At 47.8% G+C, this 144,179-nt stretch overlaps 1 long non-coding RNA gene across 1 annotated transcript; it reads left to right on the forward strand.

Annotated features, from left to right (window-relative positions):
• Positions 1 to 3,982: 3,982 nt before the first annotated feature.
• On the forward strand, positions 3,983 to 114,138 carry LOC144798756 (uncharacterized). Its single transcript, XR_013603638.1, has 4 exons — positions 3,983 to 4,007; positions 79,127 to 79,312; positions 96,146 to 96,214; positions 114,057 to 114,138. It is a non-coding gene; the product is annotated as an uncharacterized LOC144798756 (long non-coding RNA).
• The last annotated feature ends 30,041 nt before the right edge of the window (positions 114,139 to 144,179 follow it).

The following is a 144,179-nucleotide window of genomic DNA, read 5'->3' on the forward strand; positions in this document are numbered from 1 at the left end:
CCACCGGATTGTTCTCTGAGCCTGCCGTTTCCTCCTCATCCCCGGGCTAACACTCCTGCCAGGAATGGCTCTACGGACCAAACTGCGCATGTGCGGCGCGTGCACATGCTCGCCTAATGGTCTCCCTCTCCTTTCTCCGCATACGTCTGGCGTACGAACTGCGCAATACCAGTGTCATCCCACGACACACCCACCATTTGCACAGTCGTGACACAGAGTTTGGAATGCTCTGCTGTACATCATGAAGGGGACATTACCATCTAATCAAATTCCAAAGCAAAAACTAATCTTAATGGAAGATCGCCTCTCCCAGGGACTGCACTCAGAATGCTGAGCACTTTCCAAAGTTCCATAATCAATGTACTATAAACTACGTCGCACCGACCACTCCAAAGATTGTAGGTATCTACACACAAGACCCCTTCTATAGTCTCACACTTTTCTCACTCTAAATTATTTATTGTTTGATTAATAAAAATCATTACAATGGTGGACATACAACAATAAACCATATATCAAAAAATAAATACAGCCCCATGTCTATTAATAGCATCTCATTCATCTAGGCTTAGCACCAACTGCACGGTTATGCAACATCGTATAAGCAGTTTCTGTCATACACATAACTCCAAAAAACACTTTTAATGTTGGCCACCCTGCTCTCGCCCATGTTCTGTCTGTCAATACAATAGCATTTTGCACTACAAGGTCCTTGCCAAGAATAACACAAATATGAACGGCAATGTTTTTGCCAGTTGTGAAAGCAAACTCTGTCACCAAGGTAGCCATTTCACAAACAACAAGATCTTTCTGGAGAACTGGTAGAAGCAGCTAGAAGAAAAAAGTAGCATCCATTGAAGCCTGATAAAAATCTGAAAGGCCATCTCCACGGCTGGAAGGCTTACTGTGTTAACCCTGCTTGTGCTGGTGCCAGCATACTTTATTTAATGAAACATGTGTGTGACGTATATCATAAAAGTTTCTTCACATTGTGAAAAGAAGTTGTAGGAAAGTAGCTTCAGACTTCCTCAAGTCTCACTCTGTGGATGTGAGTGATGTCTCTCTGATGTCAGGACAGAGCTGTCAATGGTGCAACATGTGCAGTGGCACCAGGGCCAATGATTTTAAATGTCCCACAATCAATAAGGTTTAAACTACATTGCAAAACCACTCCAAAGATGGTGGGTATGTGCATGTGCGACGCCACCCATAGTTTTACTTTTCCCATTCATCTATGGGGAGCTGCAGCTATACGCTTGGGGCATATTTATCATTGAGTTGCCTCACCCTAGCTCCACGCACATGGGCGCAAGTGCGATGGAACTACTAAGTCAGATGTACCAAGCCACGCAAGGCCACGTTGTGTGGCCCTGCATAGCTTGATAAATCTAGAGTAATGAAATGCTGTACAAATCGCTACATTGCGTTACTCTGCCCCAGGGAGGGGTTCTATGGGTGGAGCGCGGGTGCTCCCACACATTCACCTATGGATGTTGGTGCATTCCCAGATTAACCATTTCTGGTAGACCTGGGAATGCAACAAAAGGCTAGGTCTCCCCAGGTGAGGCGTAAAGAGGAGAAATATCTTTATTTCTTTTTTTCCCTCTCTATGGGGCATATTTACTAGCCCCGTGCACCACCGTTTATCACTTTTTGTGATGCATCAGTGGCACAAACCACCAAATCATATTTATGTGGCCACGCAAAGCTATTTTGTGGGGATTTTGAATGGCCTCATAGATAGGGCAGGCGCAACAAGTAGAAATATCTTTATGTCTCCTCTTTTTTTCGTATTTCTAAGTGTGCTACCATAGAAATAGGAAAACACCTCTATGGAATGTTTCTTTGCAGAAAATAAATCCTGAAAAATCGCAACGCCGGCACGTTTGTACCATGGCGCAAGTGTGCCTGCGTTGGTGCTAGGCAGCCAAAATGGCGCCAATGCAGGGCAAAGGGCATTACTGCCCTTTCACTTTGATGCAGGGCAGCACTGCAAGGTGCCTTGCTGTGCTGCCCTGTACTAAGCCCCCATAAATATGCCCTTAATCAGGCTGAATCCTGCAGCACACATTGAAAGAGTAAAATGCCTCCGAAGATTGTTTTTGTGCAGAGAGATGTCCCTTCCTTCACAAACAAAATCCTTCTTACTATGCAGGCATCCTTGAACCACAGCGCAAGGGAGCCTGCATTGGCGCTAGGCAGCACATTGTGCACTGGCGCAAGGAAAGGACAGGAGCAGAACGTATAATGTTAAATACAGCGCAATCCTGCCCTTTCACACAGAGCACCAAGTGGCTTGCTGCGTTGCGCTGCGCGTAAACTTGATAAACGTGTCCCTAAATGCAACACGACATGATCAGTCTTTGCCATACACAAACAACACGAAAGACTTCCCACGTTAGCCGTACTGCACTAAAGCATTTTTATTCCACCCATACTCTAGCTTCTCAAACTTAATATCATCTCACTCTGTTTCGATTCAAACTCAGGCACAGGCGCGTCAGCAAAACACGGCAAGAGCGCAGTTCTGGTCCTTACATACAACCCTTGTAGAACACTCTTCTATACGTTGCGCTCTGATTGAATAGCGTGCAACTACTCGTCCACAAATGCGCCTCTGCACCTCATCGGAGGTATAAAGCACTATATAAATAAGGTTGCAGTCAGGGCACAAGTCTGGGGTACATGGGGGTCTCTTGACTGGGAGTACTCAGATGCCTCACACCTAGATGCAAATGCAGCAGATGAGAAACAAAGGCTCACACCTTGTTAGCACTTCACACATACTTAAGAGAGGCAGCTTTTCACTTTGTTCAGTCCTTGTTTACAAGCTATGCATGCACTGTAAGAATGTCAAATGTGTTGGTCTTTCCCAGTATTGACACAAATAAATAGCATTTAAATAGTGCTTCAGCCCCTGAGGAGGCGTTTTAATAATTTAAATATTACTATTTTTTCTTGTCAAGCACTACGGGTAAAGGAAGTTTACGCTGACAAAAGGCTACATTTTTTAATGTGTAGCTTACAAAAGTGTGAATCTTCTGCCTACTCAAAATGTGCTTTAATGTACTCATGATAGACATGTTAAACATATATGTGAGGGCTTAAGATCTGATGTCACTTCTTATGATGCCACTTCCTGTGATGTCAATCGCTGTGATGTCGCACGTCGTGATGTCACGCGCCATGATGTCACTCGCATACTGATTAACTAGGTTAGTCCCCCGCCTTCTCTTTTTTTTTTTTAAAGACTTGTGCCCTGGTTACAGTACTATACAAATGCACTAGGGAAGCTGTCCCACAATGATGCAACAAAACAAAAAAAGCTGAGATTTGTGTTTTACACCCAAGAGCTTTCAAGTTCCTGCATTTAACTACCTTGCCTCTTCTTTTCCGTGAAGCCCGCAACTCTGTCTGTTTCATCTTCGGGACAGGTTAACGTGACGTTACAGAGGCTAAAAAAAGATACAGTTCAAAACCTAAAAGTAAGCGAGACTTGGGTATATGTGGAGACCCTAATCCTGCGCGCGAGCTCGAGAGGCACCGGTTGTGGGGTGTGCGCGGCCCCTTGCGTGGCTCTCGGCCGAATGCCAGGATAACATCACACACTCGTGAATCACGCACAATGTCTGCCTTTCACATGGCTCCCTCTTTCATCATTGCGGGGCCCGTTGCCAAGAACAGCACAAACATGCCCAACAATGTAATGCCGGACGATTTGTTTTCGCCAGTCGCGAAAGCAAACTCTGTCACCAAGGAAGCCGATCCACAAACGGCCAGATCTCCTGACATACTGCAGAGCTCGAACGAGCAGCTACATGAAGAAGTATTACCCATTGAGGCCTGACATCTGAGCGACCCTCCCACGGCTGAGAGGTTGGCTGTGGTAACCAAGTGGGTGCAGCTGCACAAAATGAGCTCGCTGTAGGCATCGGTTCAGTGGCGTAACACGAAATGATGATGGCCCCACCCCGATCGGGCCTCACAAGAAATGCAAGGGCCTTTGGGTGAATGGGACCCCTAAAGCATTGGGGTGTCCCAGAGGGTTGCCAGGGTTTTTAGTGTGCCGAGTCTTGGCGGCACTTCTAAAAGCAGGGGCTGAGACGGGTCCCTATGGCTCTCCACTTTTGCCCTCACCCTCAAGGTGAAAAAAATAATATTGACTCTGCAGCAGCACCCCCTTCACTGCCTCTGATGTAACTTCAGAGACTCGTTAAAGTTCTTTCACCGTATCATCATGTCAGAACAGAAGCATTTTCAATGTAATACACACAAAAACATAGCTGTTGCTTATTTAACTAACAAGCAGTGACAAAGCCAATAGGCTTGGCTTGCAGTAGGTGGAATTGTACTTGTTGTGGCTTGTATATATAAGTTGTATTACATATCTGGAAGCAAGGACAGAAGCAGCAAAGTACCAATCGCAGCACATTATCCTAAGCACAGGTTTTTAGCGTAGGTGTTTTCAAGCTACGCCCTTAATTACATTGGCCACGCCCCTTTGAAAGACCCCCCATTTTGTTCATCCCCCTTAAAGCCCTGTGGGCTGCCTCCACCGGCCCCTCCGTCTGCTTCGGGGAGCTGCAAGGGCATGCCTTACGTCCATGCATTGATTTGCTCAACTTGCAGTTTCTATACCAGGATTGGCTCCTAATGTAGCCTTTGTGGTGCTTACTAACCGAGTGAGGCACTAAGGGCCAGATGTATGATGCCCAAAATAGCACCTCGCAAATTGCGAGTCGCAAAAGACTAGCAATTTTCGAGACACTATTTTGGATGTACAACAGTGTGTAACACACTGTTAACGACTCCCAATGGGGTCGCAAATTGAGAGCCTCATGAATATTAATGAGCCTCTCCCAATTTGCAAGCCCATTGGGAATGACAGGCCCTCCCAGGGATGGTGGCCTGCTGGGCTCAGCAGACCACCATGTCTGGGACTACTTTCGAATAAAGCAGTTTTTTTTCAAAAAATGCAGCCTGTTTTCCTTAAAGAAAAAAACGGGATGCATTTAAAAAAATGAAAATTAAACGTTTTTGTTTCATTTTTTAAGGGCAGGCAGTGGTTCCTGGGACAATACACCTGAGAAGGGTTTTTAGTTCAGGGATTAATTGGGCGCTCAGCGGTTAAACGCTATTGAGTATAATGTCAAAAACAACTAGATGTGATATGGTGCTAGCTAGGCAAGGGGATAAGCCCTATAACCCCTTAATTGAGTGCGGAAAATCCACACCAAGTAAACAATAACAAATGCCTGAGCACACATAAAAGAAAATCAAGTTCATGTGAATAGCCAATTGAAAGATGCAAAAAGTCTCATTCAGATGGAAGGAAAAAAGGCCTTGAGGTGATTCCAATTCAAAGTTCAATCAAGTAGATTCTTTTTATTTCTTTTCAACAGTAAGGGCACATTGAACAAACCAGCGGACACGTGTTTCGTCGCACATGGAGTGATGCTCTATGACTTTTTCAGGGCATTTGGCCGGTGATAATTCCAACCCGGCCGGGCTTATGTGCGGCAGAAGAAAATAATCAGGATACCAGTGTATAGAAGGTTGAACACAAACGTAGCTGATACTTAAAATTGTGTTCTATAATGGTTTTGTACAAGTTGCGTTGGAAACGATAAGAGTCGTGGGCCAACCGGGTAGCAGTCCGCTACCCGGTACCGAGTGGGGAGTCGTGAGGCTGCTTTTCCTACCATAAACCTTGACGAGATTGCACACTCTGAACCCAGATGTGGTTGCACCAGATACACAGCGCAGAAGACTCGCCCACGACTCATATCGTTTCCAACGCAACTTGCACAAATGCCCTGAAAAAGTCGCGGAGCATCACTCCATGTGCGACAAAACACGTGTCGGCTGGTTTGTTCCACGTGCCCTTACTGTTGAAAAGAAATAAAAAGAATCTACTTGATTGAACTTTGAATTGGAATCACCTCAAGGCCTTTTTTCCTTCCATCTGAATGAGACTTTTTGCATCTTTCAATTGGCTATTCACATGAACTTGACTTTCTTTTATGTGTGCTCAGGCATTTGTTAGTGGTTCCTGGGACCACTAACTGCGCTTAAGAAATATTTTCCCCTGCGTTTGCAAAGGGGAAGGGTTTCCCTTTTGCGACCTCATTACCCCCCTCTTGTAGAGGGTGGTAATTTGCAAGTATTTTGCAACAGCAATTGCCATGGCAAAACATTTGTACATGGGGTTGCGCTCGCTACTAGGAAGGGAATGCCCCTTCCTAATAGCGACTCGCAATTCCAAAATAGCGAGTCGCAAATAAATTGCGACTCGGTATTTTGGTATGGTACATACCCCTATTGGTTTTTGCATGCGCAAACGGGTTCGCAAACCTGTTTGCGCATGCAAAAACCGTTGTTCATCTGGCCCCAAATCGCTAATCTACAAGCACAGCAGGCCACCGTATGTGTGGTTGGAAGTGTGTTATCTCTGCTTTGAATCTGTATGCCTAGCCTTCCATGTTGAGCATGATGACCACCCAGGTGTGATTATCCTGCTATGGGACAAGTGATTGGCTGTGGATGGAGGAGGAAGAGAGAGAGTTAGATGCCCCTTACCAATAGTTTCTGGTATGCTGGCAGCTGTGATTAGCTCTGCAGGTCCCAGTTTTGGGTTGGTACCCGATGTAGATGTGCCTGTAAATATTGATCGTGAAAGCACAACTAGGCCTATCTATTCTATTGATGGCAGGTTTAGAAAGACACTCTGTTTGGTAGCTGTATCTCGGCTGCTGGAGCCTCAAAGTTGCTCTGTTGTTGAAGGCTTTGGTACCTCTTCTGTGACACTGTCTTTTCTACTTTTATTTGTGCAAAGGGTGGTGGAGAGGTGTTCATGGCCGATTTCGATGTGAGCTTGAGGAGTGCGGTCTCGACACCCTGATGAACTAACTGAAAATGTGAACACCTGGGGGCAACAGCAAGATGCCCCAGAGGACTCTGCACCCAGTAATACCAAACAAGTGCGGGGTAACTAAGGTGCCTAGAAAGAACCCTACATGTGCTCCCCGTCTCCAGGTCTGTGGAGATGGCAGGCCGACACTGCTGCCAAGCAGGCAGTCACACGGAGAGCAGCTGGGCTGTTGTTTACCCATGCCCTGCTTTTTGCCGGGCCCACCACCCACTGCTGAGTTTATTCATGTATCACAAAAGCAAGCCTGGCCTGTGGAAATTACATGTAACTGTGGAAGTATATTCATGGCGAGGCAATAACAGCAATCACCACTAGATGTCGCCATATACGGGCGCTGCTTTGAAGTATGCTCAGAGGCCCTGAGTGATGTTAGGAGCCGGCCCCTCGTGCGCTTCTGGCAGGCCTGAGGCGCAGAGCCGGAAAAGATGAACAACCTTTCAAGAACTATAACTTATGCTGGAGAAGAATTGCTGGATCGGTTGCTCAGGCGTAGATAGAGTGTGCCTCCACGGGCAGAAGAAGTTGAAACGGGAAGTTGTAAGAACGGAAGCGGAAGGCGCTACACGGCAGAACCAAACCAAACCCACCTGCGGCAGCTGAGGTCCCTTCAGAACGGGGAGCAAAAAGGCTCTTGTCTATTTGATGGCGCTCAGAACACTTTGGTAAAGAGCATTCCCGTTATTCACATTTCTATAAATCTATATGTTGTGCTCTGTGGGCCACAGTGGGGAGGGCACGTGTCTGCTCTGGCTCCGATATGGTTAACTGTGTGAACCCGTAGAGGAGCACTGAGGGTGATGGAGCATTTGAGGCTCGGAAGAGTCTACAGTAGAGGTACAAAGTCTATTGAGAGCAGAATTAGTGCCGACTGGAGAACGCCTGACCCTGACGGAGGACATTGAGTTGACCCCTGGCACCACTTCAGATGCTGCGGGGCGCCCACACCGGGAGGGCGCTCTGGGGCATATTACCAAGGGTGGCGATAGGCAATTATCGCCGGTTTAGCGGCCGTTTTCTATCGCTCTATTAGGAACGTTCTATTAGGAACGCTCTATAAGGAAGCTGTCGCTAACTGATGTTAGCGACAGCTTTTAGGCGATAGCGAGCGGTTTGGGGCCCGCTTTGCATGTCAGCGATATTTATCGCTAATGACATGCAAAGTGGTCGTACCCAACCTGTTAGCGACTGAAAGCAGTCGCTAACGTCGCTATCGCCTATTAGCAAGGCAGGCGTAGCGATGGAAATATTCCCGCTATCGCCAAAAACCAACGCCTGCTCAGACCAGTTCTTAGCGCCATGTTATCCAATGGGAGGTGGATAACATGGCTAAGAGCATTTTGTCGCTAATGCGTGAATATCGCGATATTCTCAGCGATATTTACACATTTCGCCTGATTTTTATCGCTTTTGAGATAAACCTTGCTACTAGCAAGTTATCTCAGCGATAAAAACCGGTGATGCGCGGCGATTAAAATATTGCCGCTAACCTTACTTAGCGATAAATATCACTATTTGTTGGTAATATGCCCCACAGTTCCCTTGACAGGATACTGGAGGGCGTTTTCAATTGGGCGTGGGAGGAGCTTGGATTGGCGGTAACCACCGCATTGAGGGCTGTCTGTCGTGAGCGGCGCCCTTGAGTTAAAGCATCTGGCTGCCGCTGCCTGGTGGGTCTTGGCAGCTGGACGTCTGCTTTCAATGAATATCCAGGATTCACTGTCTGCCAGGGAGAGCGGGAAAGAGCCGACACACGTGAAACCAATGTGGGCACGAGAAACGGTGACCGGCTTCCGCTCACAACATCTGCAGAGAGCCTTCAGTTGAGTTATACCACCGATGTGTCGGGCTCGCGAGGCGCTGCTCAGCGTTTACTCACCTATGCCGACAGCACAGCATTCCTGCCAGTAGCATAGGCAGTGTTTCATTGGCTCTCATAGACGCGGTTTGAATTTTAAAATACAGCAGTAATCCGGCTTCAGTGGGCCTCTCAGATCTCCAGGCCCCAGTGTCACTGCACCTGCTGTACAAATGGAAGCCACGCCCCTGGATACATTTTGTGAACCTGTGCAGTGCTTCCAGTGTGTGATGCATCAGTCCCCTGCGCTGAACTGTTGCACAAAACAAACAGCCAAAGGAGACACTTGAACAAAGGCAAAGTATTCCAGGCAAGGCCGGCGCTAGGCATGGGCAGTATGGGCAGCCGCCCAGGGCCTCGCGCTCAGGTGAGAGGCAGGGGGCCTCCCCCTTCACTGTGAAATTAACTACTTTCACAGATTGCCCCCCTGCTCCACCAGGGCCCCCTCCCCACACATTACAATACACATCAGAGATGTCTGGTGTCGACCGCGTGGTGGCATTCCTGGGGGTGCAGGGGTGGGGGGGAGGGACAAACAGAGTGGGGAAGTCAACGCAGCAGGGCCAGCAATTAGGGCTCAGAGTGTCAGGGGCGAGGCAACACCTCTCTTAAGTACCAGCCATTCCCTGTCTGCATTTTGTTGCTAGGTGACAGAAGGCCCCTTTGTTTCCAGGACCAGCCGGACACAGGTAAGGAGCAGTGGGTGAGGGGAAGAGGGAGCAGCCAGATCAACTGGTACTGGGGCAGTGTTTTAAGAAAGGCCTTGTTACTGAAGGCCCAGGGGAGGGGGCCCCCTTTCCCTGGGCCTCGAAGCACTAGAGCAAGCTGCAAGGTCCAGGTGTGGGGCCCCCTTTCCCTGGGCCTCTAAGCACTATAGAAATCTGCAAGGTCAGGGTGTGGGGGCCCCCTCCTAGGGCCTTGTAGCCACTACTCCCTCTTTCTTTTCCTTTCCTTTATTTGTTCCCCTGTGAAATGAATCCAAAAAAGAAAAACTTTTTTGCTGGAAAGGTCATTTTTTTTGCGACATTTTTTACTTCCAAAGTGCAGCCTTGGGAAAGAGAGAAATAAAAAATTCAAACTGTAAAAAATAACTAAAGCAAGACAGAGTGGGTCGAAAAGGGGCTAAATTGATTTTATTCACACCCAAAACACATTAGTGCCACTACACAAAGTTTACCAGTGAAGCGCTACTTTTGTTTTCTTGTCTTTCTCTTAACAGCATTGTTTTCCCTGGGTGGGGAAGTGCACCATTTCTGGATGTACTGCAATACCTGCTTGATGGGCGGACTGGAAAATAAAGGGCATACCGCTGCTCCGTATTCACAAATGTGGTCTTTTTAAACCATATTGCTTTCGTTTTGTAAGCATATATTCAATGGGCATTGAAGCAGGTCCGTTCCGGCCCTGTAGTCATGGCCTTAACTTTTCATGCAAAAGCACTCATTCATTTCTGAATAAGTGCAAAAGGGTTAAGGTAACCATGTTGTTCCTGCTTACATTTCACATGCTTTAATTAATCTTACATTCCTTATGAGTGTTTGCTTTTTCCAGAATGTTGTCACTATTTTTTTAGGCAGCATATTGCTCTTGTCTAGTGCGTAATTTGAAATGAGTCGCCTCTAGGTGTTTGTAGCGGGGCACAAATGGGTTGTAGTTGAAGGCAGTGTGAGTTTCTCTCAGTGGGGTAGTATGGTGTTCAGTGGGGAGAGGATGTGGCACTGTGGTCAGAGCTGCCGAATTTTGAACTGGGGAGCCAGGTTCAGCCTTCATGACCAGTCCACCAGACCAATCTCCCTGAGGGAGCACATTTCCATGCTAGACCTTGGAAGGACCCGCACGACCTTAGAAGCCCTGGTGTCTTAGCACCAGCAGGTGAACCCTAGCAGTGGCAAGTGTGGGTTAACCTTGAAGGCCTGTCCACCACAATCTCTATTGAAGCCCACCGCAAGTCTTTTGGGCAGGTCTACGAAGCAGCACACCCTAGAGCAACAGTGACTCTGTCATTGAGGTCACAGGACCCTTGAGCAGGGAGGCTCCAGGGCGGTGCAAACTGTGAGATCGCATTGAGCGCTGACTTTGGGTCATGTTTGCGAATATATTATGTTTCTAAAAGCACTTTCTGCCTCCTTCCTGGCCTCCAGGAATATTGGACAACAATAAAAATGTCATGAAACTCCGGTGATCAATGTTCTTCCTAGAGAGAGATGGAGGTTTGTCAAGTGGAAGTTTTGACTCATGGAAAGGTAGCGCAGAGGGTTAATGTGCTCACTGCAAAGAATATGTCCCGTGCAGATCACTAAGTCCACATAATGTAAATAGGCCAGCAGATTACTGCTTATGTCAGAGAGATCCTATTGGTACTTGCAGTTTATAAGTCAAAATCCTAACCTAGAACAATGAGCTATTAACTGTCATCTAAGAGCTGCATGCCAACTGCAAGGTATAATTTACATCGTTATGGTTTTTTCCCCAGTCTTTGATTAACATAATGTTGTGAAAAGGGTTCACTTGAACAGAAATCAATTCTGGGTATTAAAGAGAACTTCCAACCATGGTATTACGTTCTAAATTCAGAGTTTGTGTTTCTCCAGATCAATCACTATTAAACTATACTGCCTACTAGTACGATTGTCATGTGACTCCTAGTCCTTTGTCTTATGTAAAATTACCTATTGTGATTTCCACAAGTATTATAGATTATCTCTGTGTAATGTGTGATATAAAGTTCTCTGACACTCTAAACTGGTATCAGTGGTGCTGTTTATCAAATTAAATGCATCAGAGAGAGAGTGTTGTTATGGAGACTTGAGGGGCACTGTTAAAGGGTGGTAGTGAGGGAATCCGTGGCAGAGCAAGTCATTGGGGGCACCAACATTGTAGCACAGGGCTCCACCAGTGCTAAATCTGGCCACATCTACTTCCTACAGTTCTAATACCACATCAAAAGCGTTGATTTGACAACCCCTTGAATCTGTAGCATACCTTCAAGTCAATGTATGATTTAGCAGTGGTCTCAGTTGTTCTAAGACTGTTTTTGTTTATGTAAAATCTTTATTTGTTTGCAATGGTGTCTTGTAATTTTGTACTATATGTGTTGTGTTTTTGCACTTAACATAATTCTGGTGAGTAAAGAGCACACACACAAAAAAGATTGTTCTACGTCTCTTAGCATGGGAGTGTGGGATTCTGGTGAGAGGACTTACGTTAAAACAAATTACGTAATGTCATCCTAAGGTAGCACAATAATGGCACAGAAAGATAAGGGAGCCTTTTGAAATGTGCAATTATATCCATGGTGTGAGAGGTTTTCTCTTGTGTAATTTTATATTTTGAATGATCCCGCCCCTCATTACCTCAACAGGATCTCCCCCCTTTATGAGGCAGAACTGGAAATTGTATCATGCACTCATCTGGAAACAATCTGTTAACGAGGAGTAAATAATATACATATTTGTGAGACCTGCACCTAGCTTTTCCATCTAATGAGACAAATGTAATCCATTTAACAGTTTTAAAATATATGGACTTATTTCATTTGTATATTTATCTTTTTGTCCATGTTACTGATATCCACGTTAGGTCTCTTCAGGGATGCCAAATTAGATCAATAGTCCTGCGATGTCACTTTCTATGATGTCACTTCTTGTGATATTACCAAGGGCGGCTCCTTCACTGGGGCGGAGGAGCGACACCCCACTACTTTCTCGCAAAAGCAGAAACACAAAATGCTAAAACGACCATTTTATGTTTCTGCTTCTAGCACTGCGAGAAAGCAGAAGTGTTTCGTTGGGGGCGGGCGGGTCTGTTTTAGGGCAGGGGAGGATTGCCTTGAGAACTGCTGAGGGCGCTGACTGTTCGGCCAAACCAGTCTTGCGCACTCTGGCCTTTCTCTATGTAGGCTGCAATGCAGCCTACATGGGGAAAATGGCCTCCCGATAGGCGCCTGGCTGGTCGGCGTCCTGATCAATCACAACGCTGCCATTGCAGCATTATGATTGGCTTAGGTGAGGGGAGGGAGGCTGCCTGCTTCCTGTTCTCCACCCCCCCTTCCGAACTCCCGCGAGATCCTCCACCCGCAAGTCATGCCGGCTGCGACTGGAAGATACATGCAAATTAGAGGGACCTCACATCTTCTCTTTCGCCCGGGGCCCCAGGAGTTCTAGGACCGGCCCTGATGCCAGGAATGCCCATACGTGCTTGCGAAACACGGCCTCTGCTTCCTCAGTGCAAAAAATGACCTGTAACTTCAGCGACTCAATTTTAACCAACCATGAATTCTATTAAAATACAAACAGAAACATGCCTCCAGTAATCATATGTTGGTAATAACAAAAAGCACCGTATTGGTCATTTTATGAAATTAACAGATTATGGTACAAGCCTTCTGAATTATGCATATGAATACTTTACGTATCTGTCAGCAATTCAATTTATAAACATTAGCACATCTAAATATCAACAAGAGGCACACTCCATTTAAAGATTGGGATATAGTTTGGTAGATTAAGGTCGAGAGATTGATTTGGGTAGAGTGTGGTAGATTGAGGTCGAGAGGTTGATTGGAGTAGAATGGGGTAGATTGAAGTGGAGAGGCTGATTGGGGTAGAATGGGGTAGATTGAAGTGGAGAGGTTGATTGGGGTAGAGTGGGGTAGATTGAAGTCAAGAGGTTGATTGGGGTAGAGTGGGGTAGGTTGAGGTCGAGAGGTTGATTGGGGTAAATTAGGGTAGAGTGGGGTAGACTGGAGTGGGGTAGATTGTGGTAGATTGTAGTGCACTTGTGTAGATTGAAGTAGAGTAGATGGAAGCAGCAGCAGTCACAGTGGTCACAGTGGAACATGCACATGGGCCGCATTCTTGACCACAGTTCTAACTGCATGAAATGACCAGGTCACATAAAGCCCCTTTTTAGAGAGTCTTTTTTAAATACAATAGGTCATTACCAAGTGACAGCACATGCGTGCTGTCTGCAGGCTCGACCAAACTAACATTGGCACCAACGACACGGCAGCACACTGAAACAAATACCCTTTGGTCACAGACCTCATGCTATACTGCTATACAATCACCACTGCCTTTTGAAAGCAGCACAGTATGAGGTCAACGTGAAGTTCCAGACTTCGTGCTTTAGTGCTGCACAAGTGCACCGACTTTCTAAAACATTCAAGTGTGATGTTAACATAGAGGCCATTTAAAAATTTGGGATAAGACCCATACACTTTAATGGCGTCACGCAAAATGATGGGTCCCCCCTGCAGAATGTGATGAGGGGCCCCTGAGACTCCCATATCTCATAGAAATTCACTGGCCTTTTGACTGATTAGGGCTCCTTGAAAGTTTGGACCCTCCCTGCTCCTCAGGGGCAGCTACAGCCTGTGCAACGCACCTGATAGGCTCTAATAGAACTTGATTATTCCTTGCAACACATTGGTTACCAGCACAAAGAAGCTAGAGCAATCTCTCTCCACATTGTCCCGTTGGGGCCGACACAATTAAGAGGTAGTGAGGTGGGTGGAGGGGGCACGGGGAATGGTAATAATTAAAAAAGATAAAAAAACGTATCTTAACCTGCCTGCCGCCTCTAGCGTCGCGTTGTGCCTCAGTTAACTTCCTTGTTCTAGCAGGCACTGGGACAGCATCACAGACTCCCATCCATTCACCCATACTGCTCTCATACTTGAGAGCAGCATGGGTATGGGCCTGAGCCGGCTGAGAAGACGCTCCGCTCAGGTCAGGGATTCTGTGGGGTTTCACAAAGCCCTTATGGAAACCTAAGTGCGTATGTGTGTTTGGTCCGCCTGAGACAGCCGTCCAAACACACATGTGCACTTAGAAGTGCACATAGCACATCTCCCCCTCCCATACCTGGACCTTCCCTCCCTGGACAACTGGCTCAGAGCCAGTGTGAGAAGTTGGCCTGATGTATGATGTTCACTATTCTAGTGAGCACCTTGTATCAGTCCCAACAACCCTTATGGTGAGTGGTTGTAATTCAACCTTATAGACAAGCTATCCTAGGGGTAGCATGGACCTAAGCAGTCTTATGCTTAACTCAAGAGGGCATGTGAAGCCAGCTGTTTTACCATATGCAATCCTTTTAATACCAAATGAAAGGACACCACACAAGTTATATATTATAAAAATATATGTATTTATTACTAGAATAATCCTCTGTACTCTTTATGAGGACAGAGGCACAAGCGTTTAAACAAAAGCACAGTTAAACATACAAAAGTTGCACAGTTATGGATAGGCCCGGTGGCCACTTAAACCATATACTAAAATAGTGGTATAAGAACCACGTCACGAACAATGCTAAGTCCTAGGGCCTTGAGAATCGCTGGGACTACACTGGACTAACAGTAGTTAGGGCTGGGGCAGCCCACAGGATACGGGTGCAGTGTCTAAAGCACACGCGTGCACCAATGCAAAGTCAATGGTGCGTAAAAGTTACAATGTTGCAGATTTAGGAGTCTTCCGACTGGACTAGGACTTAGCCACTTAAAACTAGGACACTAGAGGTGTAATCCACTACAGGAGCACCGGAGTACTCTCGTTACCTCACCCACAGGAAGCGGGTGCATAGGTGTCAAAGTGCGTCGGGTTTCATCGTGGAGTTCTATGGAGCCTGGAGATGAAGATGCTGAAGGTGGCCAGAAGAGAAGAGTCCGGTTGGATCCAAGGGTTGATTGAAGATGTAGAGTACCTGAAAGCAGAGGGGACAGAGTCTGGGTCACTAGCCAGGAACCAGGAAGGAACCAGGCAATGTCGGGCGCAACCAGGTAGTTGTTGAGAAGCTTTTTTCCGCTGCCACGTGGACCCGGGGGCATCGACGATGACCAAGAGTCGGACAGGGACTTTCCCACGAAGGTTCTCACTGTTGGCGGTGTCGGCTTCCGGATTGGAGTCAACAGGCCTTGGCAAATGCAACCCACGCAGGAATCGAAGATGGCTTCTGGATCAGATCATGAGTAATAAAGGGGTTGGCCCTTAAGTACTCGGGGACCTGGGTCCATGAAGCAGTACAGAGAAAATTGGATCCGCGTAATGATTATTTAATGTCAAATAACACTTGGAACTATGTTTTTAGCGCACAATCCCCATTAACTTTAAATCAATTGAAAATGAATTCTTATGCAAAATTTCTTCAAAAAACTCTCATCGTATTTATTCATACAGAGTTATTAAATGGATCATTTTACGATTAGTTTTTCATCACGTGTAACCAAGTTACTTCGATGTAATCGTTGAGTCATTACATTTTAGAGTGCTCTCGTGAGGAAGGGAAAGGATGTGTATAGGGAGTGAGGGACAGGGTAAAGGTGCTGTGACATATTGAAAACATCATATTAAAATCCAAAAACGCCTTTACAGTCAAATTTATGTGAGAAAGTTCCCGAATAACATCACACATAGGTTTAAATCACTTTCATTAGTTGGGTCCTATGGTGTGTGGAATTGGCGTAGTTCTACGTTTCGACCCCCGTAAAAGTTAAAGGGTTAGTTCAAGCCTCATGCTGGGGTCTTCATCAGGAAGGTAACTGAGAGAGCATCAATAGACGATAGCTGTCTGTACCGTCTTCATAAAAAGGGCCGTGGTGAGCTCCTCAGGTTTTTGGGCGGTATTCTTCTTGGCCAGTTATGGAGCATCTGCTTACACGAATTCGGCAGGTTCGCAGCTCGGGTCCTGTACTGTGGAATAAATCCTTCTCTATGTCGGGAAACCGTAGCCAGGAGTTCGCTAGACTGTCTTACAACGTCTGTCTCGCCGAGACGGTATAATTTCAAAAGTTTGTCGTCACAGAGGCCACTAGCCAATGGGCAAGTGACCGGACAGACGCATCGAGCAGGAAAATGCAAAAGGGCCCCACGCAGCACTCGATGAGTGTGGGGAGGGGATCTTCAGTGCAAAAGCTGCTCGGGGCTGAGGCTTCTCAGTCCCCAATGCACAGCTTCGAGGGTGCCTCGGGAGCTGCACGGGAAGCACTTCACAGGCTTTCCAAGATGGCCTGTCCCACGTCTCACGACGCCTCCATGAGTCTCAGCTTTGCTGGAGCTGTGGAACGGGCTGTTGGAGGTCTGGGAATCCAGATCTTGTTGATCTCTGTCGCTCGAGCTCCAGCGGGAGCTGCAATAAAGCAAACCATTGAGCGCTTGATGGTGCCTGCTTGCACAGGGTGGTCACTCCTTGACCACAAGGGAGATTCTTCAGTCTACTACGTCGAGTAGGATGTCGAAGGGTCCAGAGTTATGTATCAAAGTTTCAGTCAGGATTATCTAAAGTCTATGGACACAGCTCCTACCTTTATTCCAAATCAAGGGGCTGTATTACTTTCTAGGTCCCTCCTATGGGTGGGACCCAGGAAGGGGGTGGTTACACCCCTTTCCCTTTGTCCAATTTCGCGCCAGAGCTGGGGCTGGAGTGCCCCAGCACCGGTTTGAACTGGGCTATGCATGGGACGCCTTGTGCGCCCCAGGCAGTGTCTAGTTTCACTCGCCCTCCCTGCCTCAATCCACTATCTCCTGTCTTGGGTGGTGTAACACCTCCCTGTGACAGGAAACCTTTTGTCCAGGCCTCCCCTGCCGGAGTTTCGGTCAGCAGCAGGAGGCCAGACTCGTGTCTGTGGCAGCAGCATCCATTGTGTGATGCTGAGGCTCTGGTTAGTTTTAACCGCGTTTACTGTTACCCACATGTCTTATCCCTCTAGAAGGGTGGAATGCTACCCCAGTCGCCAGAACTGGCGAGGGGGTAGTATTCCAAAGTGTATGACACCTTACACAACATGTTTTGATAAAGCCAAACCAAAGTTAGCAATAGCCGCGAGGATTATAATGCACTTAAGAGTATATGGTATGGCAATATCCCAGAACAGCTATAAGGACATGGTTCCGAAAGCTGCAGACAGGCTCAGCTCATGCTAGAGCACCATCTCACATAAAACCAAGCCAGGATTGTTAAGGCCTGCCATAGGAGTGACTTATAGGTGTATATGTGTCCAGATATAGGTTTAGACATAGGTATACTATAGCTAAGCAAGGGGCGATTACATGCCCTTGCCGTGATCAGCCAGTTGTGTCAGTTTGGATGGCCAGCCAGGGGTGCCAAAAGATATGCTGCAGCCCCTGGTAGGCCTTGGATGCACCTATGCCCTGGGTACCTATAGTACACTGTACAGGGGCTCATAAGGTGATCCAATACCCAATTGGTGATGTACCAAGTACATGGTGTTGAATTTAGAGAGAGAACAGCAGGCTGTGGGTCTGATTAGCAGGCCCACAGCCACATTAAGTCGAAAACCAGTGAAGCAAAAAGCAAAAAATGGGGTGACCATAGGAAAGCAGACCCTACTCTCCTACATACCCCCCCCCCCCAAACGCAGGGACATTAAACTTAACCTTGACCAGATAAGTCTTCATTTTCTTAGTGGAAATACCTGGAGAGACCATCTGCATTGCCATGGTCAGTCCCTGGTCTGTGCTCCACTGTAAAGTTCATCCCCTGTAGGGAAATGGACCACCTGAGCAGTTTGGGATTTTCACCCTTCATCTGATTTAGCCACAAGAGGGGCTAATGGTCTGTCTGAATCTTGAAGTGAGTGCCAAACAAGTATTGTCTCAACTTCTTCAGGGCCTAAACCACAGCAAAGGGCTCCCTGTCAATAGCTGACCAACGTTTCTCTCTAAGGGTCAGCCTTCTGCTAATAAAAGCAATGGGCTGGTCTTAACCATCTACATTAAGTTGTGAAAGCACAGCTCCCACCCCCAACTCAGAAGCATCTGTTTGGACAATGATCTCTTTGGAGTAGTCAGGACTCTTTAGGATAGGTGCAGAGCACATGGCCTTCTTCAGGTCATCAAATGCCTTTTGACAGCTAACTGTCCACTGAACCTTTTTTTGGCATCTTCTTGGATGTCAGATCATTTAGTGGTGTCACAATGGACCCATAATTCTTTACAAATTTCCTGTAGTACCCAGTCAGGCCCAAGAAAGCTCTGACCTGTGTCTGGGTGGTTGGAGGAGCCCAGTCCTGTATGGTCTGGACCTTACTCTCCAGTGGCTGAACCTGACCCCCACCTACAAGGTGGCCCAGGTACACAACCTTACTCTGCCCTATCTGGCACTTTGTGGCCTTGATAGTTAGGCCTGCCTTTTGCAGGGGCTCTAAAACCTTCTTCAGGTGGATCAGGTGATCCTCCCAGGTGGAGCTGAAGACCGCAATATCATCAAGATAAGCTGCACAAAAGTCATCCAACCCAGCAAGGACTTGGTTCACCAACCTTTGGAAAGTGGCAGGTGCATTCTTCAAACCAAAGGGCAGCACCACAAACTGATAATGACCTCCAGGGGTTGAGAAAGCTGTTTTGTTATGTTATGTTATGTTATGTTATTTATTTTCTTCTATAGCGCACGGCTACTCCAAGGAGCATCCCGGCGCTTTGGCGAAGAGAACTTATGCAGAGTAACAAACATAACAACTAAAAGCTGAAAGAAAAAAGAAGCCAGAAGAAACCCTATACAGAAAAGAGCCAAGTCTTTAATTCCTTCCTGAAAACAAGAAGATTACTTGCCCTTCGTAAAGTCAAAGGGAGCTCATTCCAGCCTCGCGAGGCCAGGTAGCGAAAAGCCCGGCCTCCAGTTCTGGAACGCTTAATGATAGGCACAGCCACTTTGGCCAATGAGGCAGATCGTAAAGCCCTGCTAGGCAGGTAAAAGGAAAAGCATTTCCCGATGTACTTGGGACCGATACCATGAAGGGCTTTAAAAACCAAAGTTAGGCTTTTAAAAAGGATCCTCTTCGAGATGGGCAGCCAATGCAAAGCTTTTAGTAACTCAGCAGCATTGGCTCGTCTCGGAAGTCCAAAAATGGCTCGAGCCGCAGCTTGGCCTTAGACTCCTCAGCTAACCTGATTTGACAATAGCCAGCTGTCAAATCAAATGTGCTCAGAAATTTGGCAGAAGCCAATTTATCTATGAGCTCATCTGCTCTTGGAATGGGGTGAGCATCTGTACTAGTGACGGCATGGAGACCTCTATAGTCCACACAGAACCTCATTTCTCTCTTCCCATCTTTGGTGTGAGATTTTGGCACAAGGACTACTGGGCTGGCCGAGGGGCTCTCTGATGGCTCAATTACTCCAAGTTCAAGCATTTTCTGCACCTCAGTCTTTATAAAATCCCTGACATGGTCAGGTTGCCTGTAGATTTTATTCTTCACAGGCAGACTGTCACCAGTGTCCACCTCATGGGTGCACCAGTTAGTTTGACTGGGTGTTATTGAAAACATATGTCTGTGAGCCTGCAGAACTTGTCTGCAGTCACATTGCTGCTGGTCAGAGAGGCTGCCTGCCAAGGCTACTCCATCCACTGAACCATCATCAGGGTTTTGGGATAACAGGCCTGGGAGAGGGTCACTCTCTTCCTCCTGGTCCCCATCTGTTGCCATGAGCATGCCCATGTCTGCCCTGTCCACATATGCCTTCAATCTATTGACATGGAGCACCCTGTGGGGGCTCCTAGGGGTGCCAAGGTCCACCAAGTAGGTGACCGCTCCCTTTTTCTCAATTATGGTGTGGGGTCCAGACCATTTGTCTTGGAGGGCTGCTGGGTCCAGCACCCAGACCTTCTGTCCTGGCTGGTACTCAGTCAGCACAGCCTTTTGGTCAGGCCAAGCTTTCTGTAATTCCTGGCTGGCCTCAAGTTTTTTGGAAGCCTTCTCCATGTATTGAGCCATCCTGGAGCGGAGACCATGTACATAGTCCACTATGTCAAGTTTAGGCTTTTTGAGAGGTAACTCCCATCCTTCCGTCACAAGACACAGGGGACCCCTTACAGGGTGTCCAAACAAAAACTCAAAAGGGCTGTAGCCAACCCCTTTTTGTGGGACCTCTCTGTAAGCAAAGAGAAGGCAGGGTAAAAGGATGTCCCATCTTCGCCTAAGCTTTTCAGGTAACCCTTTTATCATCCCTTTTAGGGTCTTGTTGAACCTTTCAACAAGCCCATTGCACTGTGGATGGTAGGGTGTGGTGAACTTATAGTTAACACCACACTCTTTCCACATTGCTTTCAAATAACCAGACATGAAGTTGGTACCTCTGTCTGAAAGTACCTCCTTTGGAAAGCCCACTCTGGAGAAAACTCCAAGTAGGGCCCTTGCCACAACAGGAGCTGTTGTGGTCCTCAGGGGAATAGCCTCTGGGTACCTGGTGGCATGATCCACTACCACCAGTATGAATCTGTGCCCAGATGCTGTTTTGGGATCCATTGGTCCAACAATGTCTATCCCAACTCTCTCAAAGGGCACCCCCACCACAGTTAGTGGTATAAGGGGGGGCCTTTGTGGTTCCACCTGACTTGCCACTGGCTTGGCAGGTTTCACAGGAGCGACAAAACTCCTTGGCATCTTCTGACATGTGAGGCCAGTGAAAGTGAGGGACAAGCCTGTCCCAAATCTTGTACTGGCCTAAGTGTCCTGCTAGAGGAATTTCATGGGCCAAGGTTAGAAGGAAGCCCCTAAATTGCAGAGGTATGACTAACCTCCTGGTAGCACCAGGCTTGGGGTCTCTAGCCTCTGAATAAAGGAGCCCATCATCCCAATATACTTTATGGGTACCTTGAGCATTCCCAGCAGCCTCAGCAGCAGCCTGCTGTCTGAGGGGTTCAAGAGAAGGACAAGTTAACTTCGCCTGCCCCAGATCTGCCCTTGAGGGTCCCCCTGCCCCCAGAAACTCAACCTGATCAGGTTCAAGCTCTTCCAGGACAGTCTCCTCTTGGATCACAGAATCATCCTCCTGAGAGGGCTGATCCTCAACCTGGGGCAAGGTGGAAGGCACTGCCTTAACCCTCTTGCTCTTTCTCTTGGGTTGTGCTTGGTCTATAGTTTCAAGATCCAGCACAGGTTCAGGTAGGCACTTCTTGGCCTGGGACCTGGTTACAGCAAGGACATGTGCTGAAATACCTTAGCATCTCTGCATGAGTCCTATACTCCACTTCTGACCATACTGAGTCCTCTAGATCATTGCCCAAAAGACAGTCAACTGGGAGGTCTGCACTTACCACAACTCTTTTGAGGCCAGTTACCCCTGCCCAGGAGAAATTAACAACTGCCACGCTATGTGTAGTAGTAACATTGCTAGCATTGGTCACTAGGTAATTATCACCCAATACAATTTGTCCAGGGTCCACAAAGTTAGGTGTCACCATAGTGACACTGGCACATGTGTCCCTGTAGGCCTGAGCCACTTTGTCATTTATTAAAGGTGTCTGCCTGTACTTGCCCAAAGTATTGGGACTCATAGAGTGGACATAGTCCTGTCCACATCACAGATCAGAACAGCTTGAGTAGGGATCCTGACTAGGCCAGAATCCATCTCAGTACCCATGGTTAACCCCACTATAGCCTTGGGTTGTGTACTACCACTGCTGACTGTACTAGGGGGTGCAGGTGCCTTAGGGGCTGCAGTGGTAGGGGCTGTACCTTTCTTAGTGCATTCACTACCCCAGTGTGAAACTGATTTACAGGTATTGCACCAAGGTTTCTTTGGGCCATCATTCTTCTTCTTTTTCTTTCCAGTTTGGGACCCCCCTCATTAGAAGTATTTTTGGGGCCTGAAGAAGACTTCTGGTCTTTTTGTTTTTGATCTTCACCCTTCTGGTCTACCTTTTTCTGATCACCTCCATGGTTCTGGGGTTTCTGCTTAACCCTGGTTCTGACCTATTTGTCTGCCTTCTTTCCCAATTCTTGGGGAGAGGTCAGATCTGAGTCAATCAGGTGTTGATGCAACAACTGGTTCTGGCAATTATTAAGGATCTGTTTTCTCATTATTAGATTGTACAATCCTGTATAGTCTGTAATTTACTTCCCAGTAACCAACGTTCCAGAGCCTTAGTGGCACAATCAACAAAATCAGTCCAGTCCCGAGTCTGAGCTTTTTGGGTATCTCTGAACAACAACCTGTATTGCTCAGTGGTTAGGCCAAACCCATCAATAAGAGCACTCTTCAGGACAGTGTAGTTTTTAGCATCCCCAGGACTAACTGTGAGGAGCTTATCTCTCCCTTTCTCAGAAAAGGAGAGCCACAAGATTGCTGCCCACTGATCTTGGGGAACCTGCTGTACCATGCAGGCCCTCTCCAGAGCAGTCATCCATTTGTGGATGTCATCCCCATCCTTATAGGGGGGCACAATCTTACTCAGGTTTTTATGTTCATAAGACCTGTCTTTATCCTTAGGGATATTGCTGCCACCAGTGGAATCTAATCCACTCAATTTTTGTTCCCTTGCTAAAGCAAGTTTAGCTTGGGCCAGGGCTATCTCTTCTTTCTTTATCAGGAGTTAGACAGCTCTCATCCTAGCCTTATGCTCTTTTCTCTGAGGTGAAGTCATTCCCCTCTGAGAAACTCTTGAGGTATTAGAAATGAGAGACTCCCTGGAAGGGGATCTTTCTCTTCTAGTGCCTGGATTAAGTCTACTATTAGGCCTGGAAAAGTGGAACACCTCTCCATTCCCATGTAAGCGTAGGTTAGCCTGGCTAAGCCTCCTGAGTTGGACCTGGCTATCCCCCTGATCATCTGAATCAAGATCCTCATCTACCTCCTTCGCCTCTACTTCTGGGGTGATGGTCTCAACATCTATGGGGGTTACTCCTTCTCCTGTATTACCCGAGGGGCCTGCAGTAGACTTCTCAAGATCAGCTGTCTCTAGGACCTGTATCAGGATTGGGATGGTAGGGTTATGGCCCTTTTCAGCCCCCTTGAAGTGCACAAGGTCTCAAGTCTCTGAAGCTGAGTTTTTCATAGCCGGAAGGTGCCTTGGGAAGGTCACCTGAACTGGACTGTTCACCTGTGCCAGACATGACTAGTGAGGTGTGGGTGTATGCACCTACCTACACTATGTGTTTTCCTACTTGAACCTTGCTAGTGAGTTGTTGTCAGGGTGTGCTAAGCCCTTTGGTCTACAACTACTAAGTTCAGTAGAACTTAAGTATTTAAAGCTTTGTTTTATATGTACCTATGGTACTTGATGTGATCTTTCAAATGATATTGTCAACAGATTACAATTGGTAAAACAACAGCAAGCTCAAATCCCAACCGCTGCACACCAATGTGAGAAGTTGGCCTGATGTATGATGTTCACTATTCTAGTGAGCACCTTGTATCAGTCCAAACAACCCTTATGGTGAGTGGTTGTAAGTCAACCTTATAGACAAGCTATCCTAGGGGTAGCATGGACCTAAGTAGTCTTAGGCTTAACTCAAGTGGGCATGTGAAGCCAGCTGTTTTACCATATGCAATCCTTTTAATACCAAATGAAAGGACACCACACAAGTTATATATTATAAAAATATATGTATTTATTACTAGAATAATCCCCTGTACTCTTTATGAGGACAGAGGCACAAGCGTTTAAACAAAAGCACAGTTAAACATACAAAAGTTGCACAGTTATGGATAGGCCCGTGGCCACTTAAACCATATACTAAAATAGTGGTATAGGAACCACGTCATGAACAATGGCAAGGCCTAGGGCCTTGAGAATCGCTGGTACTACACTGGACTAACAGTAGTTAGGACTGGGGCGGCCCACAGGATATGGGTGCAGTGTCTAAAGCACACGCGTCCACCAATGCAAAGTCAATGGTGCGTAAAAGTTACAAAGTTGCAGATTTAGGAGTCTCCCGACTGGACTAGGACTTAGCCACTTAAAACTAGGACACTAGAGGTATAAACCACTACAGGAGCACCGAAGTACTCTCGTTACCTCACCCACAGGAAGCGGGTGCATAGGTGTCAAAGTGCGTCGGGTTTCGTCGTGGAGTTCTATGGAGCCTGGAGTTGTAGATGCTGCAGGCGGCCAGGGGAGAAAAGTCTGGTTGAATCCAAGGGTGGATCGAAGATGTAGAGTACCTGAAAGCAGAGGGGACAGAGTCTGGGTCACTAGCCAGTGACCAGGAAGGAACCAGGAAGGAACCAGGCGATGTCGGGCCCAATCAGGTAGTTGTCGAGAAGCTTGTCTCCGCTGCCACGTGGACCCGGGGGCATCGACGATGACCAGGAGTCGGACACGGACTGCCCACGAAGGCTCTCGCTGTCGGCGGTGTCGGCTTCCGGATTGGAGTCAACAGGCCTTGGCAAATGCAACCCACGCAGGAATCAAAGATGGCTTCTGGATCAGATCAGCAAGATCTGATGGGCTGCTCCTTTTCAGGGGAGCAAGGGCCAGTCTAGAGCAACCAGACCAGTGGTGTAAATTCAAATGTTTGTCGTCACAGAGGCCACTAGCCAACGGGCAAGTGACCGGACAGACGCGTCAAGCAGGAAAATGCAAATGGGCCCCACGCAGCACTCAGTGAGTGTGGAGAGGTGATCTTCGGTGCAAAAGCTGCTCGGGCTGGGGCTTCCCAGTCCCCAATGCACAACTTCGAGGGTGCCTCGGGAGCTGCACGAGAAGCACTTCGCAGGCTTTCCAAGATGGCCGGTCCCACGTCTCACGTCGCCTCCACGGGTCTCAGCTTTGCTGGAGCTGTGGATCGGGTGTTGGAGGTCTGGAAATCTGGATCTTGTCAATCTCTGTGGCTCGAGCTCTGGCGGGAGCTGCAACGAGGCAGCCAGTTGAGCGCTTGATGGTGCCTGCTTGCACAGGGTGGTCACTCCTTGACCACAAGGGAGATTCTTCAGTCTTCTACGTCGAGTAGGATGTCGAAGGGTCCAGAGTTATGTATCAAAGATTCAGTCAGGATTATCTAAAGTCTATGGACACAGCTCCTACCTTTATTCCAAATCAAGGGGCTGGATTACCTGCTAGGTCCCTCCTATGGGTGGGACCCAGGAAGGGGGTGGTTACACCCCTTTCCCTTTGTCCAGTTTCGCTCCAGAGCTGGGGCTGGAGTGCCCCAGCACCGGTTTGAACTGGGCTATGCATGGGACGCCTTGTGCGCCCCAGGCAGTGTCTAGTTTCACTCGCCCTCCCTGCCTCAATCCACTATCTCCTGTCTGGGGTGGTGTAACACCTCCCTGTGACAGGAAACCTTTTGTCCGGGCCTCCCCTGACGGAGCTTTTTGTCAGCAGCAGGAGGCCAGACTCGTGTCTGTGGCAGCAACATCCATTTTGTGATGCTGAGGCTCTGGTTAGTTTTAACCGCGTTTACTGTTACCCACATGTCTTATCCCTCTAGAAGGGTGGAATGCTACCCCCGTCACCAGAACAGGCGAGGGGGTAGTATTCCAAAGTGTATGACACCTTACACGACATGTTTTGATAAAGCCAAACCAAAGTTAGCAATAACCGCGAGGATTATAATGCACTTAAGAGTATATGGTATGGCAATATCCCAGAACAGCAATAAGGACATGGTTCCGAAAGCTGCAGACAGGCTCAGCTCATGCTAGAGCACCATCTCACATAAAACCAAGCACTCTGCTTCCAGGATTGTTAAGGCCCTCCCATAGGAGTGACTTATAGGTGTATATGTGTCCAGATATCGGTTTAGACATAGGTATACTATATCTAAGCAAGGGGTGATTACACGCCCTTTCCCCAGCTGAGTGATCAGCCAGTTGTGTCAGTTTGGATGGCCAACCAGGGGTGGCAAAAGATATGCTGCAGCCCCTGGTAGGCCTTGGATGCACCTATGCCCTGGGTACCTATAGTACACTGTACAGGGGCTCATAAGGTGATCCAATACCCAATTGGTGATGTACCTAAAGTACATGGTGTTGAATTTAGAGAGAGAACAGCAGGCTGTGGGTCTGATTAGCAGGCCCACAGCCACATTAAGTCGAAATCCAGTGAAGCAAAAAGCAAGAAAATGGGGTGACCATAGGAAAGCAGACCCTACTCTCCTACAGCTGGCAAGTGAAAAGTAAATCGATAGTCAAATATTGTTTCTTTTTTCATTTGCTGGCTCTGAGCCAGTGGAACGACGCTCCTCCACCATTGCGGAGGAGCCACCCCTGTGTCTGTTACTACGTGGTGACAGGTACACCTGTTATGTATGGTCTGTTCATTGCAACCTCTGGTATTTTATGTTGACAGGCACAATACGGACATTTCCACCAGTAATATGAACTGTATTTTACCAGAGCTTTTCAATAGAGCTCAAACCAAGTCCTGTGCACACGTATGAGTTAGTGTTTCAAATTTTATGTTAATGACATTAGTATATTCAATCAAGAATAATGACAGGGTCGACACCAATAGATACAGTTTTTTTAATTATATTGTCGTTTTTTTCCCAAGTATAATATCAAAGGAAAAACCAACCGACACGTGTTTCATCACCATGGGTAATAACCCGTGACTCTTCAGGCTTGGGGATAACAAAATAATACAGTACAGGGTAAATGGTCAAAGGACTCTTATGCTAAAATTGTGTCGTGAAATAAAGAAAACACCTCCAAGTGAGTGGAAACCCCCTGAGAATCGTGAAAAGGACACAAGAAATGTGACTTCATAAAATAGGACAGAGACTGGTTGTGAAGTGAATGTTTCAGGGAGGGAAAAACATACGGGAAATATGCTCATGTATAGACAGTCATGAGTGTCATGATGACTAAGATCTGCGTTAAAGGAAGTTGTCCGGTTGAGGACGACGATGTTGTAGTGAGTGCACGCAAACGAGGTGACTTCAAAAGCATAATAAAGGATAAACATTCCTAATAAACATTCAACACGCATAATTGATATCAAAGGTCAGCAAGCAAAATAAATAAATATATGCACAGAAACACGTCTGGGCAAACATAGATTAAATATCGGACCACATGGCCGGAAGGAAGGGAAAGACGATTCAATAAAAATAAATAACCAATGAGTAGAGGATGGTTAGCAAAAATAACAACACAATGACAAAATATTAAGGGGTGGTCCGGACTACGGAAACTGATAACAAACTGAGCGTAAACTATTATGAAAATTCATGCGTTTCGATAGATGACCATAGCAGGGTAATTGCCAACACCCTAATTTATACAGAATTCAAGAACATTCTTAGACATGTGCTCATAAGTGCAGGTGAAAGCAGCACGCAGTTTAAACAAAGGGAGAAGTTAAAGACGAAACAGATAGAGAACGTGTCAAAAGTGCAAGGCACACTGGGGTGGGGACTTGACTCCTGAAAGAGTTTCTGGACGAAGCGGGTGCGCGCAACCAATACAAAATGTGGTGAGGGAGATGCTATAGAAAAGGGTACCTGAAAGGACATCAACTTTGCGGGATCTGCGGAAAACAAGACAGGGGGAGGCGGTCATAATAGTGAGGTCGCAATTATGCCTATAGATTTATGGCGGACCAAAAATGTGGGGTACGTGTAAGCACTCACCGTGGCACCAGTGATAATTCCAACCCTGGCCATGCGGCTCTATGGTGTTCAGGATGCCAGTCATGGCATAAGTCGAACGTGAGAAACGTAGGGAAGACGGATAAGTATTTCCCTCATGGATCGTGTTAGTAGAGAGACAGGTAGGTGCAGCCGTCTTCACAGCTTCCTGTCAGGGACAGAACATCGTAATGAAATTAAGTTAAGAACGTGGCCCCAAATTGCGGAAAATCAGTGTGCCTCGGTGTCTGGTAGCGCTTACCTATATGACTTTTAAAAGCCGGGTGAGTGCTGTCTTGCTATTCCGGATGCGGAGGGAGCGTACAGGGTGGGGACTGTGTCTCATTTAAGGAGAGAGAGGGAGGAGTTTCTCAATAAAGACTAGAGCGCTCACCAACATGCCAGGAGCGCCCGGAAGAGGTGTGAATGAAAAGACACACGTGTGATAGAAAGGGGACATGTAGTACAGAGAAAGGAGTCAGAAGGCAAAAACAAATCCACAATTCTATATATATTTTTTTTTGACAAACACTAAATTGATTTATTCCACAAAATATTATGAACAAATGTCTACATTTGGTTTTGAATTTTGGAAAAACAACATTGAAACAAAAACCATTTGGGGTACAAAAGATTGGCAGGTACAAGGTCTATAATCATTATTTAGAGCCTGCATTTTTTTTTTTTAAACAAATTTTTATTGGTTTTGTGCAAACAACTTACAGTCACGCTCCATAGGTATCTCTGTCATCATGATGTACATTAATGCAGCGTCTTTAACATCCCCAACTAACGGAGCCCTATCTGCCATTTCCCCCACTACCCCCACCCCCCCTTGTCAGTGTGCCCTCTACTGTCTCTCTTGCGGCATGTCATAAACCTTCATGAAGCAACGGGTGACTTCTCCTAAGCATTTCCAGCCTCGGCTCCCCAACTAAGAGGGAGTCCAGGTGCTGTTCATAACAGTGTACGTTACCCATTCCATCCTCAATCGTATTTGGCATATGCAATCCATCCTCGCTTGCTGCTGGCTATGCGGCCTAGCACACCGCATCCTCGACCAGTGCCCCCGCGCTCTCCACCCCTGTCGTCCCCTCCTGGCTCGCCAGCACGTCGGCCTCACCACCCCCAGCAACTTCTGAAAGGGACTGTAGGTCCGCCACTAGCGCGCTCCATGCCCTGGCCGCATCTATCGCTTTATCATTAGCGGTGCGTCTAGCTAATTGTAATCTAAGAGACCCCTCACTAGTTGCCCATTGCAGGAAACACCCCCGCCATCTCAGGAATCTGGGCCCCCCCCTAGATTTCCAATGCAGTGTGAGCTCCCTCTTGGCCAGGATTAACCCCAGGTCGAAAAATGTACTGGTAATCTTCGTGGCTGGAGTATGTGGAAACCAGAGTAAGAGGCAAGTCCCCATGTCCGTGTCGATCTGGCATCGCGTAACCACATTCAAGCAAGACATAACTTCAGCCCAGTATGTGCCCAGCCCCGCGCACGGCCAGAACATGTGCCCAAAGTCAGCACCCTCCGTATCGCAGCGAGGACATACCGAATGCGCGCCTCCAAAGACCCGTTGGATTTTGGCCGGCGTCCAATACGCCCTATGTAGAGTGAAGTATTGAACCAGTTGGAACCTAACATTGCGCGTGCCCTTCCAGGCCCTACGCACAAGCTGAGGCCAGGTCGTCTCTGGTATCTGCCGACTGAGGTCACCCTCCCAGCGCTCCCGCAGCCTATCTAGGGGGGGTGGTCCATCTTGCGCCAGTATCTGGTATAGGCAGGTGATAGCCTTATAATTGCCAGCTGCCGTCACAACGTATTGGCAGCCCAACTACGTGGGAGGCTCTACCAGCCCCATCCTCCAGCGTTTCCGAATCCCAGTCACTAGAGCCGCATGGAGCAAGAAGCCACCCCTCGGGAGATCGAAGGCCTCTTGCAGGTCATGAAACGACAGCAGGGCGCCGTCCCTATACAAGTCCCCTATCATTACACATGCCCAAGGGGATCTCCGGCGCATATGGAATGTGACATCCCGCCCGCTTCTGGCTACGAAGCCAGCACTGGCGAAGGGTGCGCTCCTCCAAAGTCAACTGATCCAACCGAAGCCCTTGCTGGAGCACGATGAAGGACAGGACATGTCGCTGTATAATCCGACCCTGCGGGCCGTCCGGGCCTCTAAATTCCCGCGCCACAGCTTGCGTGAGCCACTGTAGCTGCGTCGCCAGATAATACCACTCAAAATCCGGTACCGCCAGGCCGCCTTCCTCCCGGGACCTAAGCAAGGTATTCAAAGCTACACGTCTCCTGCCAGAGCCCCAGATAAACCCTATCACCATTGACCGCAGCATCTGGAAAAAGGAGAGCGGGATCCACACCGGCAGCGTGCGAAAAAAATAAACCAGGCGCGGAAGGGCCACCATCTTCAGCAGCGCTATTCGTCCGGCCACAGACAGCGGGAGAGTGCGCCAAAACCCCATACTGCCTCTAATGCCCCTCAGGGCTCTGCCCACATTCCCTTCATGTAGGAGCGAGTGGGTGTGATAAATGTGGACTCCGAGGTATGGCAGGCAATCTGATTCCCAGCGCAATCCCTCAAGCTCCACAGGCTGGACACAACGGGGGGTCAAGGGGAATAGACAGGTCTTGGACCAGTTAACACGGAGCCCCGACAAGTCCCCGAACTCTCGGAGCAAGGCCCGCGCACCCAGCACCGAAGCTTCCACATCGGCCACGTACATCAGGAGGTCGTCGGCATACAAGGAAATATAATGCGAAACGCCGCGCAGTGACACCCCCTCATAGTACCGACCCTGTCGGGCCCGTGCTGCCAAAGGCTCAATCGCCAAGGCGAAGAGGAGCGGGGACAAAGAGCAACCCTGTCGGGTGCCTCTTTCCACCGAGCATGCCGCAGATATTGAGCGGCCGGTGCGGACCCTAGCAGTAGCGGACTCATACAACAACCGCGTCCAGCGGACGAAACCGTCCCCTAACCCGAAACGAAGAAGCACGCAGAACAAATACGGCCACTCCACACTATCAAATGCCTTTTCGATATCTACCGAGAGCACAGCCGCTCCCGCGGGGCCCTCCTCCTCAACTTCCATGACCCGTATCAGGCGCCGTATACACGTCGAGATGTTCCGCGTGGGGATGAAGCCCGACTGGTCCGGGTGTACCAGAGAGCACATATGGACAGACAACCGCGTGGCCAAGATCCTGCTCAGCACCTTATAGTCCACAGTGAGCATCGAGAGCGGGCGATACGCCGTTCTAGCCGTAGGAAGCCCGCCCTTCTTCAATAACGGCACTATAATCGCCTCCCTCGTCGACACCGGCAACCTGCCCCGCTCCCACGCCTCTCCATACACCTGATGTAGTTGGGGTGCTAGGAGGTCAATATATGCGGCGTAGAACTCCACCGGGAGTCCGTCACCCCCTGGCGTTTTCTTTCTGGCCATGTGTTTAACCGCCGCTCTGATCTCCCCCAGGGTGATAGCTGAACCCAGCGTAGTTCCCTGCTCCGAATTCAGCCGCGGTAGCTGAGCCTCATCCAGGAAGGCATCCAATCCAGCCGGTAGCGCCGACAGTCTGCTCCGATATAGTTCCGAATAATAAGCCAGGAACTGATCGTTAATTTCCTGTTGTGAATGAACCAAGTCCCCGGCCGGAGTGGTCAGCGACAGTATTGGCGTACCCCTAGATTGAGGGTTGGCCAGCCACGCTAACAGCGAACCGACCCGGTCCCTCTCGGCGTGTGCTCGGACCATGTACTCCCGGTAATCATGGCAGCGGAGCCTCTCCACTTGGACGGCAACTCGCTCCCGAGCTGCCAACACTTCCCCCCTATTGCCCCCCTCCGCGTGGCCATTCCTCTCTGCCTGCCGCAGTGAGGTCTCCTCCCGCTCGACATCAGCCAACAGTGTCCGACGCACCCCCGCCGAGGACGAGAGGCACGCGCCTCGTATCACCACCTTAAAGGCGTCCCACTCGATCGCTCTAGCGGTCGCAGTACCCGTGTTCTCGTGGAAGTAACGCTCAATGCACTCCTGCACTTCAGTGTGAAATATCGGGTCTTCCAGTGCCAGCAGATTCAGCCGCCACGTGGGGATCGGCTGCCGCTGTCTGGACCAGAGGACCGTAAGTAAGCAAGGGTTGTGATCCGAGATGGTCCTCGCTAGGTATTCGCTGCTGCGCGTGAGTTCCTGGGCCCCAGAGGTACAAAGAATAGTGTCGAGGCGCACATGTAGATCATGAGGTGTGGAATAGAACGAATAGTCCCTATCGACGGGGTGATGCGTCCGCCAGGCGTCTAAAAGCCCCCACTGCTCTTGCCAGTTCCTCCGAGCCTTGGCCACCCTGCGCACCACTGACTGAGCCAGCGGAGGGTGGGAACGGTCTATCTCCACATCCACCACCGAGTTAAAGTCCCCCCCCATGAACATCGTGCCCACCAGCATAGTAGCCAACCTCCTCGACAGCGCAGAGAAGAACGCTGCCTGATCAAAGTTTGGAGCATAAACGCTGCAAAGCGTAACATCTCGGCCATCCAATCGCCCTAACACCGCCACAAACCTCCCATCTGAGTCCACCCTCGTCGTCATGGGCTGAAAGGGGATACCTGCCCGCACCCAAATCAACACCCCTCTAGCATGAGCAGAATAGGTAGTATAGAAAAGTTGCCCCCTCCATCGCCGCTGCAGCGCTTGCTCCTCTGCCAGTGTTAGGTGCGTTTCCTGCAGAAAAGCCACCTGAACCCCCCTGCGCACTAGGTATGCATGCACTTTGTATCTCTTCCTCATGGAGTTGAGCCCCCGCACATTCCAGGTAACACACTTCAGTTCCAATCTAGCCGCCATCAATAGGCCTATAGCGGAGTCCAATCCCTGACTGCCCCATCGGCACACTGACAATCCCCTGTAACCTGTAACAACCCCAGCCAACCCCCAACCCACCCACCCCCAGAACAGGCGCCAAACAGTTGTTACCCATCCAAACCCTACCCCCGTAAACGAGGGAAACTCTGGGAATTACCAGAGACTCACAAGTTATGTGAGATCGAGGAGGTGGCTCCACACCAGCCGGCCGGACAGCCAGAGACCCACAACACACCATGAGAGGCCGATCCCGACTAAGAATAGACCTCCCCCTCCCCCCCAGCAGCACCACCGCTCCACCAAATGGACCAGGGCCCCCGCGCGCTCCGGTACTACCCCAGTAAAACAGGTGACAGCGTCATTCCCAGCGCCCCAGATAGCAAGACCCTATCAACCCCGGCAATAACATCCCCACCGGCCGAGCACACCCCCTTACTGTCCTTCGCTCAGCTTCCTGGAAATCATTCGTCCATTAGTCCATCGGCAGTCTGTGAGGTGACCTGAGGCAACTCCCCAGGGTCCTTTTCCGAGCCCCCATCTGATCCTCCTGGCTCCGCCTCATCAGAGCCCAACCGGGAGCCCGAGTCCACCGCCGGAGTCTCCGTCACCACTCCAGAGATGATCGACACCGCTTGAAGGGTGGCCTGCCTCTCCAGTTCCGTCTGCGACGCCGATGGGGACCGCCTGTTCTGCTCTCGCCTCCGGTTGCGCCTGCTCCTGCGTGGTTTCGGACGGTCCTCTGCAGCCTCCGCCCATGTACCCGTGCCATCTTTGCCTGCTCGGTACCGTTCCAACCACTGCCAAGCGTCGTCCGGTGTGTCGCAGAACGTCGCTACTCCATCCACCAGCACCTTCAATCGCGCCGGGAACAGCAAAGAGTACTGCACCCCCTCGTCGCGGAGAGCTCTCTTGACAGCGACGAAGGAGAAGCGGCAGCGCTGGACCTCCTGGGAATAGTCGGGAAATAGAGACACAGAGGCGTTGTCCACCTTGTACGGGCCAGCCGACCTAGCCTGCCGCAGGATAATGTCCCGGTCTCTGAAATGTAACAGCCAGGCTATCACCGGCCGGGGGGGGACGGCCCGGGGCTGGAGGGCGGGCCGGGACCCTATGAGCTCTTTCCAGTGTATAGAAGTGCGTCAGACCCTCAGGGACCACCACATCACGCAGCCAGTTCTCCAGATATGAAACCATGTCGCCTCCTTCGACATTTTCGGGCAGACCCACCACACGGATGTTATTGCGCCTGTTGCACCCTTCTGCGTCAGCTGCTCTCCTTTCCAGTTGCTGCACCCTGCGCGCTAGGTCCTCCAATGTGGCGTCTGACGTTTTCTGGGCCGGTTCTAGCGTCTCTAGCACCAGCTCCGCAGCCTTGACTCAATCAGCGAGCTTGTCGTGGTCCACCTTCAAGAGGCCAAGGCCCGTGGAGACCTGAGCGATGTCCTGGCGTAGCGCCTCTCTCGTGTCCCCTATGGCCTTGAGGATCTGGTCCATCTGTTGCTGTTGCAGCCCTGTCGCCTGGCCATCCGTCGGCCGCAGTTCATGGGCCTCAAGAGAGTCTTCAGCCTGGTCTTGTGGCGCCGTGCCCGCTCCCTTCCGTGGCTTCCCCATGGTGTACCACCGTGTCTCGCACTTATGCCAATCGCCAAAAGTCCGTCTCGAGGTGTGCTCCGGGCGGCAATGGGAGCCGCCGCCCCGCAGTCTGACTGAGCAGGGAGCCGGGACCGCGCACACAAGATGTCTCCAGGGGGCGCCGTTGGGCCTCAGGCACCCGGTGCTCCAATGGGGGCTCCCCCACGCAAGGCCCCGCGGCCGTCAACGAGGCCCACCAGTGACGCTAGGCCTCTCCGGCCCCTCGGAGAGTGCCAAGACACCCAGACGGCAGATCCTGGGGGAGCACCAACGTGCCCCCTGGCCCCCACTTGTGTGCAAGAGGGCCGCGCAGGAGGGCCAGAAGTTCTCCCAAGCCCCGGGGTCTGTGGCGTAGATACCAAAACGCCACCACCCGTGTCCGCACTGGGCTAAGGGCGGGGCCCCTCTCAGGTCGATCCTGGGCAATCCGCAACCTCGGTGGCCTCCAGTCGCCCAGCACCACCACTGTGTCCCCAGCGGGCCAGGCGCCTCTCCCAGCTCCGAGGTGGCTCCGCTCCCTAGTCGGGGTCCGTGGGTCTGGTGCGCCAAACCGCCGGTCGCAAGGTAGAGGAGCGCCTCTAAGTAGCAGCCCCGCCGGGTCCGCCGTATGCAGGGCCTCCCTCCGGGACCGCTCCACTCTGCAGCCCCGAGGCGATGACGCCACAGCCCCCTTTCGCCGGGACCTCCGTCCGTTGCCGCTGGCCAGTCGGGATCACCAGCGTGCGGCCCCCAGCGCCAGGTGCCCGCGTCTATCCCCGCCAATGGGCCGTATCCCGGGCTGCTCCGTCCTCCGGACTCCCACGTGGATCGGGTCTCCAAGCGACCCCTCCGCAATCGAGGCCGGGGATCAGTGGATCGCAGTAGGCCCCGGCAAGATGGCCGGCCGCCGCAGTCCGGGCTCCCTTTTAAGTGCCGATTTCAAGGCAGCCGCAGGTCCCTTCTCATGACCGATCGACGCCGGAGTGCTCCGCGTCAGTCGGGAACCACGCCGGGTCAGTGGCGCCGCCGGGGAGGTTCTCGGTCAGGATAAATACCGAGATCGGCCCGGAGCTCGGAACTCAGGCGACCATGCTCGGCAGCGTCGAAGCCACGCCAACAAATCCACAATTATGCAGATTAAAACACAATCACGTTTAACTCTGCATGACCCAGAGAAAAGGAAATCGTGAAACTCAACAGTTTAGAACACGATGCTATTTTCGTGTGGAGAACTAGTGCAAAAAGAAGATACAATGATGACATTCCTTAACAGATGAACGTTTACAAAGTCTGTATAACAAGCCAGAACGTGACACAGTTTACCTATCACAAAAACACTTGTTCGCAGTATAGTTCCATGTGCAGAAGGTGGGACAAGATGGGTCTCATGTTAAAGCCAAGACATTAAAAGGTGCGAGCTGAAAGGGAAGACAGTCATTGACGATACCAGTGTGTTGGAGGCTGAGAATAATGTGATCATAATGAGTTTGGACAGTGAAAATTAAAAAGTGAGTGATAACCACGAAATCATGAGCCTAAGAAGTATTGTAGCCCGTGGTCAGAGTTTTTACCCTTTACTGTACCATATTAGTTTGTTATCCCCAACCCTGAAGAGTCAAGGGTTATTACCCATGGTGATGAGACACGTGATGGCTGTTTTTTTACTTTGATGTTATACTTGGAAGAAAACCGAGAATATAATTTAAAAAACTATATCTATTGGTGTCGACCCTGTCATTATTCTTGTTTGAATATACTAATGTCATTAACATAACATTTGAAACACTAACTCATACTTGTGCACAGGCCTTGGTTTGAACTTTACTAAGTGGGCCCGTGCCTGCTTGTTTTCAGTTTTTTTGGGGGTTTCCTCTGACCTAGTAGCACCGTTGCTGACTATATACATTCTCTTACTTACTGCTACCTGTTTAAGAGCGCCATTCTTCCTGTCCACTTAAAACCCCTCGCAGAACCTACTTTTCGATAGAACATTTATGGAATGAGTGGCAGCAACTTCCAGGCAATTGCTAACATTTTGCTAAGGGCATATTTCATCTTGTAGTTTTAGATTCATGGTATTAAGCATCTTCCCACATCTATATTGGAAAGAATTACGGCACCTCCTCCATTATTGGCAACTCTTGGGACACCGCAATTGAATTGGGAACATTAATAGGCGTTTGAAAGGTACCTTGACGAAATTGAGGGGACATTTCATATGAAAGAAGAAAAAACCTTTACTTATTTACAACCTAGGCATGGAAGGCAGAAGTCTGTTGAAAACTGCCATTAGAGGGGGGTAAGGTATGTACAGGTGAAGAGGGGGACACTTACAAAAATGTTGACGAATATGCCATAAAAAATTATGTGCTTGAGTTACATCCATTTTTACAAAAAGGTTTGTCCTTTAGGAACCAACTGAATTACTCTGTGGCTCCTTGGAGAATACTAGTAGCTTGATGCAATTATTGTGATCTCAAGGATGAGATCATTAGAGACCAGTTAATAAAAAAAACAACCAGAAGATTCATGAAAAATAACTATCGACAGATGATACTGACCTAGAGACTGCATTGAAGTTAGCCAGAAGGATTAAACATTACGAGACCAATATGAGGCAAACCACCAACAGAGGGCATTGAAGCGAAAGAGGTAAGACAAGTATATAAACAGGTGGATAAACAAAATGCAAAGACAATTGTGGTGAAAACACAGGTGTGGTATGAGAATTCTTAACCCAAAGTGATGCATCAAAATGTAGAGAGTGTACTCTTCCAGTGTGGTAGTAATTCACATATGGGGAATGCCATGCAATGCCCAGCCCAAAATTGAACATACTTCATGTGAGGAAGAACAATAGAGGTCTGTGAGGAATGGGTTCTTGTTGCAGTACCCCCTCACACGTATTGCCTATTTTTGATGAAACTTTGATTGAGTTGTACTGGGTCCCTGCTAACCAGGTTCCCAGCACCAGTGTTCCTTTCCTAAAACTGACACAACTTCAGCAACCCCTATAAGTCCACATTAAATGGTACCCCTGGTACCTAGGGGATTGGGATTGAAGAGGGTCCGCTATGGCTGCAGCACAAATTGTGCCACCCTAGGAACCCCTTACCAAGACCAAGTAAACTGCCATTGCAGGCAGCGTGTCTTGGTGCAGAGAAAACTAAAGAGTCGTTATGCACACAGCCCTGTGTGCCATGCCCACAGACACTGCATGAGGTATAGGTAAGTCACCCCTACTGCAGGCCTTATAGCCCTACGGCAAGGTGCACTATATCCCATGTGTGGACATATCTGCATGAGCAGTTATGACCCAACAATATCTTAATAGAAATGTATGATGGGGGGCTGCACTCAAAGTATCCTAGCTTTATCCAAGTTAAACCAATATGTGTGCTGTGTGTGGATTAGTGCCTGCACACTTTGAATATGAACTGAATATGGCCTGGTGCCGAAAGGCCACCAGGACTCCAAACACGCACAACAGAATTCAGAAATATTCCTTTAGTCAAGCTGTCAAGTACTTTATCTGGTCTGATTCATCACAAATTCATATTGTTTCAATCATCATATGTTTTTGTACAATAAATCACAAACAATCTCATAAATGCATATATACATAAGAACAACAGTATCAAATCAATAAATCATAAGATGTATTCAAAACATTGCAATAACACCCAATGCATTTCGGGGCACTGCCCCTTCGTCAGGGGTCTAATTATTGTCGTTTTGCATGTTGCCACTATTGTATATAGTGTGCAATATCTTCTCTCTGCAAAGTTCTGAAACTGTCAAGAAAGCGTCCAATCTGTGGGATGTATGTGGATTTAAAGCCCCAGTAAGTCGCTGTTTTGACAAAGTTGCCTGCGGGATAGAGAATGCGACCGTTCCCGCTTTGCTTCAAAAGTAAACACGTCCGTTCGGCTGCTAAACCAAGTGTTCATCAAGATGGGCTCGCGTCTCAGTGATTTGAAATCACTGAGACGCGAGCCCATCTTGATGAACACTTGGTTTAGCAGCCGAACGGACGTGTTTACTTTTGAAGCAAAGCGGGAACGGTCGCATTCTCTATCCCGCAGGCAACTTTGTCAAAACAGCGACTTACTGGGGCTTTAAATCCACATACATCCCACAGATTGGACGCTTTCTTGACAGTTTCAGAACTTTGCAGAGAGAAGATATTGCACACTATATACAATAGTGGCAACATGCAAAACGACAATAATTAGACCCCTGACGAAGGGGCAGTGCCCCGAAATGCATTGGGTGTTATTGCAATGTTTTGAATACATCTTATGATTTATTGATTTGATACTGTTGTTCTTATGTATATATGCATTTATGAGATTGTTTGTGATTTATTGTACAAAAACATATGATGATTGAAACAATATGAATTTGTGATGAACCAACAATATCTTAGCCATTCTTGGATATTGTAAGTGCAAAGGGAAGTCATAGAGAGTACATGGGCTGGATACTTGTCATGACAAGTTTCATAGCTCCATGGTGGCTTCACTGTACCCTAAGATGTTTGGTACTAAACATCTCGTCTTCATAAATCCTCCCTGATGCAAGTGTTGGATTTATTATTAAATGCACACAGGAGACTCTTTTGAGGCCCCAAGAAAACCTACCAAGCACTGGTTTGGTCTCTGACTTGTTTTAGCCAGCCTGCCTCCACAGGACATGTTTCTAACATCATGGGGTGAGGGACACCTCTTTTAGAGGCCAGGAACAAAGCCTGATTTGGGCAGAGGTGCTTCACACCTCCCACAGGACAGGATGGCCTTCTAAGGCAGGAAGCTTCAGAGGCAATTCTGCCTTTGAAAAGCAACCCAGGCTGTTCCAGCTAGCAGAGGATGCCAACCCCCTTTCCTGCTCCACATTTAGCAGGACAGGTGGGAAAATTAGGTAAATAAGGAGGTGGGTCCCCATTCAGCCAGCATCACCCCTAAGGTGGGGCCGGCAATGTGGATCCCACTTTTCATTTCCCTCTATCTTAGTTTAAGGAGGAAATAGCCAATTAGGGTCTAGCTGGAGCTCCTCCTCACAGGAAGTGGTAACTTAGAGGGTGTAGATACTCTAAAAGTAGGTAGCCCATTGGCTACTACCTGTCTCCCCCTTTAATACCCCTAAATTCTTTGACTTATCTCCTCGGCACCCGGACCTCCCAGCCTTGGTGAAGATGGCCGAGCTATGTTCCTGTGGTCCTGAGGTTTCATGCAACCTTCTCCCTCGACTGGGACCCCTCAGACTTACCTTTAAGTTCCTTTGTGCAGTGTGTTTCCAAGTAGCCCCCTTCTTCGTCGTGCACCAGCTGCCAACGACCTCAGCACCCTGCTCCCGGAAGAAAAACACTCTTTTGTGAAGTATATGTAATTGAGCAGGTATCCAATGTAGTGGTAGATTCTGGAAAGTAATTTCCCCCTATAGGAGATAAACAAATCTGCAATTTTGGTGCAACTTGAGGAGTTAGAAATCTTTGTTTTGGATATGGAGGGAGAACGGTAGAAGTTACTGGTAAGTTTTAGGCTGAGTTAACATTTGAGGATAATGTGGCTTAAGGTGGGTGTTTATGGCTTAAAATTGAATCAATTTGTAGAGTAAGGGGAAGATCAAACCTTGCTGATAGACAGAATGGCTGAGATAATAGACCAATTTAGGACTCTTCTGCCCAGGTGCCACCTCGCTCTTTCTTTGCTCCCCATCCATGCACACTACTTGTGAACCTCCACACCTGTACGGAGATCAGGTGATAGGGCTGAGAGGCTATGAACATGCCCTGGTGGGAGATGAGTGAGCTCCATTCTAACCCTTTTCCAGGGCGGCTTCTCTGCTAAGGTGGAGGAGCGTCACCCCACTGTTCTGTGAGTAGTTAAAAAAGGAAAAATACATTTATAATAGCGCACGTTATTATCATTTTATTTTTCTCTGGCACATCTGGTTAGGGTCGGGCTGTAACAGGAAAAGGGTAGGCGCTCACTTAAGTGTGCAGGGCTGTTTGGCCAGCCCTCTCGGGCCAACCAAAACATTACTGCGCACTTTGCATGTTCTTCATCCAGGCTGTACTACAGCCTGGGTGAAGAACAAGCCTTGGCCCCCAGTCCCCCTCTGTGCTCAGCAGCGTTGTGATTGGCTACGGGTGTTTGGAAGCCTGGGTGCTTCCTGTTCCTGCCCCTGGAAGCGGGCAAAGAGGACCGAGAGGTGGCAGCCAGTCTGCAGGTGTTTTTTAAAATTGTTTATTTTATTTTGTTTACACTCTCCCACCCGCTCCTTTAATTTTTGGCTGCCACTGCCCTTTTCCATATTGGAAGGGGGCCTTAGAGCATGGCTCAATTTTTCTGCAGGCTCTTTTATGTTTTCACCCTTTTATGTGCCACAGTCAGGAAACACTCTAACCTTTCCTTTTGCCCCTTCTCTAGATACTCAACCACAAATAAGAAGCTGCTAAGGGAATTACTAAGGATGCAGTCCTCACCCTCTTCTTTCATGTAGATCCTCAGAAGTCTCCTATTTGTTACTAAGAGGCCCAATGCAGATGTCTCTGTCGTGTCCTTCCCTTGTTTCCTCTTGGTGCAGCATTGACAGCACCATGATTAGCAAGGGGTAAGGTATGGGTAGCAATTGCGACTCACAACCGATGTCCATGTCTCCCTGGTGGTATAAAGGAGGCCTGCTTTACTTCTTTGTACTTGTCTTACCTTTCCTCCCTCAACCTTACATTCTCTTGACACATCCTTCTCTTCCTCACTCTCTCTGTTCCCCATCTCCTCGCCTGCCCCCTTGCTGTTCTTACATGCATCTCAACAGGACCACAAAGTGTTAGTTCTGTGCAAGCCACCACTACAATACAATGACACAGAAGGTACCTGCTGCATGTTCTGCCTTCCACCAGGCCTGAAATGGCTAGAAGAACCCTCTCACCCAGCCATGAGAAGAGGTGTTGGGAGTAATCTCTCTTTCCATTGCACTGGGCTACTCATTGCAGAGCTAAAAATAATTGGGCCCATATTTACCAAAAGTGCGCCAGTCCTAGGAAGGGACAGGAATGCACGTATAATAACAAAGTCCCCTGCAGCCCCGAGCTTCAGGGGGCCCCTTCAGCACATTACCCTGTCGTGACAGATCCGGACTGAGTCCGGAGGTAGAGGCGATGTAGTTTGCAGGGGGGCGCTCAAGTTTTGCTACTCTGGTGCATTCTTTCCCTTTCCCTTTCACGCAGTGCAGCAAGGTGGCTTGCTGTGCTGCACTGCGCTGCTTTGCGTTGCGTGAAAGATTGATAAATCTGCCCCTTGGTTTAAGGAGGCGAGGATGATGACATGAATGAGGGAAGAAGCCCTAGCACTCAATTTCTCAGTGACTTTGGGCAGAAGTGAAATCTTCACAAAGAAAAAAATCTATATAAAAAAAAGCTTAGAGAAAAGTAAATAGCAATTGCACATTTAAACAAACCCCCAACTGGGAAATACACATAGGGGCATATTCTCAAGGACTTATCGCTGAGTTATCGGCACTTTAGCGCAGCAAAAGTGGCAAAAGAATTATCGCCCCATTCTCAAGCTGGCGCCAACTGCCAATATCGCCAGTTTTCCAGCGATAGCTTCTGCAAAAAACAACGCCACGGATGAGAGCGACAACTAACGCTAATGATATGCAGAGTAGGCATTCCTGTGCAAAAACACGCAAAAACACCACTTCACGATATTCTCAAAGACCAGCAAGATCTGCGATACAATCCAAAAACAAGCGATAAGGCACATTAGCAGCAGGGATTTAACACCTGCCTTTGGCTGGTGTAAAACAGGACGACTATCTGCAGTATGAAAGGGAGCCCAGCCCAGAGCCACATCTGAAGACCAATACATGTCATGGAGACACTGATCATGCAGCTCGGAGACCCAAGAGGTCCACAACACTCATTTCCCACTACAGGCACAAAAGGAGAACCATCCTCCGCATCCCGACCCACATTGCCCACAGCCTACCGGTACCAACACAGCGGACAACCAACATCCCTCTGCTGACAAAGCTGCTGGCTGTGCTGCATTTGCTGGCCCCTGGTACCTCCCAATCAACAACTGCCAGAGTAGGAGGAGTCTCACGGCCAGCCCTATCAAACTTCCTCTCCCATGTCTGGATGCATGTCCACAATAGCAATGGCGGGCCCCTGTTCTCGAACCACACGACAGCTCCAATTCGTAGTGTTTCCGCACAACCAACCCCAACACCAGCCATTGCCAGATGCCTCTGTGCCCCAGATCCAAGATTGTAGTAACTGAAATGGGGGTGCGCATGGTCATGAAGTCCAGTAGTCAACAGTAGTGCAAAAACAGTCCTTTATTACAAATACACAAATAAACAATACGAAAAGCACAGCCAACGCCCAGGGGGCAAAGTTGGAGGATTCAAGTAACTGCATATCCTGTAAGAACTCCCCAATATAATTCCATACTCCGGAAGCCAGTATTCAGAAACCTGTTGGACAAATGGTGACAATGGTCAAGCGTCCGTATAGTCACAAACCCAATCTGGTACAGTGTACAGCACTTGAACAAACCGGAATGCTTACAGGAAAGACAAATCCTGCTCAAAAAGGCCATAACAGAAGTACATGTGGTCGTAACCGTTGTAGGAAAGAAAATGTTGCGGTCACACAAACTTCTGTTATGGTCTCATGATGCAGGATTTCACATACCTGTAAGCATCATGGGTGCATCCGCTTGATACCCATGCACCTTCACTACCCCCACCCAGCCACGAGGGCGCCGCCGTGATAGGTGGTGCCTACTCGACCCTGTGCGCCTGCTGCACCTCAGACCAGGTCCCCAGACCGGTCCGCCGCCCAGCGATTACTGGCCGCCCCAGCACACCCATGCCTCAATGCTCACGTGCCTCCACCAGCATGTCTCATAGAGTGCCCACCAGGTGCCGGTGCAACCTCCTCAGCCATCGCTGGATTCCGCGCCACAGGCCCCCAGCGCACCCTTCTCTACCATGCCTAGGAGTCATGTCTGTGCAGCCAGCTGTCAGGGTTTGCTCCGCAGGATCCAAATGCCGCAAATAAGGGTCCACCTCCTGATGTTATCAGGGTGTTCGAACTATCAGGCGAGGGAAAGGAAAGGGAAGGGTCAGGAGGGACAAGAACCTGAAACGACAAAAGAAAAGGGAAATATAAACAAGCCAAAGGATATGACTACTCTCATGAATTCTCACTAAACCCTGAATACCTGATAATAGTTGTAGCAAATCATTCTGATCTCAGCATGCATGAATTCAATCTTTGTGCTCCTGTAAACAAACACACCACATGAATAGCCTTGACTCATGAGTAACATATGCCAACAGAAAAACAGTGTTTTGAACAAACAGCGCACCATTCAATAAGATGGGTTTAGTTTTTTGAACATCGAACAATGTAAGTCCCTGATCTTCCCAATCCCAATTTAAAGAAAAAGTCTTAGCAAGTTGGTGGACAACTTCAGTCTGAAAGCACACAACCAAGAACAATGTCCAAACTAAGGAAGAAATCAAAGTCAGAGAGACTAAATTTCGATAGAAGAAAGGAAAACAAACGGCAGCGTGTGGTTGCGACCACTACTACGCTCCGCTTAAAATAGATGAATGATTAGACATCTGCCCCAAGAAACGGCAGCACGTGGTTGAGACCACCACCGTGCTCCGCTCTTTTAAAATCCCAAAATAAAGAAACTGGGTAAAGAACCGGCAGCTTGTAGTTGCGACCACCACTACCGCTCCGTTAAGGTATTAGCTCTATGTGCTTTTAATTGCACATGGTAGCGTGTAGTGAACAAACTACAGCGCTCCGCTGCATCCAATCAGTACAAACCTCAAAGTGCACCCACACGGCAATACGAGGCAGACTGCCTCTGTGTTCCGCTTAGTGCGCCCAAATATGGAAGAGAAACGGAAGCGCGAGTCGAAACAAACATTCAGCGCCCCGTAGAAACGACAACTCAGTAATCAGCTTCTGGACACGCTGTGAAATTCCACCGCACTCCAAACACGAAGCCCCTCTTACCGGAAACCATCTAGGTGAGAGATCTCCTCCTTGAACCAAACGGCAAGAATCCTGGTTGGGAACTCCTCACCCCGGAAACAGATACGGCTGGCATCAAACAAACAGGAAGTATAGAATTACGTGCACCGGCCCAAACGCTCAGGTCCTTAATATACTTCCTCATAGAAGAGGATCATGGGAATTGTAGTTTATTAGAAGTTTAGGCAGGTGCAATACGATAGATCCTGACACCAGCTGCCTTCGGCATACACTGCGGTCCAACTGGGCTCACAATTGAAATCGAATCTTGATTGGCAGGACGGCGTATCAAGGCCTACGCATCATCGCAGGCTGCACACCCGCTCAGCTCTGGTGCCACTAAATCAGTGCACCGCAAGTCATCGCCACTTGGCGGGAGGCCCGTGCCGGCCAAAGTGCCTCGGCTGCCACAAACTCTGTGCACTGCAAGTCACCGTCTCGTGGCGGGAGGCCAGTGCCTGGCCAAAGTGCCTCGGCTGCCACCAACTCTGTGCACCGCAAGTCATGGGCCTTTTATGATTGAGTCTCGTGGTGTGGACGCCATCATGTCACCTCAGGCAATGCGGAATGTGATGTGGTAGGGCCCTAGGCCCTCATGCATAAATAATGGCCACACAGACACACTCAGATAGATAGTGGAAATGGTCTCAAGCACGTGCGCCCGGCCCTTTTTATTGGCATGGTCACATATCCTGTGACACCTGTGCTGGATCGGTGTGGTGTGGGTGTAAACCAGCCCTCAGGGAGTGGGTGTGGCATGCTGACAAATAGACTTGTGATCAGCAGATCACTACAGGGAAGACCTGGGACATGTAGCGTTGTCGTTCCCCCGTAAACGTAAGCGGAGTGGGCTGGCTTGGCGTACCCTGGGACCCCGGGACCCCGGGACTCTGGGCGTGGTTCCGTTCTGGGCTGGACAAGGTAGTAACTAATGCGCGTGTCTCTGTTGTAGTGCCGGCGCCACCCAGACCGCAATCGGTAATGTTGCACCCTGTGACTCAAGTCCCACAACATGAGCAACATGGACGTAATGGGAAATCACTGACCCTACATTCATCCATAGTTTCACACTTGAATGATCATAGACATGACACATTGCTGTGTTGTTGGTAACCAAATAGAATATGGCAGTCCATGTTGAGGTCCAAGGTGAGTGTCACAGAGTGTATCAGGGGACAGTGGAAGGTGATGATGCAGAGGGCAGAACCAAGCAGTAACAGAGATGAATGCTACTGCGTCCTTCTTACCACTGAGGCAGAATCTTCTGCATCTTCATCCTCTGATGTATCATGTACCTCACATGTGGGTGGTGGTGTTTTGTCTGCATCACCGTGTGGCAGTGACACATCAGGGAGGTGGAATGTCTGACACACTGTGTGGCACTGACACTACAGGGTGCGGAGATGTGGATGGAGTGGTAGCAGCCGCATTCATCCGAGCCAGGCCTTGTGGCAACATTGCCATGATGAGGGTCTGCAGGGCATGGAAGAACCCAGCTACCTCTCACTGGTGTGCAGCTGTCCTTTCTGCCTGCATCAGCTCCATGTTCTCTTTGATCCTCCGCATGTGTTCCATCTCCTGGCTGACATCGCTGGAGCCACTCTGGCTAGACAGTTGTTCTTGTCTCCGAGTCAGGATTCCAGCGATGTCAGCCATTGATCATTTGAGAGCATTGAGCGGACTGTGGGTGTCCATTAGGGACTGTGAGTGGTCCCTGATGGGACTTAGACACCCACTTATGGCACCTACTTTGTATGCCATGAGGTGGAACCCCACCCGACCTGTTCAGCCATCTTCTCCTGGCACCCAAACACGCGGCATTGGAAGGCTATGTGTTGTTCGTGGGGGTCCTGGGAGACAGCCGTGGTGGTGGGTGCTTCCTGCTGTGTGGTCTGTGTAGGGGGTGGCGTCTCCTTGATGCAGCTGGGCTGCCCTGCTCCTGGAGGTGGGGTGCTGAAGCTGTCCATGAGCTCTTGGAGGGTGTCGAAGGTGGGGAGGTCCTCTTCGTCATCAGTGAAGACTTGTTGGGTCTGCTCTGCAGGAGGCGTTGATTCTCCCTCTGCAATGTGAAGGGGAGATGCAGTTTAACATTGCATTCACATGTATGTTGACGCATTGTACATGTTTACATACAGACTGCATGGCAGTGTACATTGTGACTGTTTGGGAGGAGCTGCCTATTTGATGCGGGACAGTGGACATTTCGACAACATCACGGATGTGTGTTTGTACTTGTACATTATCAACTCACATTTCCCTGCTATGCCAAACGTGATTGGCCAGTTTCTACACACACGCGGCACCTGTTGTGTCCTCTGTTCTGTTGTGAACGTGTTGCAGTTTGTACCACATTGTTGTCAATGTTGATGCGCTCTGAATGTTATGTGTGTGTGCTCCATTTTGGGAGAGTCGCACCTGCAGCTCTGATTTTGCTGCCCCTTATCCCTTACATGCGGTGTGCCTTTTACTTCTGTGCTTATACAGTGCTGAGATGTTGCATACTTGGGTACATTGGGGTCTTAGTGGGAGTTGGGAGCCTGGGGCATGGTTTGACCGCAGATGCCGGGTTTAGCACATGTGCATGTGTTGGTTGTGAGATTGGTGGTGTGTGGGAAGGGCCCCCTCTGGGCACATAGTCGATGGGGGCCTACTTACTGCTTCTAGGTGTACTGCAGTGTGCCAAGGGGGTCAGGGACATGATCCAGAGTCATTGTGGTTGTGCACTGTGCTATACTTAATTGTGCATGTGTGCAATTGTGCCCATCTCCCCTGTCCCCCCAGTGCCTGGTTGTTACTCACCCTGTTGCTGTTGTGTCAGGTCATGTTGAGCAGTGTCCAGACCCCCAACTCCTGCCACCGTCTCCACACTGATGACTGTGGACACCATTTTCTCCATCTCATCCTCCTCCTCCTGTGGCCCTGGATGCCCACCTCCAGTCTGCATTGCTGCCTTCTGGTGTTGCAGAGTTTCTGCTTGGTTTTGCGCTTCACATAATTCCAGTGCTTCCATTGTCCTTCTCAGCACTCCGACTGCATTCACCTTGTCCACGATGGACTGCCATATTCCATTTTTTGTTGCCAATGACACAGTGGAGGTGATGAACAGTAGTTGATGGTGTTCTATCACCTCCGTTATCAGGATCCTGTTTTCCTGCGGACTGAACCACGTCTTCCTCTTCTTCTCCTTGCCCTTCCCTGACCCCGAGGGCCAGGTTTGTCCTCTGTGGGGCTTGTGGGGTTCTAGTTGTCCTCTGTACTTGCTCCGGCAACCTCTATTGTGCTTCTCAGTTGTTTTGGTTTCGTTTGTGCTTTTTGTTTTCTACTTTTATAGGGATTTTTCCCACGTGACATGTGTGAATTGCAGGCCTGGCGAAGGTTATCGCCAATTTTTTTATCGCGGTTGGGCCCGTCGCAACTGTTTTCACGTTCGGGTTTAGATTTTTATCTCCGTCCCAGTGACTTTATTGCGGACATTTGACGCTTTATCAGGAAACTATCGCATGTTACCGAAATGTTGTGAATAGGACGTTAACAGAGAGTTATTTTCCCGCGATAGACGGCGATATGAAACATTGCGTTAACCTATTTTGCCGATGATTAGCGCTCGTTCTTGAGAATATCTCCCATAATTGTAAGCCGTCGCACTCTGTTGCATATATGGGTTGGTGAGGGGGCGGGGGGCATGTTTTTGTCTTACTACTGAAAGCCGACATCTGGTTTGTAGGTGATAAAGCTGTACCTTTTCTCTATGTTTGGCTAAACAAAATAAATAGAAACGAGTCTTGAACTAACCCTAGCTGGGTGATCTATCTTTCAATAGCTCTGCAGGCAACAGGGGCGCCATGAAACCACCCACTTTTGCAGCTTGAGCGGGGGTGAGTGCCGTTGAGCATTTCTGATTATTATAAAACCTTTTCAATTTTTCGTGTGCAGCTCCTTTAAATTTGATAGAACAAAAGCACATAAATACCACTGAAGAGACTAGTATGATGGAGCAGTGGGGTGGGGTAACAAATGAGAGAGAGAGCATGAAAGGAAGGGAGGAGGCTGAGAAAAGCATTGATGGATGAATGGAAAAAGAGAAAAAGAGGGAGTGGATGGAGAGAGGGATAAAATGCTGAAGAGAAGAATAGATGGCTAGACGTAAAGAAAGAAGGAAGGGAAGCTTCATGATAAATGAATTGATGGAGGGAAGGAAGAATGAATGAGTAATGTATGGATGATGAAGGCAAAAAGAATGATAGAGAGAAGGAAGGAAAGAAAGATGGAAGACCAGGTACTAAAGAATGGGAGAAGGAAGGAAACAACACTGAAAAAAGGACTGGGGGAGGCAGGAAATGTCATATTTTCCACAAGGAACACAATCCCCTAAAAGACTAGTGGGCTCACTTACTCACTGAGGGCCATTTCGGGTATGGTTCAAAGCCGGGGCATTCTATTATTCTTGCGACTCCCTTATCAGGTTTGGTTATAGCAGACAGGAGTATGACCAGCATGGCAAAAACAAAAATCTTCGTTTTCCTTGGAGTATGGTTAGAACAGTTTTAAGTATGAACGTTCCGCAAATCTTTAGAAATAGTAGCTGCACACACCGGTGTGTAAGATCTCGCTCACTTCTGTTCTGAATCTGCCTCTGTGAATTCCGAATACAACTTTGCCACCCATGTGGTAAAATGAAACGCACGAAACAGTTTTTCAACCAGCCACATGCCTGACTAATTTCAACCAGGAAACTGACTCGTATGCCAAAAAGAATCAGGGGTCGGTGGACAACGTGCGGCATTGTACCAGGATTCTTTGGAAACATTTTCATAATTGAAGTGACTTCTTGTGCATCATTGCCAGTGACCCACGCAAAATTTTGAAAGGCTAGTTTTGTTCGCACTGCTTCAAATCAATTTGTTCTCACTGCTTCAAATAAAATGTTTTTTTTAATTATTAAGTTGCGAAATGCAGATAAATATAGCAAATAATGTGCACAGCAACTTTATTGACATCGTGCCAAGTTGAATGATATCCCAGAGCCTCAGATTCAGTTTCCCACGCTGTGAGATGCGTTTACCCGAAAATTCCTGTGGCGCCAACTCCACTGAGGAGAACTGACACACTTAACGCGGAAGCAGCACTCTGAGAGCTGATGCTTGGCTTGTGCAGTGCAGTTGTGTTCAACATGTGATTTGGGACATCAGTTCGCATACGTGCATTGATGCCCTGTGTAGGCTCCAGCTTTCAGTTTTCACACCACGATTCAGGATGTACTTATGGTATTTTTTTAGTCTTGGACAACCGTCAGCTTCCCACTCCTGGCAGCAAAATCCCTCACACAAGCTACTGCCCATCATTCTAGAACATAGACTGCCCAGAACCTAAGGTCAGCTTCCTCAATACGCATATAAAACAATAAAGGGAGAGGCAAAAAGACAAGGAAATTAATAAATAAAGAGTAAAATAAATGTAGGAAAACGTGTAGACATCATGACACAAGGCAAAGAATGAATCACACCCAGGTGCTACAATGCTAACAATTGTGGAAACATTCATTCATGACATAAGCCTTGAAATGCAGAATTAAAGACCTGAGCCACGCCTCGCCATGCCCCTCCACACCACCAGGCACACCAGGGGCCCATTACACAATAAATGCATTTTCATTGTTTACGCTGGGTGCACCTTTAGAAAGGTGCACCCGGTATAAACCATTAAAATGCGCCTTATTAGGATGAATGTGCTGCCCCCAGAGCTGCCACGAACTCGGGCTGCCCGGGGGCAGCGCATTCCGGTGAAAAATGGAACGCCTGCTTTACAGCCGCTCCCTGATTTCACAGTACAGGTGGAAACCCATCTGCACTTTGAAGGAGGATTAGAGATCTCAGTCAGTGACTGCACCCGCCTGCAAGGGAATGTCTAGAGGGTTCCAAGGGACCCCCTTTACCCCCGCCAGAGGGCTCCTATCACCTATAAGGTGTCCCACTGGCAGCCTGACAGCTTCTTTGCCTCTGCAGCCACACCTGTAATATGGTGCAGGCCAAAGGGATTTCCTCATATCCATGCAAATGAGGGAACGCCCCCTGCAGATAGCACTGGTGCTTTATGTGCGCCAGCGATATCGGTATGACAAAAGGGGTAGCACAAGTGTCTGCGGCCCCTTCTGTAATACCAAAGTGCCCCGGAGGCGGGCAAAGCAGGCAAACACCTATTGCGCATCCGGGGCACTTTCTGTAATAAGGCCCCAGAACTGATGGGCACAACACCCTAGCCTTCCATACCTCTACCTGCACTCACAGGAATCATACCACCCTCAACACCAGATCTGTTGCACACATACGCAGGCCAGATCCTGGTAATAATCAAAATCATATTATTGTTTAAAACCCTTCCATCCTCTAACACCACCACATGATCTTTTACTTCAAAAAATCTTAATCAAATACATCTTTATTCAAATGATTACAATCCATAAAAGACAAATACAGGTAAAAAAGAAAGAAACAGAATGCAACTCTAAGATACACAGATTATGACATTTCTAAATTCAACTGCCCTTCAAATGATTTCCATACATAATATAAAAACAGTTAAGCTCACTTTGCCACTGGATTCAAGCCTGGCTGATGAAGGGTGTTACCTAGAAACTGGTCCCAGGATGCTTGTTCCCGGTTCAGGGAAGACCTGGCTTGGCAGTTCGGTCTGAACTGAGGTGGCAAAGTGAGGTAAAGAATGATGATGGATTCAACCCAGATGTGTGACTGGACGTGAGTGTCTGAAAAGTTTCAGTGCTCTGTCCATCATCTCCTTGTATTTGCTTTGTTCACCTTAAGTTGGCAGGGTATGCCCAGACATGGGTCCTTTGCTCACTCTGCCACTGGGTTCAAGCTAGACTGGCTGATGAAGGGTGTTACCCAGAAACCGGTCCCAGGGTTCTTGTTTCCGGTTCAGGGAAGACCTGGCTTGGCAGTTCGGTCTGGACTGTTCCCATGAGTCACAGGGTCAATACTGATTTGCAAGTAGCTGGGTCTGAACTGAGGTAGCGAAGTGAGCTAAAGAATGATGATGGATTCAACCCAGATCTGTGACCCGGGGTGAGTGTCTGAAAAGTTTCAGAGCTCCGTCCATCATCTCCTTGTGTTTGGCATGAAAGGGAAGGATACCAATTGTTACAATAAGCAGCATTATCAAATTAATTTTATCTCATTCTTTTAAACTGTAAGGTAGTAAAATATAAAAGACATAGGAATGTGAAAAGGCTGCACTCTCTATTTTAAAACTGAGTTTAAGCAGGGTTTTTGTGCAAATGTACTTTAAACAATTTCATATACCAAGCTATCATACCATTGTTGATAGGGTAGCTTTGCCATCACACGGCATTTAGCACGTTTTTGAGCTACACATCTCTTTTTGGGAATGTAAAATACACATTTGGAAGCCTCTGGCCTGGTCGCCCCCCTGCCCCTCTACGCCTGCCACTGCTGCCCTGCTTACCTGCCGAGAGCCTTCGCCGACGCCGCCAGCAGCGCCCCAGCCGCCGCTGGGCCGCCCGCTCTGCCGGACCCGTTCCCGCGCCTCCTGACTGCGGCCCCCGCCCCCCCCGCCACACGATTGGTTAACCCCTTCCCGCCTCCCGGCGGACCCGCCCTCCCTGCTCCCCTCTTATGACGCCCCCTCAGCGACCGCGCAGCGGACGCGCGCAGCGGGAGCACCGATTGTGCGCCGAAGGTGCGCCAAAGGTAAGCCCGTCTGCGCCCGTCCGCGCCTGGACCGCGCCCAGTGCCAGGACCCCTGGCCCCCACCGACAGAAGACGACCCGACGGACATACGACGCCGCCACCCTCAACGCACTCAACGCCGGCCGAACCCCTGGATGCTACCGAGCCACCCCGAGACGCACCCACGGACCCTTCATCTGCCAGTCCTGCAAGTTCTCCTGCACCCGGACCTGCACTGCACCAGCACCCACCAAGCCGAACTCCAGCAGCAGCCACCTGAAGTGCATCCTGCTCAACACCCGCTCCGTCCACAGACACGCCGTCGAGCTCTGGAACCTGCTCGACACCACAGACCCAGACGTCGCCTTCCTCACGGAAACCTGGATGAACGCCTCCTCAGCACCCGACATCGCCATCGCCATCCCGGACGGCTACAAGATCACCCGGAGAGACCGCGTCAACAACACAGGAGGAGGCATCGCCATCATCCACAGGAACACCATCCGCATCACGACCAACACCGACGACACCATCGCACCCGCTGAACACCTGCACTTCCAGATCCACGTCAACCCCAAGACCACCCTCAGAGGCACCCTCATCTACAGACCCCCGGGACCACGCACACAATTCAGCGAGGACATCGCCGACTTCATCAGCCCGCTCGCCCTCCCCTCAGCCGACTACGTCCTCCTCGGGGACCTCAACTTCCACCTGGAGAACAACGACGACCGCAATACCACCACCGTGCTGGAAAACCTCGCAAACCTGGGACTCAAGCAACTGGTGACCACCCCCACCCACCTCGCCGGACACACACTCGACGCCGTCTTCTCATCAAGCAAAGACATCGCCTTCAGCCACGCCACAGGACTCCACTGGACGGACCACAGCTGCGTCCACTTCACCTTCAGAAGAACGACGACCCACCACCACCAGCAACAGGTTGCCCGAAGAAGCTGGAACAAGATTACAGCCGACCAGCTCGCCGCTTCCCTGAGTCAGCACCCTCCCGCCAGCTCAGCGAACCCCAGCCAGGCCGCCGACAACCTCACGAAGTGGATCAGCAACTGCGCGGACGAACTCGCCCCGCTGAGGACCCCGCCCAGCAGACCCGGCAGCAAGAGAGCCCCATGGTTCACCGACGAACTCAAGAGCTCCAAGAAGAACTGCCGAGCCCTCGAAAAGGCCTGGAGAAGGGAACCAACACCGGACAACATGACCACCCTCAAGCTGGCCACCCGGAAGCACCACCAACTGATCCGCGCCACCAAGAAAACTGCATTCAAGGACCGACTGGACAACAACGCACACAACTGCAAGGAACTCTTCAACATCGTGAAAGAGCTCTCCAACCCCAACGCAGGAAACAACGACATCACCCCATCGCAAGACCTCTGCAACTCCCTCGCCTCCTACTTCCACAACAAGATCGCGGACATACACAACAGCTTCAGCAGTCAACCATCGCACACAACGACCGCAGCAACGCCACCCACCACCAACCTCCGCGCCTGGACTCCGATCAGCACCGATGACATCGTCCGCATGATGAACTCCATCCACTCCGGATCTCCGACCGACCCCTGCCCTCACCACGTCTTCAACAAGGCCGACACTGTCATCGCACCCCACCTGCGGGACATCATCAACACCTCCTTCGACACCGCCACCTTCCCGGAGAGCTGGAAGCACGCCGAACTCAGCGCTCTACTAAAGAAACCAACAGCGGACCCCACCGAACTCAAGAACTACCGCCCCATCTCGCTCCTCCCGTTTCCAGCCAAAGTCATCGAGAAGACCGTCAACAAACAGCTGGCCGCCTTCCTCGAGACGAACGGATCCCTCGACCCTTCACAGTCTGGCTTCCGAGCCAACCACAGCACCGAGACCGCCCTCATCGCGGCCACCGATGACATCCGAGCCCTGATGGACAACGGAGAAACAGCGGCCCTCATCCTCCTAGACCTCTCCGCCGCATTCTACACGGTCTGCCACCGCACCCTAGTGCAACGCCTCAGCAACGTCGGAATTTAAGAGAAGGCACTGGAATGGATCGTCTCCTTCCTCGACGGAAGAACACAGAGAGTCTGTCTACCACCGTACAAGTCAGAGGCCACCGAAGTCATCTGCGGCGTCCCTCAAGGATCCTCGCTGAGCCCCACCCTCTTCAACGTCTACATGAGCCCCCTCGCGCCCATCGCACGCCAACACAACCTGAACATCATCTCCTACGCCGACGACACCCAGCTGATCCTCTCACTGACCAACGACCCCGCCGCTTCCAGAGCCAACCTTCACGAAGGGATGAAAGCTGTAGCCGAATGGATGACGACCAGCCGCCTGAAACTGAACTCAGACAAGACGGAAGTCCTCATCCTGGGCTCCTCGCCCTCCGCCTGGGACGACTCCTGGTGGCCCCCCGCCCTGGGCTCCGCACCCACACCGACAGACCACGCACGCAACCTGGGCTTCATCCTGGACTCCTCCCTCTCCATGACCAGGCAAGTCAACGCCGTCTCCTCGTCATGCTTCAACATCCTGCGCATGCTACGAAAGATCTTCCGGTGGATCCCCACCGAGACCAGGAAGACGGTCACCCAGGCCCTCGTCACCAGCCGACTGGACTACGGCAACGCCCTCTACGCCGGAACCACCGCCAAGCTCCAGAAGAGACTCCAGCGGATCCAGAACGCCTCAGCCAGACTCATCCTCGACATCCCCCGACGCAGCCACATCTCCGGACATCTGAGAGACCTGCACTGGCTCCCCGTCAACAAGAGAATCACCTTCCGTCTCCTCACCCACGCACACAAAGCCCTACACGACCAAGGCCCGAGCTACCTCAACAACCGCATCAACTTCTACGCTCCCAAACGCCACCTCCGATCAGCCAGTCACGCCCTCGCCGCCGTACCCCGCATCCGAAGATCGACAACAGGAGGAAGGTCCTTCTCCCACCTGGCCGCCAAGACCTGGAACTCCCTCCCGACCGACCTGCGCCTGACCCAAGACCACCTTTCCTTCAGGAAGAAGCTCAAGACCTGGCTGTTCGAGCAGTAGCAGCACCCCCCCCCCCCCCCCAAGCGCCTTGAGACCCTCCGGGTAAGTAGTGCGCTATATAAATGTCCATGATTGATTATAAGGTGGAATCTACTCTGTATATCACTGGTTTGTATTAATTAAGCAGGCAAATCTTGGAATAATGGCCCTTCCAGATATTGGGATACTGTTTGTTTTTCTATCTCTTTGCTCTCTCTACCTGAATCAGGTTTGTTGGTAAACATCAGTTTGAGCTCCTTTTTACTGTACTGTGAGACACTAACGGGACATTCAAGGCACCATTAATTAAGTCCCTTGTAAATTTAGTACTTTAGAGCCTTGCTCCAGATGTGCCACGCTACTAAGGCACATTGATCTAAGGTGTTGTCAAGAAAAGTGATACCCCATTCTCTGTGGGTGATATAGGGTTGTACAGAATGAGGAGCTGCCAAGAATCTGCACAGGAACACATTTTCCTGTTTTTGTAAAATTGAATACCCCACCAGGCCCCATAGGGATGCCCCATATGTAGCAGTGGGGATGCACTTACTCCTGTACAGCTGCAGCATCTCATGAATTGGTGAAGGAAGCGGCCCGATTAGGGTCACCCAGGTCACTCAAGACCAACTCTCAGCCTTCCATGCCAAATGAAGAGTCGGTCAGTCAGTACAGAATATAAACCAATATCTGTTTATTTAAATACACTCAGAGTGGAGCCCGGTCTGCCCAGTTGCTTAGGAGTGCTGCAGAGGGACTGACATCACCAAGCATAAAGATACTTTATGTACATTTCAGAACCAATGAAGGCACGCCCACAGTGGGATTTTCCAAGCAGATGAAGCTGAACAGAGAAGTACAGAAGATAAGTTTTGATTCTGAGGCCGGGCACACACTATCTACTACTCAAGGTCGGTCTGCCCATGCCCGCCACTAGACAAGGGGTTGAAGGCCTCTATCTAGCTAGAATGGTATGCGCCAATAAGAACAGTCTATTCATTAATGAAGCAAAACCCACCTTCGGGGAAGCGAAACCTAACAGAGGCCTTTTCTCGGAATCCACGAGGAGTTGGTTTTGATTATGACTCAAAATGGCGCCTACATTGAAAATGGCGCAGCGAATGCTAACATACATAGAACAATGCGTAAACATTAATTTTTCTATTCAAACAGACCCTCCTTTTAGTATCAGCTAACATTTTCTAAAAATAGTAATGAATATGTAAAGCAATGAATCAGAGGTGAACTGTTTAGGAACACTCCATACTTTCAGCAGCAGGGAGGGAGACCGTGAGGAGAGAAGAGGCCTCAAAGATGCCCTAATCTATCTGCATGAGGTTGTCTATTACCTTCTGGATCATAATTGTAGCATTTGTGCCATGAATTGATATTTTCCTCTTAGGAGGGAGAAGTGTGGTACAATAGGAAGAACAAAATGGAAGGCATTGAGCAAGGGCACAGCAAGAGATCAAAATTACAATGAAATAAATCACCTTTTCAAGGATCCAACCCCAGCTGCCAAAAAGAGACCAACTCCAATTCCCACTTTACATCTCCATAACATTTTTTAGGATGTCTAAAATGTGCTGGCTAATGCTACTTTCCATATTTGTGATCCTGACTACACATTGATCTCCTACTCCCACACACACACACCCACTCTTAGCTAGGATGAAATCAACTGCATGTTATGTTATGTTATACAAGGGTTTTATATAGCGTGCGGCTACTCGAAGGAGTGTCCCGACGCTTTGAATTGCACACTAATCTCATAACACAACAGGGAATGTAAATAAAAGAAGAACCAAAGAAAGATAAAACCTAATAGGCGACAGAACTAAGAAGTAAAAAGCCAGGTTTTGAGCCCTTTCCTAAAGGCCAACAAATTAGGAATGCTGCGTAGGGACACAGGCAGTTTATTCCACAACTGAGGCGCCAGTAGTTTAAAAGAGCGGCCACCGATGCGAGCTCTCTTCACACGAGGAACCGCCGCAAGAGACAGGGTTTCAGACCTGAGCGACCTGGCAGGAAGGTAAAAAGTCAACCTTTTCTGAAGGTATTTTGCTCTGGAGGCGTGCAAGGCTTTGTGTGCCAGGGTGAGAGTCTTAAAAATTATCCGCTTCCGGACAGGGAGCCAGTGCAGAGCCTCCAGGAGGCCCGAAGCTCTAGCACGGCGAGAAAGTCCAAAGATGGCACGTGCTGCCGAATTCTGGACAACCTGTAACCGTTGGAGCAGGTATTCTGGCAGGCCGAGATAGAGGACGTTGGAATAGTCAATTCTCGAGCCTATAATCGCCTGCACCGCGATCTTCCTATGTTCCTCCGATAACAGGGGAAGGAACTTGCGTAGCATCCGGAGCAGGCCAAAGCAGGTGCCAGTGAGACCGATTACCTGTGAGCGTAGTGTGAGGCCATTGTCGATCTTAATCCCAAGGTTTTTAGCTACCTGGGACGAACTTGCTGGTGGAAACATGTTCTCAGGCCACCACACTTTCCAGTCCGGATCCGAACTGCACCCAAAAAAGAGGACCTCGGATTTATCCGAGTTGCACTTGAGGCTGTTATGATGGAACCATTGAAACACAGCCTCAAGGCAACCCTGGATCCTACCTCCATCGAAGTCCGCACCCCTCTCACAGGTGAAGAGGAGCTGGGTGTCATCGGCGTAAGAAACGATCTGGGCCCCGAAAGACTCCGCCAGTGCCGCCAGAGGGGTCATGAAGATGTTAAATAGAGTTGGGCTCAGGACAGAGCCCTGAGGAACTCCGACCCCCAATGGCGACATCTCGGCGGAGCAAGCAGAAGCCCAGACCGTTTGTCGACGGCCTGCCAGGAATGATCGAAACCACTGGAGCACCGTCCCTCGGAGACCAATCTCTGAGAGTCTTGCAAGAAGACCCTCATGAGGGACGGTGTCAAAGGCCGCCGACAGATCTAACATCACCAGCATCGCTCTCCCGCCCGAATCCAGCACCTCCTTTATCGCCTCGGAGACTTCCAGGAGAGCTGTTTCGGTGCTAAGATTGGCGCGGAAACCCAACTGGGTGGGGTGCAGTAGGTCATGGGACTCCAGGTAATCGGCAAGCACCTTATGGACATGCTTTTCAATGACATTCGCAAAAGCCGGCAGAAGCGAAATAGGTCTATAATTCGCCAACACCTCCGCATCCAGGCCAGGCTTTTTTAGCAGGGGAATAATCATTGCCTGCTTCCAGGACTGGGGAACCACACCCTGTGCAAGAGAACAGTTCAACAGGGGGTTCACGAGTGGATTAATGACAGCTGCCATTTTAGCCAAAAATTTTGCGGGGCAGGCGTCCCGAGGGGACCCTGATTTGAGCCCAGCCATCAGGTCAAGTGAAGCGGTCAGCGAGAGAGGAGGGAAAGCTGCATATCTAGTCTGCTCGGAATATATCCACATACTTTCCAGTTGGGTGGTGATGTCATACAAAGCTGCTACTGTGGAGTTAAGACAATATTTGCAGCTTACATCCAAAATATTCTCTTGCTTTCTCGCCCTGGCCATAGCAGAACCACCAAATATGATTATGGAGGAAAGAATATATCCAAAAGTGATCCCATTACTATATGATGACTTCCAAATCTGTCCCTCCATCACTGAACTCCACAGTCAATGTTATTTTCACCCATCTTACGTTTGGCTTACTATACTTGCAAGGCATGCCCAAAGGGAGCACTAGCCCTAGAGCAACATCATCTGTACCATTATAAATATTGGAGTAAGTACCATTAGACAGAAAGTAAAATCCTGGGTGTGCATAAAGTTTTGCTTCATAATCTACTGGAGCATATCTAGCTTTCATTCCAAGGGTACTCAGATCCTTTTCATTCACTAAAGACATTGTATTTTTTAACAATACTATTCCAGAACAATGGATATACTAAGATGTGTCAGCGCTATTTACTATTGGGTAACACGCAGAATAATAACCAGCTTCCCGAGTGGCTGTTAAATCGTGGTAATGTCAACCCACATCGGTAACGTTCTGTTCATCCATGTAAAAATTATCACAGTACGTATTATTGTCACACCCCGGATAACGTTTTCCGCGTGGCTTTCTGTAATACAGACAAGGGCCAGGATATCCCATACCATACTCACTCCTTACCTCTACAAATTGTGACGGGTGTATGTATAATTGACAAGTGACAATGGGTAAGCAGTCCATAAACCTGTAACAGATTCAGTAGGTCCAAGCTGTACCTTCTCAAAAGAATCTCTTATGTGTATCTAAAAAGACATTATTCGGTGTCGTTCTTTTCTGCAGAACCTGTGGGATAACCTTACCCTTGGTACATGATGATGCATCCTTGTCACGTTCTAAGACCCATGACACCACACCCATAATCAACAGCAACAAAATCACTAGAACAGAGCATAATAGCTTTTTCTTTGTAGACCAAAATTCACGCGTGTAAACAGGGGGAATCACTGGCGGCTCTTCCTCAGCAACCATTCTGTCAAAGGGATGCATAACGAATGATGAAGTTGGGGCGAAATGCAAGCAAGTACAATATACAAGTTACCAGTGTCCGTCAGAGCCTCACTGGTACAGGCTCCTATTGTCCATCAAAAATGTTGGTGCTCTCGAGCACCGGTGGTGGAGCTTGCTCTGTCCTAAGCTCGTGTTCCCACCTCGACCAGGATAATATACCCCCAAGGGAATAACTTAATCTATCCTGTCCAATGTTTAAACAGTGCAAAATCTCTCATCACTCTAAACTAACTCCTTTAGTACTATGGCAAAGTACACCCTGACTCACACAGTCCATCCCTAACTAATCTTCCTTCTCCTTTGGTGTACTATCCCCCAGCCCAGGGCTCAAATTGTACTGAGTGACTTCAGGCACAGAAGGAACAACAAAAAGAGGCTCCTGGATAGCTTAATTTTCCGGAGGAATTGCTGCATTCAGCACTTTTTCATTTTCCTCATCTGTTTGTGTCCAGGTCAGCCTGGCGCCGCTGAAGGGGACAAACCGAGGCACCGTCTCACACTCGGAGTCCCCTTTTCCATCCTTCACCCACTGATCATAGAGCAAAGGTAAAGGTATTCTGTGACAATGTGTCGCATGAATCCAGTTCTAACGGTCGGCGACCTTAACTGCTGTGTACGTAGCTATGAAGACTTGTTCGGGTCCCTTCCAACGTGGCTCCAAACTCTTCTTCCACTACAAGTTTCTCACCAAAACATAATCCCCAGGCTGAATGTCGTGTCCGGGTCCCTCTGGTGTAGCTGGCAGGTCTTGACAGACCTGTTGGTGAATAGAACGCAAATTTTCAGTTAACTGATCAAGATAATCAATTAACAATGGGTATTCAATATCAGAAAACTGCCAAGGTCACGGGACGCCCCAGACATTTACTGGGTGTCCAAACACAACCTCGTACGGTGACAATCCTGTTCGAGAATCTGCTGTCGTTCTTGTTGATAAATGAGCTAACGGTAAGGCATCTGGCCACTTTAACCCTATAGCCTCCTGAATCTTTGCCAGTTTGAGCTTGAGAGTACCATTGTACTTCTCAACCGAACCTGCCGACTGTGGATGATTGGCAGCGAGGAACTTTTGCCTAATACATAGACCATCACAAATCAATTGGATCACTTTTGCATTAGAATGACTTCCGTTATCAACCCAAATCAAACAAGGCAAGCCGAAACGAGGAAAGAACTCCTTCAGGAGCACCTTTGCAGTCGTAATGGGTGTATTGTCTTTCGTGGGATAAGCCTCAACCCATTTACTAAATGCTCAGACAACCACTAAAACGCACTTCAAATTATTGCATCTTTCTAATTCAATGTAATCCATCTGGAGGACCTCAAAAGGAAAAGTGGGTGGTGCACAATTACCAGGCGGTGTAGGGGTGCCCTTTCCAGGATTGTGCATCATGCACACCATACAGTACTTCACTAAATGTGCAGCTGTCTTTGGAATATTTAAATAAATAATAACAAAATAGGGCAACCCAATATTCCCACAGAACTGGGTATAATCAAAAACAAAAACAGAAGAGTTCCTGCAGGACTTATTTCATCTTATTTAGCAATTTATGTATATGTCAAAACAATGAACATAATCGACAGAAAACAAGAGATTATAATTTGATCAGTGTGTTTTATATAATAACATAAGATATATACAAAAATATACCCTATTTGATCAGCATAGATAGACATCCATATGACAATTCATGTACGGCAACCAACACAAAAGACTGCTACTTCAGTTTTTTATATATGAGCAGTATAGACTGACACTTTTGCAAATATATGGACAATATATACAATTTATGCCATACATAGATTATTTAACAACTATATACATTCTTGATATACATAGCTTGATGATGTCGTTAGCAAAAGAGTGTCAATTCGTCGACATTTCGGTCTCACACACCACAAATAACCGAGACCATCATCAGGACAACCGTTGCACCATGGATAGATTTATCGTCCAAGTAGACATGTCTTGTCCTCCTTTATCTTTATTTATAAGCAACTAGGAAGAGGGATCCAAATTCTCGATCAGTCTCTTCGGGCATAATTAATTTGCCTTCGTGGAATTGTCAGGGAATAAAACTCCGGCGTGGTCCACCACTCGACTGTTTGAGCGAGTGGTGGACCACGCCAGAATTTTATTCTCTGACAATTCCACGAAGGCAAATTAATTATGCCCAAAGAGACTGATCGAGAATTTGGATCCCTCTTCCTAGTTGCTTATAAATAAAGATAAAGGAGGACAAGAAAGGTCTACTTGGACGATGAATCTATTCATGGTGCAACGGTTGTCCTGATGATGGTCCCAGTTATTTGTGGTGTGTGAGACCGAAACGTCGACGAATTGACACTCTTTTGCTAACAACATCATCAAGCTATGTATATCAAGAATGTATATAGTTGTTAAATAATCTATATATGGCATAAATTGTATATATTGTCCATATAATTTGCAAAAGTATCAGTCTATACTGCTCATATGTAAAAAACTGAAGTAGCAGTCTTTTGTGTTGGTTGCCGTACATGAATTGTCATATGGATGTCTACCTATGCTGATCAAATAGGGTATATTTTTGTATATATCTTATGTCATTATATAAAACACACTGATCAAATTATAATCTCTTGTTTTCTGTTGATTGTGTTCATTGTTTTGACATATACATAAATTGCCAAATAAGATGCAATAAGTCCTGCAGGAACTCTTCTGTTTTTGTCTTTGGAATATTGTCATTTTGCCATACGGGGTCTAACAACTTGCAAATACCCTTAGCACTGATGTGAGCTGGGGATCACTGACATAATATCGAGGGACATAATATCGACTATCAAAAATATCGGCGACAAAATATCGACAGACAGAATATCGACTTTGTATCTACAAACAGGTAAGTACAAAAATATAGAGTAAAAAATAGCGTTTACAAAAATATAGTTTATAAAAATATCGACTTTATTAAAAACAATGTTAAATTTAATTAATATTAAAAATTAATTACTAAAATATACTTAAAAATACTTAAATTACCTTATAATAATTAAATAATTATGAAAGTTATAAAAAAAATGTTTACAATCATATTTGTTAAAACATATATATATAGTAATATAATATAATTAAATAATATCCAATATTATTACCGTAGGATAGCGGAAGTGTAGAAATGACTATTCCCACTCCAGAGAGTGCAACAGTAGGGAAAGCGTTGGATAGCGTAGCGGTAAAAATTACTATTCCCACTCCAGTGGGTGCAACATTAGGGAAAGCGTTGGATAGCGTAGGGGTAAAAATTACTATTCCAACTCCAAAGAGTGCAACAGTAGGGAGAGCGTTGGATAGCGTAGGGGTAAAAATTACTATTCCCACTCCAAAGAGTGCAACAGTAGGGAAAGCGTTGGATAGCGTAGGGGTAAAAATTACTATTCCAACTCCAAAGAGTGCAACAGTAGGGAAAGCGTTGGATAGCGTAGGGGTAAAAATTACTATTCCCACTCCGAAGAGTGCAACAGTAGGGAAAGCGTTGGATAGCGTAGAGGTAAAAATTACTATTCCCACTCCAAAGAGTGCAACAGTAAGGAAAACGTTGGATAGCGTAGGGGTAAATAGTTCTATTCCCACTCCAGTGAGTGCAACAGTAGGGAAAGCGTTGGATAACGTAGGGGTAAAAATTACTATTCCAACTCCAAAGAGTGCAACAGTAGGGAAAGCGTTGGATAGCGCAGGGGTAAAAATTACTATTCCCACTCTAAAGAGTGCAACAGTAGGGAAAGCGTTGGATAGCGTAGGGGTTAAAATTACTATTCCCACTCCAAAGAGTGCAACAGTAGGGAAAGCGTTGGATAGCGTAGAGGTAAAAATTACTGTTCCCACTCCAAAGAGTGCAACAGTAAGGAAAACGTTGGATAGCGTAGGGGTAAATAGTACTATTCCCACTCCAGTGAGTGCAACAGTAGGGAAAGCATTGGATAGCGTAGGGGTAAAAATTACTATTCCCACTCCAGTGGGTGCAACAGTAGGGAAAGCGTTGGATAGCGTAGGGGTAAAAATTACTATTCCCACTCCAAAGAGTGCAACAGTAGGGAAAGCGTTGGATAGCGTAGAGGTAAAAATTACTATTCCCACTCCAGTGGGTGCATCAGTAGGGAAAGCGTTGGATAGCGTAGGGGTTAAAATTACTATTCCCACTCCAGTGAGTGCAACAGTAGGGAAAGCGTTGGATAGCGTAGGGGTAAAAATTACTATTCCCACTCTAAAGAGTGCAACAGTAGGGAAAGCGTTGGATAGCATAGGGGTTAAAATTACTATTCCCACTCCAAAGAGTGCAACAGTAGGGAAAGCGTTGGATAGCGTAGAGGTAAAAATTACTATTCCCACGCCAAAGAGTGCAACAGTAGGGAAAACGTTGGATAGCGTAGGGGTAAATATTACTATTCCCACTCCAGTGAGTGCAACAGTAGGGAAAGCGTTGGATAGCGTAGGGGTAAAAATTACTATTCCCACTCCAGTGGGTGCAACAGTAGGGAAAGCGTTGGATAGCGTAGGGGTAAAAATTACTATTCCCACTCCAAAGAGTGTAACAGTAGGGAAAGCGTTGGATAGCGTAGAGGTAAAAATTACTATTCCCACTCCAGTGGGTGCAACAGTAGGGAAAGCGTTGGATAGCGTAGGGGTTAAAATTACTATTCCCACTCCAGTGAGTGCAACAGTAGGGAAAGCGTATTATAGTGTAGAGGTAAAAATTACTATTCCCACTCCAAAGAGTGCAACAGTAGGGAAAACGTTGGATAGCGTAGGGGTAAACATTACTATTCCCACTCCAGTGGGTGCAACAGTAGGGAAAGCGTTGGATAGCGTAGGGGTTAAAATTACTATTCCCACTCCAGTGAGTGCAACAGTAGGGAAAGCGTTGGATAGCGTAGAGGTAAAAACTACTATTCCCACTCCAAAGAGTGCAACAGTAGGGAAAACGTTGGATAGCGTAGGGGTAAAAATTACTATTTCCACTCCAGTGAGTGCAACAGTAGGGAAAGCGTTGGATAGCGTAGGGGTAAAAATTACTATTCCCAATCCAGTGGGTGCAACAGTAGGGAAAGCGTTGGATAGCGTAGGGGTAAAAATTACTATAACCAATCCAAAGAGTGCAACAGTAGGGAAAGCGTTGGATAGCGTAGAGGTAAAAATTAATATTCCCACTCCAGTGGGTGCAACAGTAGGGAAAGCGTTGGATAGCGTAGAGGTAGAAATTACTATTCCCACTCCAGATAGTGCAACAGTAGGGAAAGTAAATACTTTTTATATTATGTAAAAAAATATAAATTAATATCTATCAAAAATTAATTAAAAGTAATTACCAATTTAATATAATATAATAATGAATCAATTAAAATTACAAATTACAATTAATTGTTACTATTAGTTACCTATTCAAATTAATTACAAATTAACAATTAATTAATTAACAATTAAAAATTAATTAACAATGAATTCAAATTCAATACAATTAAATAACTTGAATTATTTAATTATTTATGAATAAATTACTTCCCACCCTAGTCCCCTATAAACTCACAACCCGCTACAGAAAATATATTAGTAAAATTAACATAATTAGCAATTAATCAATTAAATAAAATTAATTGGCAATTAAAATTTAATTAATTACCCATAAAAAATGAATTACCAATTAATTCTAAATAAATACCAATAAATATTTTTACGTATTTAATGAATTATAAATAAATTGCTTCCCACCCAATTCCCCTATAAACCCCCAACCCGCTACAGAAAACAAATTAGTAAAATTAACATAATTAGCAATTAATCAATTAATTAACATTAATTGCCAATTAAAATGTAATTAATTACCAAATATAAATTAATTACCAATTAATTAAAAATGAATACCAATATATAAATTTACATATTTAATTATTTATAATTAAATTACTTCCCACCCTATTCCCCTATGAACCCACAACCCGCTACAGAATTAAATTACGCAAAAATTTAAAAAAAAAACTACATTAATTAAAATTAATAATAACATAAATACACATTTTTCACACATATAATAACATAACAAACACTATAAAAAATTCGATATTATTAAAAATTCGATAATTTTAATGACCTATATTATATACTTCGATATTTTAACTTTCTATAGTTTTTAACATTCGATATTACATTACTTACCTTCAAAACGATATTTTTGATGTCTATATTCTGTCCATTTGATATTTTGTCCAGCCTATATTTTGGACTCGATATTATGTCCATTCGATATTTTGTAGTCGATATTATGTCTGTTTACCGTGAGCTGGACCATGGACCATTGTAACAACAGGAGGAACATATGCATTGGGCAGCATCCAGCTTTGCTTTCCTGACTTATCAATCCAACATCTCTCATCATTTAATTGCGCTCCACTTTCCTGCCACACTGCTAATTCTTCTACTGTGGCCTCACTTTGTATCTCCTTTACATTCACAAGAGTATCCTCAAACATGACAACCTCAGGCACCCACCTTGCCGGACCTGCTACAAATATTCTTTTCATCTTTTTCCGGGCCGTCTCCTTAGCTGTCTGATCTGCAAAGGCATTTCCCCTATCTACATCATCAGTGACTTTCCGGTAGGCACTACACTTCACTATAACCCATTTCTTAGGGAGTGTCAAAGCAGGCAAAAGCTACAATATAAGGTGCCCATGCTGGATTTTGGTGCCATGTGAAGTAAGAAACCCTCTCTCAGCCCAGAATCGCCCACAATTATGCGTGATCCCAAAGGCATTCTGGCTGTCAGTATAAATATTGACAACCAGTCCCTCACTCAATTCACAAGCTCGTATAAGGGCAATGAGCTCAGCAGCTTGACCAGACTGATAAGGGTCTTGTGATGTCTCTACTACTGTACCCAGTGTGGTAATAGCATAAGCAGCAGTTGTAGTGCCATCTGGTAATTTGAAACAAGAGCCATCAACATACAGTTCCCCTTGAGGATCAGATAAGGGAACCTCAGTCAAGACTACCTGTCCTTTTGTCTCTTCTTCTGTCCGGAAGATACAGTCATGCTTATCGATTTCATCACTCTCAGAAGGGAAGGGCAGTAACGTGGCTGGATTCAGAATGGAACATCTTTTAATTGTGATGTTTGGAAAACAATGTCAATTCATAGCCAGTCAGACGTGCACTGGTGAGGTGCTGTGTCTTTGTCTTATTCAGAAGTGTATTCATAGCATGGGGTACCATGACTGTGAGATCAGTATCCAGTGCAAGTCCAGCCGATTGACTGATCGAAGTAGCCGGGGCCACGGTTGCTCTTAGACAACTGGGAAGGGCTTTTGCAACTGGATCCAGGACAGCAGACAAATAAGCACACGGCCGTTGCTTATCTCCAAATTTTTGTATTAAAATAGAAAGCGCGCAACCAGCCATCTCATGGACGTACAACACAAATGGTTTGTTATAATCTGGGGTACCGAGTACTGTAGCGGAACAAAGCCCAGCTTTCAATTGCTCAAAAGACTGCTAACATTCAGGCATCCAAGGGAAAGGGACTGACTGACTGACTGACTGACTGAAAGGCTCATGCACTTCTTTAGTCATTAGTACAAGTAAGGTTTTGATTGATAGGGAATAATTAGGTATCCACTGCTGACAACAGGAAGTGATACCTATAAAAGCGCGCACATCTTTCTGAGTTTGTGGAACGGGCATTTTAACAATGGTTCTAATGCGCTCTGGGGTCTATCTCATACCCTCCTTCGACAGTAGGTGACCTCCTGTCGACAATACTGAAATTTAGAAAGAGAAATCTTATGTCCATGAATAGCCAAATACAGCAAAAATGTAACGTACTATCTCTGCAACCCTGATCAGTATCAGAACAAATATGGAGATCATTAACATACTGCACCAATACATTACCTGTAGGAAGTGAAAGGGAATCCAATTGACTCTTTAAAGCCTTACTATAAATACTTGGACACTCAGTATATCCCTGTGGAGCTCGACAGAACCTAAAGCTTCTGCCAGCTATGTCACGATGAACGGGCTCCTCAGGTTCAGGATGATGCTCAAAGGGGTCCACCTCCTGATTTCCCCGTACTCTGGCTGAATTCTATGTGTACAGAGTACAGAAGCGAGGGATAGGATAGGGTGGGAACAGCAGTGGAAAAAGGGATACCTGTCACAAAAGAAACCACACATTAATACATGCAATATCCTAACTACTCTCGTGTAATTCTCGCTTGGTGCTATTCCGTACCTGGTAACTATCAGGAGATGAACCCTTTGATTCCTTTCCACTCGACGAGATGAATTCTCTCACCGCAAGGTAGGACTCAACTATAGTTCAAAGAACACACCATTAACCTTTTGGCCCCAATTGACCTTCATATATTTATGTCAAGTACGTGACATACATACCAGCCATTCTCCACCCTAGAACTGAAATCAAAGCCATCTCCAGCACCAGCAAATAGGGGATTGAATCATCCATAAACCAAAAGGTGCTCGAGCGCAAGAAAGAAAGAAAAACCTAACAATCCAAGAAAGTCACTGCTGACACCGCCCAATGTTTGGATATTCAGCAACAGAGGAGAAAACAACTAGTCACGTATCATGTTATTCACTTTGTAAGAATCCGATCTTACCAGTCTCCCTGCACACTGCCGAACTCTCAGGGACTTATCAATTCATCCAGGGCAGGCTCCGGTGATGACTCCACAATGAAGCTGCAGGATATCTGACGTCACGATCCCCAGCCGAGAATCGGAAAAAACAAAAGGCAGCAGTGAATACCCGCTCCTCCGAGCAGTATTCTGAATTTTGAGTGCAAAGGTCTTGGCCAGACGCACATGCGGGGGCAATCCAGCGGCTCCCTGCCCGCCAAGGGGAGAAGCAACTAAGGAGACAACAAGCGCTTTCCCAACCGGACAAAGAAGGGGCTATCCAGCGTCTCCCTGCCCGCCGGGGGGGGGAACAAAAGTTATCAAGGAGAAACTATGCGTTCTCGCTCGGCCGAGCGGAACGCGTACGGGAGGCTTAGTAACTCAACCCAGCATTTGCTGTGTCTGAATGGGGGACGGGAAATCCAACTGCTCCGCGGGAACAGGGTGTCCGCCAACACGACTGCCACCACAGGACGAGAATCACGTAAGATGCTCCCCAGAGTCTCACGTGATTAAATGCATTTCCAGATCCTCCCAGAAGGATGGCCTTCTGGGAGATGTAGTCCGATATACCCTGAATTCAGGTAGGCACGTATGTCAGACCCTGACAAGCTAGTGTAAACCCAAACAAGTACCTACTATCCGGATGTATAGGAATACTAAAAAATGCATTATTCAAATCAATGACAGAAAAGAATTTAGCAGTGGTAGCAATCATTGTCAAATGTGTAGTAATGTCTGGGACCACTGGAAAATGGGGGACTTCTATTTTGTTAACTTTGTGCAAATCAATCACAAAACAATAAACATCTTCATGATCATCAGGGGAACCTGAGGGTGTCCGTTTAAGAAATGGAAGGATGGGGCTGTTACAAATATTGTATTTAAATCGTGGTTCCAATGAGTTTGGTTGCATCCCCCTGCATGCACTCTCCTTGTATAATTCTCCTAGGAGAATGTCCAATAATTGTGACACTTTCAATGAACGTTTTTCATGATAATATTTATTCCAATATTGTATTTACATTTCTTCTATATTTTCATTGCATTTGATTTTACCTCAACTAGAAACATTGTCCAACATTTTCACATTATTGATCTTCATAATGCTCCAATGCATTTCGAGCAACAAAGCTCTTCCTCAGGGAGACACTCCGGTGAACAGAATCAATGCACATTTACTTTTAGCATAAATATATATGCCAAACCAAAACCTCGTGTTGTTCTAAGTCAGTTGTATTGTGACGGGTGATTTAATAGGTTCATTCCCCATGCATGTGAGTGTGAAGAATATATCACTTCTGTGAGTATTTTTGTAGTGTGAATTCTACCCAATGTGCTTTTTATCAATGGTATCAGAATGCGAATACAATCTATTTTATGAGTGAAAAGTGCGTATGTAATTGACATGCAAGCTGTCTACTTACGAGATTTAGCGAGTTCTACTCTATCTCTGAGTATTAAAAAAGAAACTGTGAAAACATAATAGAGATCGGTCGCATTACCAAGAGCCGCTGGTGTTTGCTATAATACCCCACTATATTTTGCCGCATTTGAGTTCTATGCTTCGCTTGCCGGCGATTGAATAAACTTACTTGCTTGTACGTTTCCTTCGTTCCTCGATAAGCGATGATCGGCTGAGTTCTCATGGAAAAGCGACAACGCGTCTTTTCCGATATAAGTGCTGCGAGTAGAAATGGGACGTTGTGTTTCTAATGGAAATAGGACTATGTGTGGCGGCCATTTTTTAACGTCTAAAAAACGAAGGTGTAGCTAAAGGGGTGAATCACTAAGATAATTTACTTAAATGTGTAACATTATCTCTGTAAAAATGTTGCAGAATGTAAATCTGTTGTGGTTTAATGAAATATGCGGTGAATGATTGTTGGACCTGGCCCTTATTGGCAGGTTCACCCCGAAACTTTTTGCTTTTGACTAACCTGTTTCTGCGCACTTTTTCACTGTGGTACAGTGTAAAGTGCGTGAGCTCTCTGTGTATGTGTGGTGAGTGACCTGCCCTCCCATCGGAATGCATGGGGAATATGTGTGACCATGGTAGTTCCTGATGTGTGGGGGGTGCAGGGTCGAGTTTGGTATGTGCGAACTCGTGAGATTGAATGCTGCGTAATGATGTATGCGGCATGAATGTGTCTAGTGTGGAAGTGCCACTTTTAGACATGGGTGTGCGTGTGTAGTGAGTCTGCTGGCACGTGATTGGCTGGAGCCTGGCTCCAGGAGTGTGCCTGGGCCTGCTTGTGGATTGACTGTCTGGTTTGAGGGTGACAGGGGCTGGGGGGCCCCCAGGAGGTTGTCTGAGTCAGCCCTTAGTTGAATGACTGCATCTGCAACTAGAGTGGTGGGAGGAGATAGCACCTGGGAGTGAATAGGGCTGTGCCTGCCTGCCACAATGCTGGCTCCGCCCCCTGTGGTGCGACTGATGACCCTAGCCTGCCTGGTGAATGGAAAAGGGTGGCTGGGGAAAACAAAGTACTCCAAAACCAGCTGCGACTGGTTTCTCCCCCACCCTGCACCCTGAGACAAAGGGATTTTCTGTATAAAAAGGGGCTGTGTCCCCTTACAAAATGTTCTTGTTTATGACTTGAATCCTGCCAGGGGCGTGCTGCTGCTTGGGCCCAGGGGAAGGCTTGCCTCCCTGGGCCCTGCCCAGCCCCTGGATACCTGATGGACCTGGATGCCTGGAGGATCCCTGTTTGCATGGGGTCCCCTTTGCTTCACTTTGCCCCAGGACCTTTTTTTCCTTTGAATCCTGAGCTGCCTGTGACCCTTCTTGATGCAGGGGTCACCTCTGGGGACTTGTGGGGCTGTCAGTGCCCCCAGCGCGATGTGAGCGCTTTATTTTTGGGCAGAGCGCTGTTGTTTTCCCTCGGAGGGAAGCGCTCCTGCCCTTTGTGCCCCCGAGTGAGCAGGTGCTACCCTGCCTTCTGCCTGACTATTTATGGTTTGGTAAATATGGGTGCCACCCCGGTTATAGCGTCCCAGCAGGAGCCCACCCTGCATTATGGCCGTGCGCTTTATATTTTATGCTCGAGGGTGCTCACCCCTCATTGTGTGCAAAGAAAATCGCAGCCGCGGCCATCGTGCCGCACACAGGAAGTCAGGCACCGTAGTGCCTAACTCGGGCGGGACGTCCGGCTTTGGAGGGAAGTCCCGCCCGCAACCGTGCTCTGATTGGGTGAGCGCGGGAAGGCAGAGACCAGCGCGAGTCATTTGAATGGAGAGCCCCGCAGTGAGAGTCAAGAGCCCCGGGTCCCAGGAGGGGGCCCGGGGGAATCTGGAGGAGCGGCCGAGGCCGCCAGCGGCAGTGCGGGGATCCCGGAGTCCAGGGGAGCCCCGCTGGAGAAGTACCGCCGCCGCCCGGGATGCCTCAGGGAAACTCCGGTGAGTGGGGCTTGTGTGTGTTGCCGGAGTCTGGCCCGGGGACTGGGGTGCATTTAGGGCGGCCCTGGATGGCAGTGGGCCGCCCCAACGCTTTTAAGAGGATCTTAGAGCCTCGAGGGCTCCGTGAGGCACAGGTACAATCTTCAGAGCCCATGATGGCTCCAACGTGCCGGCTCGTGACCCAGACGGTTAGCATTTAGAGCGGCCTGAGTTGCAGCGGGCCGCTCCAACTGCAGTGGCAAGTTCCCCCACCCTGGGGACCTGTTTTGTTTCGTGTGCCACAGTGTTTAGGGGGTCCAGAGGAGCCCAGTTCCCTTTTTCAGCCCCAGTGCGTGGGGACCCGTGTTATTCCAGAGCGCTAGTGCGCTCCACCAGGGGCATGGTGGATTTTAGAGCCTAGAGGGCTACTATGCTGTGCGCAGTTGATCCTAGAGCCTAGAGGGCTCCAACAGCTTGGCACAGTTATGTTCCAGGGCCAGTGAAGGCCCTGGCGCAGTTTTGTTGATTTACAGCTGCCCAGCAAGTAGTGGGCAGCTGCACCGTTTAGGCGCAATGTGAGAGAGAGAGTCCCTGTGTGGGACAGAGATGGCACAGAGGTGCCAGGCCTTCTACAGCTGCGCAGCACTTAGTGCCAGCTTCAACGTTTAGGCCCTGTTACTGTTCTCAGCTGCCCAGCAGTTAGTGGGCAGCTGCAACGTTTAGGTTTGCGCCGGTGGCGCACCCCTGACTGGCGCTGCATTGGCAGCGCGCCCTGACATTCTGGACACAGGGCTTTTTGAGTCCCCTTGTTGGATGGCCAGTTGGCCAGGGGGCTGGTATGTGGGTAGGGCGTAAGGCCCTAATGTGACTTTTGCGCAATGTGATTTTGCTATGTTTATGATAGTAATTGCCTAAGGTGATGTTTGCGCAATGTGATTATGAGTTTATTTTACCTATGTGTGTTTAGACTAGTGAGGAGATTGCCTACAGTATTTTTACCGGTTAGGCCCAAATGTGAGTTATGCGTAATGTGCTATGCCATTATGCCTGTGACACCTCTGAATGTGTTTTATGCATTATGTGTCTTACCTACACCTCTGAATGTTTTTATGCATCTTGTGTTTTCCTTTCCTACACCTCTGAATGTTGTTATGCATCATGTGTAATGTGTTCTCGCTGATACCCCTAATTGTATTGTGATACTTAGGTGATTGTTCTTTCTAGTACAGGTGGTCCTAGTGAGGTCCTGGTTCCCTGCGTGACATTCTCCTAAGGTGGTTAGGGTTGCGTAGGTGGTACTTACCTGTTACCAGTGGTTACTGGTTGTGTGCTATATTTGCTAATTTGTGCTACAGTGATTTTGTATCCTATATTCTATGTTCTAGAAGTGCTATTTCTACTAAGTGCTGATTCTGACAGTGGCCCATGTGGCCCTGTCCTGTAAATAATCCCTTGTGAATATTGCCCGTGCCAGTTGGCACAATGTATATTGTGTGATACTATCTGATGTGTGTTTATAATACAAAAGTTATTTTTATATAACCTTGTATGGAGTTCCTTTTGTGGTGTGCCTAGGGTGTTGTTGCTGTTGTGTGTGTGCGCAAATGCTTTACATATTGCCTCCGGGATAAGCCTGTCTGCTCGTGCCAAGCTACCAAGGGGGTGAGCAGGGGTTATCTTGGCGTGTGACTCCCTTGCCCTGACTAGAATGGTGGTTTCTGCCTGGCTTTGGCGTCAGCCTTAGCCAACCAGAAATCCCAGTTCTAACATTGTTGGACAGCGGTGAGGATTAGGACTTGTGTTTGCGCAGTGCCACAGCGACAGCTGGCTACATTACAAAACTCTGCATTTTTTAGATAGTCACATGTTTGGGATTATTGTTTGTGATTTTGTTTTTCCTCGAGTGTCATTTTCAAATGGTGTTTCCTGCGCTTTTATGTTTAGTGGCAGATGAGAGAAAATGACAGGGCGGGACGCCAGTAGAGGGGGACGTTCCCATAGATTAGGAATCCCTTGCTGGGTCCAGTGCCCAATCCCTGTTCCTGTCCCTGTGTGGGTAGATGGAAGAGAGGGAGTGTGGAGGAGGAATGGCTTGCTCAGAGGGTGGTTATCCCCTGAGTGTAGTGTGTGTGTGTCTGGATTCCCCAGTATGGTAGGATCCAGTGATGGCAGCTAAAATGTGTCCAGTGCGTGAAGTCCCATTCCCAGTTCCCAGAGTATGGTGCCTGGTGCTCAGTAAGAGGGGTACAGGTTGAGAGTCAGTCTGGATGGGGAGTGTGTGGATGAGTGGTGTGTTGAACTAGAGGAGTTGGTGTGAGTTTTTTTGTGATAAAAGGAGCTTGCACGGGAGGTGTATCTCTGGTGGTGTGCAGGAGGTCCTGCAGAGGCACTGGACAAGAAGGTGGATGTCTGGCGGTGTGCTAGATGTCTTGCAGAGGCATTAGGGAGTGATTCTAAAAGTAGTGGCTTGTGTATCTGATGATCCTGTGTAGGGGAAGAGGTTCATGTGTAGCCCAGCTAGGTCCCAGTAGGATGGTAGGGGTGTAGGGGCTCACGTCCTGTCTCAGTGGAGGCGGAGTGTGGGACGGTGTGTCCCACGTTGGCCCGAAACCCTGTCGCAGGGCCTGGAGCGTTCCCTAAGGGAGCGCCAGGTCAGGGGCCTAGGCTGTACTTACAGGTCATTTGAGGAGGCTCTTCCTGTGTCTAGAGGACGGGGAGTGTCTGTAACCAGAACTCCGGCGGTCCTGGTGTTGGGCAGTACCGCTCCTAAGTGGAGGGTGCAGAAGTCCTGGTTCGCTGGGCATTTGACCGTCCAGAGTGCGTGACCATTTTGTGGGGCCTCTGGAGGTCGTTCCCCGAGGAGGGGGGAGGACAGGTTCAGGTTCAGCCTGACCTGGAGGGAAGGGCATCTGTAATCAGTGTCCTGACCGGTTTTGGCTTCCAGGGGTACCGCTCCAAGGTGGGAGGGTGCAGAACTCTGGAAGGGGGTGCAGAGGGACGGTGTCCTTACTTCTGACCCCGGTGCAACCTGAGGGTTTAGATCCTAGGTTGGGAGATTAGGAAACTTCCAGTTCAAAAAGGAATCTCTGCCAAAGTAGATCAGCTGAAGAGACTGAGGGGGCTGCCCTTGCTGTGTGTTCTGGGGCCCACCTGCAGTTTGTTGTTTCCACTAAGGTAGAGAAAGGGGACTTTGCTGTGTGCTGTGTCCCCCCACCTGCTTGAAGAGCGACTGTGCTGTGTGCTTTGTACCTCAGAAGTGAACTAGTTTCCAGATCCCAGGTGGTAGACCAGTTGATGGAGAGAGGTCCTGAACTGGTAGGAGAGTTTTGTTCTGGTGAGTGCTTCCCTGGGAGGGTGCGGAACCCCAGAAGTAGAGGTAGGGTGTGGCATTCTTGCCCGTGACCTCTGGTGAGCCTGAGGGTATGGTCCCTAGGTTGAAGGATCAGTGGTAGTTGTAGCTACACTGAGAGGGAGAGTGGAGAATGGCTATTGTGTGTCAGGGGTTACTGCCCCCCACTCTGTGGATTGGTCAGGACCTGTGACATTTGGATGGCCCAGGGCCTGGCCCTGGCCGTGGATGACTAGAGAGTACCAGTGGGGTATCCTAGTTGTGCCAGAGAGCTCTTGTTGAGAGAAATGCATGTGGGTTCAGAGTGGCGAAAAACTGGAGGGTGTCCCTGCCGTGCGGTGGATCGCAGTGATATGCGGCGAGAGGAGGCAACGCACGGCGAATCGGAAAATAATTATTTCGATAATCCGAGAGGTAGGCAGTACTACAATGAGAGCTATGCATTAGATGAGACCGAGGGGTATGCTTACACACAGGACAGCCAAGTACAGAGTGGGGGCCAGGTGTCTGTACCCGTTGATCAGCAAGGTCCTTATGTAAGAGGGCGGTTGATGGGGACATCTGAAAAGTTTCTAGTTGATACGATGAATATGATGCGATGAATAGTTCTGTTTCTCGTTCGCTGGTCCCAGGGGCTGCTCTCTCCGGGCAAAATAATGTTTCGGTGGGATTTTCGGGAATTCCGGTCGTGAGCCCCATTACTAAACCTATTTCGTTCACAATTGGTCCAGTTACGGTAGACTCCCCGTTTCTGTTGACATCACATTGTGGTGAGAATTTATTGGGATTGGATTTGTTGAAGAAATTACATGCAAAAATTAATTGTTCCCCCGATGGTGTTTATCTGATTATTCAATCCCCGGGTAAGCATACTTTGCAGTGTTTCACTAAAAATGAACCCCTCCCTCCTGAGTTTGCTGCTATCCCAGCGACGCTATGGGCCACTGGTGACACAGATGTAGGATTATTAAAGATTCCACCTGTTTCTATTACTTTAAAACAGAATGCTCGGTTACCACGTATACCTCAATACAAAATTTCTCCGGCAGGTGAGAAAGCTTTGCTCTCCGTCATACAAGATCTGATCGAAAGGGGTGTGGTGGAAGAGACGGCTGCCAATATATGCAACAGTCCCATTTTACCGATTTTGAAAAAGGCCCCTCCCGGGAGCAATCCTAATTATGTTGATACTTACCGTTTTGTGATTGATTTTCGTGAAATGAATAAAATAGTGGTGCCCCAATACCTGACATCACTACTATTCTTACTATGATTCCTCCCACTGCTAAATATTTTTCCGTGATCGATTTAAAGAATGCTTTCTTTAGCATTCCGATCCATCCTGATAGCCATCATATTTTCGGCTTCTCCTTATCTGGTCGCAGCTTCCGGTTTTGTCGCTCTCCCCAGGAGTACACAGAGAGTCCCAGTATTTATAGTCAGGCTTTAAAACCAGTGTTGGATGATTTGGTTCTGCCCCCTGGTAATGTGCTTTTGCAATACGTTGACGATCTGTTGGTGGCTTCTGACACTGAGGAGGGTTGTAAAGAAGCCACTGTTAAATTATTGTCTCATTTGGCGGCTAATGGTAATAAAGTATCTCTTTCCAAATTCCAATATTGTCAACAGGAGGTGACCTACCTTGGTCATCTACTGTCGAAAGAGGGGAGGAGACTAACTCCTGAGCGCGTGACTACCATTTTTAACATGTCTGTACCTCGTACTCAGCGTGATGTTTGTGCATTTCTCGGCATAACTTCTTACTGTCGCCAATGGATTCCTAATTTTTCGCTTCTTACTAAACCTCTCCTGTACTTAACCACTCAAGATGTGCATGAACCTCTGTCTTGGACTGATGATTGCCAAAAAGCTTTTGACTCTTTGAAATCTGCGCTTCGCTCTGCATCCGTTCTGGGTACCCCTGATTACCGAAAAACCTCTGTGCCTTATGTACACGAGGTAGACGGTTGCTCACTTTCTGTGTTGACACAAGGATTTGGTGGTAAGCAGAGACCTTGTGCCTATTTCTCGGCAGTGTTGGATAATGTCGCCAGAGCACTTCCTAGCTGTTTAAGAGCTACTGCTGCAGCTGCAGTGGCTATTCGACAGTCGGAGGGGCTTGTCCTGAACACTGACCTCACAGTGATGGTACCGCATGCTGTGGATACATTATTGAACAAAAACGAAGACCCAGCACCTTACGAGTGCGCATCTTACAGGTTATGAATTGATTTTGTTTGCTCCCCACATTACGATTAAACGATGTGCCACTCAGAACCCTCCTATGTTACTACCCCTCCCTTCGGACGAAAAGAACAATGATGTTCATGATGGTATATTTCAGATGGAGGAAGAGATGAAGTGACGGGTAGACCTCACAGACAATCCTCTATCTAACCCCCAAGGGGAATTGTATGTTGATGGCTCTTGTTTCAAATTACCAGAAGGCACGACGACTGCTGCATATGCGATAACTACTCTACGCACCGTAGTTGAGGCTTCCCGAGTACCCTATCAGTAAGCACAGGCAGCTGAGTTAGTGGCATTGCTCCGGGCTTGTGAGTTAAGTGAAGGATTGAGAGTAAATATTTATACGGACAGCCAATACGCCATCGGCGTGGCTCATAGTTTTGGCTGACTGTGGGCAGAAAGGGGTTTTCTTACTTCCCATGGACAGCGAATACAACATGGCCCTTTGATTTTACGATTACTGACAGCATTGACATTACCAAAAATGGTGGCTGTAGTTAAATGCAGTGCACATAAGACAGTGGTGGATGCAGTGGGTGAGGGTAATAATGCCTTTGCTGATCAGGTAGCTAAAGAAACTGCAAAATCTAAAATGGCCTCAATGTTTGTCACTACTTATGCTAGGTGGGTGGCGGAAACAGAAATGTTCGACAACATTATGGAGAGTGTCCAGGAAATACAGAAAGAAGCTACTCTTGCTGAATTGGCTCACTGGGAAAAAGAAGTGGGGAAATTAGGTGCAAATGATTGCTGGATTGACTTGACAGAGAAACAGCGATGGCTGTTGCCCAATGCATTAGTGAATGCCGTAGTGACCATGGCACATGGTTCAGCACATATCGGGGCAAAGGGTATTTGTGCCTTATTAGACCCTGTGTGGAATAATCCTAATATCCCAAGAACTGATGCTCATTTGGTGCAATATTGCATGGCTTGTTTGTGACATAATCCTGGGGGCAGAGAACCTGTTTTGAGTGGAAATTTTGCACCACCATCTTTGCCTTTTGAGGTGCTCCAAATGGATTACATCCAACTGGAGTGCGTGAATAATTTGAAATAATGTTCTGGTCGTGGTGTGCGCTTTCAGTAAATGGGTGGAAGCCTACCCAACCAAAGAAAATACTGCTTTGGCCACAGCAAAGGCTTTGATAAAAGAATACTTCCCACGCTATGGATTGCCTCGGGTGATCTGGAGTGATAACTTAATGCAGATCTTATCAGTCACATTTGCAATGGATTACAGATTAAGCAGAAATTCCATGCGGCTCGACATCTCCAGTCCGCTGGGTTGGCCGAGAAGTATAATGGAATACTGAAACTCAAACTAGCAAAGATACAAGAAAGTACTGGGTTAAGGTGGCCAGATGCCTTACCACTAGCATTGATGTCAATAGGGGTTACCCCACATTCTTGTTCTGGCTTGTCTCCTTATGAGGTTATTTTTGGGCGCCCTGCCAATGTTTGGGTCGTCCTGAGACCCAGAGCATTTTGTGATATCGAGTATCCCATGTTGACAGACTATCTGTATGCTTTGACTAAAGATCTTCGTTCCATTCATCAACAGGTCTCAGCAGTCTTGCAGCCCCTGCCGGAGGGTCCCGGACATCGTTTGGAGCCAGGACAGTGGGTTCTGGTCCGTAACTATCAGCGGAAATCCAGCCTGGATCCCCGTTGGTCTGAGTCACTTCAGATCCTATTGGCCACGCGGACGGCGGTACAAGTAAACGGCAAGCAAGTCTGGGGATTCTGGGTAAGAAAACATTAGGGGATCCATGCAAGCCACACTCCCTGGACTCCCCCTGGTGTCTAGTTTTCAGAAATGTCTGGGTTGGGTAGGTTTCCCTATATGGCCATCAAGCCTGGGACCGATAATGCAGGTGACCCCCTTGCAAAACCAGCACATTTTGTGATAATTTTGATGTCTCCACAATACGTTTTGGGCCCTTCTCTGTCGCGGCACTAGGCCCCCCCACACAAGTGAGGTAGCATTTTTATCAGGACACCTGGGGAAATGCTAAGTGGTAGGAAAATTGTGCCAGCTCAGTGATCCCACAACTTTCCCACACAGAAATGTGCTTCCAGGGGTCCTGATGTTGAACACTTTAGAACTAGTTGATTCGAGGGCACACTTTGTGCCTTTCATGCATAGTCCAGTTCAAACCAGTTCAGGGAGCCATTGGCTCCCTCTCTGGTGCAAACCTGGCCAAAGGACAGGGGAGTATCCTTTCCCTTGTACAGCCCCTCCTTAGGGAGGGACCCCTGTATCATCCCAACTCCTTTCCTTAGGTTACTTAAGGGCTTACCTGAGGAAGGGTCCCTAGATTCGTCTTGGGACAAAATACAATTCTGACACCACTTGTTTTTCAACTGTCTTGGCACTCTGGACTTCGCTGGACTGCACTCTGGGCATCTAGGCTGCAACTGGGAAGTCTCCTGCTGTTCCTGTTCTCCAAGACGCCTGAAAGAATCTCCCTTGAAGTGAAGGAATCACTTCCCTGCATCTGAAGGCACCACAACTAAGCTGACCGGTCTGCTGATCCTGAACTCCCACAAACTCCAAAAGGCTGAGCAACACAGGTGGTAGTTTTGCACATCCCTCGGGCCTGCCCTGTCCTCTCACCAAGTCAGAGGCCAGAATCCCTCGTCGGAGCCGCAGAAACCGAACGCCTGTGCACCGCGTCACCTTGCAGTTGCAAAGGCTTGTTGGCTTCCTTACACCAAGATCTTCGGGCTCCAAGTAGCCTCAACCTCAAGCATCTCCAGTGACCAAGATCTTTGTCCTCACCACAACACTTGCATCGTTGGCTTGCATCTTTTGTGAGCTGCTCGAGATCCTCTTGTGACTCCAGTGCCCCTGGCCTTTGGGTCCTCTTGAGGGTCATCTTTGTATTCTTTGGGGTCCCCTGATTTCTTGGGCCTGCTCTGACTCCCCTGCTTGTGGTGAGTCACCTGGACCTTGCTGATCCCAACACTGCACCTTCTTGCTTTCCCTGTTATTTGCAGTTGCCAAGGCTTATTGGAGCTCCCGACGGACACCGACACCTCAGCTCTTGACATACAATGTGGGACAGCTTGTGAATGGCTCCTGGTCTTCCACAGCATCGCCTAGTCTTCATAGCTGCAGCTCCAAGGTCATCATTAATTCTGCTGCAGCACCCGACATTGGTGGGCATTTGTCTTGAGTGCCCCCTGGTCACTTTCAAGTGGCATAGACTCTGTCCCCTCTGCTTTCAGGTACTTCTCGAATTGAATCCACCTTTGGGTTCCACCGGACACTTTCTCCTTCTCCAGCAGCGGCATCTTCCTGAAGTCCTCCATTGGGTCTGACGCCAATTCACTCCTATGCACCTGGCTCCCTCGGAGCAGGTATCCTGGTTTCTAAGGTATACATGGGTGGGATGGCTCTCAAACCTTCTGTCTTCCACTGAGTTTCTTCAGGGTCCACTGGGAAGGGTCCTTCTTCTACAAAAGTGCAACCACTGGGCATGGCCAGCGGCTGATGAGAATTGCCACACATTAGCACAGCTCCGAAGCCCTCGCCTAATATCCTGCCCTAATCCAGCACTATCCACTGTTCAAAACACAAGAAACATCTGTACACAGCCCCAGAGGTAATTGGCAACGTGATTGCTTCGCAATCTTGCCTGGCCGTGCGGCTGAGCCGTGGCAAAAACCTGTGACCTGGCGGAGGCGACGATCCTCAAAATGGCGGCGGCATCACCAGCGTCATATCCAGCAACAACAAGGACCAGGGCTGAGTGTGGGACTGGCAAGCCGAGAGAAGGGAACCAAACCCAGATCCCTACCGGCTGAAGTGATTCACCAAGCTGAGACGCACTGCTGTGGAGGAACTGGCATGTCGGGTCAGCTCTGAGGCAGCGCAGCTACAGCAGGGGAGCCGGAGGTGACTGAGGAGCTTGGCGACCGTAAGGGAGCAACACAAAGGTACGGCTCCCCAGCCTGTGACCCATCGTTGACAGACACGGCTGGGATCGGGAGCGAGGTGGGAGGTGGCACTACCCACTCGGCCACGCCCAGACTTGCTAGAGTCACCGACCAAGGCTCGGCAGCACTCGTGTGGCGGACGTAGGTCGTTGTGAATGCTTTGCACCCTGAAATGCCCGAACAGCATGCCCTGAGAGGACTTTTGGACCGTGTCTGGAAGCCATGAGAGCAGTGCTCAACTAACTGTGGGAGCGGAGGGGTAAGTCGCCTCCTATATACGCGGTGACGCCCTAGTAAACAAGACATCATAAGGCGATGCAGGGGGCGAGGCAGGAGTTGTCCCGATGTTTTAGGAAACACTGGTTACTAAGTGGTCAATAAGGTCCAAAGTAGACATGAGAAATTGCATTAGAGATAGTATAGATCAGTATGCCTCAATTAAAGTGGACATATATGGTAATTAATGTCAAAAGGAGCAGCAAGGAAGTATGTTAACAGGGACACACTGGGATGAAATAACACATGTTATTTATTTTCCAACTATTTGCAAATATAGTTCAGGTGCTTACATAAAAGTGACAGCAAGCGTGATGTGGTGAGTGAAGGTGACTTTAAAATATATACATTGCATTGACAACATAAGGTCGAAACTCCTAAATAACAACTTATAAACAATGCAAGGAGTTCCTTGTTGTAGGGGGTCGAAGATGTTTCGATTGCAATGATTTGAGATAATCTTCAGGACAGAGCACATGTGAGCAAGAAGAATCTATAAAAAACATCAAAGTATGTTGAGTTATGGTCCCTGGGCCCATGTTCTATTATAGAATATTATTTTAAAAGTGATGTTGTGCTCCCAGTGAAACTAACTGATATGTGACATTAAATCAGGCATAAAAACTAATTAATATATACCTGACTGAACTGAGAAGGCCTAAACGGTGCACACAATCCATATCCAAACAGGGCCGCGGAGCAGCGGGGACCCGGGCAATTAGTGGGGCTACGACGATGACCGGTCCTCAGCCCTGAGAAGTCAAACCAGGAGCAGGGCGCAGACACCGCCCTGCAGCGGGGGTGATCCACCTTCGCACCGGTAATAGCGTTGTGGCACTGCTCACCTAACGGGGGCCACAAGGGAAAACAACCTACACAAATGGGCACCAGTGCTTGGCCGTCTCACTACTGTGGGTGGAAAACTACCAGAGCTGCAACCCAACAACTGATGGCAAAAGTCTAACAAAGCCTAATTAGGGAAACCTGACAGGCCGCTGGAGGCAAGTGGCCCCTAGGCAGGCAGCGGGAATTAAAGAGTCATATCTCTAATAAAAAATCCTACACAAACAACGCAGGACCGCTCAGGATGAGGGGCGGAAGATGTGGCAAGTTGACACTACAAACAAAGCTTGACGAATATGCGTGGAACAGAAATGGAGAGGAACAACTAAAGCAGCTAACCAAGAGAAGCCGCAGCCCCCACCTGGTCAGTCTCACTTAATGCTCCAATATATTATAGGCATCGTTAATAACGTACGGTCCTCCCTTGAGTCACGGCTCAACTCTGTAAACATTGAAATCTCCCACGTAAGAGCAAAACTTAGATAAATGGACACTAATGTCAAAGAGGTTGAAGGTGCCACCAAAACAACCTCCAGTGACACCTCCCAACTTAAGCAACAAGTGCAACAGTTACTTGAAAGACAAAACAAAATGGAGGCGCAACTGGACGATTACGAGGGCAGGGCGGGTCGAAACAATGTGCGCATCTTGGGTGTACCGGTGCGAGCGGAGGGCCCAGCGATGGACCTCTTCATCGAGAAGTTAGTCACACAACATTTGCAACCAAAGGGTCTCTCAAACTATTACTTAACCGTGCAGGCTCATCGTGTACTTGAAGGGCGGCCTAAATCAGGTGCTTTTCCACGACCGAAAGTTGCCAGAGTCTACAATTTCCGCGACCAGGATGCCATGCTTCAGACAGCAAGCAATGCTCCCCCAGTCAAACTTGAAAATAAGGTGGTCTCCTGTTTTCCGGATTTCACAATAAAAGTTCAGAAACAAAGGCACAGCTTCATGGAGGTTAAAAAAGCACCCAGAGACCGAATTCTAAAGTACGCTATGATATTCTCTGCCAAGTTGCGCATTGAAGCTAATGGAAAGAACTGGTTCTACCTCACGCCAGAGGAAGCATGGGACGGGTTGGAGGGGTGGCGACAAGTGAGATAACCTGGTAAAGAAAAGCACTCTGGGCCAAGAGGGAACCGGACTGGACCATCCCGAGAGGTGAGCTGCGGAGCAAGTAGTGGTGCTGCTGAGCTGAGTTCTGGGAGCTGGATGGATATTGATGTTCGCCCGCCAGCGGAAGAAGCAATGCACAGATGAGTCGAACTGAGTCGACATATGGGGGAGCCCTGAACTGCTCTACCGGATAAGACACTATACATGACTGGCACATACTTTCTATTGAAATATAGCATATGTGATGGGTAAATATAGGTTACCACACCAACAACAAGACTCACTATTAGGGGCAGATGCTCAACCACGTCACAAATATAGTTTTTAACCGTTCAGGAATGGGTGGGGTAGGTAGATGTTGTACCACAGGTACCTATTTAAATTGGGGGGGGGCAACAGGCACTCTGTTTTGTTGGGGAAGTGGGTAGTTTGAAATCCACTGGCAGGGGGGGGGTCAGTTGAGGGAGGGGGGATTCATTTTTGTTTCAATTTACATGGGTGAATGCACAGCTCTTGCAGGAATCCTTAAAATCCCACACTAAAATAAGGGAAGATAAAAAACACACCAACTAACAGTCTATGGGGTCACTGTTGGGGCCTTCCTCGGAGACTGGACACCAGATAACATACTTCCCGACTCATGCATATTCCACCCATATGTTCAATGGCCGCAGATCTCATCGAAATGTCGCTGAACTTCTTAACTTGGAACGTAAACGGGCTGGGAGATAAGCTAAAAAAGGGGACAGTATTACAATACCTTAAACAGCAGGCCCCAGAAATAGTCCTGCTACAAGAAACACATTTGGTGGGTAATAATTGCAAAGCCCTGAATATATGGGGATATAAACTAATAGTACATGCGGGATTCACATCTGGATCCAGGGGCACGGGCATTTTAATACGCAAAAATTGAGCACCAAGTTCACATCGGACATGAGCAGAACCCAGGGCAGATTCGCTGTTCTGGAGGTGAGTTGGGAGGGATGATCAATCAACATTATATCGGTCTATGGCCCACCCGCACTCTGTAAATCGGCACTAACACACCTGGGAAAATCATTCTAGACTTGCCAATCAGCAAATTAATCCTAGGGGGAGGTTTTAATATGACACTAGATGATCATATTGATAGACAGCCAGTATGTCTCCCGACAAAAAACACTACACCCCTGTCAGAATTTCTTAACCCCATGGGCATCACGGATATATGGCGCCATTTTCATCCGGGCACACCTAGATTCACTTACTTCTCGAGCGCCCACAATAGCCTCTCCTGCATAGATTATCTCCTGACCCATGCAGCAGACGCAGGCAACTTTAGGGAACCATGCGGTCTTCCGTGGGGTGTTTCACACCATTCCCCTGTTTGTGCCAAGTTCACTCTTAACCATCAACGCCACAGAAATACCATACCACTCACCCGATGGCTTCTCAAAATCCCCCACATAAAAGAGACCCTGTTACAACAATCAGAAAACTATTTCAAAGAAAATGTTGGATCAGTGCACTCTGCGCAAATATTATGGGAGGCTTTAAAGCGGTGGTGAAGGGCTAGGCAATAGCCCTCACGGTGGGCTACAAAAGAAATCAGAAAGACAGCTTAGAGCAGCTTGATATCGAGCTCCAAAATGAAGAGAGTATGCACAGTCCCCAAAAGAGGCCAATAAGCACAAATAGAATATCAAACAACTCAAATATAGGGCCATGGCCAAAGAAATGGCTGGAGCCAAATATGTGGCTACCCAACATAGAATGTACGAGCTTGGGGACAGAGCGGGCAAAATGCTTGCCTGGCTTGAAAATCAGGAGCAGACCGAGTGCTGGGTCCCCCGGTTATGTATAAACAACACTCATACTACCATAGATCCACAAGAGATTGCGGAGGCCTTTGCAGACCATTTTGAGCAGATATACGCTTCTTCGGTCATCACCATCACAGAGGACTCACATCAATTATTAGCAGGTATATCCCTGCCTTCCCTGTCCCCCAGCGATAGAGACTTGTTGAAGGAGGATATAACCGATGAGGAAATCCGTTTAGCAATTAGTAACATATAGTCTGGGAAGGCAATGGGGTCTAAAGGTATCCCTATTGAATTCCTTAAATCAGATTGAGCAGTACATGCGGAAGATGTACCTTGAGAGCTACGACAAAGGACTCCTACCAGAGTACCAAAGAATAGCCTCAATTGTAGTAATACACAAAAAGGGGAAACCTGCTGACAGTTGTGGGTCTTACTGTCCGATCTCCTTAATAAACGCGGAAGCCAAAATCCTAGCAAAAGTACTAGCTTCCCGTCTTGCCCCTATTATCACCACACTAGTACATGCGGATCAATCCAGCTTCATACCCGGCCAAAATACGGCCTTAAATATCCGTTGACTCCAAAACGTGTTAGGCCGAAAACATATAATAGAGGAGGATCCTATCATTCTTTCGCTAGATGCTAAAATGGCGTTTGACACGATTGAGAGGACATACCTTTTCGGGGTGCTGATTCATCTGGGGTTCGGCTGGAAATGTCTTGGTTTGGTCAGGCTTCTATACACAGACCAAAAAGGTCAAATTAATGTAGATAACCACACTTCAAGAATATTCCTGCTAAAGAGGGGTACCAGACATGGCTGCCCCATGTCGCCACTTATTTTTTCTATGATGCTTGAACCTCTGGCAACATGGATCAAAAGAGACAGACTACTTAGAGGGCTGAAATAGGCGGAGGGACAGGAGGACAGAATATCCCTATATGCTGAAGACATCTTGCTCTATCTTGCATCACAAGCAAAATCAATGCATAGAATTCTAAAAATGTTTACAAATCTCGGTAAATATTCGGGCTATTCTATTAACTGGTCAAAGTCAGTGGTTTATACACTCCATGGACCGATCCCAAGATTTCTACAGAGCTGTGTGGTAACAATAGCAGAGGAGGGTTTCCGCTACCTTGGTACCTTCATAACCCCGGATCCAAATCTCTTCTACACTAAGAATCTTGAAGTTCCTTGAGTAGGCTGCAAAATGATGTGCGACACAGGAGGACACTGCCCCTCTCTTTGCTGGGCCGGGCCGCCCTCTTTAAAATGTTTAAAATCATTTCCTGCATGTACTCCAGAACAGCCCCTATAAAGTCCCTGAGTCCTACTTTCAAACTATAGACAGTGAAATCAGGACCCTGCTGTGGGATGGCAGGACGCCCCGTATAACGCTGCATAAATTAACTAGAAGTTGATACGATGGTGGGATTGCACTCCCCGATGCGTGCCTTTATTATTGGGCATCACAGCTGGTGGTAATTAATCACTTGGTGTATCATCCCCCAACAGAACCTGCCTATCTCTTAGACAAATACCAGATGGGGAGGGAAGGATACAAAGGGGCTCTATACTCAAAAGCCAGGAGAGGCCGATATCTTGGCCCCACTACCCTAACCACTGAGGTTCTGCGTCAGGCCAATAAAAAACTCAGCTGGCAACCTACCATGACCCTGGCCACCCCAACATGGTCAACCGAGAGACTCAGGACACTATGCAACCAACCCGGATTTGTTAAATGGGACATTATAGGTATCTCCAACATAGGTGACCTATGGAAAAAAGGGAAATTTAAAAATTCTCTGAATTGCAAAAAGAACATGACCTAGATCAGAGGGAAGGCTTCCGATACCTACAAATCCATCACGCTCCCTCAATTCCCGCAGCAGGGGACATACCGGAGGCATCCCCACTAGAAGATAGATTACTATCTGAACCCTTAGAGAAAAAGCCATTTCATTGACATACAGGAGGATATGTAACAATCTGCCCGACCCACTGCAGGATCTCTGACGAAAATAACAAGCTGAACTAGGGCCACTTGAGGATGAGGAATGGCAAGCTTCACTATTGTCCCCACACTAGGAAGCTATCCACCTAAAACTCCGCCTTATTCAACTCAAGATACTACATAGAACCTATCTCACTGGGACTACCCTCAACAAGATCGGGCACAGAGAGAATCCACTTTGCCTCCGACACTGTGCAAAGGAGGCCAAATTCTATCACTTAATATGGGAATGCCCCAACATAGCCCCACTTTGGGAGAGAGCTACACGACACCTGCACATGGCTATAGGAAAATATATAAACTTAACCCCAAAGTTGGGACTTTTTAACATGTGGGATGCAACAGATCTCACCAGAACAGCAATGGGCCACACTGGGATACACATTGGTCAAACGCAGCATAGCAATGCGCTGGGGAGTTGCGGAGGTGCTGCCTCCAGAGGATGGGCTAGGGAAATGGATAAATGCATGATAGCTGAGAAAGAAGTGTTTAAAAATAAAGGGTGTCCCAAAAAATGGGACAGAAAGTGGGACAAATGGAACATCTACCGAGGAGAGATATGTATCTCCCCAACCACTGAGATGGAGCTGAAAGAAAGACGAGTGGGTAGACATGAATGATGGTAGGCAACTTAATCGGAGTCCTTTCAGAAAAATTTTCTGAGACCTGTATTGTTTCTTTTGAAGTTAATAAAAAGATTTTTTTCTAAAAAGAATTTTGCAGGCGCTACTTACCCTTGAATACTAGCTTCAGCGCTCGTGTTTTAATCCTTTGCACTGCTGTTTGCGCTAAGGCTGATAGCGCTTGCATTCATGTGGTGATGCTTATCTGTTAACCGCTACTTACCTGCTCCTGACCCCGGTCCGCCCCGGCTGTGTGCCGTTTGCTGCAGAGGTTCCCTGCAAGAGCGCCACTTCCGCTTCGCGGCACTTCCGCCCTGCCTCCAGACCGCGCAGGTGAGCGGTCTAGTGTCTCACGTTGGACGGCATAAATGGCCACCTGGAGGAAGCGCAGCGTACGAGCGCAGCGGGAGCGCCGACTTCGCGCCGAAGTCGCGCACAAGTCGAGCCCGTCTGCGCCCGTCCGCGGCCGACCGAGGCCAGGGGCCAGGCATTCTGCTCAACGTCTGTGTACTCTTCTCAGGCCCTTCGTGCCCTATCCCATCATGTCCTCCTTGCACCCCATGTTATAGTTACCATTCGAGGAAATAACATTCTATCCTCTCCCCCGCCTATAATCCCCTTTTCACCTTCCCTTCCCCTTTCCTCTCCTTCCCCCGCTGCACCTCGGCTGACTCAGCCCAGTCCTAGCGGTAGTGACCCTCTCACATTACTTTATCTCAATACTCGTTCTCTCCCTAAACATCATTTGGATATATTCCAACTTTTAGAAGGAGGCCTTATCGATATCCTACTCCTCACGGAAACCTGGTTAAATGCTGACTCTTACCCTGAAATCCTGGCCGCCATTCCTGCGGGTTACTATATTCTCCATTCTGATAGAAACTCTGGCAGACCTGGCGGCGGAGTCGCCGCTATCATTCACTCCCATTTACAGTTCACTACCCTTTCCACTCCACCCATAGCCAACACGGACATTCTTACACTGAAATTTACCTCTCCCAACTCCTCATTTATTTGTATATTAGTTTACCGTCCCCCTGGCAACTCGCCCCTCTTCCCATCCTTATTTAGTAGTATGATCTCGCAAATTGCCATCAATTCCGCTAGGGTTTTGGTGGTGGGCGACTTCAACTATTGGCCATCAGACCCCCAGGAATCCTCCCTCTCTCGTGAGTTCACTGACTCACTGCTTGGCCTTAATTTCTCCAAACACATCTCTGTGGCCACACACAACAAAGGCCATACATTAGACCAGATCTGGTCCACCAACCTTGACATCCCCTCTCCCTTGGTCTATCCTTGCCCCTGGTCCGATCACTTTTTTATTTCTTTCTCCTTGCACTTACTTTTGTCCACCCGCCCTCCGATCCCCCATAACCTTCAGGTTCGAAATTGGAAACAAGCTGATATTCCTCATTTCCATTCTATTCTTGCCTCATCATCTCTCCCTGACTACTCTGATCTGAACTCCCAAGCCACCTCTCTTGATCAATGGCTGTCCTCTGCCTGTGACGTCGTTGCCCCCATCAAAACTGTTAAGTCCAAACGCTCCCACGACGCTCAGCGCTGGTTCACTTCCACTCTTAAGGCGGACAAACTTCGCCTTAGACAGGCTGAGCGCCGCTGGCGGCGGAATTATGACCCTTCACTTCAAATCACGTACACTGACCTATTAAAAGCTTATAAACGATCGATCATCTCGGCTAAATTATCCTATTTTTCTCAGAAGGTCTTGACCTCGGCATCCAAGACCAAAGAAATTTTTTCTATCGTAGCTGAGCTCTCCCTTCCTGATCGGGTCACCCCTCAGCCCCTACCCTCACAAGCCCTGTGCAATTCTCTCAACTCTTTTTTTTCTGACAAAATCTCTGCGATTAAAAACAATATTCCCCTCACTACTCTGCCTCACGATTCTGTCCTCCCTCCTTCGAATCCCCATTCTTTCTCCAAATTTCCCCCCATCTCCCTGGATATTTTTCTTTCATTACTTCAGACTGTGAGCTCCGGCTCGCCCAATGATTGCTGCCCCACGTCCATCTTAAGAGCTGCCTTCGTGGCCTGCCCCGGCCCCCCTCTTGATCTCTTAAACCAATCTCTTCTGTCAGGCTCTGTCCCTAATGCTTTCAAAAGCGCTGTGGTGGTCCCCATTTTAAAAAAACTGGGTCTTGACCCCACCACGCTGGCCAACTATCGTCCCATCTCCCTCCTCCCTTATTTAGGAAAGGTCTTAGAGACTTATGTTACCCGCTGCCTCAGTGCTTTTATCGAGGAAACTCACTTCCTCGACGATCGACAGGCTGGGTTCAGACCTGCTCATTCCACTGAGGCAGTTGTGGTGGCAGTTATGGACACGCTGAAACAGGGAGCTGACAGGAATTTGGCCCAGGCCCTTGTACTTTTAGACCTCTCAGCCGCTTTCGACACGGTCGACCATGGTATCTTGGTCGACCGTGTCAGAAATGGCGGCATTTCTGGCTTGGCCCTGTCATGGGTGGTATCTTTCCTTCATTCCCGTTCTCAATCTGTCCGGCTTTCTTCTTTTTCTGCCCCTCTATCCTCTCTTTCCTGTGGTGTTCCCCAGGGATCTGCTCTGTCCCCGCTTTTGTTCAATCTTTATACGCAGCCCCTTCTTGTCTCTCTTCGTCAGTTCTCACTTACTGCTTTTAACTATGCAGATGATCTGCAGCTTGTTTTTCCTCTCAATTCTTCTCCCTCCTCCTGTTCTAATTTTCAAAATGCCATGCTCTTCATCTACGAGTGGATGAACCTTAGTCAACTCAAGCTCAACCCAAGCAAAACGGAGCTGGTGGTGACCGGTGGTTCTCTTACTCCCTGGTCTCCCAACTTCTGGCCTGCAGCTTTGGGTTCCCCTCCTTGTCCAGTGAATACTGTGAAGAGCCTGGGGGTCACCATTTCTAGTGACCTCTCAATGCGGCCACATATCAACACCGTCACTTCGGCTTGTTTCTTTCATCTCCGCCGAATCGGGAAGATTCGCAGGTTTCTATCCCAAGAGGCCCTTATTCTTGTTATCCTTGCCCTCATCACCTCACGTCTAGATTATGCCAACTGTCTATACGTGGGGGTCCCTGCCTGCCATCTTTCCCGTCTCCAACTGGTCCAGAACCAGGCAGCCAGACTAATTTTTCAGCAACCTAAACATCAGCATGTCACCCCTTTGCTGAAAACTCTACACTGGCTCCCAGTTGCACAGCGGTGTGTTTTTAAAATGGCCTGCATCATTTTCAAATCCTTGTTTTCATGTGCCCCTGCCTTTATTTCTTCCTGTTTGCACGCCTATATCCCTTCCCGTCACCTCAGATCTTCGGCTCATAACCTTCTGATCACCCCTAGGTTCAACCGTAAGAAACATGGAGGAGCCTGCTTCTCCTTCCTTGCTCCTGTTACCTGGAACTCCTTTCCTCTTGCCATTCGTTTGTCCACCGATTATCATTGCTTTCGCAATTCCTTGAAAACGTACTTGTTCCGTCTGGCGCACGGCTAGCGGCCCTGTTCCTGAATGTTCTCCTCCCACCTGGTCTCGAGCGCCAAGAAACCAATTGGTGTATGTGCGCGGTACCAAATCCTTTTTAATAATAATAATAATAATAATAATACCCCTTGACTTGCATTGATCTCCCGGTCGTGTTCCCACTCTGTACACGTCCTCCTTGGGGCTCCTGGTTACTTACCTTGGGGGGTTCCTTGGGTCCCCGGCATCATGTCTTCTGGGTATAGTCTTGACTCGAGTCGTGGTTCGCATTCCACTATTTTAGTATATGTTTGGTGCCCCCCTGGTGACCACTGTGTATTATGTGCTACTTACCTGTTTCTATTGAAAAGTATTGCAAGCATTGTATGTACCTCCGGTTAGGAGATACCTGTATGTGTTAGTGAGTGTTATATAATAAATACCTATTTTCATAAATACACTGTGTGATTCTTTTTCACTCAATCTATATCAATAAGATTATGTTCTGGTAAAACAAGCTGCTTTACACTCCTTCTGGACTAAGCCTGAAGGCTGCTCTCCACAGCTACTACTTAGAGAGCTTTCGGAGGTTGTCTAAGACCAATAAAATCTCCATAAGTGTTGTCTAGTTTGGTGCAGGGTGCCCACTTACATAAGTGTACACCATATACCAAGCCAGCTTCTCACAAGTCTTCCTTAAATGAGGTATCCAGCAAAGTTGTAAAATTGTCTTAAGAAGTCACTGAACTTCAGCAGCGGGTAGCAGGGACTGAGGAGGTCTGCTCAGCTGCCATGCAATTGATCAAGATACAGGAGAGGTAACTCATTTTCTTTCCGAATAAAATAGAGGATATGGAGAATAGGCAAAGAAGTAATCATCTAAACGTCTTTGGAATGCCAGAAGGAAAAGAGTGGGATGATCCCAGGGCTTTTATTCCAGCAGACCAGTTTGTCAGACTGGGACTGGGACTCACAAATTCAAAGAGCTCACAGGCTGCCTCTCTTCAGTCATCAGATAGCCCATGCCCAGGCAAAATCTTTACAGCCTGCCCCATTTGCTTATTTATTGGGAATTTTCTGTTATGTCAGGCCATTTTCATAAAGGCATGAACTGCAGCACCAATCGCAGCCTGATCTTTTTCTATCTTTGTGCGATCAGACTTCTGTAAGACTACGATGGATAGGCACTGGAGGCTCCATCAAATGATTGAACCTCTGTAGGCCGTAGGGGCACTGGTTTTTCTACAAGAACCAGCACGGCTGAAAGTCGTTAAAGACAGGCGATCTCAATTTTCCTATACCAAGCAGGAAGCTTTATCTGCCCAAGATCGATGGAAAGCTTGTACCTAGTATACGTACTGTTGACCCACTCCAAGTCCCCTCCAAATAAGACTGTTAGGGACTCTTAAGGCTGTTTACTTATCTTCTATTCCATAGCTTTATAATCTCATTAGTATTCTGTGAAAAATCTCTCTTCTTTTTTTGTTTTTTCTTCTCTTTTTTTCTCTTTGATCTATTATTGGAAAGCTGATGGTGGAGAAATCTCTGGGTGGGGGGCTCCCAACTGACTGTCTTTTCATGGACAGTCAAGGAGGGGTGATTCCTTCTTTAAGAAGAGGGGTGGGGTGGTAGGGTTGGGAGGGGCTCAAACCTGGAGAAAGCGGTCACGGCAAAAAGGGTGGGGGAGGGAAAACAGTAAGCTATTAGAATTTGTTTCAGCAGTGAAACATATCATGAACGAAGGAAATGTAGTGCACCAAAGTGTTGGGTTGATGGTTGCATTAAATATTTGTTATCAAGAATGGCTGCTGTAAAAAGCATGTGCTGGAATGTTGCAGGTCTTAATCAGGGTGAGAAAAGACTATTAGTTAAAGAAGAACTGAAAGTATTGAAACCACATATAGTGGAGCTAATCGAAACACATCTTGCCTATTTAGACCAAGCCTTGCTCAAACAGTTGGGGTACGATGTCATTGTTTGCTCGTCACAATAAATCTCAATTGGGGAGTAGCTTTAATGAATTCCAAAAACTTGAAAGTTAATCTATTAAAAAGCACAGTGGATCCCAAGAGCCGGTGCCCAGCTGACATTCATGGGGTATGAGGCTACTTTCTGTGTAGTGTATGGCCCTAATATGGATGACCACAGTATCTTTGATCAACTAAGTCAGGATATGCTGGAATATAGGGGTCAGGCAATAGTAATAGGCGATTTTAACTGAAAAATGGAATATAAGGTTGATACTACTAATTCTAGAGCGCATGTACGAATGGCTAAAACTCATGCTACAATCCTTGAACTTTTACACTTACATAGATTAGTAGATGTGTGGAACCCAGGTGCACGTCTATTCAAACCCCCATAAACATTATTCTCGTATAGATATGATGTTTTCTCAACAACAGCTAGTCAAAGATGCACAGATCTAGGTTTGTCCGAAGATTACCTCTGATCATAATCCCATTATGCTGACTGTTCATGGTACAAAGGATTGGGGTACGAATCTCCATCAATGTACTTTCCCACGATATCTGTTAACCGATATAGATTATCAATCTTATGTAAGAGGCCTATTATGAGAATTTTGTCGTATTATTAAAGAGTCTGCCATGGTTGGGGTAGTTTGGGATTGCATTAAGGCATATGTCAGAGGAATAAAATTACAGTTTGCTGTGAAGAAGAACAGTGCTACAAATCAACAGACAAAGCAGTGGTGGGCAGAATGTCTGGAACTTGAGAAACTTCATGCTGCAGCAATTCTAACTCATCGCTCAAGGAATCAGGAGGTTTATCACTGTTTGATAGAAAAACGGATTAAGGTTAATAGGGGCCTGAATGAACAAGTAGTTGCTAGTTACCAGATGAATAGAATATATCAAGATGAATATGGTGACAAGGTTGGCCAGCTTTTAGCACATCAAATGCTGATGAAAGGGCTCAGAATTGCATTGAACGTATAAGGGGCAAGGATGATGTGCTTTTTATGGAGCCCTTTGATATAGTGGAACAACTTAGGCTGTTTTATCAAGAACTATACAGTCAGCCGTCTGGCTTTAATTCTGACATGCTGGCCAATTATCTTTAGGAGTCACATACCTCGTTTAGATACCCTGCAGGAAGAGCTACTTCAACAAGATATAACCCCCAATGATATTGAAGAGGCTATTAATTATCTTGCGGCAGCTAAGGCTCCGGGGGACAACGCAATACCACTTGAATTCTACAAGGTGTTTAAAGATATTCTGATACCAGATTTAATGATTAATGTAGCCATATGGTAAATGAGGGCGATGCTCCGGCTTCCTGAGGTTTGACAAACTTGGTAGTGTTCATAAAAAAAGACAAAATACTGGAAGAAACCGGTTCGTACAGACCTATATCTCTGATAAATGTTGATACCAAGGTTTAGTCCAAAATTTTGGTGATGCAATTGGCTCCTCGCCTACACAATTTGGTAGCTATTTTAAAAGGCTCGAAGGGAGGCCAAGATGGTGGCGTGAGCAGACGTGTCTCGATACCGTTCAGTCCCCACACGGCCTAAAGCACCATCTCAGCGCTACACCCGCTGTGGAAGCACCTCAGGAGGACAGCCACTACAGAAGAACATATAGCGGTAGCCCGGGGTGCTCGAGAGCACGGCCGAGCCCCATCGATGATGAGAGTACGACACTCAAGACTGCGTGAGGCGGAGGCCATGGGCGGCTCTTCACACTGAACTATCGGTGCAGTGATGGGGGGGTGCCACAATAGTGAATTGGTTCCCCGCGATTCCGACGGCACCCCTCTAATTGGACAGGGTTATGCTTCCAGAGGAACCGAGCCGCAGGGAGAGAGGGGCAGCTCGTCAACACCTGGTGCAGTAGTCAGGGCCGGCCCGGTAGGCCTGGGACAGAACTTACCGAGGCCCCTCAGCCGAACATAGCTGAGACCACCTCCGGAATTCTACTGCATCCCGGAACACCCGTGCTATGGGTCTGGAGTGCCCAGCAATAAAGGGATGATGAGGTGACCTGCAAAGAGCCAAAAGGTATGCGAGTGGCGTATTCCTCTGCGCCCTCCCATTGACCAGAGTGAAGGTCAGGACCATGGTGGGCCTTCCAGTCCCCGGTGGGACCACACCACTCAGGACGCTTGAAGGCCCGTGACTAAGGGCCCTCACTTGGATCCCTGGTGCAGCGTATGAAGCCTGCGTGTAAGCCTGGGGAGGAGTAGAGAGACGCTGCATCAGAGAGCAGCAGGGACCCCCATTAATTGTCGCAAGCTACAAGGGATGGTCAGGCCGCATGTTTAGAGGTGCCCAACGGGGAAGGGTCTACGCAGGTGTGGCACTGAAGCAAATGACAAAGAAGCTATTAGACTGAAGCTAGGGGTTTTCTTTTTCAGAATTTTGTTTATTCCACCTTTTTTTTATTGCTTTTACGTTTTTCTTTTCTTTAATGATAGTTTGGGAAGATTGACTTTTCTCTTTCTTTTCGTTAGGGTCTTCACGCCTCCTTCAGAAGGTTTTGGTACCTGCCGACGCCCCTCGAAAAAGAAAACAGGACTTGGGTAAGTCACTTGTTTCTTTCCCTCTTTTTATATCATTTTTATCATTGATGTGGCCCTGGGAGTGTGGGAGGGGGTAGAGTTAACTTTATTCACCCAACCGTCACCAGTGTTCTAGTGCCTCTATTTCTTACAGTTTCGTTTGTGCATAGTGTCTCTCTTTCCTTCCCCCTTGCCCACCTTTCCCAGCTTCCTTACTCTTTATATCCTGTGTGCTTGAACAGGTTTTGAACTCTGCCATGCACCTGAGAAAGTCACGTTCCTCCTGGAACGTGGCGGGGCACCAGATGACTTTGCTTGCTCCTTGGCTCATCCTCCTTCTTCTTCGGCTCCCGTACAAGATACACCTCTGCTGCTGCAACTCCTCGTTCCTTTTGGCATCTGGATTCTGCGTCTTCTCCTGTGTTCGTCGTCCATGCGCGCACTTCCATTTCTGGACGGAATTTTAAAGGGACCGCGTCCTTTCCAGCATTTTCCTGCAGTGTCTCGTGCCAGTGAATCCTGTTTGAGCACAAGTGGCTTCGCTGAGACAATTGTTCTCCAGATCAAGGGCCGTTTCAATGGCAGACACCGCAGGCTGTAAGGAAGGGAAAGGAGATATGAAAGGGGGTAGAGTGTCACTTTCCTCATCTCTTTCCACTACCGTATCTGTAGGTATGAGCACTTCATGACAGCAGGGTCCAAAATTAACCTTGAACCAGGCTCTGTCTGCGTGGGTGGCATGGGTGCCTGTGCCCTTCCCTCAGCGGGCTGGTGAAGAAGCCCTAGCTGGGGCCGAATCCGGCCTGCATTTGCAGAGTGGCCCTTGACCACTATTTGATTCCAAGGCCTGTTCAGGGTGCACTACCCCACGGAAACACCTGAACGAGGCACGGAACAGGCTGAAAATGCACTGGAACAGTGAAGAGCTCTGAGGGAGGCCTGGCAAAAACACTACAACAGTTGGCTGTGATTTATACGCCGTGTGAGCTCCTGCATACCTAGAAACCGTACCGGTGAGCACCTTGGTATGAAGGGAGATTTACTGGCGTGGCGAACCCGCTTGTCTTAGACTGACCCCACTATTCCCCTCTCCCCCGCTACAATTTATCCTCTAGCATGGAGGTGCAACTGGACACAGCAGGTACCAAAGGTCCAGTCCACTACTGTGGTCTTTAACTCTGGACACTACTTTCCTGGGAGAGAACTGAATCCCTGGGTCTCCATTTTGAAACCTCGGTCTGAGTTTTGGCTGGAGATTCGCACAGGCACTCTATACGAGCAACAGATGAGGGAGCCCTCAACCTCGACCCTCCGGGTGTCAACCAATATTGCTAAGCTCACAAAGTTTAGGTGGTCCGCCACGACCCACCTGCACACTACAAAGTTTGGGCCTATTGGTTGGGCTCCAGGAACAGATCGGCTAGCATCTGATGAATATATGACGTTACACCGCGAGCAAATACCATGCGGTAGGTTACAACGCAGATGGTACACCGTCCGCGTTGTTACCATGAATGGCATTACATTGCAAGTTGTTTGTACCACTTGCGCTAGATGGTGCGCTGGACTCAGGAATAGTATACATTATTATTCCTACTCCAGTTAGCGAAACAGCAGGAAAGGTGTTGGACTTAAAATCCAACATATTATCTGGTGTTGCACAGCATCTAGCGCAAGTCGTTGAAACGACTTGTGATGTAATGCCATGCATGGTAACAACGTGGAAGATGTAACATCTGTGTTGTTATCAACTCGCGTGGTATTACCAGCATTACAATGCTGTCTCCCGCGTCTGACACATGAGGAAACTCATAGACCTGGCCTACCTGCATCGGAATTCGGTTCTAAGACCGGCCCCACACTTGCCTACACCTGCACCACAACCTATCCAATTGCCTCCCGGATTATTCGCTACATGCACTCTGGCTCCTGGGTCTGGAGTCTAATGGAAATGGCGACTGCCAAGGCTAAGAAGGACCGTATGGTCCATGGCATGCTCATCAAGGGCTCTGGGGAATCACAGAGTGAGACACCACTGGCGGCTGAGTCACAGCCAGCTTGCGGGGAGAGGGAGCAGAGAGCTCAGTTACCAGTGAATTTCTGGAGTCCCTGTTTGCCTCCTTGCAAGAGGACTTACAGACAGTTAAAAAAAACTTGGCTATGGAACTAGGAGACGCACGGCACAATATCAACGCAGTCAGAGGAGAAAGTGTAGTGTCCCTTGAAGAGGACTCTTCAGCTAGGGGCAAAGAAATAGAATCCAGCAGATTGGTTTACAGGCCCATGTTGGAGACCTAGGGTTTCCGGGTAAACATGCAGAAATTGCAAATCTTAAACCTTAACACTGCCCCAAACACAGAACAGACCCTGTGATCACAATTTGATTTGCAATGGGTCATCGAGGACCTCCCCTTTTTAGGATCAGTTTTAAGCAAAAGTCTCACTAAAATGGCAGAGGCCAATCATTCACACCTTATGGCCCTAATTTGCAAAGACGTAGCCCTGTGACAGCACCTCCCACTCTCATGGCTTGGCAGAATAGCGGAGGTAAAAATGAATATCATTCCCCGAGTCCTTTATATTTTCCAGAAACTGCTTCTGACTCCGCCACCCGGCAAGATTAGCGCCCTCCAAAGGGAGATCCAGCACTTTATCTGGAGGAACACAAAACCTAGACTACAGAAGCAGCTCCTACATCGCTCGAAACAAGAAGGGGGACTCTCGGTACCTATCATGCTCCGCTACTACCAGGCTGCACAACTGCGATAACTGGTGGAATGGAATCGTCCATTGAGAAGAATTGGGTCTTCATGGACCAAACAGTAGCGGGATCGCAAGTATAGAGGGAGGTGTTACTACCTCGAATCCACAGAGTATGGGGATTCCACTCCTCTCCTATAATCAGCCCGACATTTAAAGTCTGGGATAAAGTTGCAATGCCATCAGGACTCACCACATTCCCAATTGGATATGTACCTAAAGTAAATTGTATGAACTTAGAGAGAGAACAGCTGGGCTGTAGGTATGATTAGCAGGCCCACAGCCACACTAGAGTCGAAAAACCACTGGATCAAAGCAAAAAGTGGGGGTGAACATAGGAAGCAGACCCTACTCTCCTACACAACCCCCCCAAACACAGGGACATTAAACTAACTTTGACCAGTTGAGTCTTCATGTTCTAAGTGGAAATATCTGGAGAGTCCATCTGCATTGCCATGGTCAGTTCCAGGTCTATGTTCCACTGTAAAGTCCATACCCTGTAGGGAAATGGACCACCTGAGTAGTTTGGGATTTTCACCCTGTCTGATTTAGCCACAAGAGGGGCTTATGGTCTGTCTGAATCTTGAAGTGAGTACCAAACAAGTATGGCCTCAGCTTCTTCAGGGCCCAAACCACAGCAAAGGCCTCCCTTTCAATAGCTGACCAACGTTTCTCTCTAGGGGTCAGCCTTCTGCTAATAAAAGCAACGGGCTGGTCTTGACCATCTTTATTCAATTGTGAAAGAACAGCTCCCACGCCCAACTCAGAAGCATCTATTTGGACAATGAATTCCTTGGAGTAATCTGGACTTTTCAGAATAGGTGCAGAGCACATGGCCTGCTTCAGGTCATCAAATGCCTTCTGACAGCTGACTATCCACTGAACTTTCTTTGGCATTTTCTTTGAGGTTAAGTCATTAAGTGGTGTCACAATGGACCCATAATTCTTAACAAACTTTCTGTAATACCCAGACAGGCCCAAGAAAGCTCTGACCTGTATCTGTGTGGTTGGAGGAGTCCAGTCCTTTATGATCTGGCTCTTGCTCTCCAGTGGTTGAACCTGACCTCCACCTACAAGGCGGCCCAGGTACACAACCTTACTCTGTCCTATCTGGCACGTAGTAGCCTTGATAGTTAGGCCTGCCTTCTGCAGGGCCTCCAAAACCTTCTTCAGGTGGATCAGGTGATCTTCCCAGGTGGAACTGAAGACAGCACAGCAATATAATCTAGATAAGCTGCACAAAAGTCATCCAGACCTGAGAGGACTTGGTTCACCAACCTTTGGAAAGTGGCAGGTGCATTCTTCAAGCCAAAGGGCATCACCACAAATTGGTAATGACCTCCTGGGTCGAAAATGCTGTTTTGGCTTTTGCATCATCAGCTAGTCTGATTTGCCAGTATCCTGCTGTCAGGTCAAATGTGCTCAAAAACTTGTCAGAAGCCAATCTGTCAATGAGCTCATCTGCCCTGGTTATTTGATGGGTATCTGTCCTAGTGACAGCATTGAGACCTCTGTAGTCCACACAAAACCTCATCTCTCTCTTACCATCTTGGGTGTGAGGTTTTGGCACAAGGACTACTGGACTGGCCCAGGGGCTCTCTGAGGGCTCAATAACTCCCAGTTCCAACATCTTTTGGACCTCTGTCCTGATACAGTCCCTGACATGGTCAGGTTACCTGTAGATTTTACTCTTGACAGGCAGACTGTCACCAGTGTCCACCTCATGGGTGCACCAGTTTGTCTGACTTGGGGTCAGGGAAAACATATGCCCATAGGCCTGTAGAAATCGTCTGCAGTCCTGTTGCTGCTGGTCAGTGAGGCTGCCTGCCAAGGCCGCTCCATCAACTGAACCATCATCAGGGTTCTGAAAAAGCAGGTCTGGGAGAGGGTCACTCTCCTCCTCCTGCCCCTCATCTGTAGCCATGAGCAAGCCCATGTCTGCCCTGTCAACATATGCCTTCAGTCTGTTGACATGAAGCACCCTGTGGGGGCTTCTGGGAGTCCCACGATCAACCAAGTAGGTTACCTCTCCCTTTTGCTCAACAATAGTGTGGGGTCCAGACCATTTGTCTTGGAGTGCTGCTGGGGTCACTGGCTCCAACACCCACACGTTCTGTCCTGGCTGGTACACAGTCAGCACAGCCTTTTGGTCATGCCAGGCTTTTTGAAGTTCCTGGCTAGCTTCAAGGTTTTTAGAAGCCTTTTTCATGTATTCTGCCATCCTGGAGCGGAGACCAAGTACATAGTCCACTATGTCATGTTTAGACTTTTTGAGAGGTAACTCCCATCCTTCCTTCACAAGACACAGGGGTCCTCTTACAGGGTGCCTGTTAGACCTGGCATCATTGGCATGAGTCTCTCCTCCATTTTTTTCTGTTTGCCTCCTCTGTTTACGATGTTTTTGCTGGTATATGCTTTGGGCACTGTGCCACTGCTGATCAGTGCCACAGTGCAAGTGCTCCCTATGTGAAATTGCTGTATTGATTGACTTCCATGTTTGGCTTATTTGGTTTACTGTCAGTCCCTAGTAGAGTGCACCAGGAGTGCCAGGGCTTGTAAATACAAATGCTGCTAGTGGGCTTGCAGCACATGTTGTGCCACCCACAAGAGCGGCCTAGTAAAAGTATGTCTGAAGGTCTGCCATTGCCAGACCACGTGCAGTCTGACTGTCACGAGGACTGCGCAAGTACACCTACTTGCCAGTCCCTAAACCTTCCCTTAACTTCATGTTAGTCACCCCTATAGTAGGCCCACGGGCAGGGTGCATTGTAAGCATAAGGTAGGACAAGCCTGACAAGGTTGGCATGTCCTAATAGTGAATTACATCCATAGTCATTTTTCACTATTGTAAGGTAGCCTGCTCTCCATCAGTTAGAATGGGCTGCCAGGATTATTAATGCTATAATCCTAGCGGGCTCGGGGAGCATGGTGCAATGTCGAGTTTGGTATCCCTGAACTCAGGGTTTAATAACGCATCCGTTTGTATGGATGGTTTTTGGACTCTGTGTTTGAAAATAGCACTTTTAGAAAGTAGCTATTTTCTTGTCTAACTGTCTACCGGTCTCTGCTGGTTCTGGTGTGCGTGTGACAGGAGCTGGGTGGCTCCAGAGAGTCTGAATGAGTCAGGGTGGGATGAGTGGGGCATTTGCGTTGAGAGTAGGGGAGAGTAGCTCTTGATAGCCTGCCCTGCCTGATACAATGTTGGCTCCGCCCCCCTGCCAGGCGACTGATGACTCTGTGCTTGCCTGGGACTTCCCTGGCCCGCCTCCTGCCGGGCAGCTGATGGCCCTGCCCCTGCCAGTGACAATGCTGGCTCCGCTCCTGCTGAGCGGCTGAGGACTCTGCCCTGCCCAGTGAATAGGCCAGGTGCTCTGGCCTGGCAACACCCACAACAAACCCAGGATGGGGGGAAATTCCCCTGCATGGACAAAGGGATCAAAGCCAAAAAGGGGTATAAGAGAAGGACCCCTGAACCAAGAAATCAGATCACTTCTGACAAGGAAACCTGAGCCAAGGACAAGAAGCCTGCTGATCTAAGGACTGCCTACCCCTTCTGCCAAGAGTGCTGTTGTTGGGGGAATCCTGCATTGCTTCTTTATTTTTGCCAAGGAACCAGGAGAGAGGAACTTTGTGTGTACTCTCACTCTTTGCTGAGAAAATCTCCAAGGGCTGGAAGAGTGCCAGTCTCCTGTTGAAGTCACAGGGCTAAAGGACTTCATCTGCTTAAAGTGCTATTTGCTGGAGTTGTGAATCCAGCACCTCTGAAAGAATCCAGCAATCTCGACGCCGACGGACGCCGCCGAATCCAGCTCGACATCGTGAGTAACGGCTCCAGTGTCCCGCTTCCTCCACGCCGGCCGCCGGGCCCGATCGACGCCAGCAGCAACGCCAGTGAGTAGTGAGTTCGGCTCCAGCTCCAAGTGACCCCGTGTCTGCACCGCTGCTGATCGCATCGACTTCGAGCCCTCTCGACGCCGTGAGCGCTGCTCACTCTTGCAACATCGACACCGACGACGCCGTATCCTGCTTCATCCCGTGAGCGCTGCTCCCGCCTGACTTCGGTCGACGCCGCTGCAGATCGCCCCGACTCCGAGGCCCGATCGACGCCGAAGACGCGACGCCGGACATCTCGACGCCGCTGATCATCGAGTGCTTCACTTTTCCAAGGTACTGTGTTGTTGGGGTCTGTGCGACTCCGGGCTCGACGTAGCGCTCCTCGCGGTCGACGCCGAACCTTTGGATTAACTTTGCCTCGACGTCGTGTGACTCCCGTGTGGGTTACATTGTTGCCAAGAACTGTGTTTTAGAGAAGAAGAGTTGCTTTTGATACTAAAGACTTTTGTGCTAAGAAGAAACCGTGCTTGAACTATTATTTTTCCTTCCAAGAGTATTTATTAAGACTGTGGTATATTTTTGTCGTTAGTTGGTCTTGTGCTAAGCCTTATATAAAAATACTTATTTTTATAATACTACTGTGTCGTGTCCATTTGTAGTGTATTCACTTTATTACTGTATGTGGTCATAAATGCTTAACGCACTGCCTCTGAGATAAGCCTGTCTGCTTTGCCAAGCTACCAAGGGGGTGAGCAGGGGTTATCTAAGTGTGTGATCTCCTTGCCCTGACTAGAAAAGGTGTGTCCCTATTTGTCAGAAGTGTATACCTCTGCCAACTAGAGACAGCCGCTTCTAACATTGGTGGGTCAGCGGTGGGATTTTGAACTTTGCATTTATGACCCATGTGCAGTGATTAGTGTGCGCTACATAGTGAAAGCAGACCATAGCGCAGCCACAATCTGTTTTGGTTGGATATTCTATTTTTGTTCTCCGCTTTTCCTGAAGCTTGATTTTTTGAACACTGCCAGTTTTAACCATGAGTGATACCGGAGTCACTCCCCTTGTTGTTGTTGAGGAGGAATTTGATAGAGCCAAGATAGGGACATACGAAAAGAAGCAACTGCAATACTTTTGCAAGCAGTTTAAAGTTCCTACCAAAGGCATCTCCCGGAAAGGAGACTATTCCAAAGCATTGGAGGCCTGGTTAGCGGCCAGAGATCCCTCTGATCTGGTGGTGGTACCGACAGAGGAAGGGGAGGAAGAAGTGCCCGTGACTGGGCCTGTATCCCCTCCTGGCAGCAGTGTTTCCTCCAAAGGTCTTTCCCCTGAAGAAAGAGAAGAAAGGGCGAAGGAGCGAGCCTACAACATGGAAATGGCAAAACTTAAGATAAATGGGCAGTTGGAGATAGAGAATGCAAGAGGCAGGAGAGAAGCTGATTTGGAGATCAAAAGATTAGAGTTTGAAAGGGAGAAGTTGGCTTTTGAGCGTGATACCAAGTTGAGGGAGTTGGAGCTCCAAGCTAAAAAGTTAGAAGTGAATCCCTCTGGTGGCAGCGTCCCATCTGTGCCTGCAGAAAGTAGGTTTTATTTTCCCAAAGATGTGATCAAAGATTTTCAGAAGAATGAGGATATTGGTCAGTGGTTTAAAGCATATGAGTTAGCATTGTTGGCCCACCGGGTCCCTGAGAAGGATTGGGGAGCGGGGTTGTGGGGTCGCTTTGTGAATGAGGGAAGAGATACCCTGTTAGACATGCCTGTTGAGAATAGGACGTCTTATGCTCATATGAAAGATGCTTTAATGTTAAGGTATGGCCTAACCCCAGAAAAGTACAGACAGGCCTTTAGAGAATGTAAGAAGTTGCCTGGTACCACGTGGGTGGAGTATGTGTCATATTTTTGCAGAGCCATGGATGGTTGGGTAAAGGGCAGCAAAGTGGAAAGTTATGAGGCTCTTTATGATTTGTTTGCTTGGGAGCACTTGTCTAATAACTGTTTTCCAGAGCTGCGCCAGCACCTTATTGATAGCAAGATATCTAACCCTAGAAAACTTGCTGAAGAGGCGGACCGCTGGGTCAGTACCAGGGTCCACAAGGGTCCAGTGGGAGACTCAGCCAAAGGTGGGCAGGGTCCCCAGCAGAAGAGTGGGGGGGACAAGGGTAAACAGAAGGAGTCCCAGAAAGGGCCCCAAAGTAATCCCCAAGGGAACCAAGGGAAAGGTTCCCAGCCTCCCCCTGTGAAGAAATCAGAGGCCCCGCCAGGTAAACCTGGTCATAGGGGCCCACTGACCTGCTTCGTTTGTAAGCAGGTAGGACACCGTTTTTATGACCCTCAGTGTCCCTTGAAGAAGTCTGGTGCACTACCCAGTGCACCACCCCGTCAGTTGGCTAGTGTAGCTCTGGGAGGGGAGGAGATGGTTGCCCATGGTGGGGAGGGTCCCGCGGAGATGTCCCTGGTCTCTCTAGGAGACATGGAATTGGTCCCTCCACCCCCTCTGCCTAGTAACACTAAGAAATATAGGCAGTGGGTGACCATTAATGGCCATAGAGTGGAAGCTCTCAGAGACACCGGAGCGAGTGTGACAGCTGTCAAGTGTCACTTGGTGTCCAGAGAGCAGGTTGTTCCCCACGCATTCTACCCTGTGATAGCTGCTGATAACTCCCAGAAAGAGTGTGAGGTAGCTCAAGTTTCCTTTGAATGGGGGGGAGTTTCAGGTACTCTTCAAGTTGCTGTAAGGCCCGCCATGCCTGTTGATTGTCTCCTGGGCAATGATTTAGAAGACTCCCCTTGGGCTAAGGTGGAGAGGGAGACACATTTGAAAATGTTGGGTGTGCCAGAGTGGGTGTGTGCAACCACTCGATCCATGACAGCAAGTAAGGGTGTTGATGGGGTTCTGGAGCCTGAAAATATGGCCCAGGACCCAGCTGTGAAGAGAAGAGGCAGGGGGCGCGGGAAACCGTCCCCCGTAGTTCCCGTGGTCCAGGAGGAGGCAGACCTCGAGGAGGATGCCCTGGAACCCACAGGTGGACAAGTTGCCGAACTGGGAGACCTGCCCGAGCTGACCCATTGGCAGCAGGATGGTGGTCCCTCCAGGGAGGAATTCTGTGCAGAACAGAAAGTGTGCCCTTCTCTTGTGGGTATGAGGCAGCAGGCCTCAGCCCAAACCTCAGGTGATCAGTCAGGGTCACATTTTGTGTACTGGGAGAACGACCTCCTGTATAGCGAGCCTAAGGCTGCTGAGCCTGGGTCAGCCCGTGTGCTGGTGGTACCCCAGCGCTTCAGAGCCTTCCTACTGGGTTTGGCTCATGACGTTCCTTTAGCTGGACATCTGGGGCAGGACAAGACCTATGACAGGCTTGTCACCCATTTCTATTGGCCTCAGATGCGAAGGGATGTAGACATCCAGTGCAAGACCTGTCAGACTTGCCAGGCAAGTGGGAAGAGCGGGCGGAAGCAGAAGGCTCCCCTCCAACCTTTTCCCGTGGTCAGTACCCCCTTTGACCGGGTGGGGATTGACATTGTTGGGCCACTGGACCCCAAGACAGCCCTGGGCAACAGGTTCATCCTGGTCTTGGTGGACCATGCCACACGGTACCCGGAAGCCATCCCTCTCAGAACAGTGACTGCCCCCGTGGTGGGACGGGCGCTGATGGGTGTTTTCTCCCGAATGGGGTTCCCCAGAGAGGTGGTGTCAGACCGGGGCACCAACTTCATTTCCAACTATATGAAGTCTCTGTGGAAGGAGTGTGGGGTAAATTATAAGTTCACCACTCCTTACCACCCTCAAGGTAATGGGTTGGTTGAAAGATTCAACCGTACCCTTAAAGGCATGATCATGGGTCTTGAAGAACCAATGAGGCGTAAATGGGACGTCCTCTTGCCATGCCTGTTGTTTGCTTACCGTGAGGTGCCACAGAAGTCTCTAGGGTTCAGCCCCTTTGAGCTTTTGTATGGTCACCCGGTAAGAGGACCTTTAAGTCTGGTCAAAGAAGGCTGGGAGCAATCTCCCAGGAAACCTCCCCAGGATGTATACAGTTACATGCTGGCCTTTAGGAACCAGACTAGGCGCTTCAGGGATCTTGCTCAGGCAAATCTGGAGGCCAGCCAGGAGGAGATGAAGCGGTGGTACGACCAGAGGGCCACTCTGGTAGAGCTTCAGCCTGGACAGAAAGTTTGGGTCATGTCCCCTGTGGAACCTTGTGCGCTCAAGGACAGGTGGACTGGACCATTCGAGGTTGTGGAGAAGAAGAGCGATGTCACCTACCTGGTGGATTTAAAGTCTCCCAGGAACCCCTTGCGGGTCCTGCATGTCAACCGTTTGAAGCCCCACTTAGAAAGGTCCAAAGTGGGCATGCTCCTAGCTACAGATGCTGGAATGGAGGAGGAGAGTGAGCCTCTTCCTGACCTCCTGTATGCAAAAGAGCAAGATGGGTCAGTGGATGGTGTTGTCCTCTCTGACACACTGACCCCTGAACAGCAGCAGGATTGTCGCCATTTGTTGGGGCAATTCCCTGATCTGTTTTCCTTGATTCCTGGTGTTACTAAGTGGTGTGTCCATGATGTAGACACCGGGGACAGCACTCCTGTCAAGCACAAGGCTTACAGAGTGACTGACAAGGTCAGAGCATACATCAAGGAGGAGGTCTCCAAGATGTTTGCCCTAGGGGTGGTTGAGTCCTCTAGCAGTCCTTGGGCCAGCCCCGTGGTCTTGGTTCCAAAGGCTGCAGCGCCTGGTGCTTCACCGGAACTTCGGTTCTGTGTGGATTACCGAGGACTCAATTCAGTCACCAAGACTGACGCGCACCCCATCCCCAGAGCTGATGAGCTCATCGATCGGTTAGGGGCTGCCCAGTACCTTAGTACGTTTGATCTAACGTCTGGGTACTGGCAGATCGCCTTGACCGATGGGGCAAAAGAGAGGTCAGCATTCTCCACACCAGATGGGCACTACCAGTTCCGGGTTATGCCCTTTGGGATGAAGAATGCCCCTGCCACCTTCCAGAGGTTGGTCAACCAGGTCTTGGCTGGACTGGAGGATTTCAGTGCCGCCTACCTGGACGACATCGCAGTGTTCAGCGCCAGCTGGGAAGAACACTTGTGCCACCTCCAGGAAGTGTTGTTGGCCCTGCGCAGAGCAGGCCTCACAATCAAGGCCAGTAAGTGCCAGATTGGGCAGGGTTCAGTGGTGTACTTGGGGCACCAAGTAGGGAGCGGCAAGGTGGCCCCCCTACAACCCAAGATTGATACCATCCTGGCATGGGCACCGCCCAAAACCCAGACTCAGGTGAGAGCCTTCCTGGGTCTCACGGGTTACTACAGGAGGTTTGTCAAGGATTATGGTAACATTGTGCACCCCTTGACTTCGCTGACTTCCAGGAAGCAGCCACGACTTGTGAACTGGACTGACGCCTGTCAGACGGCCTTTGACACCCTGAAAACTGCAATGTGCACCGCACCCATACTCCAGGCACCCGACTTTTCTAAAGAATTTGTTGTCCAGACGGACGCTTCAGAGCATGGCGTGGGGGCTGTTCTAGCTCAGGTGAATGAAGAGGGCCGAGACTTACCTGTAGCCTTCATCAGCAGGAGGTTACTTCCCAGGGAACAGAGGTGGAGTGCGATAGAAAGAGAAGCATTTGCTGTGGTCTGGGCACTGAAAAAGCTGAGACCCTACCTGTTTGGGACTCACTTCCGGGTGCAGACAGACCACAGGCCCCTCAGATGGTTGATGCAGATGAGGGGTGAGAATCCAAAGCTGTTGAGGTGGTCCATTTCCCTACAGGGGATGGACTTCACGGTGGAACACCGCCCTGGCACAGATCACGCCAATGCTGATGGTCTGTCCAGATTTTTCCGCCTTAGTGATGAGGACTCCCTAGGGTAAGGGTAGTTCTCCCCACATTTCAGCTGGAGGGGACACGTGTTAGACCTGGCATCATTGGCATGAGTCTCTCCTCCATTTTTTTCTGTTTGCCTCCTCTGTTTACGATGTTTTTGCTGGTATATGCTTTGGGCACTGTGCCACTGCTGATCAGTGCCACAGTGCAAGTGCTCCCTATGTGAAATTGCTGTATTGATTGACTTCCATGTTTGGCTTATTTGGTTTACTGTCAGTCCCTAGTAGAGTGCACCAGGAGTGCCAGGGCTTGTAAATACAAATGCTGCTAGTGGGCTTGCAGCACATGTTGTGCCACCCACAAGAGCGGCCTAGTAAAAGTATGTCTGAAGGTCTGCCATTGCCAGACCACGTGCAGTCTGACTGTCACGAGGACTGCGCAAGTACACCTACTTGCCAGTCCCTAAACCTTCCCTTAACTTCATGTTAGTCACCCCTATAGTAGGCCCACGGGCAGGGTGCATTGTAAGCATAAGGTAGGACAAGCCTGACAAGGTTGGCATGTCCTAATAGTGAATTACATCCATAGTCGTTTTTCACTATTGTAAGGTAGCCTGCTCTCCATCAGTTAGAATGGGCTGCCAGGATTATTAATGCTATAATCCTAGCGGGCTCGGGGAGCATGGTGCAATGTCGAGTTTGGTATCCCTGAACTCAGGGTTTAATAACGCATCCGTTTGTATGGATGGTTTTTGGACTCTGTGTTTGAAAATAGCACTTTTAGAAAGTAGCTATTTTCTTGTCTAACTGTCTACCGGTCTCTGCTGGTTCTGGTGTGCGTGTGACAGGAGCTGGGTGGCTCCAGAGAGTCTGAATGAGTCAGGGTGGGATGAGTGGGGCATTTGCGTTGAGAGTAGGGGAGAGTAGCTCTTGATAGCCTGCCCTGCCTGATACAATGTTGGCTCCGCCCCCCTGCCAGGCGACTGATGACTCTGTGCTTGCCTGGGACTTCCCTGGCCCGCCTCCTGCCGGGCAGCTGATGGCCCTGCCCCTGCCAGTGACAATGCTGGCTCCGCTCCTGCTGAGCGGCTGAGGACTCTGCCCTGCCCAGTGAATAGGCCAGGTGCTCTGGCCTGGCAACACCCACAACAAACCCAGGATGGGGGGAAATTCCCCTGCATGGACAAAGGGATCAAAGCCAAAAAGGGGTATAAGAGAAGGACCCCTGAACCAAGAAATCAGATCACTTCTGACAAGGAAACCTGAGCCAAGGACAAGAAGCCTGCTGATCTAAGGACTGCCTACCCCTTCTGCCAAGAGTGCTGTTGTTGGGGGAATCCTGCATTGCTTCTTTATTTTTGCCAAGGAACCAGGAGAGAGGAACTTTGTGTGTACTCTCACTCTTTGCTGAGAAAATCTCCAAGGGCTGGAAGAGTGCCAGTCTCCTGTTGAAGTCACAGGGCTAAAGGACTTCATCTGCTTAAAGTGCTATTTGCTGGAGTTGTGAATCCAGCACCTCTGAAAGAATCCAGCAATCTCGACGCCGACGGACGCCGCCGAATCCAGCTCGACATCGTGAGTAACGGCTCCAGTGTCCCGCTTCCTCCACGCCGGCCGCCGGGCCCGATCGACGCCAGCAGCAACGCCAGTGAGTAGTGAGTTCGGCTCCAGCTCCAAGTGACCCCGTGTCTGCACCGCTGCTGATCGCATCGACTTCGAGCCCTCTCGACGCCGTGAGCGCTGCTCACTCTTGCAACATCGACACCGACGACGCCGTATCCTGCTTCATCCCGTGAGCGCTGCTCCCGCCTGACTTCGGTCGACGCCGCTGCAGATCGCCCCGACTCCGAGGCCCGATCGACGCCGAAGACGCGACGCCGGACATCTCGACGCCGCTGATCATCGAGTGCTTCACTTTTCCAAGGTACTGTGTTGTTGGGGTCTGTGCGACTCCGGGCTCGACGTAGCGCTCCTCGCGGTCGACGCCGAACCTTTGGATTAACTTTGCCTCGACGTCGTGTGACTCCCGTGTGGGTTACATTGTTGCCAAGAACTGTGTTTTAGAGAAGAAGAGTTGCTTTTGATACTAAAGACTTTTGTGCTAAGAAGAAACCGTGCTTGAACTATTATTTTTCCTTCCAAGAGTATTTATTAAGACTGTGGTATATTTTTGTCGTTAGTTGGTCTTGTGCTAAGCCTTATATAAAAATACTTATTTTTATAATACTACTGTGTCGTGTCCATTTGTAGTGTATTCACTTTATTACTGTATGTGGTCATAAATGCTTAACGCACTGCCTCTGAGATAAGCCTGTCTGCTTTGCCAAGCTACCAAGGGGGTGAGCAGGGGTTATCTAAGTGTGTGATCTCCTTGCCCTGACTAGAAAAGGTGTGTCCCTATTTGTCAGAAGTGTATACCTCTGCCAACTAGAGACAGCCGCTTCTAACAGTGCCCAAACAAAAGTTCAAAAGGGCTGTAGCCAACCCCCTTTTGTGGGACCTCTCTATAAGCAAACAAAAGGCAGGGCAGCAAGATATCCCATCTTCGCCTAAGCTTTTCAGGGAGTCCCTTGATTATGCCCTTTAAGGTCTTGTTGAATCTTTCAACTAGACCATTGCACTGTGGATGGTAGGGTGTGGTGAACTTATAGTTTACACCACACTCCTTCCACATAGCAGTCAAATACCCAGACATGAAGTTTGCACCTCTATCTGAGACAACCTCTTTCGGAAAGCCCACTCTTGAGAAAACTCCCAGGAGGGCTCTTGCCACAACAGGAGCGGTTGTGGTCCTTAAGGGAATAGCTTCTGGGTACCTGGTGGCATGATCCGCTACCACCAGAATAAATCTGTGCCCAGATGCTGTTTGGGGTCCATTGGACCAACAATGTAAATCCCAACTCTTTCAAAGGGAACCCCCACCACAGGTAGTGGTATAAGGGGGGCCTTTGTGGTGCCACCTGATTTGCCACTGGCTTGGCAGGTGACTCAGGAGCGACAAATCTCCTTGGTATCTTCTGACATGTGTGGCCAGTGAAAGTGAGGGACAAGCCTGTCGCAAGTCTTGTTCTGGCCAAGATGTCCTGCTAAGGGAATATCATGGGCTAAGGTAAGGAGGAAGCCCTAAATGTCAGAGGTATGACCAACCTCCTGGAAGCACCAGGCTTGGGGTCTCTAGCCTCTGATAAAGGAGCCCTTCATCCCAATACACTTTATGGGTACCTGCAGCATTCCCAGCAGCCTCAGCAGCAGCTTGCTGTCTGAGGGGTTCAAGAGAGGGGCAGTCCAGCTGCGCATGCCTCAGGTATGCCCTTGAAGGTCCCCCTGTCCCAAGAAACATGATCAGGCTCAAGCTCTTCTAGGACAGTTCCTTCTTGGGTCTCACTATCAGCTTCCTCAGAAGGCTGATCTTCACTCTGAGGCAGGGGGGAAGGCACTGCCTTATCCCTACTGCTCTTTCTCTTGGTAGGCAACTGGTCCATAGTTTCAGGATCCAGTGCCCGTTCAGTTTGACACTTTTTGGCCTGTGACCTGGTCACAGCAAGGACATGTTCTCATGTGCCCAGCATCTCTGCATGAGTCCTATACTCCACTTCAGACCAGGCTGAAGCTTCTAGATCATTGCCCAACAAACATTCTACAGTGAGATCTGAACTTACAACAACCTTCTTTAGGCCAGTTACCCCTCCCCAGGAGAAATTACCAATTGCCATACTATGGGTGGTAGTGACATTGCTAGCATTGGTCACTAGGTAATTGTCACCTAGAATGATCTGTCCAGGGTCCACAAAGTTAGGTGTCACCATGGTGACACTGGCACATGTGTCCCTGTAGGCCTGAGACACTTTATTATTAATTAAAGGTGTCTTTCTGTACGTGCCCAGGTATACTGGGGCTCACAGTAGAGGACATAGCCATGTCCACATCATAGACAAGGACAGCTTGAGTTGGTACTCTGACAGGCCAGAGTCCATCTCAGTTCCCAGGGTTAACCCTACCTCACCCTTCTGTTGAGAACCACCACTATTAGCTGTACTAGGGGGAACAGTTGCCTTAGGGGCAATGGTGGTTGGAGCTGCCTCCTTTTTGGTGCAATCACTGGTCCAGTGAGTATTACTTTTACAGACATTGCACCAGGGTTCCCTTTGGCCATCTTTCTTCTTGCATTTCTTGGAACCCCCTCAGTGGAAGCTTTTTGGGGACCTGTTGAAGACTTCTGGTCTTTTACTTTCTGATCCCCACCCTTTTGGTCTGGCTTCTTCTGCTCACCACCTTGGTTCTGGTTTTTCTGCTTCACCTTGGTTCTGACCCATTTGTCTGCCTTCTTTCCCAATTCTTGGGGAGAGGTCAAATCAGAGCCAATCAGGTGCTGATGCAACAACTGGTTCTGACAATTATTAAGTATTTGTTCTCTCATGATCAAATTATACAATCCTGTATAGTCCTTAACGTACTGTTTTTTCTAATACTCATCTTGCTCATCTTTACCTATCTATTTTTCTTCAACTTTTTACATCCCTTTTCTGAACTTTTCATACCTTCAGTTCCCTCACCCTCGTATATTTCTTGTTTAACATTGTGGTTTCTTACTGTGTATATATATCATATATTTTTTCTTCCACTATGTTTAAACTACATCATCTACATTCATTGAACCATGATTGAATTTTGTGTCATGCTCATTGCACCGAACGTTCATTTGTAAATTCACCCGACAGTTTTATTATGTCAAGTCCTTTGTTTGTGTTAGGCGTCCCAGCCTTCTCTAAATGGTCCGTTTTCTAGTTACCCACCATCTTGCATGTCACTTTCCCTCGAGTCCGTTTTTTATGTCACTGTTTTTTCGCTCGTCTTTTTTTCGCGAGTCCGTTTTTTACTTTATTACCCGCCCCTGCACGCCATCACTCGCACAGAACGCGGAAACGCTTGATCACTTGCTACACGCCCGACTTTTGGTGAGTTCTACCAGGCATTTTATATCGGACTTTAGGGTCCGTTAGAATTTTTGCGCACTAAGTATCTGGGACTATTCACGCCGGTAACATTGCTTTACTTGTTCTGTGTTGGCTCCTGCACCCCCGAATATTCACGTCGGCGACTTTGCTTGAACATTCACTATCGCTTGGGTATTCTAACAGGCACTTCTGTCAGATTCAATCCGATTTTCGTATCACTTGCGTTAAGATTTGTTTAGCTCCAGTTGCATGCTAGTACTCTCATTTTTTTCTTATTTTACACGTTTTTCATTAGTTCTAACTACCCGCATGTTTTCACTACCTCAACTTGGGATGGATTATATAGTGAGCACATGTTTTCGGTCTGTGAGGCCACACCTTTCGTGTGAAACACTTACTTTCTTTTTTTCTTTTCTCACATGTGTGTTAGATGAGCCCTGTTCTTATGTCCGCCCTAATACGATGTTTATCTCCTCAATAGATCCCCTGATGAAGGGACGCTATGTCCCGAAATGCATTGGGATTAATTACGGGATTTACAAAGGATTGAAACTTAAATGTCGACACCAATGACATATTTACGGTTGATTATATGATGTTTAAATATACAACTATGAAGATACAATTGGAATAAAAATATATTCAGCTTTAAACTGAAGTAACGTTTGATACTTTTGAGGCCAAGGCCCATTGGTGCTCCTCAAGATTTAGCGTGGGATGTTCCTACGCCCCCCTTGATATTGTTTCCAAGTCATTCTCTTACCGGCCGGGAGAGAAATATTCTTGAGGCGCCCGAAAGAGTTAAGAAAAAGCTTATTGTGTTTCACTATTGGATTACATTCAAAACTATACGGTGTGCCACACCACCATTTCAGTTGTAGTCCTTAACTTTACCAGCCTTCCAGAGCCTTAGTGGCACAATCTACAAAATCAGTCCAGTCCTGAGTCTGTGTCTTCTGGGTATCCCTGAACAGCAACCTATACTGTTCAGTGGTTAGGCCAAACCCATCAATCAGAGCACTCTTCAGGACTGTGTAGTTGTTAGCATCCTCATCACTAACTGTGAGGAGCTTGTCTCTGCCTTTTTCTGAAAAGGAGAGCACCAAGATTGCTGCCCACTGACTTTGGGGTACCTGCTGTACTTTGCAAGCTCTCTCCGAAGCAGCATTTGTGGATGTCATCCCCAACTTTGTAGGGTGGGACAATCTTGCTTAGGTTTCTATTATCATAGGACCTATCTTTATCCTTGGGGATAATGCTGCCACCAGTGGGTTCTAACCCACTTAACTTCTGCTCTCTTGCAAGACCAAATCTCTCTTTGGCTAGGGCAAGTTCTTGCCTCTCAATCCTCAGATTGACTTCTCTCATTCTGGCCTGATGTTCCTTTCTCTCAGGGGAAGACATTCTCCTAACAACATCTGACCCTAATGAGGCTCCAGAGTGGTGAGATTGCCTGGATAGGGATCTCCTCCTCCTGGGCTCAGTGTTAAACCTGCTTGGGGGTCTGGAAGGTACTAGGCCCTCTCCAGTCCCATGTAGGTTTAGGTTAGCCTGGCTAAGTGTTCCCACTAGGACCTGGCTATCAGTATCCCCATCAGAGTCCTCCTCTTCTACCTCATCTTCATCAATTAGATTATGATCAGGGTAATCTTCTGCTGAGGGCTGTCCCTCATCTGTATTAACTGACAGACCTGTGTTAGAGGCTTTCTGAGCATCATATTCTTCCATGAGCTCAAACAGGTTCTTGAGGGTAGGGTTGGAACCCTGTTTTAACTTTCTAGATGTGCACAAGTGCCTCAAATCATGGAAAGTTAGGGTATCATATCTGGAAGGTATCCTTAAAGGATCTACCTCCACTGGGAGATATCCACTTGGTTCTGCTCTCAGAGACATGATCTAGTGAGGTGTGGTGTGTGCACCTACCTACACTATGTGTTATCTACTAAACCTCTCTAGGAGCTGTAGTCAGGGTGTGCTAGGCCCTTTACTCTACAACAACTAAGTTCAGTAGAACTTAAGTATTTTAAGACTTGTTTTTATATGTACCTCTAGGTACCTTAATGTGATCTTTCAAATGATATCTCAAGATATTATGGTAAAACAATCAGCAAGCTCTTATCCCACCCGCTGCACACCAATGTGAGAAGTTGGTCTGGTATATGATGTTCACTATTCTAGTAGACACCAGTCCAAACAACCCTTATGGTGATGGTTGTAAAGTCAACCTTATAGACCAGCTATCCTAGTGGTAGCATGGACAAAGCAGTCTTAGGCTAACACTTCAGAGAGCATGTGAAGCCAATTGTTTTACCAATAATAACCCCTTGAATACCAAATGAAAGGACACCAAACAAGGTATATATCAAATATATATGTATTTATTTCTAACACAACCCCTCTGCACTCTTTATGAGGTCAGAGTTCGAGATGCAGCACAAGTGACTTAATAAGCATACGTTAAGTTGCACAAATACAATTCTGCCCTAGGGGCCTCACGAACCATATACTAAAGAAGTGGTATAAGAACCACTTCAGGACAGGTGAATAGGCCTAGGGCCTTGGAAATCGGTGGGGCTACACAGAGTAACCGAAGGTTAGGAAGCAGGAGTCCCACAGGATGTGTGTGCAGTGTCTAAACACACACATGGGTTCTCATAGACTTTCAATGGGAACGTAAAGTTTAGAAACTAGTTGATTTCGGACCTTCCGGGTGGACTACGGGAAAACCCAGTTAAAGTAGGACACTTGGATAGTTATTACCCACGGGAGCACCGGAGTACTCGAGTTACCTCACCCAGGGAAGCCGGGTGCATAGGTGTCAAGTCGTGTCGGGTTTCGTCGTCGAATCCTATGGAGAGCTGCAAGAAGATGCTGCAGGCGACCAGGAGGAAGATGTCCTGGTGGATCCAAGGGTGGATCAAGGAAGTGAAGAACCTGAAAGCAGAGGGGACAGAGTCTGGGTCACTAGCCCGTGACCAGGATGGAACTAGGACGGAACCAGGCTATGTCGAGATGCAATCAGGTGAAGAAGTGAAGCTTGTCTCTGCAGCCACGTGGACCAGGAGGCGTCAACGACAACCAGGAGCTAGATACGGACTGTCCTACAAAGGCTCTCGCTGTTGGCGGTGTCGGCTTCCGATCGGAGTCAACAAGCCTTGGCAAAGGCAACCCACACAGGATGTGAAGATTGGCTTTTTGTTCAGACCAGCAAGGTCTGAGGAGCTTCCTTTTTTCAGAAAAGTAGGAGCAAGCCCAGAGCAACCAGGCAAGTAGTGTTGATTCAAGGTGATGTCTTCAGGAGGGCCACTAGCAAATGGGATAGCAACCGCAAAGACGCGTCTAGGAGAAATGCAGGCGCAGGCCCCACACAGCACTCGTGGAGTGTGGAGGGCTGAGCTTCGGTGCACTTACTGCTCAGGGTTGGGGCTTCTCAGGTCCCAATGCACAACTTCGAGGACGCCTCAGAAGCTGCACAGTTTGCAAAAAGCAGGTACTGCAGGTTGTCCGGTCCCACATCTCTCATGTCTGCCACGGGTCTCAGCTTTGCTGTGGATGTGGGTCGGGGTCAGAGAAGTCTGGAAGTCCAGAGACTGCATTGCTAGGTCATCGGGATCTGGCTGGAGCATCGACTAAGCAAAACCGGCAAGTTACTGGTGGTGCCTGTTTGCACAGGGTGGTCACTCCTTGATCACAAGGGAGATTCTTCAGTCTTCTAGTTGCAGTAGAATGTCGAAGGTCCAGGGTTTCGTTTCAGAGTTTCAGTTCAGGATAATCTAAAGTCTCTAGACTCAGCTCCTACCTATATACTGATTTGAGGGGCTGGATTACCTGCTAGGTCCCTCCTATGGGTGGGACCAGGGAAGGGGGTGTTTACACCCCTTTCCCTTTGTCCAGTTTCACGCCAGAGCTGGGGCTGGAGTGCCCCAGCAACTGGTTTGAACCGGGCAATGCTTGGGGCACCTTGTGTGCCCCAGGCAGTGTCTCATTTCATTCAACCCACCCTGCCCCAATACACAAGGGCCTGTCTGGGGAGGTGCTCGCACCTCCCAAGGCAGGAAACCTATTGTCCAGGCCTCCCCTGCCGGAGTTTCGTCCAGCAGCAGGAGGTCAGACTCATGTCTGTGGCAGCAGCATCCATTTTGTGACGCTGAGGCTCTGTTTAACTTTAACCGGGTAAAGCTACACTTACATGTCTTCTCCATCTAGAAGGGTGGAAGGCTACCCCCGCCGCCAGAACTGGTGGGGGGGGTAGTATTCTAAAGCGTATGACACCTTACACGATATGTTTTGATAAAGCCCAACCAAAGTTAGCAATAACCGCGAGGATTATAATGCACTTAAGAGTATATGGTATGGCTATATCATAGAACAGCTATAAGGACATGGTTCCGAAAGCTGCAGACAGGCTCAGCTCATGCTGGAGCACCATCTTACATAAAACCAAGCCTCCAGGATTGTTAAGGACTGCCATAGGAGTGACTTATAGGTATATATGTGTCTATATATAATGGTAGGTATAGGGATACTATACCTAAGCAAGGGGTGATTACATAACCTTACCCCAGCTGAGTGATCAGCCAGTTGTGTCAGTTTGGATGGCCAGCCAGGGGTGGCATAATACATGCTGCACCCCCTGGTAGGCCTTGGATGCACCTCTGCCCTGGGTACCTATGGTACACTATACAGGGTCTCACAAAGGTGACCCAATACCCAATTGGATATGTACCTAAAGTACATGGTATGAATTTAGAGAGAGAACAGCTGGGCTGTGGGTTTGATTGGCAGGCCCACAGCCACACAAGAGTCGAAAAACCAGTGGATCAGAGAAAAAAGTGGGGGTGAACATAGGAAGCAGACCCTACTCTCCTACATATTGATAGCACTTTCAACACTGTAATCCCTTGCATACATGATATTAGGGCTCCCCAATGCACTTACATTCCCCCTCTGCTCCACAAAAGGGAGGCAGATAGCTTTAGCTCTGAACGCCGCACACAGGGTACTGTTTACCAGCTGGGGCCCAGATAAGATTCCAGACCATCGACAGTGGTTACATCATCTTTGGTTACTGTTGGGCATGGAACGATTGTCGATGGCAACATGTAAAGCCAACCTGGCATACACTAATCTCTGGGCCCCATTTATCACCATTCTCTCCACAGAATTCAGGGAGCTGACTTGCCCGACTTTCCTACGGATCTTGAAGCCACTACCAGATACCCATAAAGAAGATAAGGCTACTTGTCAGATTCAGACCTGGCCGAAAACTTGACAGACAATGCTCCCAGGGCACGCACTTTTCAACACTTGGCTCGTTCCGGAAGGGTTGGTGGGGGGTTGTGTGAGGTTTTTTTTTCTCCATGGTTGCTTCCTATGTTCTTTTGGTTTAAAGACTTTAACCTGGCCTCACATTCAGTTTGTAATACACGGCAGCACCCTATCGAATTGAAACCTAGCTGGAGCCAGGCTATGTATATCATTGGGTCAGTAAGGTCTTACCTGCCTTGCTCCAATCTCCCTGCCCTGATGCGCGGCCGGCCCAGTGTGGGTTGTAGGTGACATGTTGTGTAACTACCATCTCTATGTTCTCCTCTGGGAGTGGGCAATAATATATAGTTCTCACTTCGATATTAGAAGTTACTCTTCACAAAAGACAGCCTTTACAGCCCATATTTGCAAAGGTGAATGGAATGATCAACACAACGCTACTTGTAAATGGCACACACAGACAATTTCCACTGCCGGTCCAGTTTGGGTTGTTGTAGGCGACGTGCTGTGTAATTGTTATTTTGAACTATCTGCCTATAAAAAGATATTTGATTCTAAAAGACTTGAAGGCATTATCAGTAGTTTTATCTGGGGATACAGGAGGGCAAGACGTGCGATAAAGTTTCTTAAACTACAATATAGGCAAGGGGATTTTAACCTACCGGACTTTAAATTATACTTTTGGGCTGCGTTTAACAGTAGGCTACGGAGACTTTGGACAGGAATTGAGGCTGGTATAACTATGCTTGGATATCAATTAGCGCTTGGCTCAGACATCAGATACACACTCCACCGAATGACGGACCCTAACTTCTTCAAAAGAGTTAGGTTCAAGCAGTTAGGAGCATAGTTCGAATTTGGCGGGAGATACACCTTGGGTACTTGTTCCCTATTTTACATGTACACACTCCCTTATGGTTTAATCCTTTAGTTTCAGATCTCTTACACGATTCAGTCATAAAGGTGTGGTTGCAAAAGGGGTTAAATAAGCTTGGTCAACTGTATGATTGGAAGGGTTTAGGACCTTTACCTCACTGCAGGTAGAGTATGGGCTTGCACACAACATGTCCTTCAAGTACCTCCAAGTAAGGGACTACTTCACTAGGGGCTCTAAGTGGCTGTTGATCATGATCCACCTGAAACTCTTACCTATCTATACTCTTCATCTAATACAGAAATTACTTTTGGATGCCTCCGATGATAGCCTGAGATCGGCTTCAAAGTGGACACAACTCCAGGCAACAGTATCTGTCAAGGAGATTCAGGAGGTTCTAGAGATACTAGATCAATCGGTGGTATCAGCCAACCTCAAGTTACAGCAATTTAAAACTATTTTCCTGCTATATTTGTCTGGGAGATTCTGAGGCTGGGCACACGTAGTTTATGTGCTGGAGTATCCATATACGTTGTTCTCTAGATATAGGTAGATTTATTAAACAGGAATAGTTTAGGGCACTCCAAAAGGCTGTGAAACTAAGCTTTATGGTGCTCTCCCTTTCTGTTTTATTTCCTATATCTTTGCAGTGCGGGACCTCATAGAACCTGAGCAAGGTCCAGGTGAGGTGAGGTCTATTGCCCTACCATGAAGGGTGAGCATAAACAGATAATATATCTTATAAGTATTTTTTGTGAAACACGAGGCTATAGGTGACAGACACAGTCATTTTACAATTAACTACTATACATTTTCCTCCATAGAATTCGTATTTCCCAATCGACATGGAGGGTTAATGTTTCCGGTTGTTACAGTTTGTATCGTATTCAACCGTTTTTCTTTACCTTTTCCACTTTGGTGGTGGTGGTGTTTTTGGTTTCATTATCACTGAGTGCAACTATTGTAAGAACAGAGGCCCTGATGAATGCTAAGGGATGAAATGCCTGTTAGGCAGAAACATGTTGGCCCGTTATAGGACAGATATTTGTTGACTGTCTTTTTTGCACTGTTCTAGGTTTTTAATTAGGAGGTGTTGTTCGGCCGCAGAATAAAGTAAGAAGTAGGAGGACACTCCATCCTATTTTAAAGTCACTATTTTTGTTGCACTATTATTAACTTTACCATCAAGGATCATCCATCAGAGATGGTTCATTTGTGTTGGTGGACCAAATCCTTTACCAGCAACAAATGGTGTGGCGCTTGATGTCCCAATGATCAGGGGACTAGCCCAATTCACACCTGGGTATGGCCAGATGATAGGACTGATCATCAAGTCAATTTGATGGTAACCCATTGCTAAATGTTTTGGATTTGTTGACCATTTTTGAATGATCTGTACTGTGCTGGATTTTCCTATACACATAGTGTTCACCTTCTGTTCAAACACGCTGTCTCCATGTGATTCCTTCACTCCGAAATCCTGGTGATTCGGATTTACAGCTCAGCTACATAATTAGGCTGTTAGACCCCCCTGTGTTTTCGGTGTTATACATATTACACACCCAGTCAGATTTTTAAATGGACACAGACTCAAGCTACGGAGAAAGTATTCTGTCCGAAGTGTCATCTTCTAGCTACTGATCTTACTCATATGTTTGCTGAGTGGCCTAAGCTCGAAATATACTGGAATGAGGTGATTTTAACATTAACAGCTCGGCTTGGGTGTGATCTCCGACTGGAAAAAAAAATCTGCTCTTGGGGTATAAAGGGGGTCTGGTGAGACATCTTAGCTCCCTAGTTACAATTATAATTGGCTCTGCTCAATTATGTATCTCTCATGCTTGGATTGATCCGTATCCACCAAAGGTTAGAAAATGTATGAGTGTGAATGAGCAGTGGCTAAAGTTAGGGGCTAGCGCTCAGTTAAGAAATTTGAGAAGATCTGGACTAGATTCCAGAGGAATGATTAAGCGCTGCTGTAAATCTAATTGGTACTATCCTGGGCTCTATCTATTTAATATTGTTATTAATTCCTCGATTTCCATCCCCCGTTATTCTTTTCCTCCGTAGAAAAGATGTTATGTTTTTTGTCGCTTTCCTCTTTGGTCATCCTTTATGTATTATGAATTTGACTGCTGTGTTGAGAAAATAATAAAAATAATTTTTTTTTAAAGAATCGGAGTAATATGTAATGGCTGTCTTACCTAAATTCCCTTATATTTGTGGAGTGTGCCTGAATAACATGTGAGCTAGGGTACTCATGCTGGTTATCTCTGTGTTTTCTAGCCCCTAAAGATGTAGGAGGTTGCTCCATAGGGTTAGTGGTAGCTGTATATAGCTATTTACTCTCCCGCCAGGTATTCCTTATGTAGTCCGGTGCACTGTCTAACTTCATTCATCATCCAAAGGAAGGACCATTTGTTGCACTGAGCTGAAACTGACCCGTTCCAGCAGATCAAGGTGTGACCTGGTCAGAGTGCAAGACTTGGTCAATGACTGTGGTTTGGAAACCTTGCCTAGAGGTTGGCAAACCAACAAATTAACAGGGAGAGCTGAGCCAGAGCCAAGCAAATGGTTTGACTTGGCTCTAACAGCCCTTACTCGAGCCGAGCATGGAAATATTTGGCATGTAAATCATGCAAAATAAGCAAGTAAAAATATAATAACATTTCTTCAAAAAATCAAAAGTGTATTTCTTTAAAATGTGGAAGTGTTTCACCTTAGAACATAAGATTAAACCACAACATCTAGAAATATTTATTTAAAGTAATAGTTTTTAAATAAAAATTTAGAAATAATCCTACCCCATCTTGAGGACAATGTCATTAGCAAACTAATACTCAAGTTAGTTGTCATGTGTGCCGTATGTGTGGCCTAGATTTTTATCATAGATTGAACAATATTACAGTCTATTTAATCAAACACAACCTTTTTTGTACAGAGCACATCCTGAACTCACTTATTTGAAGGTTCTCACCTATGTGATAAAGAAGAATAAGGACGCTTAGTCAAATAAAAGTCTAGGGTTCCTAGGGAGCCTGGGATTTATCCCAGGGTTGTTGGTTTAACATTGTGGAATTCCACCACTCAAAGGATATCTCTTCCTTTTTCTAAATTGAAGGTCACTTCTTTGTCTTACTTTCTTTGTGCATGAGGTTAGAGCATAGGTTGAAGTATGAAGCCACATGAAATCTGGCTCAATTTGGCATTGATGGTCCAACAGGACTTAGAGCAGAGCCAGAGTGAGGTATCTGGCTCGATCTTTCAGTGGCTCACCCCTGACAGAAAGTCCTAGGCTGTCTGCTCCTCCCTTGTAGCCTTTGCTTTATGATGAAAGAAGAAACAGTCTATCTAGAATCCACAAAAGAAAGGTGAGTGTCATACGACTAACCCTGGGCAAAGCACTACGCTACGCTCGCAAAGTTTGTGAAGTTTGCTCTACTTTGCACTATGCGAACTGCACGTAGCTCAGTGCAAACACGCGTAGCGTAGTGCAGCGGTCATTTTTTGCTTGCTCGCGGTCCTCAATGTCAAGTTGGCGACCGCGAGCAAGCACAATGACATCCTGGAGAGACTTTTTCCTCGTTCGCGATCAGCAGCATCAAGTTGCCGATCGCGAGTGTGGAAAATAAACCTCCCGGCGAGATTCTCAACACGGGGAGGTCAGGTTTCTCATTGCGAGTGGTCACGTATGGTTGCGACCGCTCGCGATGAGAAACTACCAGTCGGCATTAGAAAGCTGCCGCTCGAGTAAAAATCTACTCGAGCGGCAGTAAAAGACAGCTCGCACTGTGCAAGATGTCGTTTTCAATGATTGCACAGCGCGGACAAGCATCTGGCACTGTGCAATCATCGTGAACAGGCTACTACGCAGTTTGTGTAGTGCTATGCGTAGCTCGCGTAGTGCGAAGTGCACATCGCGTAGCTACGTGTAGCTCTACTTCGCGAACTATGCCCAATGTTACATACGACTAGTACTTCCTCAGTAGGAACTGTGCGTTTGTGAGACAACAATAACGTTGGGATGGTGTCCAATGGATTCCATGTACCCCCATTAGGATATGTTGGCCTAAAGTCCTGCTAGCTCACAGAACCCCTGAACCTAGGAAGGTAACACATGGATTATGCCAGCTCACAACAAGACAACCCTGACTCCCTAAGGCACAGCTTTCCAAACTTTTCATGTTGGGGACACACTTTTTGGAGATGCATAATTTTGGGTCACAGTAAGGCAGTGTAGCGAGCCCGAACCACCTAAGGGGGATTCGGGGGCAGTTCTCACTCACTCTGTCTGTCTCCCTCTCTCTCTCTCTCTCTCTCTCTCCCTCTCTCCCTCTAACTGTCTCACTCTGTCTCTCTCCCTCTCTCTAACTGTCTCACTCTGTCTCTCTCACTCTCCCTCTCTCTCTCTCTCTCTCTCTCCCTCTCTCTCTCTGTCTCCCTCTCTCTGTCTCCCTCTCTCCCTCTCTCTCCCTCCCTCTCTCCCTCTGTCTCTCTCCCTCTGTCTTTCTCCCTCTAACAGTCTCACTCTGTCTCTCTCCCTCTCCCTCTCTCTCTCTCTCTCTCTCTCTCTCTCCCTCTCTCTCTCTCCCTCTCTCTGTCTCGCTCTCTCTCTCCCTCTCTCTCTCTGTCTCCCTCCCTCTCTCTCCCTCTGTCTCTCTCCCTCTGTCTCCCTCTGTCTCTCTCCGTCTGTCTCCCTGTCTCTCTCTCCCTCTCTCTCTCTGTCTCCCTCTCTTTGTCTCCCTCCCTCTCCCTCTCTCCCTCTCTCCCTCTGTCTCTCTCCCTCTGTCTCTCTCCCTCTAACTGTCTCACTCTCTCTCTCTCCCTCTCTCTGTCTCCCTCTCTCTCTCCCTCTCTGTCTCCCTCTCTGTCTCCCTCCCTCTCTCTCCCTCTGTCTCTCTCCCTCTTTCTCTCTCCGTCTGTCTCCCACTGTCTGTCTCCCTCTGTCGGTCTCCCTTTGTCTGTCTGTCACCCTCTGTTCGTCGCCCTCTGTCTCCCTATGTTTCCGCCCCTCTGTCTCCCTCCCTCTGTCTCCCTCCGTCTCCGTCCCTCTGTCTCCCTCCCTCTGTCTCCCTCCCTCTGTCTCCCTCCCTCTGTCTCCGTCCCTCTGTCTGTCTCCCTCTGTCTGTCTCCCTCTGTCTGTCTCCCTCTCTCTCTGTCTCCCTCTCTCTCTGTCTCCCCATGACTGTCTCCCTCTGCCTCCCTCCCTCTGTCTCCCTCTCCCTCTCTCTCTGTCTCCCTCTCCCTCTCCGTCTCCCTCCCTGCCTCTATCTGTCTGTCTATCTCTGTCTGTCCCTGTCTCCCTCCCTCTGTCTCCGTCTGTCTCTATTTGTCTGCCCCTGTCCCTGTCTCTGCCTCCATTTGTCTGCCCCTGTCCCTGTCTCTGCCTCTATTTGTCTCTGTCTGTCGCTGTCTCTGTCTCTATCTCTGTCTGTCTCTCTCACTCCCTATCTCGCTGTCTTCCTACCTCTATCTTGCTCCCTCTCTCTCCCTCCCTCTGTCTCTCTCTGTCTCACTCACTCTGTCTCCCTCTCTCTCTCTGTCTACCTCTCCGTCTCCCTCCCTCTGTCTCCATCCCTCTCTCTCCCTCCCTCTCTCTCTCTCTCTCTCTCTGTCTCCCTCCCTCTGTCTCTTGTCTGTCTCCCTACCTCGGTCTCTTGTCTGTCTCCCTACCTCTGTCTCCCTCCTGTCTGTCTCCCTCCATCTGTCTCCCTCCATCTGTTGCCCTCCCCCCTCTGTTGCCCACCTCTGTTGCCCTCCCCCCTCTGTCGCCCTCCTCCCTCTGTCGCCCTCCTCCCTCTGTCCCCCTCCTTCCTCTGTCGCCCTCCTCCCTCTTACTATATTCGCTGGTTCACAAAACTCGTTTTCATTCGGAAAAAGACAGTATGCAATTTGCACCCACTTCTTGCAATTGGGAAATCCGTACATTAGGCCCTATAACATACTGAATGATATTGCATTTTTTATATATTACTCTTTCTCATTAAAAGTTCACTTTAATGCATTTTGTTATTTCTCAGCTCCTCCAAAAGTGCTGGCAAGCAATACAGCTTCTCTATTTTATGCCTTCCCAGGACATGTCCATTCACCTTCTCTTGCATAACGTTAAGAGTTTTGCATTCTTGCACTAACTTTGCGGTGGTGTGTAAAGAACCCAAACTATTTTTTTTTTCACCAGAGACAAATCTGGTGTAATCCAATTCATTCTAAATCATTAATGGCATCTGCTTGTATGTTTAGTATACACATATACAAATTTCAATGCATGGGTCTTATTCGCACATACACCAAGGAAGTAGTCAGGCAGTAAATTACAGCAGGAATCTTCTCACTATTTCAAATGTGCTCTGTTAGTTCACTTAACAAAGGCACTTGAATTACCACAGTGGTGCGGCTCATCGCTGAGGTCTCCGCAGTCATCGTATCCATCGCACACAAAGCTGACATTCAGACACTTCCCATCTGTCACCACACCCCAGCTTCCCGGGCGCGCACACAGCCGCACAGAGTACTTCGCAGGTCTTTCAAAGACCATTTACTTGTTAATGGGGCTTTGTTGTGAAACGCCCGGCCCCCACAGAGCGGAGTGTCTTGGAGTCCGCGCTGCTGCGGCTGACTCTGAGACACTCTTTCAAAGAAATGCCTCCTAATTAGCAGCACTTATGTGCTAAGTGCTCTTAACACTGGTGTCATCCTGCGACACACCCACCATGTGCAGGCGACACAGTACTGTGTCGGGACACACAGTTTGAAAACCTCTGCCCTAAGAAATGGTGGTAACATATCTGGAATCCTTTCACTCGGTCACTTGTGCATGCCCAAAGAGATATACAAGAAATACACAAGTGAGCGAATATTTATTGAAGCATTGCAATTCTTGTATAGAATATATGTGCTTCAATGATTAATAGAAAGAAACAAATGAGAGTTATTAGCATCACAAAAACAGTGAAAAGGATAAACAATTCCACTAATGTGCTAAAGGCGTGTTTATATGCTGGCATATAAGTACTGTGTATAGTGTACTCCGACTATGCGCTCCCTAACCTAGATGCCTAGGGCGGAATGATATACCAAAATTCCACAACGGATGATCTGACTCCCATTACCTGAGGGTAAGTGTCTTCAAGGACCCACCTTGCAGAGGGATGCAGGAACAACTGGGCTGGAATTCTGATTAGCAACGACCATGCAATGACAACAGAGTGCTCCTCTGATTTGAATACGGAAGTGCTCTTGTTGATTTAATAAACAGCTCCATGCTACCGTGCCACGACCTCAGCCAGGCTGCTGTTGTTTATCCTCCTATGATAGCTATGTCGCCTACCAGACTATCAACAAACAACATTTGTGCAATGAACTTATGCCTTGTACTAAATGCCCAATGTGTTGTGATACTGTTACAATGAAGTTGAAAAGTAAGCAAAAGCGATTTCTAAGAACCATACCCTACACAGTCATGCTAGCAAATGTGTGTAAAAAGTTAGCATGTATACAGGTGTGTCCAAGATGGCACCCATGTAGGAGCAGAACTACGGAGCTCTGCCACACTGGGCCATCGGCAGAACGGGGGCCGTGGGCATCCATGAGGTGGTGAGCTCGTGAGGCAGTACATAGGGAGGGTGCCAGCAGTCAAGGATCGCAGTGTCCTGACTGTCCGGATGGAGATGGGAGGATTGATGCAGCAGACCTGCAGCTCAGAGGGTGGGCTGAGCTGCTGACCTGGCGGAGGCTGCCTGGCCTACTGACGGACTCGCTGGAGATCAGGAGACTATCCCTGCCTTCTCTGTCGGGCGACAACTGCAGCCCCTGTGCTCTGGGCTGCAGAGAAAGCTGAGCTGACTTAGGCGAGCTGGGGCCAGCTCAGAGGACGCGGGTCCCGGTTGTGAGAGACTCCTTGAGACGTGGCTGTCTGCAGGGCAGCCCCCAGCGTGGCACCCGCCTGAGTGAGTGCAGACATCTGACAGCTGTTGCGCCCAAGGGCATGGATTGGCGCTGTTGGTGGGGACGGGCATGGGAGTAGGAAGTGTGGGGGACGCGGGGGATATGTCCCCCCCAGATTTTGGAGTGGGGGGGACACGGGGGGGCAAGGGTGGGGGGGACGAGGGGACGAAAGAATTTCCCCTCTCCCTTCTGTTATTCAGCAGGGCCATTAGCACGCGAAAGCGCTACCGAAAGGCCCTGCACTTGACCTGCCTGGAGTCAAAGAGGCCACCCGCCCTCTGTCTTTTGTTATGCTGCAGGAAGGCTCGGATGCCTGGGAAGGGCAGAGAAGGGGAAAAAACGGTCTCTTTTCCTTCATACCAATTTCTGTCTTTGTCTCACTTCTCCTTAAGTTCTGATTTCAAGAGCTCTTCTTACTCTCTTGCATCTCCTTTTCTTCATTTGTTTCTCTGTGAAATGGATCGAAAATAGGCGGACACTGGCTGGATATTTCCTCATTTACTGCCCATTTTATAATTCCAAAGAAAAACCTCGGGACGGAGAGGAAAAAAAATGAAATACCTAAATTAAGCAATACAGAGTGGTCAGCAGACAGGCCATATTGTTATTTACACCCACACACATTAGAACCACTTTACAGAGTTGCCAGTGAAAGCGCTACTTTCTTTTTTTCTTCTTTCTTTGAACAACATTGTTTTCCCACGGGAAGTGCACCATTTCTAAAGGGACTGCAATACCTGGTTGATGAGTGGAGTGAAAATGTTTAATATGATAGTTTTCAACTGTTTTTATTTTTTTAGCTTATAAAATGTGTACTGTGGCTCTGTGTTCGGGGATGTGATTTTTTTTTGTAACCAAACTGCTTACATTTTGAAAGGATATAAGCAATGGACATTGAAACGGGTCCCTTCCTGGTCCTGTAGCCATGTCCTGAATTTTTCAGGCAAAATCACTTATTGATTTCTGAATAATGAGTTTAAAACTGTTACAGTAACCATGTTGTTCCTGAATACATTTCACATGATTTGCTTATTCTTGCATTCCTTATGAGTGTTTGTTTTTTTCAGGGTGTTATTCATTTTTTTTCAGGCAGCATTTTACTGTTGCCTAGTGCATAATTTGAATCTAGTTGCAGCACAATTGAGTTGTAGTTAAAGGCAGTGCACGTTTCTCTCAGTGGGGCACTATGGTGTTCAGTGTGGGAGAGGATGTGGCACTCTGGCCAGAGCTGCTGAATTCGGAACTGGAGCACCATTTTCAGCCTTCATGACCAGTCCACCAGACCACACTCCTGACAGAGCTCATTCCGATGCTACACCTTAGAAGGCCCGATAGACCTTAGAAGCCCTGGTGTCTTAGCACCCGCAGGTGGACCCCAACGGTGGCAAGTGTGAGTTAACCTGGAAGGCCTGTCCACCACAATCCATACTGCATTTCATCTCCAGTCTATCGAGCAGGCATACAAAGAGCACACCCTAAATCGACAGTGACTGTCACTGAGGTCACAAGATCCTTGAGACCAGTCCACCGCATCCATTGGTACCTCCATTGACCTTTTTCAGCAGTAGTGGTGCAACTTACCAGGGGTTGGCAATGTTGGATTTGCATGCACACCAAACTTAGGGGGTGATTATAATGAAGGTGGAATCGCCACGTCACCCGGTCATTGGCGGTCCCACTGCCATCGGTGACTGCATCAACACCAACCATATTACAATGGCGGGTGCTTTCCTGGCGGTCGGAAAGACCAACCGCCACGCACCCGATTGGCTCCTTGAGCCCGCCAGTGTGGCGGAGGGGCTCTTGGTTCCTACAATGCTGGTGGTGCCTACTAGGCACCACAGTAGGGCTTACGATACCCCTTACCCGCCAGCCTATCCATGGCAGTTCACCCGCCATGGAAAAGTTGGCGGAAAGGGACATTGGAGGCCCATAGCGGGCCCCTTTCCCCTCAGCCCCCAGACATGGGACCTGACAGAGCGTCCGCCTCCCCCCTTCCGCTCCAAAACCACTGAGATAATCTGCGGCTTACCCCAAGGCTCATCCCTCAGCCCAACGCTGTTCAACGTCTACATGGCACCACTCGCCCACGTCGCCTGACAGCACGACCTATACATCATCTCCTACGCCGACAACACCCAGCTGATCCTCTCGCTAACCAAGGACCCCCACACTGCCAAAACCAACCTCCACGAAGGAATGAAGGCTGTCGCCGACTGGATTAGGGACAGCCGGCTGAAGCTGATCTCGGACAAGACAGAGATCCTCATCTTCGGCTCAACCCCATCGGCCTGGGATGACTCCTGGTGGCCAACGGCACTAGGAGCACCCACCAACCACGCACGAAACCTAGAGATCATCCTCGACCCCACACTCTCTATGACAAAGCAGGTCAACGCCGTCTCCTCCACCTGCTTCAACACCCTCCGCATGCTTCGCAGGATCTTCAAGTGGATCCCCACCGAAACTAGAAGGACGGTCACCCAAGCCCTCGTCAGCAGTAGACTGGACTACAGCAACGCACTCTACGCAGGAGCCCCGGCCAAATTCCTGTCACGACTGCAACGCATCCAGAATGCCTCCGCACGACTGATCCTCAACATACCCCACCGCAGCCACATCACATCCCACCTGAAAGACCTGCACTGGCTCCCCATCAACAACAGGATAACCTTCAAGCTCCTCACCCATGCACACAAGGCACTCCACGACATCGGACCGGCGTACCTCAACAGACGACTTGGCTTCAACACCCCCGCCCGCCAGCTCCGCTCCGCAGACCCCACCCTCGCCATCGTCCCCCGCACCCGAAGAGTGACCACCGGTGGCAGATCATTCTCCCACCTCGCCACCAAGACATGGAACACCCTCCCCATCCGCCTACGACAGACCGAAGACCTTCTAACCTTCAAGAGACTCATCAAGACCTGGCTCTTCGAACAGTAGCAGTTCCCTCCCTAGCGCCTTGAGACCCTCACAGGTATGTAGTGCGCTTTACAAATGCTATGATTGATTGATTTACATGTCAGTTTTTACATTGCGGCAGATGATGCAGCCAGCAGCACCTGATGCAATGTAAAAGATAGGCACTACGAACGCCATAGTGGCGGTTGCATTGTAATGCCTATCGTCGGGCCGCCACTTTTAAGGCCAGCGGTTCCATTCCCCGATTCGATGTCAGACGGACTGAAGTCCGCCTGCCTTCGTAATCAGCCCCTAAGTTTGCAAATTTCATGGTCTTTGCTTCATGCACAAACACTTTTAACATGTGCAGCCTTCTTTCGGGCCACTGGAGTTATGCAGCAATAGAGGCCAAAATTATGTTGCAATGTTGACTAAATGATGTAACAATAAAAAGGTTGCAGCGTAATGCGGTGCATTTTATGATACGTTATGTTTTTAACATATTTATACATACTAACAGCCTCTGCAAAGGTTTTGCCTCATTAGTACCTGTGTAACATACAAATGCAGCACAGGGAAAGGTGACCAGTCAACCTTTGCAAAGGGCCCTACACTTCACAGCAACATAAGTCACATTTCTTTTAGTAATTTTTGAACCGTTTGAGCTACAAAATTGTTTTGGGTCAAATCGTTAGATTATGCAGCAGATGATGTATTATGTGGCAAATATGATACAGCCATAGTTAAGTGGAATTTTTTTTCCACTTAACTTATGTTTGCCCCAGCATTGTGGTTGATCAATTTATAAGTTCCCCAAACCCAAAAGTCGAGTTTAGGCACAATTTGCATTTTAAAAGCAGTCCTACAATACAGGGCTACTTTTAAACTGACCTCAGGCTTCAGCAGTGCACACATACAAACGCAGAAAGGGCTGCTGGCCTCTAAACTGCCATGCCCTAATATATTCTAGGGACTTAAAGGTTGTTCTAATCTCCCTGCCCTATTATGAACTAGTGCCTTATAGGAGAGGTCCTGCCAATCATAGGGGTACCCTAACCCATAGTGCACCCTAGTGTATGTAGGTGTTTTCACAGTATCTTTAAGTGTCTCTTTCAGAATAGCACTGGCCCTGTGCCTGTTCAGGCAGAGGCCAGGGTCAGTCAGAGTCAGGTACCACCAGTACGAGTCAGCGAAACGTTGGGGAGTGCCCAGGGCACAGGATGGCTTTGCAACACTAAAGAAGCACACACTCAGAATTTAAAACATAACACCATGGTTGGGGGGTTCTCTTTAATAATCAGAATTGATTTCTATCCTAATGAACCCATTTTCCAACATTAGGATAAGGAAATACTGGTGAAGAATCATAATGTTCTAATCTATACCTTGAAGTTTTCATGCAGCTCTTTGATGACGGTTAATAGCTCACTGTTCAATGTTAGGATTTTAACTTATAAACTGTAAATACCAACAGAATCTCTCAGACAAAAGCAGTAAATCACTGACCAATTTACATGATATGCATTTTGTGATCTGTGTGGTACACATTCTTTGCAGCATGCATATTAACCCACTGTGTCTACCTTACCAAGAGTCAAAACATCCACTAGACAAACCTTCGATCTCTCTCAATAAAGAACATTAATCACCAAAGTTATCTTCACATTTTTATTGTTGCCTGAAAATTGCTGGAGACCAGGAATGCAGCAGCAGGTACTTTTCAAATCATAACGCACTTGCAAACACGACGCCCCCACCCTAAGTCAACCACCTATGTTTGCTTGGTGCATCAAGATGATTCATATACATGTTTTTTTAACATTTGGTCTGATTACTATATGAATGTAAATGAGAGAGCACAAGTTTGAAAAAATTTATAAGTACGCCATATTTACAAGCACGTAGTTAGTTTAAACATGTTTTGCACACGAGTGTTTTATATCCAGGAGTGAAATATACAGAGTGGTTTATATTCAGTAGTGAAATGTATAGAATGTTAAGTAGAGTAACTATAATTGTAACGGTGTGAGATTAATGTAGAAATGTTGGAATATATGTGAAAACCTCATGTTCTCATGTTAAAAGAATCATGTCCGAATTAAATGTAACTTTGAAAATCCAGTATTATGTGTAGGCCTTAGGGCAATTCACAGCAAACCTGAACGTGCTGCTAAATTAATGTGAGATAAGGTTGACATGGTTCTTCCAAATGTACTATTGAACTTAGGGTTAAAAGTATATGCTTTATAGATGTGTTATTTTAGAAACGTATGCTAGTTAAGAATGTTTACTGTTTAAATCAAGTTAACGTTTTAAGAGTGCAGGGACCTGCTGCATGTAAATCAAGTAGGCCTGAGCAGATAATGTCATGTCGTTTAAATCGTCATGTGCTCGTTAGGAAAGAGGTCGAGAGGTGTCCAGCACAGAGCTTTGAGAGTGTTTTATGACTAAAGATATGGTGGAGTCTGGAATTTGAGGCCCACTGCAGGATGAGCTGTATGCAGGTGCGAGGGTCCTAATCAGCTCGAATGAAAGGGACTTTGTTCAGTGGCGCCTTGCGCAGGCCTGTAGGAGTTTCCAGGAATTTCAGGGGGTATCAGCGCACTGAAGAAGAAGCCTGGGAACCAAGGTCAACTATAACGAGGGTCTTCAAGAGTACCATCATGGAGTTTGCCGCGCAAAGATGTACCACGTGAGGGGCGTCCTAAGGGGCGTTTCTATTGGAAATGTGATTTGGTATTAGGGAAAGCGACCCGGGAGGAGAGCAGAGCAGATGATTTTGGGAGCCTAAGGAAGCGGATGGGTAGGCAGATAGGCTGATCAGGAGAGACCCATTATCAGAGAAGAGACAAAGAGAAGTGCGTGATCTTCTTAGGAAGTCACCACGGCTGACACCTAGAGGGTTAAGATCTTGCTAAGTAGGGATGTCATTTAAAATAGTGTAGGGACAGACTAACCTTAATTTTCTTTTCTGTAATGACTTTGAGATTGCAACTTATATCTATTTTGACAACCCTTATGGTCTTTGAGCTTGTACTTATTATTTTGTTCTTCAGACTTAGATTATTCAAGAAGTTCATGTTTATAGTGATACCAATTTACCTTTTGAATCTCATTTTGAGAAGTTTGTATCTTCAGTTATCTTTGACTTTATATTAAATCTTTAAAACTTAAATTTGGTCAGTGGTCATTTAGAGTGTTGTAAGTTCTTAAATTGATTGACTTATTGCGAGATTACCTTTTACTCAACGACAGGTACCAACGATTCAGTCGACATAGTTTGGGATTTGGTAAGATAATTAGTAACCAGTAATCCCGCGTTAGCAGTTGGTAGCAGAGTGAGGATGGTTATCTTCTTGAGGAAGGTAATCTAGAGAGGTTAGTTTACCCCAAGGCCCGAGACACCGAGAGACGAGCAGCGGAAGAATCGTGTGCCGAAAGGTGCAGACGGTGCGAGAAAAGCAGCAGTATCGGAGAGTGAGTATAAAAAGGGTCATGCGTGAACAGATTGCGGTGTTTTGTGTTGTATTTGTATTGTAATGTCTTGCGGAGTTGAATGCCTGTAGTGTGAATGAGAGAAGGTTGTGAGCGCGCGCAACCTGGTAAGCTGGTAACCTGGTAAACGGGTGAACTGGTGAAATCTTAAGTTCAGGCCAGAGCTTAAGTGGTTTTGGGTGTATCGAACATCCAGGGTAGTTGTCGACCATAGTACGGAGGTCACGAGGTACCATTGACCGCCGTGGATCCAAGATAGGGGGAGTGTAAGAGTGAGTGTATGAGTAACGGACGCTGGTCGAAAGTTACTGTGTGTGAGTAACCTATCGGAGAAGGCGATTGTCTGGAAGTAAACGGAAAGACATTTCGCCAAGTTAAGGTGACAACTACAGAAAGACTGTGGGCGTACAGTCAAAGAAAGGTGATCGCTTGGACGGAAGTAATCATTTTTCAGAGTATGAATGGGACGCGTGCATGACCGAGGAGACGAGCTGAGAAAGGAGGGGAACTGCTGCGAAGGGGGACGGGTGACGTCGGCTAGAGCCGCGCTGTGATTGAGCGGTTGGTGTGACGTTAGCTAGAGCCGCGCTCTGGTTGGGCGGCTAGAGTGACGTCGGAGGAAAGTCGCGTACGGATAGGCCAGTTAGTGAGAACGGCGCTGAGATTGGTGGAGTGTCATCAGGAAGTAAACGAACGCGGAGAAAAGAGAAATCATGAAGTGTTTTAAGTGTTTGAAAGGGATTTTTAAACGTAAACGAAGTGAACATTATTACGGGGAGGAGGCTCCGCCGGAGGGTACGCCAGCTCATTACATGGCAACGAATGTGGGGTTGCATACGATATTGTGGATTGGGGCTTGGAATAAGCTTACGGAAGGGAATGAGGAAATGCAGTTCCCGAGGTACGGGACGTTTAAATTAGAGGTGTTACATCGGCTGAAAGCAACCATGTCCTCATTGAAACCCTCACCCAGACCAACACAGTTTGAGGCACTTAATGCATGGATTAAGGCTGCACACGACCGAAAATTGAACAGGCGTCAACAAAGACTGACGCGATCGGTAAGGGCAGTGCGAGATTCCAAATGGGATGAGGAGGAAAAGCGTTGGAGGGTACAGACTATTGAGGTGGAGAAAATGTATCCGATGAGGGAGGTGTCAGGAGGAGGAAATCTCATGGAAGAAGACGAGGAAAGCGAGTCGGAGGACAATCTAATAAACAGATTGTTAATGGATAGACCACCTCCGAGAGTGGGGAGGATAGAAGATAGAGGGCTCGCAAGGGAAGATGGGAATGACATAGAAGGATATACACCACTCCCTATATCGGAATGGACACCTATCAAAAGTGGAGAAACACCTCCAAACAACACTGTACAGAGTGTAGTGGGAAGGTTTGTGGTGCAAAAAGCGCCAACCACCGAAAGGGCTGAGACTGTTGGATTGCCAGACGCTCTTCAGGTGCCTGTTACCATAGGACCCATAGTTTCGATCTATAACCCTGAGAGAGATAGAGAGGAACAACAAAGGCAATTGGATAGAGAAAGGATCGAGATGGAAAGGAGGAATAATGTGACAAATGCATGGAAACAATTGCCAGGTTCGGTAACATGGAACACCCCATTAGACACAACTGTCGGTCCCAATTCAGAACAGGGAGGTCCGAGAGGACCAATGGATCTAAGGGGACCACGGCCAAGATCTTTTTCAGAGTTAAGAGCTGATTTGAGGGAATGGGACGGGTCCGTAGTATCTCCAAGTAACAGGACAAGAACAGAACCAGAGTGGGAAAGCAGGGGTAACGGGACTGTATCTCATTGTGGGGCCAGCGAGAGTAGTCAGGGCCGGGAAGGCCTAAGTCAAGAGAATAGAGGGGATGCATGTCCTACAAATCAGAGGGAACAGCCGGAACAAAATACTAGGATTGCAGAATGTGAGGAAATGTCCCGTCTCTGGGGGAAAGGAGGAGATGAGGCGGTACGGGCTTTTCAGAATAGGTTTAGGTGCCTTCACCATACACTCGGGGAAGATGTCCAACATTGGAGGAAGGAGAATAGTGACAGGTCCCGCCATGCTTCGAGTAATCAAGAATCACAGGGAAATAGTGAAGAGAGGGGGAGCAATGGGATGCCTTACTATGCACCTAGAGAAAACAGACAGATCGGGGAAGGCGGAAAATTGAGAAACAGGGAAGTATTTCATCATCCACCCCGAGAAGATGGAAAGGCATGGGACCTAGAGAGATGGGAACAGGGGAGGACTCCCTTTAACTCACCAGTGCCTAGGCGCAGGGCTAGGAGCTGGGACGGGAGGGAGGCAGAAGGTACATCTGGACCAGAGGTGCTGAAAGCTGCGATAAAGGTTAAAAGGCTTGATGTCTCCAGTCTGAAATCCGATCTAGACGAGATTATAGAAGGAACGGTGCCTTTAGAAAGGATCGATTTGTACGAACAAGATGAGTTGCTATTCATAGCAAAGGATACTACTAGGAGAGCTAGAGCATTCCACGAGAAACTGTCTAATTTGGCCGACAGATATGCTGTAGATTTATCTAGGACAAGGGCACTACAGAGTAACCATAGGTTACAGTACTCAGACCAAGATCTAGATGAGAAGAGGACTACTGGATTGAAAACTCACATAAGGGAGCTGATAGCTGGGATACGAGTGTGGAGAGAACTGGATAAATGGGAAGAAAGGTGGTCGAAAAAGGGCACGGTTAGGCGAAGTGCAAATGTGATGACCCCCGAGGGAAGGGTAATGCATATGGAGGCATTCCCTTTGCGAGAAATATCAAACGGAAATTATGTACATGTACCCTGGAGTAGAGGAGATTTAGCTGCATTTACCAACTCATTTCCGAAGTTGCGGGACAATCCAGTAGAGTGGTATAAGCAGGTAGAGAGGTTTGTTAAAATTTCGAAGGTATTGTGGATTGATTTGAACACGTTGTTTGACATCGTGGTCCCATCTGATCTGTGGACCCCTTGTAAGACTAGTGTCGAATGGCCAAATGCTGAACCATTGAGGGATGCTCGAACTAATGGACCATCTGAGATTGTCATGCGAAAGTATGAAAGGGTAATAGCTTGGTTGAAAGATAAGGTACCACCACAGGATATAGATTGGGTAAAGATAGATCGAACAAGGCAAGAACCGAAGGAGACCGTGCATGAGTTTTATGAGAGGTTGTTGAAAACATTCAAGCAATACAGTGGACTTGATGTAATGGATCCCAAAGATATAGGACAGTTTGTGTCAAAGTTTGTCTTGGGGTTGAGACCTGACATTTGCTTGATGATTCAACAACATTTAATCTGTTGGCAGAACAAACCACTAGATGAAATTCTACGTTATGCACGATACTGTAGTGACGAGATAGATTCTAAAGCCAAGAATCTAAAGGAGAAATTGATGGTGGTGCAAATGCAGTCCGCTGGGAAGGGTGGCCAGCAGAAACAGGGGATGGGACGAAAGCCAAACGGTCAGAATAAGGACAATGAGGAAGGGCAGAGACCTAGGATAGACTTTGCCACTTTAAAGAAAACGACAAAGTGTCATCAGTGTCACCAGGTGGGGCATTGGCGACGCGAGTGTCCCTTTAACCCTGAAAATGGAGAGCTAGAAGTAGAAGAGCAGGTCCAAGAAGACTCAGTGCAGAAGGTGACAGTTCCAAGCAGTAAGGTGGCCAAAGGGGGGACTTCGGCTCCACGGGCCCAATTCCCACAGCCACCGAAGATAGCAGCTGGGGGAAAGGTCTTTAAACAAATGCCTCTGTTTATCGAGGAAGAAAAGTGTTATTACATTGATCCATTGACAGGACAACGGGTGAGCAGTGAAGAGGACTGTACCCTCGGGGCAGTTCTAGAAGTGGATCAGAGAGGGCCATTTGTTGAGGCAGAAGTGGCAGTGTGTCCCACTATGTTCTTAGTGGATACTGGGGCTACTCGTTCGACTCTGAGATCAGCGGTGGTTCCAGACTTGCCAATGTCAGGGGAAACAATTCAGGTGGTAGGAGTCGCAAATAAAAGAATGACAAGTCCCTTGACCGAACCAGTGTCTGTGAAGATAGGAAACCACATGAACGAACATCAGTTTGTGGTTTGTGACTCGAGTCCGGTATGTCTGTTAGGAAGGGATTTGTTGTGCAAACTGAATTGCACCATATACTGCACCCCGCAAGGAGTGGAGGTACAGACTACCGACGAAGATGCTACTTTTAAGGTGGCTAATTCAAAATCTTGTGTAGAACTATATCCTACTCTGACAATAGAAGATCTTCCTCAAGACCTACGAGATGCAGTGGCGTCAGAGGTATGGGATTTCACAGGAGAAGAAATAGGATTGATTAAGGGGGTAGAGCCGGTAAAAATATTGGTAAAACCAAATGTTGAGTTTCCAAGAACGCCTCAATACAAATTGTCCCAGGAAACGATTGCGGGAATAAAACCTGTGATCGAGTCAATGATACAGCAGGGAATACTGAAAGAAATCGTGGGTAGTCCTTGTAACTCCCCGATTATGGGTTTGCAGAAACCTAGCGGGAAGTTTAGGATAGTTCAGGATTTACGAAAAATTAACAACATAGTCGTTTCATGTTGTCCCGTGGTACCGAATCCTTCAGTGATACTATTTCAAATACCATGTCAAGCAGAATGGTTCACAGTGATAGATCTTTGTCAGGCTTTCTTTTCAATCCCATTGGATGAAGAGAGCAGGTATCTTTTTGCTTTTAAAATGGAAGATCGCGTTTTAACATGGTGTCGAATCCCACAAGGATTCACAGACAGCCCATCCATCTTTAATCAGTTGTTGAAAAAGAATCTTGAGAATCTAGTACTGCCACAGAACTCGGTTCTGGTACAGTACATAGATGACCTACTTGTTGCGTCAGAAACAGAGGAAGCTTGTAAAGCAGACTCAATTGCCTTACTGAACCATTTAGCTGAAAATGGACATAAGGTATCTCCGAGCAAGTTGCAGTATTGTCTGACAGAAGTACAGTATCTAGGGCACCGGTTAGAAAAAGGGAAACGTAAGGTGTCCCCAGAGAGGATTGAGGCAATAATGAAAATGAATGCGCCTACAACACAGAGAGAAGTTAGAATGTTCCTAGGAATGGTGGGTTACTGCCGACAGTGGATAGTTAACTTCTCACTGAAAGCAAAGCCCTTACAGAAACTGACGCACAAGGAGGTGAGTGATCCGGTACCATGGGATGAAGAATGTCTGGTGGCGTTTTTACAGCTGAGAGACGATTTATGTCGTGCTCCGGCTCTGGGAATGCCAGATTACGAAAAGTCATTTTCACTCTATTGCTGTGAGAGAGAGGGATGTGCTTTGTCAGTCTTGGCACAGACCCACGGTAATGCCCGTAGACCAGTTGCATATTTTTCGGCTACATTAGATCCAGTAGCCGCAGCGTTGCCCGGATGTCTCAAATCCGTTGCTGCAACGGGTGTCAGCATTGAAAGGAGCGAGAGTATTGTGATGGGACATCCAGTAGTGGTGTATGTACCACATTCAGTTGAATTGTTAATGACCAGGACGAAGACGCAGCATCTGACCAATAGTAGGCTCACGCGCTACGAGCAAGTTATTCTTGCCGCAGAGAACGTGACTCTCAGGAGATGCTCTGTCTTGAATCCTGCTACTTTGATGCCATTACCTACTGTAATAGAAGGCGAAGGATGTGAAGACCACGATTGCCTTGATGTGACTGAACTATGCACGAAACCCCGACCAGATATTGTGGATGAGCCATTGTCTGACCCCGATGAAATTTATTTTGTTGATGGCTCATGTTTAAGAGACGATACTGGTCGGTTGAGAGCAGCTTATGCTGTTTGTACCATTACTGGAGTTGTGGAAGCCGCTTGCCTGGAAGGAGTACATTCCGCACAGGTAGCAGAAATTATTGCCCTAACTCGTGCCTGCATAGCAGGAAACGGGAAAAGAGTCACCATCTACACGGACAGCCAATATGGTTTCGGTGTGGTTCATGATTTCGGGCAGTTGTGGTCTCAGAGGGGTTACATGACCTCCTCTGGTTCGCCCATTCGAAATGGAGAATTTGTGCGGCTGTTGTTAGAAGCATTGCAAGGTCCAGTTGATATCGCAATAGTAAAATGTGTAGCTCATACTAAGAATACAGATTTTGTGTCACAAGGCAACAGATACGCTGATGAAGTCGCACGCTATTGTGCGGAACAAAATTATTCTTTCTCAAAGAGGGAAATAGAAGGTGCAGAAGAAAAGACTGAATTAAGTATGATGTTAGAAACTGTAGACACTTGGGAGGATTTAAGAATAATGCAGGAGAACGCACCTGAAACAGAGAAAAAGGCATGGGAAATAGCAGGTTGTGTGCGAAGTGAAATGGATTTTTGGGTTTCAGCAGATGGGAGAGCTGTGTTACCTGAAGAATTAGCTAATCCCATGGCGAGAGAAATACATGGTCCAGTACATCTAGGAAGGGATGCTATGATGAGAGTGTTTAGGCAAACTTGGTATTGCCCTAAATTTAGAATAGCAGCAGAATCAGTATGTAAGCGATGTGTTACCTGCCAACAACTGAACGTAGGCAAACGAACACCAGTCACACTGAGTCACATTGGGAGGTCGGGGGGGCCTTTCAATAGAATGCAATTAGATTTCATCGAAATGCCAAGAGTCAATCGCCTTAGGTATGTGTTGGTGATTGTATGCGTATTTTCCAGATGGGTTGAAGCGTACCCTACACGTAGGTGCGATACACTCACAGTGGCTAAATTGTTGCTCAGGGAGTTGATACCGCGCTTCGGGGTGCCTGCCTCTTTGGAATCTGACAGAGGAAAACATTTTAACAGCGAAATAGTGAAGATGTTGTGCTCCACACTGAATATCGATCAAAAGCTGCATTGTAGTTATCGACCAGAAGCTTCAGGAATTGTGGAACAAGTGAATGGCACGTTGAAGAATAGATTGGCTAAAGTAGTGGCATCCACATCTTTGAGTTGGCCAGATGCTCTTCCTTTAGTGCTCATGAGCATGCGCAGCACCCCTGACAGGAGGACAGGTCTTTCTCCCCACGAGATCCTGATGGGGAGGGCCATGAGACTTCCTACAGTTCCAACTACTGCCCTATTGAATATTACAGATGATCTGATCTTGGATTATTGTAAAGGACTGTCTGACGCCATCCATTCTGTGTCCCTTCAGGTGCATGCGGCTGAAGTTCCAGCATCGAGGAACCTGTGTCATGACCTGAACCCAGGGGACTGGGTCTTAGTTAAAAAACACGTCCGGAAGAACTGCCTAGATGTTCGCTGGCGTGGGCCCTTTCAGGTAATCCTGATAACGAACACCGCGGTGAAGTGCGGGGGGCTGCCAAATTGGATCCATGCATCCCATACTCGAAGAGTTCCAGCACCTCTAGAAGGAACAGCTCCCATCCCAGACGAAAGCCCGGAAGTGGAAGAAGAGTCGCAAGAAGGGATTGAGGCAGCTGAGGGGGTGTCGGAAGAAGTTGGGAACGCAACGGATTCAGAAGAAGAGCGAAGGCAGGACGGCAGTGAGACAGAAGACGCAACTGAAGGAGAGAGCAGAAGTGAATACGACTCAGACTCAGATCCGTATCAGAGCGACCAAGAACCAAGTGAGAGGACAAGGAATAGGAGAATAAGGCTTGGAGCTGCCACTTGGCCAACAAGGAGAAGAAGGCTAAGTTTGAGGTCGGCCCAGGAAGAAACGCTTACTCCTATATCCGAAGACTCAGATCCAGAAGAAGATATCCAGGATCAAGCCGAGGAGGGTCTTAGAAGATCAAGGAGGGTGCGAGTGCCTAGTAGAAGATACTCTACTGCCGACTGGACCTACCTCGTTGCAGATGTCTGGGAGACACAGAACAGGGAGGATCAGGGAAGTGGAACTGATCAGAACTGACCCGATCATCACAGTGCAAATAAGGTTTCTACTACCAGGAGCGGAGACCGAAAGGTTGCTGACACTCAACATCGTTCATCCTGCTCTCCTGAGTGGAATAAGAAAATTGATTTTAGAGACAGTTGAGTTTCCAGTTTGCTGTTCACGATATCCAATATTGGAGGGAACTCTTCTTCGTTTGGAAATGCTTGAGCGAGTAGTAGAAATGCTAGGAGCGCTTATTGTTGTGGATTAATACCATATTGTGAATGTCTTCAAAGGGGCGCAGAACTGGAAAGGTGAAGAAAGTGATCTTGATTAGAACGGACCCCTTTGTAATTGTGGATGTAGAACTGATAGTACCAGGAGTGGAAATTGAAAAAACGCTAACTCTCAATTTTGTCCGTCCACTTGTCTTGAGCGAAATAAGGAGAATAATCCTAGAAAAAGTTGACTTTCCATGTTGTGGGACGAACTGCCCAGAACCTGAGGGAATGATACTTCGGATGGACATTTATGAAGACGTAGTGTCACTCCTTGAGTCATACATAACTTCAGACGAAAATAAGACTGTTGAAAAGAAATTGTAAAAACTTGTTGCAAGATAACCTAGCGCCGAGTGGAAGAAGAAAAGTGATAGGGGTTTCATTTTAGTGGATGGAGAAGGGCTAGGGTTGTCTATTTTCTACTGGACTTTGAACTGTTTTGCGGAAACAAATTGTCAAGCTTCCAAGTGTTCAAAGAAAGACATTGCAAGAGAGAAAGACTTTGTTTGAAAAGAAGAGGAAGTGAATGCTGGAAGAAAGTCAAAAACTACACTGTTTGAGAACATGGAGGCTGGCAACCCGAACCGCAGGGCAAAATGTATAGCTGTTACACTTTTAGGAGTAGTGGTTTCTCTTATAATTTTAGTGGTAACTGTTTCATTCCTAGCGGGACACGAAGGGGATGAAACCGCAGTTAAGGAGGATAAGGGAGTATCAACACCGAAAACTACCATTATTAAAGAGAAGGGAAACATCAATGAGAAAGACAAAGCATTGTTAGATGCAGAAATAAAAAGGCTTCACACCGACGAGTCACAGGGAAATTACAAGTCAAATGCTTATGCTAAATTGCTTTATGAATATGTTGATGCCATGGAAGTGAAGGATTGTTACGTTTGTATGCAATTACCAGCTTCAGTGGAGGAGGGTATCAGATACCATCATCTTCCGTTGACATATGGAATAACGTGCAGTTTATTGTTGAGCATGTTTTATGGACGAGAAGGATTCGAGTATTATTTCTCGAATTTCGATTCGACATTGCCAGAGGTTCCGAATTTCAAGCATTTGAACAAATGGGACTATTACAAAAGCGAAGACAGATTACACAAATGGTTTATTCCATGGAGAACGTTAGATACTTCACATGCTCGAAGGAACAATCTGACTTGTCAAATATCAGAAGTTGAGAAAAAGTTTATAGCACAGGTAGATACTAGATACAGGAGGCAGAAGATTTTGAAAGCATCAGGACAATGGGAAACAGATTGGACCAAGGAGGAGAGGGCACATCAAAGAAAAGGTAGTATTGGTCCAATTGCTTTGGATAAGGATAAACGGGGAAAACTGTGCATTCACAGGAGTTACTCATATTATGAAAACTTTTATGTAGGTCAAGTCCATTGTGAACATGCTTTTCAATTGGAATATTACTCTAAGAACTTTATGAAAGGGATGCAAGCAATACCAAATGTATATTTTGTATGTGGAAGAAGTGCCTATGTGAAGTTACCAGATAATTGGTACGGATCATGCTATCTGGCTGTTGTCTTCCCTAAAATATATCATGTTGAGAATTTAGACACGCCTAAGAAAGAAATATCAACTAGATGGAAGCGAGGGCTGGGTGCAGCAGAAGTAGTTGGAGATGTACTAGGTGCTGCATTCCCTTTCTTAGGATTAATAATGAATGACATCAAAATTAGGAGGTTAGCTACAGTCGTAGATAGGCTATCTGCCAGTACTGCAAGATCCTTGATGCTGATAGAAGGGGAGATGCAATCGATTAGGGCAATGGTTCTTCAGAACCGACTTGCTTTAGACGTTCTGTTAGCTAAAGAGGGAGGAGTCTGTAAGGCCTTGAAGGTCCAGGAATGCTGTACTTACATTCCAGACAATTCAAAGCCTCTAGAGAAGTATATACAAAACATCACTGCCATACACTACGAAAT

The sequence above is a fragment of the Lissotriton helveticus genome, chromosome 12 (assembly GCF_964261635.1).
Source record: "Lissotriton helveticus chromosome 12, aLisHel1.1, whole genome shotgun sequence".
In the NCBI taxonomy this organism is placed as follows: Eukaryota; Metazoa; Chordata; class Amphibia; order Caudata; family Salamandridae; genus Lissotriton; species Lissotriton helveticus.